Source organism: Microcaecilia unicolor, chromosome 13 (genome assembly GCF_901765095.1).
Source record: "Microcaecilia unicolor chromosome 13, aMicUni1.1, whole genome shotgun sequence".
Taxonomy (NCBI): Eukaryota; Metazoa; Chordata; class Amphibia; order Gymnophiona; family Siphonopidae; genus Microcaecilia; species Microcaecilia unicolor.
The window spans coordinates 63,553,407-63,697,585 of NC_044043.1; the positions used below are offsets into that span (position 1 = coordinate 63,553,407).

Here is a 144,179-nt window from a genome sequence, read left to right on the forward strand (position 1 = left end):
GTAGGAGTTCATAATCCATCTGTCTAGGCCAGTCTGGAGGGATGCTAAGAAAGTAAATGTTGGACCACGTTTACTAGAAGTGCAACCACTTCTGTACCTCTGACACACAAACACACAGTGCGGTACATGACAATCAACAAACGCAATATCTGGCATCAGGCACCTCTAATGCTAAAATACCACATGTTCATACTCCCCACAAATGAAAAGGTCCTGATCTAAACCTCTGTTTTACACTGATAAACCACTGCACAGGAAAATAGGGTCTGGTTAAGAACAGCATTTGCCTGGTTAGATTTTTCTGTACCATACAGGTCACTTAAGTTTTGCCCCACAGCCTAATGGAAAAGGAAAAAAGAAGAAATGAAGCAGAAAAGAAAAAGGGGGGAGGGGGAGAAAAAAAAAGAAGAAGCAATGACAAGAATAGGGCATCAGGAAACACGGTAAGAACTCATGCTGTTCCTGATAAGTACATAAGTATTGCCATACTGGGACAGACCGAAGGTCCATCAAGCCCAGCATCCTGTTTCCAACAGTGGACAATCCAGGCCAGAAGTGCCTAGCAAGATCCCAAAAAAGGTACAATACATTTTATGCTGCTTATAAGCAGTGGATTTTCCCCAAGTCCATTTTAATAATGGTCTATGGACATTTCCTTTAGTAAGCCATCCAAACCTTTTCTAAACCCCACTAACCTAACTGCTTTTACTACATTCTCTGGCAACGAGTTCCACAGTTTAATTACATGTTGAGTGAAGAAATATTTTCTCCGATTCGTTTTAAATTTACTACTTTGTAGCTTCATCGCGTGGCTCCTAGTCCTAGTATTTTTGGAAAGAGTAAACAAGCGATTCATATCTACCCGTTCCACTCCACTCATTATCTTATACTCCTCTATCATATCTCCCCTCAGCTGTCTTTTCTCCTAGTTGAAGAGCCCTAGCCGCTTCAGCCTTTCCTCATAGGGAAATCTTCCCATCCCTTTTACCATTTCCGTTGCCCTTCTCTGTACCTTTTCTAATTCAACTATATCTTTTTATATATGTATTCCACCTAATTAAACTAAATCATGACAGCATTACAGATTTCAAAATTAAAAAATAAAAGTTCCACATAATGGCAATATTGCTTTTATTTATGGAATTAAGACAACATGGGGATTAATAATCATTCACGTCAAAACTAATTGGAATGCCACATTCTCTCCATAGGCTGACAGTGTAATTTCTTATTTAACAATCCTGATCTTATTTTGCTATGTTTTTAATATTTTAATTGTGAACCACTTTGACCTTCTTAGAAGAGACAGTATATCAAGTACCAACTAAACATTAAAGTTGGTCCAGGGGCTGGACCAGGTATGCGATACTCTTATTTATACAACAAAAAGCAATGCAAGTCAGTGATTATGAGGCACCATTAAAGGCATTAACTTCACCAGCAGTCATGGCTATAGCAGAGAGCAAAAGGCACAGTATGTGAGCAGTACTTTGTGACCGGGTTCATGACTGCATAGGAATAGGAGAAAGGAGACAGCCATGTAACTGCTTCTTATGAGAATCCATCAAAGTCTTTAAATTATTCTTCAGCTGACTGTTGCCTGGAAATAAGACCCATATACATGTACTTGAAGTGTTTCAAATTGTGTAGTTTTCCTACTCAGAGAAATGTGTACAAAGTAGATAGAAAGCAAATAGTAAAGGAATGGTTTCTAGGGGAAGCAGGTGCATTTGGACTCATTTGGATACGGTTTCACGGTGATCTTTATTATACAAATTTTTTTCCAAGCAATGGAGCAGAAAGACAAATTACAAAATATAAATAAACTTAAAAAAAAAATCTCTTTTTGAAGAGAGAATGAGGTAGGGAAGGAGAAAAAAAAATGGATCCAGGTCACAGCAGTATCACACTTTCATCATCAAGAAAAACCTTTCCACTGGGGCTAATGAGCAGAAGACAAGGTATGTAATGCTGCAATTTCAGACCTTCACTTCTATCCTGAATGAGTGTAAAAGCTCTGACCCGGGGATACTTCTGCGGAATGTATGCATGTGTCCTTGTTGGTCAGAAATCAAAGGCCAGAGGTCAAGCAGTGCTGTCTCAACCTAGCCTGAAGGAATTCATTAGTCAGGTTGTGCCTCGTGATTATTCCAACAATCTAAAAAAGAACAGAACAATCTTGAAAAAGGACAAATTAGATCTTACCTGATAATTTTATTTCCATTAGTCCTTCCCATTATTCCAGAACCTATGGGATAGTTGTGTCTATCAACCAGCAGGTGGAGATAGAGAAATGAAAACTGAGCTGAGACATCTTTCTTGCCATCTAGTCCAGTTCCTCAGTATTTACATAGGCAAGCAGAAAATATAAATTCAGAATAAACACAACCACCTTAAAACAACTCACTAATCTAACCCTAACCAGATGAGCAAACATGTGTGGACCTCTCTCAGCTCTGGACAACTTGTAGAGAACAAGAGATATACAGAAGTACCATGCAAGATGACAGTCGTTATTTGACCCATTACTTTGCACTGACTAAACATCTCAGAAACCTTGGGCAGGCCTCTGGAATAGTGGGAAGGACTAATGGAAAGAATGTTAGCAGGCAAGATCTAATTCTTCCTTCCATTATGTATCTTCCCACTATTCCAGCTGCGAGATGTTCAAAAGCAATCCATAGAGTGGGTGACACTGCTGCCCTGAGGACCGAAGACTCAAAACTGGCATCTGAGCATACTGCAACATCCACCCTGTAGTGGATGGCAGAGGTATGCAGTGTTAACCATGTCACCACCTTGCAAATATCCATTGGAGACAGTAAGGTAGTTTCCACCCAGGATGTCACCGTACGCCTCACAGAATGAGCCTGTAAGGCCTGAGGAGCCTGCTTCCTCACGAGCAAATAAGCCAATGCAATAGTCTCCTTCGGCTATCTAGCAATTGTGGGCTTGGAAGCCAAATGTCCAAGCCTGTTTACCAAAAAGCAAACAGTCTATCCAATTTGCAAAACTGATTTGTGACTTCCAGATATCTAATGAGGACTCTATGCATATTGACAAGCTTCACAAAGAATACCAAGCCTCTTCGTCCTCTCTGCAGAAGGACGGAAGCTCCACAGATTTGCTGAGATGAAATGCAGATACCACTTTCGGAAGAAAGGAAAGAAGAGTGCACAGGGAGACCCCTAACTTTGAAAGGTGGAGAAAGGGATCCCGACAAGAGAGCCTGAAGCTCCGAAACCCTACTTGCTGACGCAACTGCCACCAAGAATACTGTCTTTAGCGTAAGATCTTTCAAGGAGGTCTTCCAATGTGGCTCAAAAGAAGGCTTCTAAAGAATCTGAAAGACTAAAGTAAGGTTCCACTCTGGACATGTTATACGAAACGGATGCCACATGCAGCCGGTTCCCTGCAAGAATCAAACAATATCTGTGCAAGAGATGTCTTCTGTAGTCAGCCCCTGTAACAGGCTAAAGTCACAACCTGAACTTTTAGAGAACCCAATGCCAATCCTTTCTGAAGACGACCTGCCTGGAGAAATGCTAGGATGTGTGTGATCCGAGCAGAGAAGGCAGAAACTCTGCGCTCAGAACACCAGCGCTCGAATGTCCTCCACAACCTTGTATACACCATGGATGTACAGCATTTCCAAGCCTGAAGTGAGGTACCTATGACTGAATCAGAATAACCTGTTCATCTCAACCGAGCCCTTTCAATGGCCAAGCAATAAAACCAAAGTGGAACGGATCCTGCATGAGTACTGGACCTTGCTTCTTCAGTAGGCCGTGTACCTGCAGAAGATGGACAGGATCTTCACCTAGCATTTGAATCAGGTCTGCATACCATGTCTAATCCGGGGCTATGAGAATTGTTTGACCCCAGTGCAATGTGATCCATTTCAACACGTGGTCTACCATTGGCTAAGGAGAAAAGACATACAGTAAATGTGTCTCCAGCCAGGCCTGCAGTAGGGTATCGATCCTCATCGAGCCAAGTTCTTTCCAGCACCTGAAAAACTTGGGCACTTTGGCATTCATCAAATCCAGAAGTGGAGAACCCCATTGGTCCACTATCAGCTGAAACCCCTGGCTGGATAGTTTCCATTCTCTTGGGTCCAAGGAGTGTTTGCTGAGAAAGTTCACCTCCACATTCAAAGACCCAGCAATGTGAGCTGCTGACAAGCAGAGATGATGTTTCTCTGCCCAACACATGAGGAAGGCCGCCTCTACCGCTATCAGACAGCTGCAGGTCCTGCCATCTTACTGTTGAACAAAAACTCAGGCTGGGGCCCCTGCCAGAAAGGGAGCAAAGTCATGCAAGTCTGCACTGCCCTGCACTCCAAGCGATTTATCGGCCACTAAGACTCCTGTTCCATCCAGGTGCCCTGTGCCAGATGGAACTTGTAATGAGCTCCCCAACCCGACTTGCTGGTATCCATTATCACCATCTCCATTGTGTTATTGGAAAGACAGGTCTGATGGTCAAATTCCTGGGTGACAACCACTACTGCATTTGGGAACCAGCATCCAAAAAGATGAAGGTCATGCTTCTGCGAAACCGGAGACCAGTGGCTGAGAATAGACTCCTGTAATGACCATAATGAACCCTTGTCCATGGCACTACTTCCATTGCTGTCGTCACTGACCCCAGAACCTGGACATCATCCCAGACCCTGGGTCTGCCTTTACTGGCAAGAGGAATCTGTTGAACCAGCTTTGGCCTCCTGTGTTACCCAAGAAAGATTCTCTCCCTTGCTGTGTTGAATAGAATACCCAGATACTCTAACATCTGTGATGGAGTTAGTCTGCTCTTCTCGAAATTGATCACCCAACCCCGACGACTGCATAATATGGACAACTTTGTCTGTTGCCACCACGCTGTCTAAATAAGACAATGCACAAATGAGCCAGTCAGTCATCGAGATACAGGTGAATTCGGATTCCCTGGTGCCAAAGGAAGGCCACCACCACCACCATAACCTTGGTAAACTTTCTCTGTGCTGTGTTGCCTTGAACTGCAAAACCTGCTTGAACCGAGGCTATGCCTGCTCTTAGCGTTTCCATGCAAAAGTGAGACAATCAGAGGTAGTGGTTTAGACTTTTAAGAACTAAGACCTCTGAAATCTGGAAATTGGAATGAGTGAGGTGATTAAATTTGCAGATGACACAAAAGTATTCAAAATTGTCCAAACACACATGGACTGTGAAAAATTGCAGGAAGACCAGGCATCCAAATGGCAGATGAATTAGTTACCCGATGCTGGAGTCCACCTTAAGAGTTGGCACCCAAAAAAGAAAAAGATTTAGGTGTCATTGGAGACAATGCCTCTGTATTGCTTTATGGTGCAACCTCACTGAATACTGCATCTCAAAAAACATATAGTGGAATTAGAAAAGGTTCAAAGAAGAGTGACCAAAATGATAAAAGGGAATGGAACTCCTCTCATATGAGCCAAGGTTAAAGAGATTAAGGCTTCTTCAACACAGAAAAGAGACGGCTGAGGGGAGATATGATTGAGGTCTACAAAATCCCGAGTGGAGCAGAACAGGGGAAAATGAATTGATTTTTCACTCTTTCAAAAAGTACAAAGACCAGGGGGATATGCAATGAAATTACACGGAAATGCTTTTTTTTTCATTGAAAGAAAAATTTTAAGCTTTGGAACTCGTTGCCAGAGGATGTGGTAGCAGTGGTTATCGTATCTGGGTTTAAAGAAAGTTTGGACAAGTTCATGAAGGAAAAGTCCATAGTCTGTTGGTGGATTAGTAGCATGGAGTGTTGCTACTAATTGGGTTTCTGCCAGGTACTTGTGAACTAGATTGGCCACTGTTGGATGCAAGATACTGGGCTAGATGGACCACTGGTCTGATACCAGTATGGCTATTCTTATATTATGCCTTGGGAACTGGAACAATGGCCCGGATCGCCAGCAAGGAATATACAGTGGCCTGAACCTTGAACGTGCAAGTTCCCTTTTGAGAAGGAGACATCAAGAAAACAAGAGCAACTGGGAGGAAGAACTCCAACTTGTAACCTTCTGTAAGAATATCCAAAACCCACTGGTCTGATGTGATTTTGGCCCACACCTCCTGAAGATGTTCTCCAACCAGAGGAAGAGAAGAGTGGACCAGCCTTGCATCATTGTGAAGCTTGAGGGGCATTGGGCACTTTAGCTGACTGAGAGGAGGACATGCCATCTGCACGAAAGGAAGATTGGCATGCCTAAAAGTAGGACTTCTGACCATATTGCTAATGGCCAGGCCAGTACCATCTCTCAAAATTGAGAGCCCCCTGAAGACAGACTACCAGAGGCTTTCAGCTTATTCTCTGGCAACCACTGTGGCTCCCTATCTGTTTTCGCATCCTGTTTAAACTTCTTCTACTAACCTATAAATGTATTCACTCTGCTGCTCCCCAGTATCTCTCCACACTTGTCCTTCCCTACTCCCCTTCCCGTGCGCTCCAATCCATGGATAAATCCTTATCTGTTCCCTTCTCCACTACTGCCAACTCCAGACTTCGCTCCTTCTGTCTCGCTGCACCCTACGCCTGGAATAAACCTCCTGAGCCCCTACGTCTTGCCCCATCCTTGACCATCTTTAAATCTAGATTGAAAGCCCACCTCTTTAACATTGCTTTTGACTTGTAACCACTCGCTTCTACCTACCCTCCTCTTTCCTCTACATATTAATTGATTTGCTTGCTTTATTATTTTTTGCCTATTAGATTGTAAGTTCTTTGAGCAGGGACTGTCTTTCTTCTATGTTTGTGCAGCGCTGCATAAATGCTAAACAGTAGTAGTAGTTTCTCCCAGTTCTTTCACCAAGTTACTGAGATCTTCTCCAACAGCCACTTGCCCCAAAAGGGCAGTTTAAATGGACATGACTGATGCCACATCTGCTGCCTAATGCTGCAACCAGAGTTGCCGATGTGCCATGACAGCCAAAGCCATACTGCGGGCCGTAACTTGTAAAATGTCATAAATAGCATCTGCCAAGTAGGTCAACCTCGCTTCACTATTGCTTGAAAACCCCACAGAGGCCATTGCAAAGGCTTGTTTCAGCAAGCCTTCTAGTTTCCTATCCTGTTGGTCATTTAGGGCAATGCTCCCTTCCAACAGCAAGGTGGTCTTCTTAGTCACTGCTGTAACAAGGGAGTCCACCCTGGGAAGCTCCAATGTTTTTCTCCTCCAGAACCAATGGGTAGAGGTGAGTCATGGCTCTTCCCACTCTCAGCCCCACATCTGGTGAGACCCATTCTGCTGTATTCAGGTCTTGAATGTCTAGAGAAGGCTTTAGAAGAACCTCTAAGCCCACCCATGATTGATGAAGGTAGAATTACCGATGCCGAAGCAGAAGGCTCCTCAATGGAAAGCACTGCCAATGCTTCAGAAATAAGAGTACTGAGCACTTCTTTATGAAACCACCTCAATACTTTTGGATCACCTCCCTTCTCTAACAGTTCCTTCAATAATGGCTCCTCTAAATAAAGGCCACAACAGATAAGAAGGGAGAAGCAGAGACAGACCTCCAGGAGTGGATACATGAGATTAAACAAGATCTCTTAGGAGCCGGAGGGGCAGCAGGGCGAGGAACTGAAGCACCTTGCAGCATCTCTGACTGTCCCTGCTTCAGTAAACAGGCCTGGTGTAAGATCAATATAAACTCCAGAGAAAACAAAGATGCTGATGCAGCTGAATGTTCTGTTGGGCCCCTGAGGTTGTAAAATAGCAGCTGTGCTCCGGGTGTTCCTCACTGCCAGTCAGCCCCAACAAAATGGCACCTGTTCCTGGCTCTCCTGCATCAAACTGTGCCAGAGAGCCTAAAATACCTGGCATATTCGGATACTGCGCCAAATCCTTAGACATGCTGCCACCAACTATTTCCCCCCACGTCCGGCAGGATTCCCGGCTTGCACGCACTTCAACACCCTGACACCAGCTGGTGGGTTTCACAGTGGGAAAACTGCTTAACTGCTTCTGCAGGAGTTGCCATTTACACCGACTGGCACAAATGAATTTCCAAGCAGTGAGCCAAGATCCTCCCCTGCACCAAGCAGAACTTGGAGTCCTCCAAGTGGTTCCGAGTCAAACTTTAGTCAGACATACTTACCACTGCCGGCTACTCTCACCAAGCTCACAGTCTCCACAAGTCTTACCTCATGTTCTCCAGTAAACCTCTTTCCTTCTCCTTTATTTATTTAAGGTTGTTGTGCTGGAAAAGGAGATCTCCACAGGGAAACAGGGAGAGGTGAATGGAGGGAAGAAGTAAATTTGCAGAGCACCATGATGCTGCAGACTCAAGCCATCTGCAAAGCTCAACTGGGGACCAGGAGCAAAGCACTCAGAACCAGAGGCTGAAAACTGTGTTTATCCACCTGCTGGAACTGGACTAGACACCGAGAGCGAGATGTCTCAGTTCAGTTTTTAGTTCTCTATCTCCACCTGCTGGTTGATGCAGACAACTACCCCACAGGTTCTGGAATAGTGGGAAGCTAAGTAATGGAAGTTACCAATTCACAAAGTAGCTTCAAGGATGGACAGGGTGTGAACATAGAGAATGTATTAGGGAAAAAAACATGCATATATATTCATATCCTTGTGGATTAAAACAGAACTAGGGAGCTGGATAGCTACATATATAGAGGCCTGCCTAAGTACATGTGGGGGTAGAGGGAGGGCAGAAATAAGACTAGCCAGAAGTTTAGAAGTGCTTTACATTAAAATAAGTGCTGAATCTAGACATGATCTAATTACAAAACTCACAATGCACGGGGGGGGGGGGGGGGGGGGGGTACAGTATATTCACTGCAGTCTGTTGGCTGGCCAACCTGGCCTCACCACTGAGCACTAGCTCAGCCATGCAGCCCTAGTTTCATAGTTTTTCTTCCAGTCACATCAAAGCTGCCATAATACACCATATCATAGGGCACCTCTATGTTGTGTGCAACTTGGCAACTTGATGCTAGCTCTCAGCAACATGCAGCATTTAGCCTTTAAGCATGTACTTTTATTAATCTATTACCACTTCCTGGGCAGTGTCAAATAATGCAGTATTGGCAATGGAAATGTATGTGCTTCTGCATACCCCCCCCCCAATCCTATTTATAAACACATGCACTTATAGTGCCGGTGACTGAAAGTAGCATGGCCAGAATAAGAGATGGTGGAACAGTACAGAGGGGAAGCCATCTCATCTACACTTCTTCTAAGTTATCAGTTTTCCTGTGTGACTAAACCCCCACAAACATGTAATCCATCACTGCTTTCCTCTCTCAGCAGTAATAACTCACCTCCCCCACTGCATTCACCACTGGCAAGTGCCGTAGACCCATGGTTCTGAAGAGGTTGAAGACTTGGGATACATGACTATTGGGTGACACGGTGAAGGAAGAGGGGTTCATGTAAGGGGTGACATCCTGTCAAGAAGAAAGTACAAAACATGACTAAAAATATGCTACTTTCTCATTAACTAAAGATGTTTAACCATATCAATGTATTGATCAAAATAACTTAACAATTGTGAAAAGCCCAAGCATGTCCACCTTGATGTGCAACAACTCAGTCAGAGACGCCATGGGGCAATATCCAATGAGGCGGCAGTTTTAATAAGCTTGATGAAATCACAATGTGTGCCTTGAAACTGACTAAGTGTTGTCAATCCTAGAACCATACTAGTTCTGGAGAAAAATGGATTCTTTACAGATCACAAAGAAGTTATTTACCTGGTCCTAAGAGTTCACACAGGCATCGATACAGGATAATTCTAATGTCAAACTAATAAAAATGTATCACAGCCTGCAAGAAATCCAGTTTTCCTCAAAACCCATATGGCAGAGGGAACAATTTAAACTCTGAAAAATAACTAAGTATGAACATTACTATTCTTGCTTTACATACATTGTTTAACAAATATTTGGTTTTATTCAATTCTGAAAGAGGGTGCAGGCCTGATAGTTCAATGACAGTGCTGTGCATTGCCCCATGAAGGGCCCTGGTTTGATTGCCAGGTCAGATCCTCCTTCCAACCAGGGCTTGGGCTAGTGCAGAATTGACATTCATAGTCCCTAGAGAGGTCCCAGTAGCCACACACTGGTTTAACACCTAATGACCAGATTCAAGGACCATGATTGCAAACCTCCAGATAGAAATCTATCACATGGCCACCAGCTAAAGGACTTTGGCTGAAATGAATAGGTTGAAATAGGCTGAGAAGGGACCAAAGGTAAGGGGAAAACCTCCCGAGTTGTTGTGAATGAAAGAAAATAGAAATTTCTGGACCCAAGAACAAGAGCAGTGTGTTGTCGTTGATAGAAATCCTGGCACTGCAGCAGTAATATGTTAGAATTAGAATTATAGACTAAGACATCACCATGGTCAGTGATACAGCACTGAAAGCAGGTTAATCAGTGATCACAGAAGCTTATGCACTGAGGAAACTAAGCCCCAAATTTGAAAGCAATGCTGCTGGGGACAGCCATTACTATGACTGACTAGGGATGAATACACTGAAAAACCACTGACCAGAGGACATAAAAGAGAACAGCTTACCAAAATCATGCGTGGGTTTAAGAGTGTCAGATCCAGTTCATGGATATCAGGGAATCGTGGGTAATCTTCAGCCATCTCTGCATGTGACAGCCGAGGTTGGCTAGCACTCTGTAAAGCACATCACATATACCAGTTATTTAGAAAGCTCTTATACAAGTGAGCCTACATTTAACTACATAAAAGTGCACTCTTACTGCCCTCCCCCCTACCCTCTGTGCAGGTAAATGTAAGTACATGTTCACAGATAATGCAACTCCCCCCACCTCCCCAAATAAAAACAGCCACGCTCACAAAAAAAAAAAAAAATCAGCACATCCAGTTCCAGAATTACAAAAGACTCACTAAACACAACAGATGGATAAAACAGCAAAGCTAAACAAAAATACATAGAATTTAAAAATAAGGAAAGAAAATAAAGAATATAAAATCCAAATTCAATTACTTGCCTCTCTAAATCTGGGCGTAAGGAAGTTACAAATTCAGGTACAGTTAGTAGGTCCCTATCCAAAACGGTCTACAATCTAAGTTGGAGCCGAGGCAGTGGAAGATGGAGGACTTGCTCAAGGAGCATCAGTGGGAGAAGATCTGAACTCTGGCTTTTCTGGTTCTCAGCATGCTGCTCTAACCAGTACGCTACTCGATAAGCAAGGGAAAGAGAGACTGCTGGTTCCTCAGAATACAAAGGGTGAGAGAACGTAACATACACACACACCCCAGGACACAAAGGAGGCAGGGGAGAGAGGGGAGAGAACAGATAAAAACTCACTGACTGATTCTCAGAGTAGCAAACCTCTCGAACCAATAAGGTAACCAACTGAGACCGCAAGATCAGTCCATGAAAAGTCAAAGGTCGAAAGCGCTCCTCCATAGTCCACTCTTCACTTGGCGACTGGTCAGGGTAGAGATTAGGGTAAGGAGTATATCTAAATATCAGAAGACAGATGAAGGACAAAATGACACATAAGCACCCCCAGCATTTAGGAATGAACAAAGGTCAAGCAAAAATGGAAAAACTTGATGTACAGTATGTTTTCAGTCTTTTGCAAAGAGAATCACTATAGTGAAGAGCACAGGAGTGAATGTTATACAAGTTCACAATTCCTGTAGGGAATTTCACCTGCGCTCCAGCATCTGTTGTAATAAGTCCTCCTTCTCATCTGGTTCCACCGCTGCAATATTTTCATCACACATGTTGCACAGTTCACTGGAGGGATAGGACTTCATGGACTGGCTCCGTTTACGTTGCTCTCCAGCTCGGGTCAGGATATTGGATTTCTGCATAGATAAAGGGGGGTGGGGGGAGGGACACGGAACAAGAGAAATCAGTGCTTAAAGATTATGTTCTCCAAAAAAGGAAATAATTTTAATGAATTTTATACATGGAAAATGACATAATATTGCACAACCGAATAAGCATGGGTAAGTTTATACACCAAGACTGTGTGTAGCCATTCCAGGCACAGTTTGGGTCGAATTGTGAGGTATACATACATTTTATAAAATACTAGGAAAAAAGGCCCATTTCTGACACCAATGAAACGGGCGCTAGCAAGGTTTTCCTCAGAGTGTGTGTGTTTTACAGAGTGTGACAGAGAGAGAGAGTGAATGTGTGTGTGTGACAGAGAGTGAGACTGTGTGCGAGTGTGTGTGCCAGGGGCCCCCTCCCTCCCAGTTTCAGTGTCCGGCCGCCCCCCCTTCCAAGTTCCAGAGTCCGCCCTCCCTCCCACCCACCCATCCAGTTCCTGGGTCGCTGCCCCCCTCTCCCCCTCCCTCCCAGTTTCATGGTCTGCCTGGCCCCCCCTCCCACCCATTCATCCAGTTCCTGGGTTGTTGCCCCCCCTCTCCCTCCCAGTTTCATGGTCCGCCTGGCTCCCCCTTCCAAGTTCCAGGGTCGGCCCTCCCTCCCACCCACCCATCCATCCATCCTGTTCCTGGGTCGTTGGCCCCCCTCTCTTCCTCCCTCCCAGTTCCAGGGTAGTTGCCCCCTCCCGTTCACCCTGCGATGTTTAACTAGAAAATTAGGGAGCTGTGATTGTGTGTGTGAGAATAAGAGTGTGTGCCAGGGCCCCCCCCCCCACCCAGTTCCAGGGTCTGCCTGGCCCCCCTCCAAGTTCCAGTGTCGGGGCCCCGTCCCCACCCACCCAGTTCCAGGGTAGTTGTCCCCCCCTCTCCCAATTCCAGGGTAATTGCCCCCCCCTCTTCCCCCCCCCCTTCTATGCACCCTTTGATTTTTAATTTGTGTATTTGTGAGCTGTGTAGTTTTAGAGAACGCACCTGTAACGTTGTGAAGCTGACTCAGTGGCTTCGTTGGTGAAGGGTTAGTGTCATTACCTTCCGAAATCTGTAACCATCTCTCTCGGCCCCGCCCTCGCGCCTCTGATAGGTCCGCTGCCCTCGACGTGATGACGTTGCAATCCTCAAAACGTGTTGACGTCGAGGGCGGCGGACCTATCAGAGTTGCGGGGGCGGGGCCGAGAGAGATGGTGACAGTTTTATGGAGGTAACGAACCTTACGATCCCTTCACTTGAGTGAAGCCAAGAAGTCAGCTTCAGAACGTTGGAGGTGCTTTTTATTATAGTACAGATGAGTACATGCACAGAAAAAAAAAAGAGAGACACATTTACACTGCCTCTGAGGACAGCTCTAGCTGCCTATTTTATAAAGGTTGCCCTTCTGTCAGTTTCCAAAAAGCTCCTATTTTATAAGTGTCCTTTCATGAAATTAACCCCCATGAGTGCTGGCTGTAAAGTGTAGAGGAAACACTGGGTTCAATTCCAGTATGCCATGGGCTATTTATTCTTTAAGCCAATGCCCTTAAGGGGGCCGGTGCTGCTGGAATACTGTTTCTTAAATTTGCTCTCACACTTACTCCACTCACAAGGCCTGGATTTGATTTATTTTTCTTTTAGATTAATCAGATCTCAAAATGACATGAATTATTCCCTGCCCAAATTGGCTAGTAGTCTTGTACCTGAGGCAATGGAAGGTGAAGCGACTTGCCCAAGGTCACAGTGTCAGTGGGATTTGATCCAGTAAGCCTATGCTTCTCAACCCTCTCTTGAAGGCACATCTAGCCAATAAGGTTTCAGGATTACCATAATACATATGTACAAGATAGATTTGAATAAAATGGATGCACACTGTATGCAGATCTATCCTATGTATATTCATTATGGTAACCCTGAAAACCAGACTGGCCAGACGGGCCCCCCAGACAGGGTTGAAAAACACTGCAATAAATTAAATTACTCTTCCACATTATCTTACCTTGTACTTAATGTTGTTGCTGATTAACTGATTGCCCTTCATGAACTCCCTCTCATTAGAACGGTTCTCTGTCACCACAGGAAAGGCGTGATGTGCTGTGGTACGCAAAATACTAACCAGGGACTGGATCCGGGTGTGAGGATATACATAGGTCAGATTGGGCTCCATAATATCACTGGCTCTCAGCCTGAAACAGAAAGGAGATTACATTTCTTTCTCTCTACCGTAGACATTGCTAAAGACAAACCATGGGCTGAATACGGGGTAGGCTAGTACTCAAGATGGATGTATAGCATGTGCAGGGCTGAAGGGTAATCATACACACTGATTCTGCAGGTTGTGATGCCTTATAGTGAACCAATTAGAGGGTGACCGAAACTGGGGTTTTTTCCCCCCAGGCTTGGTCAAAACCGAATCAGTGACCAAAACTCCCTGTGCGGTTTCGGCTGAAGCCCAAGCCAAAACTGAAAACAGTCAGGCCCGCCACAAACAAAAGTGGGCTCCACTCCCCCCGACCCCCTGAATATAATCAGCCCCCGCCCATAGGCCACCCCCGGCTTACCTTATAAACTCTAGTGGTCTAGTTGGGACGGGTGTGATCCCCCAATCACTCCTGCACATGCCGGCTCTACAGTCAAAACAGCTGTCGTGACTTCCTGTGGTCTCGGCATGGGTAGGAGCAACTAGGCTACGAGACTGGGATTTATAAGGTAGGTCCAGGGAGAGGTGGAGTAAGGCCCACTTTATTCAGGGGGAGCGGCATTTTTTGCCAACACCAAAACAAGGCCAAAATTCAAATTTGGGGTCAGTTTCACTGATAAAACCAACACTCAATTGGCCTCGAGAACCAACGCTGTACATGGATTTTCAAACCACCATGGCCCCTTATTCAAACACGACCTATGAAGGTACTAGAGATTTCACAGCGTTGAAGCAGATTAATACCCGCAGCCTCAAAAGTCATTCTAGGGGTTCTGACTCCTAAGGATGTGCACATAAAACACAGTGCAACTAAAATAAGGGAGCAAAGTATTTGTATGCCTTTAAATCAGAGATTTTGCCATTTTCCCATTAAATGCAATGATTAAAGGCCCCGGCCCAGCTATTTACCAAACTTCACAGCTCACACTGGGATGCAAATCCACTGAAAGAATATTTCTCACTTGTCCATTTCTGGTCTTGTTTCCCATTCTAGCAGAGGCACACCACGTAAACCTATATGGATATCATAAATTCCCTTATTAAAGAAATCGCCTGTCCATTTTGCTACCTGGAAAGGGAAGAAAACAGAAATAAGGTGAAGAGGAAAACTGTACATGGAACATGGAGGGCCAGCATAAGAAAGTAGCTCTACACTGCACATGCAGAGACAATGTACACCTGTACCCGGACACCACAAGCCAGCCTCTGATCACATTTTAAAAAAGGTGGTGGGAATCAAAACCAACAACAAACTTACCATCAGCGTTACCATTATGGGCAACCCATAAGTGATTTCATTAGTGGATTCTATCAAGATGACAGTCAGGCTAATGGTCATGCGAACCACACCCCCCAGGAATGCTGCAGCACCAATCAGAGCAAAGGTACCAGAGTAGATGTGATCCAGTCCTATGTAACTAGAAAAGAGAAGATCATACAGCATGTCAGATCAGATCCTACTGATAGACCTCCTCCATGTACACACACAATCCCCACCTACGTGTGCACACACACCACAACATTTCTACAGACTCTCTGTACATGCACATTTTTCCTCAAGCAGGTGGACTTTCTATACATCTACACAAACATGCAGCCACCCGATCTTCCACTAGGACAAATCAACATCTAGATTGCTGACATCACACAAACATGCAGCCACTCGATCTATTCATATTCCCCTTCAGGAATACAGACGACCCTCCAACACGTGCCCCTACAAATCATCATCTCTAGGCACCTCCATCCACTCAATCAGCTCAAACACAAACAATGTACCCTTTAAGGAGGTTCGCAACAAGACGTCCAAAAGCTGCACCACAGAGCAAAGATGGTACAAAGAGACCGCTAGGCACAGAAACCCCATACGTCCAGCAGGAGAGAAGGAAATAGAGTCCAAAAAATAAGGACAGTGTAATGGGACTGAAAGTGCCTGGAAGAGAAGAGCAGACAATACAGCAGCTTTTACTGCACTCAGCACCACAGGGAGAAAGAGCAGCTCTGCAACACCACCAGCAGAAGCAGCAGCAAATACTCACCATCCTGATGAAAGAGCTGCAGGATAGCCGACTCCTGGGTGTTGAAGAAAAGCGTGGCCATGTCGTTGTATGTCTCATTTGGACAGAAAGTGGTCCTAATGCTGGAATTCACAGCCTCAGATGAAGGTACCTGATCGGGAACAGTAATACAAGAGCCGGAAAATGAAAGTTACAAATATGCTAATAACTGGAATTCCTGACCAGAATGAGACTATTTTCCCCCTCCCCCCCCATGTTTTCAATAACCAGCAACACCAAGCCTCAGTAGTGAGAGCTGCACCAGTGCTGATGGCACTGTATATTTCTGGTTTTATAATGGATGTGTTCTCATGTATGGTGTGTTATTCTATGCAGCATTCTATAGTTTATATTCTGTGATCTGCATTGAACACAAGTTTTGGATCTACAAAAAAATAAATTAGTTTAGTTAAACTAACCCATTGGATCTGGACAGTAACAAAAATTACTGATGCTCCCCTGCAAATGCCATCCCCAGGAATAAGAGCTGTTTCATGACCTTAAATGAACCTGCACTTAAGATGGGGAGAGAAAACACGCACTTTGCCTGGGTCATACATGACTTGTATGTACAGTGGTTGCTTGCTCATTGCACAAACTTGCATTGTACTCAAGGCACATTTGTTTTAACAGCGCGAGTTACCTGTGGGACAACAGTGTCATTTGCTCCAGGAGTAGGCAAAGATAATTTTCTGCATTCGCCTAAAACCATCGAGCCAGTAAACATGACAACAGTGGTGACTAAAGCCACAAGCAAACTCTCCAGCACTCTACAAGGAAAGTCATAAAAGAATAGTCACAACCCAAGCCTGCAAGTTTTATTACTCCAATGATCACATACAGTCAGTGCCCATAACTACTCAACACAAAAGAAGCATCTACTGATCAAGAGGCAGCACTAAAGACTCCAAATTCATTAAATGGCAACCCACTGAGAAAGAGCAGCCTTGCGTTCACAATCTATCATCACCTAATAAAATCTATACTTAGTCTGGGCATAATTTTTAAAAAACTGCCCTGTGTTGGTGCAAAGTCTAGGAACACGTTTTACCCCCAGGCTTTGTACCAGTTTTCAAAAGGAAAAACACAGGAACACTCTTTGAAAACTGCCAAAGGGAAAAAAAATACTCAAGACATTTGCCCCTGCTTTTTCCGAAGGTATTTTTCCCCTTGAAATCACATGTAGGTTTGCAGAACACTCCTTAGTAAACAAGACTGGAAAGAGGGACTCATTGTGCATGTGTGTGTGCTTTGAGTGTTAGCCCCTCAGCCCTTTATTCCTTTCTACTCTCCCTCCCCACTCAATCCACATTCTCTAAGTGTCCCTCTACATATCACATTTTGGGTTTATTAAGGGTGGACTTGACTAGATAATTGAATTTTATTGTTGACAGGAATAGGTTTTCAATTACTATTATGCTTGCTTGAATTGTGTTGATGGTGGATTTTATTGTATTGGTAATATTTGCTTTAACTTGTTCAAAGCATCTAGGTGATTAAGTGTATACTTGAATTTACGCTTAAAATCTTTTTATTAAAGAGATGTTGGAATTTTTGCTCATTTTATTTAAAAAAAACTTATAGTCTCTGTAACCTAGGCGGATTACTAAAAAATAAACTAACAAATAACAATTATAGCCTCCAAACACAAAATACCTTCCTGTATACCATCTACAAACAAAATAAATTTCCTCTACACTGCATGGAATGCCTGCACAAACAAGTATGTTTTAGTGTTTTTTTTTTAACTTTCAACGGTTTTTATTGAATCAGCATGTTATACAAAAACAACAAATTCCATATATGATAATTTACAGAACATGACATAACATACGCATATGAATAAATCATAAACGTCTATTATCAACGTGTTTTAATTTTTCTCCCAGCCCTCCCTCAAATCTTTGTTCCTATAAACCAAATGTTTGTGCTTTCATTTGTAAACTACAAAACTCCCCCCCCTTTCTTTATTAATGTTGCCAATTGTGTAGCATTGCAAACAACTCGTATACAAGCACTTAACCCATAACTCTCTCCTCTACAGGCCCCTCCCCCTTCCCACCCACCCCCCCTTCCTTGGTTGATCGTCCACCGTTTGAGTTCTGCATACTTGCCCATACCAGATTATTCCCTATCCCCCTTATTGCCCCATGGCAACCTATTCAGAATTTGACTGCGAGCTCTAGGTGATACTTTATTAAGATATGGCATCCAGATGGCTAAGAACCGCTCCTGTCTTTTTGGCGAAACCCTCGCTTCTCTGGATTCCCACAACATGACTTGGTGAAGTTTGTTTCTCCAGTACCAGTATGAGGGAGGCATGTCCGACATCCAATGATTAAGAATACATTTCTTCCCTATGACGCATGACTTACTTAACAGTATGTGTTATGTTTTAGTGGTTTTTTTTAAAGGTTCCTTTATTCTTACATAACAGTCATACTCCTGGGAAGTGCATTCCATAGCAGTAGTCCTGCTAAAGAGAAGGCTGCAGCATAATAAACCACATATTACATCACCTTTGCACACATCAAATTCAACCACGTCCAAGGCATGGATACCTGAATGTGGAGTCCCACAAGGATCACCTCTCTCTCCAACTATATTCAACCTAATAATGATCCCTTTAGCAAAACTCCTATCAAACCATAACCTCAACCTGTATATATACGCCGATGATGTGACAATATACATCCCATTCAAACAAGACATCAAAGAAATCTCCAGCGAAATCAATCAAAGTCTACACATCATGAACACATGGGCAGATGCATTCCGCCTGAAACTAAACGCAGAAAAAACCCAATGCCTGATACTCACCTCCCAATACAACACAACTGAATTCAACGTGATAAACACACCAAACCTAAAACTTCCAATCTCAGAAACGCTAAAAATCCTTGGAGTGACTATCGACCGCCACCTAACACTCGAAACTCACGCAAACAACATAACCAAGAAGATGTTCTTCAGCATGTGGAAATTGAAAAGGATTAGACCATTCTTCCCAAGATTCGTCTTCCGCAGCCTAGTGCAATCCCTCGTCCTTAGCCACTTGGATTACTGCAACTCACTATACGCAGGCTGCAAAGAGCAAATACTGAGGAAACTTTAAACAGCCCAGAACACAGCAGCCAGGCTCATCTTCGGAAAACCTAAATATGAAAGGGCAAAACCACTATGAGAGAAACTACATTGGCTTCCACTCAAGGACCGCGTTACTTTTAAAACTTGCACACTAGTCCATAAGATCATTTACGGTGAAGCCCCAGCGTACATGTCTGATTTAATAGACCTACCACCTAGAAACGCCAAAAGATCATCCCGAACTCACCTCAACCTTCATTACCCAACCTGCAAGGGCTTGAAGTACAAGACGATACACGCATCAACCTTTTCCTACAAGAGCACGAAGTCTTGGAATACATTACCGCGCAACCTAAGAATGATTAACGAACAAGCCTCCTTCCGTAAACTACTGAAGACACACCTGTTTGAACAAACTTACGGAAAGAGCCAAAACACATAGAGACCACTCACTGTTCACATTGCAATACACATCCACATCTGATCCATCATCCCTTTATCCAGTCAATCATACATACATCCACGGAACTATGTACACTATATGTCTAAGTGTCTAATAATGCTCTTTTTTCCCCATTGTCTCCTTCTAATATTTCTATGTTGTTGTCCCATTGTTATACTCCCAATGATATTAGAATGTCTCGCACAACTCTGTTCAATGTAATCCATAACCTAGTCGTAACAAATGTATTTCTATTATTCAAGTCTTATTGTAAGCCACACTGAGCCCGCAAATAGGTGGGAAAATGTGGGATACAAATGCAATAAATAAATAAAATAAATAACCCAGAAACATCACGATCCATCTATTTCTACCTGCATCCCCCTTGTCTATCCAAATAACCCCTTCCCTCCAATACTTCAAATATCCGGAAGGTTCCCCAACAAACCATGCATTCTAGGTGTCAAGGACATGAAAGGGTCCTAGACTTTCAAAAATTTGCTCTTCGCTTGCTTCCCTGCTTGTAGTACTGATATTCTCTCCATTCTCAGTGATTATGCATCTGATTCCTCCACAATGTGAGATAACTCATCCACTCACTGAATTCAGATACATCTCACATGTGCTGGGGTTGGTGTACTCTTTCTTTTCCCATGGAGTTATTTGCTGGCTCCACCATCCCTGCCTCCATTCCCTTGCACTGCTCTGGTGCTGGATCCACCTTCTTCCTGCAGCTTACTTGCCTTCCATCTGCCCCTGATGATTTTGCTTGGGAATCTCCTACTTGCTGAAAGCCCCACCCCCAGCTGACATCATAGGGGCTTTCCCCAGATGATTGGCTGCTGCTTGTTTCTCCCCCCTCCCCCCTCTTTGACATCTGTGACAAAACAGTGTGTTTTAAGCCTGTAAACTGTATTATTTCTTGAAGTGTATTTTTCTAGTTTGGCCAGCAGGTGGTGCATGTTTATATTTAAAAGCTGTTACAGGGAAAAGACGGTTCCTTCTTTAGTTGGCACACAGAGAAGTTAACCTGCAGTGAGGTGGCCAGCTACTTTTAAAAAATGCTGTTCCGGGCTCTGATTGGTTTAGCCAGGGAGAAAAGAGAAAGATCTCTTTGCTGAGGTCCTGTGAACAGTTATATTTGATAACTTGTGAGCAGCTATATTTCCTGATCTCCCCAGGTACTATTTAGATATAAAACTGGCTAAACATTTGTTTACTAATTGATCCATATTTAGTTATCTGTTACTGTCTGCTGATTGCACCTTTTTGTTCATTGTTCTAATTTTTCATGACAAGAAACATTTTTAGTTTATTGCCTCTGCACCACCTGGACTGAATCCTGGACAGACCAGCTGTGTTGGGTCTGTGAGTGCTTTCTAGGAACTGTGGGACCAGAGAGTGTAGCCCCAGTAACCTAGAAATCACTGGGGATAATTTGAGAGCAGGAGACTTGCCCAGAGGTAGTTAGGACCCAGTCGGTGGGAGGAGGGTGCTAGTGTAGAGCACAAGCAGAAGGTGCAGGTGGACCTGAGCTGTGCTGGAGACAGACCCTCTAAGTTGCCGCAGGGGTAACTCCAGGCGGGTGGCTAGGCATTTTGTGACAATATCATAGGGGCCTTCCCCAGCTGATTGGCTGTCTGCCTTTTCTCTATCGCCCCCCCCCCCCCCCCAGCTAACATCTTAGCTGGAATCACAGGGGTTTTCCACAGCTGATTGGCTGTTTGCTTGTTTCTCTGCCCCCCTCCCCCAAGACGGCATTATATAGGCCTTCCCCAGCTGATTGGCTGTCTGCTTGTTTCTCCGCCCCCCCCAGATGACATCATAGGGGCCCTTCCCCAGCTGACTGCTTTGTCTCCAACCCCCCAGCTGACATCACAGGGGCTTTCCCCAGCCGATTGGCTATCTGCTTGTTTCTTCTCCTCTAAGCTGCTCCCTGCTCTGGGACTGCTTGCTATTGAAAAGAAAGTCTCCTCCTTGCCGAAAGCCCCCCCCCCCCCAGCTGTTTCTCTGCCCCTCTAAACTGTTTTCATCTCTCTGACAAGATTTGCTATTGAAAAATGCAAGCAAGAGTGCTCCTCCCAGAAGTCTCCCTCACATAACAGCTCCAGACCCGATGGAAAATTTTGCAAGTTAAAAGGTAGGTGCCCCTTTCTGTGCATCACTCAGAATGTTCATTTTAATACTAATGAGCTCTTTGTAATACATTTGCATAGGATTATTGTTGGCTGCTACCCAGAATGGTAAAAACCACACAGAACCCCATTGTGCATTCGATGCTGAATAACATGATTGCTAGACTGGCTAAAAACAGTTTAAAATCAGACATTGCTAGCACGGTAAGTTTTGAGCACTGGCACCTAAGTCTCAAATGTTAGAAGATATGCTACAGTGTTTGGGAAATAATAGTTTGGGAGTAGATCCAACTCATCAGATTGATCTGATGGCTTATAGATTTCAGCCTCAAGGTGATTTTTTAAAATGTATTTATGCATTTTTTTATACCGCTGTTATCAAAAAACAGGTTTCGGTTCAAAGTGGCTTACAATTTACATTGTGAGTTACAATTTGGACATGGGGAGACAGCTGTGGTTTTATCAGTTAACTGTAGAATTCCAATGTATGGGACACTAACCTCACCGTGTCATCTCTTTTTTTTTTTTAAACATATTTTTATTATTTTCCATAAAGCTATCTGCAATACATCAGCCAATAATGCATCATAATACAAAAAAAAATTTCTCAAGATCTATTGCCATAAACATGTTCCCCAACTACCCTCTCCCTCCCCCCTTCCCCTCGCCAGGAGTAACTTCAGACTAATCATTTATTCTCCTCTCTAGAGGCTCAACATCAATTAAACAGATATCCCTCTCCATGTCATATATGAGGACCAATTTTTAAAGAACTTCACCACTCGACCTCTTTTCACAGCTGTCATTTTGTCCATTATACAACAAAACTCCACTTTAGCAAATACTTGTTCCAGTGATGGTGCCATGGTTTGCTTCCAAAGTCTCGCTATTAAAGTCCGGGCTGCTGTAACCGCATGGGACAAAAGACAGTGAAATGAACTATGTATCACCGTGTCATCTCTTAAGGAGACAACAATATATTTTAGTGGGTTTGTTTATTATTTTTTCACCATCTTAAATGCTTTTAAAGAAAGGCAATTCTATAAGCTGAATAGATTTTTTTTTTTAATATGGTGTTTTTTTTTTTTTTTTTTTTAGCACTTTGTCTTGACTTAGCTACATTTATCCCCCTTTGTCATCAACTGAGCAATCCCTCTTACAGGAAACACAGAGCAAGGATGCATCCTCTCCTCACAAACACAATTAGAAATCTCTTCTCATAAGACTCAAAACCCATAAATAAATGATAGCACCCACAATGCACCCCCCCACACAAACACCTTGAAAACAAATAAACCCCAAACAACCACACCTATATAAACTCTCTCTATAAAAACCCAGAGAGGCAGGAGTAAGAAGTACTGGTGCAGAAACAGCACAGGTACCTGGCAAGATTTGGTTTTGGGTGCACATGTCGCATGCGATATTTTGCAAGTCGCTTATTCAAGCAGTTGAACGTTGCACCTAGAAGGCCCCCAATGACCCCAATAATGATGAAGAAAGCCAAATCCACAGCAGTCCAAAGGTGGCACTTCTTATCAGAATCAGAGCACTGAAGGAGAGAGAATGTAGCAAGTGAGAAACGTGTCTCAAAGAGCAGAGGGCAGCCAGTGAGGGAAACATGAGCACACGTGCACACAAACAAGCAAACCAAGATACTTTCATCTGCTTCTGCAATCACTTCCACTCTGAGGACCAGGGGAGAAATGCTAGGTCACATACTCATAGACACCCTTCCTAGGATATACACATCCAAGTAATGTCACATATGGCACTGAGATTTTATTTCACTTCCACGCAATGGGAGAATGGTAGGTTTAAAATTATGAAAAAAGGATATTTTCTCCAATATATTTTTATAGACTGATAAGGCAGGTGACCTGCAAGACTCACCCTGAATTCGCCAAAATTAAGTAGCCCTGGTGTCTGAAAGGCTCCCCAAGTCTCAAACTGTATTCCAGACCGGAAAAAATTTAAGGTGAAAGTGGCAGACATGGAGCAAAAGAGCTGGAAAAAAAAAACCCACAAAAGGAAGGCTAGTGTAAACAGGAGGTGACAACCTGCAGTGCCACTGGCAGCAGTAAAATGCAAGTCACATAGAGCAGACCTGGCAACTCAATCTATCAACCAATAATTACACAAATCTGCTGTGAGCCAAACCCTCAACTCAAAATTTAAGTACCAAAGCAGGAAATTAGAACTTAGCATGTGTACAGTTTTCTCAGGACCCCCCCCCCCCCCCCAAAACTCCAAAATCTTACCAAAGGTGTCCGCTAGGCCTATCAAATGCCCTTTCTCCTGGCCTCCAGTTTACTCACTCCTTCACCAAAACTCCTTGACTTTCACTGCAAGCTTCCTAAGTTAGACCTGTTTCAATCAGCCAGGGTATAAAAAGGCGCCCTGAGTAGCTGACCAATGGAGAGATTAAGGCATGACCCCTCCTTAATCCCCCAGTGGTTACTGTCCCCCTCCCTTACCCTTGAAAGTGACACTGGAAAGGGAAAATAGGCTCCCTGACATCAGGTATTGTGGGCATTCTGAACACAGCAGCAGGCAGGTCTGAAGTGGCAGGAGCAGGCAGACCTGAGCTGTGCTGGGGATAGACCCTCTAAGTGGCCGCAGGGTAACCCCAGGCGGGTGGCTAGGCGTTTTGTGACAGTCATATGTTATAAAAACCTATGTCAGTAGTGTTCTACATGCTCTGGTCACTTAAAATAACCCCCCCAAAGCCCACTGCCAGGCCTTCACACACCTTCAAGTATCTGCACCTCTGACCTGATGGTTTCCCTATACTCTGCTCATCTCCTCCATGAAATGCTCTCTCACCACTTTCCACGTGAGCCCCTGATTCCAGAAGGAAGACCCTTCCTCCAAGCTGAACAAGGTCCCGCCTATAGGAGCTCCAAAGGCAGCAGCAACTCCAGCAGCAGCTCCAGCCGATACAAAGTCCCTCTTGTCCCTGGTCAAAGAGAAATCAAGAAAGATTTTTTTTTAAATGAAGAATCCTTCTGGCTGTAAAATCCTGGTACACTTCCTTCCAGCCCCTATACCAATGAAACTGGGCAATGCCACTTCTGTTTTGGATTCAAAGTGCCCACAGACAAGTCCAACTATGAAAAAACCTGTCATCACCTGCAAACCCAGATCTAAAAAGAGCATAACGCATAATACACAGGCCTTTTCTTAAGCGAAGCAGCAAACTCCCTGGGCACCTCAGACCATGAAACATTGGCTATTATAACTTCTCAAAAGCCCACAGACAAATGTGTGAGAGGCCCGAGATCAACATATAAGTAGCAATAATCTCTTCACTTTCTAAAGAAGCGCCTCTAAATTAATTCTCTAGCCCGGCTCTCCCCAGCCCACAATACCTGTCACTGCGGAAAAAGGGAAAATTGAACTGGATCTTCTGTAGAGAGAGGCTCTGGAACTGAAATGAGAAGGACAAGAGAATCTATCATTACTTGCAGAGTTAATGTTGCCACTTCTAGCCAACTGTTCGGCTGAACCATTTCTCGTCCTCCCCAGGATTATAGCTATTAAAATATTTGTGACCATCTCTGGGAAACAGTGACTAAAGTCTCCAGAAACAAATAAAAAAAGTTTTAATGAATTCTGTTAAAAACAAACAACTTGTAATACAACAATCCAAAACACATCCTTTCAAGAGAAAAAATAATAAAGTTACAGAAGTTTAAACATGTTACTTTTGAAGAACTGCTCATGACCCATGACATGAAAATCGGCTAGTCTCAACATTTTGGGTCTGTACTTCAGTCACCTTTTCCTAGAGATGAGCACATTTTACAAATGTATCCTCCTTATACACAGGCCTTTTCTTAAGTTAAGCAGCAAACTCCCTGGGCACCTCATAAGACCATGAGTTTCAAATCATCCATTTTTAAAAATAAATTTTGTGTTTCAATCATTTTTATTCAAAACTTAAGAAGAAAAGTTAACATCATCATGTATGAACGTCTGATATTTCCTCCCCATGTGGCTAAACTAACACATAGTACTTCTACCCCCAAAAAAATAAATTTTGTAACTTATCTCCAAACCCATTGTTGTACTCTGCCACACAGTTACTAATACTACAAACTGTGCTTATGTTAAAATCACCTATGTCAATTAACAATACATCGAAACTTGCCATCCGTACACAATTGTCACAACCAGTGTTATCTTATTAGAACCTACTTGTGGTAATTTAGCATAAGCTGCTGTGAAAGCAAAGAAATGAGAACAGAAAAAGTTTCAAAAAAAAAAAAAAAAAAGGACGAAAAGCAAGAGTAAGATAGCATAGAAGCATAAAAAGCAATTATGAAATAAAACACAAACGATAAGAGGCCTCATTAGCAAAGCTTGCATCAACAGCTGTTTCGACCCCGATCACGTCAGTACACCTTTTATAAAGTCTCTCAGGCTGGTATTCAAAAGATCTAAGGGTCTTAAGTTAGGCACTTAGGGAATGGATTTTAGATTTAATTAACACCTTTTTCAGTTGTAGTTCAAGGTGAGTTACATTCAGGTACATTAGGTATTTCCCTGTCCCTGAAGAGCTTACATTCTAAGGAGCCCTTTTACTAAAGCCTAGTGTACACACAGGACCATCGTTAAGGGGTGGCAAACAGGGTAATTGCCCTGGGCCCCCATACCATAAGGGGCTCCAAACCTGCCTCAAGCTAAAGGAGACATAGGCTGAAGGTTCCCTCCCTGGTTTCTGGCCTGGGCCCCTGAATGTTTTAACACCAACCCTGTGTACGCTAAGTGCCACGTGATCCATAGGTATAAAACGGGTTGCACAGACCTTAGTGCACGCTAATGTCCATTAGCACATGCTAAGCTTTAGTAAAAGGGCCCTTAAGTTTGCACCAGAGACAATGGAAGGTTAAGTCACTTGCTCAGTATCAAAAGGAACGTCAGTGGGATCTGAACCCTGGCTTCCCTGATTCTCAGCCCACTACTCTATTAGGTTACTCCTCCACTTAGATCTAGCAAATTGAAAATTCTTTGGGTTTCCAAATTTAGGTTCCTAAAAAGTGAGCAGAGGAGAGGATAGGTTGTATCTACCCCATCTCATTACTACAAGAGTCCTCAGGCAAGGTTCACAGAAACCACAGCGCCTTCCAGAGCTTAACTTGACTCTGAATCTGAGCACCATGTTTTGCTGCTCCACAGTTCTCTCAGACACTGTGCCTGGCTCTGCAGCATCCCCAGTCAGCCTGAGCAATTGCCAGTTTGCTAGCAAACCTGAAAAAGTTTTAAGTATAGAAGAGGTAAAATGTTGTAAATAGGCAGAACTGTTTTCTGCTTCAAAGTCTCATTCATGCACTGTCACACGACCATTCCAGCATCTGCTCAATTGTATTTTGTGGTTTCTGCTTGGATGTTTTGTTTTAATAAGTACATACATAAGTAATGCCACACTGGGAAAAGACCAAAGGTCCATCGAGCCCAGCATCCTGTCCACGACAGCGGTCAATCCGGGCCAAGGGCACCTGGCGAGCTTCCTAAACGTACAAACATTCTATACATGTTATTCCTGGAATTGTGGATTTTTCCCCAAGTCCATTTAGTAGTGGTTTATGGACTTGTCCTTTAGGAAACCGTCTAACCCCTTTTTAAACTCTGCTAAGCTAACCGCCTTCACCACGTTCTCCGGCAACGAATTCCAGAGTTTAATTATGCGTTGGGTGAAGACAAATTTTCTCTGATTTGTTTTAAATTTACTACTCTGTAGTTTCATCGCATGCCCCCTAGTCCTAGTATTTTTGGAAAGCGTGAACAGACGCTTCACATCCACCTGTTCCACTCCACTCAATATTTTATATACCTCTATCATGTCTCCCCTCAGCCGTCTCTTCTCCAAGCTGAAAAGCCCTAGCCTCCTTAGTCTTTCTTCATAGGGAAGTCGTCCCATCCCCCTGCTATCATTTTAGTTGCCCTTTGCTGCACCTTTTCCAATTCTACTATATCTTTCTTGAGATGCGGCGACCAGAATTGAACACAGTACTCAAGGTGCCTTATGTATTTTATGGTGATGTGAAAATGTTTTTCCCCTTCTGAATTTTTCCTATTATTACATATTTATTTATTTGGATTTTGCTCACACCTTTTTAGTAGCTCAAGGTGAGTTACATTCAGGTACACTGGGTATAATGTCACACTTACCCCCCCCGTTTACTAAGTTACGCGCTAGTGCCGATACAGCCCATTCAGTTTCACTTTGAATGGGCTGTATCAGCATTTTCGCATTGCAGTCACTAGCACAGCTTAGTAAACAGGGGAGGGGGGGGGGGGGGGTTTATGTTTTCTGATCTCTAAACAAAAAGAATTATTAGACAAAAGGAACCCGAGTAAACATATAACAGTTTTTAAATTACATCATTTATTTAAGGAAAGTTATCCAACACACATATCAAAGTAACTGCCCTCTTAGTTACTAAATCAAACAATTGACCAAGTTTAATTGATAATTTGATTCAGCTGAACAGAGGCAGACTTGATCGCAGCCAGCCCTGTTGAATGTAAACGTCATCACAGAAGTCAGTTGAATATCAAGCTAACTCTTGACTGTGTCCAGGGAGGTTGGTTTAGCACCCCTACTGATTTTGAAAAGTTTTCTCCTATGAACCTCATTACATATTGAACCTTCCAAGAGAGTGAAGTACTCACCACACGGTTTCTACAAGAAGGCTATGCCAGTGGTTCCCAAATCTGGCCCTGGAGGCACCTCAACCAGTCAGATTTTCAGGATATTCATAATAAATATCCATGAGAGAGATTTGCAATACACTGCACACCACTGCATTCAAACTTTTCTCATGAATATTAAGTTAGGGGTATTGTGACTGGCTGGGGTGCCTCCTGGACCAGGGTCAGGAACCACTGTGCTGCACCAAGACCAAAGGAGATTCCAGAATAGATGGGGGAAAACAAAAAGTGTTGTAACCCTTTCCAGACTGATATATTTCAACAAAGCCATTTCTAAAGCGACTCTACCAAATCAAGGTGAGAGCCATTATCTCCAAATAAGACTTGGAACGTTATCAGGCTTATTTTCAAAAGAGAAAGACGCCCATATTTCGATCCAAATCGGGAGATGGGCACCTTTCTCTCATGGGCGCCCAAATCGGTATAATCGAAAGCCAATTTGGGGCGCCTCCAACTGCAGTCTGTCGCGGGAATGGACAAAGTTGACGGGGTCATGTCGGAGGTGTGGTGAAGGGGGGACTGGGGCGTGTTTATCGGCCAAGGAGAGATGGGTGCGCTTGGCCGATAATGGAAAAAAGATGGGTGGCAGAAGCGAGAATTTGGGCCACTTTTTTTTCACGAACAAGTCCCCAAAAAGTGCCCCAATTGCCCAGATGACCACCGGAGGGAATCGGAGATAACCTCCCCTGACTCCCCCAGTGGTCACTAACCCCCTCCCACAAAAAAAAAAAGAAAAAAAAGAACTTCCCCAGCCTGTATGCCAGCCTCAAATGTCACCCAGCTCCATCACAGCAGTATGCAGGTCCCTGGAGCAGTTATTAGTGGGTGCACTGGACTTCAGGCAGGTGGACCCAGGCCCACCCCCCCCCCCCCATACCTGTTACACTTGTGCTGGTAAATGGGAGTCCTCCAAACCGCCCCCAAAACCCACATCTAGGTGCCCTCCCCCCCATCAGCCATAAGTGCTATGGTAATGGTGTAGAGTTGTGGGGGAGTGGGGTTTGGGGGGGATTTGGGGGGCTAGCTATGGACTTGGGAGGTATTTTAAAAATTTTTTTTAATTGTTACAAGTGCCCCCTAGGGTGCCCGGTTGGTGTCCTGGCATGTGAGGGGGGACCAGTGCACTACGAATCCTGGCCCCTTCCACGACCAAATGCCTTGGAGTTGTTCGTTTTTGAGCTGGGCACCTTCGGTTTTCATTATCGCTGAAAACCGATACCGCCCAGCTCAAATCCGCCCAAATCCGATGCATTTGCCCGGCACCAACCGTATTATCAAAACAAAAGATGGACGCCCACCTTTTTCGAAAATACGGTCTGGCCTGCCCCTTCGTGGGCCCGTCCTCGGAGATAGACGCCCATGGAGATGGGCGTTCGATTATGCCCCTCTATGCTACATTACAGAGAAACTTATATTCTGCAAATAACAACAGTTTATTGTAGATTACAAAGCAAGAAACTAGGGTCATATCACCCAGGAACTACATTATATAGTCCTATCCAACACAAACATTTGTCTAGTTAAAAAAAATTTTAAACCAAGAGAGTTGGTTAGATTTTATCAGGAAAGGCCATGAATCTTCCCAAGAATGGCTAGCCTATCAAAAATTACAGCAAAGAGATGAAAAAAACAACAACATCCACAACCAGAAAATGAAATTAAAAAAAAAAAAAAAAATTAAGAAAACAAAGCAGTATAGTAAAAAATCTTTAATATATAGTTCATTTGCTGGTACAAAAGTCACCTGACATAGCCATGTTTCTGCTTGCGCTTAAGGGAAATATGATATCTTAATGGGGAATCTCAAATTTAATGGTCAAAATCTCAAACATCCATCAATGAGATCTAATCTATTTCTTTCCATAGATCAAAAGCTCTATTGAGCAAACAGGCATTCCTAAGTGGCTCACAATTGCAATTAAGGTCACTTTCACGACTCCATAAAATATAAAGATGGGATTCATGAGCGCAGCAAGGCAGAAAAAGCGCTGCTATCCAAGTGTAACATCAAAGCTCATCTCACATTTGCAAAAACACACTTGGATGATCCCCAAACCTATTGGGATAATGTTCTATGGAGTGGAGTGGCGGCCTAGTATTTAGGGTGGTGGACTTTGGTCCTGGGGAACTGAGTTCGATTCCCACTGCAGGCACAGGCAGCTCCTTGTGACTCTGGGCAAGTCACTTAACCCTCCATTGCCCCATGTAAGCCGCATTGAGCCTGCCATGAGTGGGAAAGCACGGAGTACAAATGTAACAAAAAAAAAAAACAAAACAAAAAAACAGAACTCCTTGGACAATGCGGTTCCCACTACGTCTGGCATAAAACAAATACAGCATTCCCCCTTAAGAACATCATACCAACAGTCAAACATGGTGGTAGTGAGTGATGATGTGGGGATGCTTTGCTGCTTTAGGACCTGGAAAACTTGCCATTACTGAAGGAACTATGACTTCTGCACTGTAAACTAGTGTCTGGTCAGCTGTCTGTGAGCTGAATGGCTGAGAAAGAATTAAAGTTTTGGACTGGCCAAGTCAAAAAGTCCTGACTTGAACCATAGAAATGCAGTGGCGGGATCTGAAACAAGCATTCATGCATGAAAATCTATGAATGTGTCTAAATTATAGAAATATAGAAACAGAAAAATGTAGGCAGATAAAAGACCATATAGCCTATCCAGTCTGCCCATCCATGCCATGCCATCTACTCTCCTTATCACTCCCTTAGAGATCCTATGTATTTGTTCCAAGCTCTCTAGTGAAAGAGTAGCCTAGTGGTTAGTTCAGCGGACTCTGATTCTGGGGAACTGGGTTTGATTCCCACTGCAGCTCCTTGTGACTCTGGGCAAGTCACTTAACCCTCCATTGCCCCAGGTACAAAATAAGTACCTGTAAATATGTAAACCGCTTTGAATGTAGTTGCAAAAACCACTGTAAATCAAGTCTCATTCCTTTTCTCTCTTGAACTCAGATACTGTTTTTGTCTCTGAAAAGAGTAGGCTAGGATTCCTGAACAGCGATGTGAAAGACAGCAAATTATAGGAAGCATTTAGTTGCAATTTCTGCTGCTAAAGGTGCTGCAACCAGTTATATTTAGTTATATTACTTTTTCACGTGTGATATGTGTGTTGGATAACTCTGACCCTTAAAAACAGAAGAAATAAATTTAAAAACTGTTGTTTATTCAGGTTCCCTTGTCTCAAACAGCATTACATTTTGTATAAAGATCAGAAATCATTCACTGTGACACATGTAACAATTGGGGGGGGGGAGGGGGGAATTAGTAGGGGGGGATATTTTTCACATCAAATATATGCTACTATTTTATATGTGATTTATAATCTTACATGCTTTATTGTTCTCCACCTGTGAATAGGTGGGTTATAAATAAATAAAACTAAATAAGATGTTGACAATTTCATGATTACCAGATCCAACGCTTGGAAATACCCATGAGAGAGAATTCGGTACTGATAAAGATCTAAAAAGCCCATGAATAACTGCCACAACCCTCTCCCCCTTCAAAATGCCAAGAGTCCGGTGCCCCTCCAGCAGATGTGCAGCACAGCATCCCCCTTCTTTGGGCCAACTACGATCCACGGTCCTCTCTGTAGAGCAATCAAGCACAATCCAAGTTCATCATCCTTCTCTCACCTAACCAAATGTGCTTGGTTTATGGAAAGCTACAACACTGCTGTATAAACAGCAAAACATGGCAAATATCCCAAAAGACAAACATCACTGCTGTTCCTGGGACAAGAAAAACACTAGAAAAAGTGCAGGTCTGGACACAATTATGGTGCTAACCTGTGGTAATCCAGCACCTACAACAGCACCACTATGAATCATGGGACCTTCCTTCCCCACAAACAGACCTGCAATGAAAAAACAATATAATTCCTATTAATTGGCATATTATAGGCAGTTATGTAGGATCTCATCTTGTCAGGATCTGAGAGCTTCAGTCACAAATATTTACAGTACAGGCACATCACTGATAAGAAAAGAACATCAACATGAAAAGCAAACAGGTGACAAGGACAAAGAGCACAAGACTTATTGAATTGTTAGAATCAAAAGGACTGTGTTTTTCAAGTTTCATTCAAAAGCAGAAATCTAGAAGAATACTGGAAGAACAATACCTCCATCAGTGCAACATGTCCTCCAATCCTAGGAGGTTATCGAGTATTTGTGTTTTCTTACGAATACAGGATATAGAAGGAAGCATGAAAGAGTATTGTCACCTCAGCTGCACCCAAATTCTCCGACAGCAAACCAGCAAGATTCAAGTAGCTCTTACCTCCTGCTACACTGAAGACAACTCCCAAAGCTTTGCACACCAGAGTTTGAAGGCGAACAACCCCTGGAACCTTCACTCCATTGAGGTAACATTTGACCTCTGGAATTCCTGAGCCAGCGGCAACAGGCTATAGGAAAATAGTTCAGACATAAATATCACCAGAAACTAAGACAGACCAAAGGCAGTTGTTCCAGCTATTAACCATCAACCTAAACTTTGCATCATAAATTCATTTGATGCTTGAAAGGACTGCAACAGAGGAAACATACAAACAAGGATGTTACTATGAGCTACATGAACTGTACCAGAGATGATTTGATTGTCCCCCTAATGTACTGATAAACATTCTGGATAACTGGACTAAACTGAAGCAAAACACTGTTTAAAAATGCTACAACTATCAAGATAAGATCTAGTCTTTCCAGGACTTTCAGTCTGTTTGCTCAAGAACTCAGTGCAAGTCCTTATGCCTTTCAAAACTCACACTGGACTCAGCTGTCAGGAAACTCTATACAAGCACCCCTGCTGATGTTTGCATGGTCCCTATCATTCTCCACCTCAGATTGTTCCCCTTAGTCTCACCTGAATCAAAACGAGAAGACTGGCAAAAAAGACAAAGATCAGGTTAATTCCAAGCAGTTCCAAGAGGGATAAAGCAAGGCAGCCCTTTTCACTGCAGTCATCCACAGCTGCAGGACTAGGTCAAGGAAGAAGGGAGTTGAAAATGTGGAGAGAGAGAACACACTTGCTCCAGCCTCCTATCATCCAGATAATCCTCAGGTGCTGTCTCTTCTCCCTAACCCAAGCAAGGCTGCCATCAGCCATGCAAGCCCCCAGGTGCCTCTTCCCCCAACATAGGTCCCAGCCATCCCTGCTCCTCTCTACCAAGATTTTGTTATCCAGGCAAATCCCAGTTGCTTTCATTCCGTTTAACCCCCAGCACTCATCCTAGCAAGGTCTGCAACATAAGGGTGGGCTATGGTCCCTCATAACCTCACATACTATATATATTGGGTAGAAATGATTGGTCAGCATTATACATAGGTACGAATGAAATTCTGTTTCTATAACCTCTTCTATTCCTCTTGCCTTTCAACTGGCACCACAGAAAGGATACAACTCTGCACCAGATTAAACTTAAGCTTAGAGAAGAGCCGAACAAAAAAGTCTACAAACAGTCCCACCTGGCAAAAGAGATTGGGGGGGCGGGGAAGAAAAGAGACAGAAACAGATCAGAATACACTACATGGCCATTTCTCCAGTGGTCTGTAACTACTGTTAAAACCTCTCTCACACTCTAATCACTAATTTATCTCCCAAAGGGGAAAAAAAAGATCCAAAACAAAAACAAAAAAAAAAAACAATTTAGCTGCTGCCCCTCACCTCTTCCAAACACCCTCTCCCCACCAGAAACAGCTTCTCTTCCATTCACTTCCACTTGGATATCTTACCAAACCTGTGCAAACTCCAATAGCAAAAACCATTATCCACGTCACAGCCTCATACTTCCGGGCTTTCTGTTTAGGAACAAAAAGGAGTACATGAATGACGTCATGGGATAGAAACAATATCCTAATGTGGATTAAAAACTGGTTAAATGATAGCAAACAGAGTAGGGTTAAATGGTCAGTATTCTCATGGAGAAGGGTAGATAGTGGGGCTCAACAGGGATCTGTGCTGGGACTGCTGCTTTTTAAAACATATTTATAAATGATCTACAGATGGGAATAACTAGTGAGGTAATTAAATTTGCTGATGACACAAAGTTATTCACAGTTGTTAAATCGCAATAGGACCTTATGAGACTGGAAGACTGGGCATCCAAATGGAAGATGACGTTTAATGTGAGCAAGTGCAAAGTGACGCACGTGGGAAAGAGGAACCCAAACTACAACTACGTGATGCAAGGTTCCGCATTAGGAGTCATCGCCCAGGAAAAAGGATCTAGGTGTCATCGTTGATGATATGTTCAAACCCTCTGCTCAGTGTGCCGCAGCGTCTTAAGAAAGCAAATAGAATTAGGAATTATTAGGAAAGGCATGGGAAACAAAAATGAGAATGTTATAATGCCTTTGTATCATTCCATGGTGTGACTGCACCTTGAATACTATGTGCATTCTGATCCCCACATCTCAAAAAAAAAAAAAAAAAAAAAAAAAAAAAAGATATAATGGAATTAGAAAAGGCACAGAGAAGAGCAACAAAAATTATAAAGGGGATGGGACGACTTCCCTATGAGGAAAGGCTAAAGTGACTAAGGCTCTTCAACTTGGAGAAGAGACAGCTGAGGAAAGATAGGATAAGAGGTCTATAAAATACTGAGAGTGGAGTAGAACGAGTAAATCACTTGTTTATGCTTTCCAGAAATACTAGGATTAGGGAGAATGCAATGAAGCTACTAAGTAGTAAATTTAAAACAAACTGGAGAAAGAATTTCTTCACTCAACATGCAATTAAACTCTGGAAATCATTGCCAGAGAATATGGTAAAAGCAGCTGGCTTAGTGGGGTTTAAAAAGTTGTGGATAATTTCTAAAAGAAAAGTTCATAAGCCATTATTAAGATGGACTTGGGAATAAAAACACTGCTTATTTCTAGGATAAGAAGCATAAAATCTGTTTTACTGTTCTGGGATCTTGTCAGGTACTTGTGACCTGGACTGGCCACCGCTGGAAACAGGATACTGGGCATGAAGGACTTTCAGTCTGTCCCAGTATGACAATGCATGCTCTTATGTTCTTAGAAAGTTAAGAATTCTCTGCTCCTCATGCCAGCTGACACTGCAGCATTCTCAGTGTCAAATGGAGAGCAGCAACAGATGTCAATCCAAGAGCTACATGTAACATCTGGCAAAAAGCAATTATTACAGTGAGTAATAATTGCTTTTTGCCTGCAACTTATCAACCACTAAGGACAATCTTGGGGCTTGGCACACTACAGAGAAGGAGGGGGGAGAAGCAGGTTAAAAAGGAGGTAAAAAGCATCGGGTGGGGGAGCCCCAATGGTCCCAGGGCAGGTAGTCTTGGCCCCTACCAAAGGAAGTGTATAGGACTGAAGCAGGTCAGACACCAGTAACAGACATCTGGTGCAGGAAACACTGGAAGAGAAGGCTTTGCTAGTGATGTTCGTAAAACATGTGTATGAAATAGATGAAGCAACATCACTGTAACCACTTCTAGATTGGAAAGCAGCAGCAATTAACTGATACACTGGATTTTAAATTCTGTGGGATCTTTTTATGACTAAACTACAGAAAGCATCTCTCCCCAGCCCAGGTGGAGGACAAAAACCTCAAGTGTTGGGGAGGTAAAGAAACAAGCTGTATAATACACAATGCTGCAAACTAACTGCAACAGACCAACAGATTCAGCAGGTTTTGTTTTTCAACAGAATGACACTTCAAGGATTCAGATCTACCACATCCAGAAAACAACAAAAACCACTGCATCTTATTTTGCTTCCATGGGAAAAATGTTTAATGCATTCAATCTTAAGTGCTTGAGGAAGTTAATCATCAGATGTTTTGTTGATTGATATATTATGGTTGGTTTTTTGAGGGGGCATTCAAGCAAGACTGAAAATCATACATTGTAAATAGTATAACATGCCATACTTTGTATTGTTTTTGAATATTTTTACTGCTGTAATTGTCTATTGCTCATGCTTGATCTATTCTTACTGTACACCGCCTTGAGTGAATTCCTTCAAAAAGGCAGTGAATAAATCCTAATAAATAAAATATAGAGTCCTACCTTTCTATCCTGGCTTTCCAGCACTTCCAGGTAAGGGTCATTGATACATCGATCATAATCCAGACTCTGAAAAAGAGTTGCTTAAGGTTAACTGGCAAATTGCAACCCTCTCTTAATCATGTAACATAATCAACACAGTTTGGGGGGGTAGGGGAGAACCAATTATGTAACTGCAGTCTTCTGCTACTGATGCGAGCAAATAAGAAAGGTAATAATCAGGGATGGCTGGCTTTAGCAGTAACGGGTTCAAAGTGAGAGAACCCAAGGCAAAGTATTTCAGCCACATTTTCAAGAACTCAGTCTCTGGACTTTTACATCAAAATGTATCTTGTATATACAAATCATGATTTCACTTTTAGCATCTGGAACTTACAGTTTGGCATGATTTGTGATTGTCAAAGAGCTCCACAATTAAGAATTTACAGACAGAAACACAGCTGACAAAAGACCACATGACCTATCCAAACTGCTCATGCACACCAACCGCCCAGCTCTAAAATCCCTTCCTCTCCCTCAGAGCTTCTCTGTGCTTGCCCCTGAAATTTACATATTATATTCACACACTTATTTTGTACCTGGGGCAAAGGAGGTGCAATGGGAATTGAACAGAGTGGAGGAATAGCCTAACCATTAGGCTATTCCTCCACTCCTAGGCATTCTTGAGTTCAGATACTGTCATTATCTCCATCAATCTCCATTGGGAGACTGTTCCATGTATTTTGGCCATGTTTTTGGTGGATGCTGAAAATTTGTGATTTGTTCTGTCTCCCTCCCTCTCTCCAAACAGGAGTAGTCCCTCCTCCTGGAACCCCCCTCGAATGCCTCTACAACTCATACGTCACCCTGGAACTAGCTTACAATCCCTAGTAGTCTAGGGCTGTAGCTGGGGAAGGAGTGAAAAAATTAGCTTTGGTTGGCCTCTACCCGAGTCTACCCCTTTCACCCTCATTCACAATAATAACTGTTCCAGGATACAACTAACAGCACTTTCTACTCAGTCAAGCTTAAAAATGCAAGGTCAGAGAGAATAGATCTTCACTTCATGACAGCAGCTTTGGAGATGTTCCATATACTGATGCTATTCTGTCTGCTGCACTGTTCAGGTCATTACAAAGAAAAAGGTGAAAAGACACTAAGGGCCTCTTTTACAAAGCCATACTAGCGATTCCTGTGCTGTAAATAAGAGGAAGCCCAGAGGAATTGAATGGGCTCCTCTCACTTACCATGCAGGAATCTCTAGCACAGCTTTGTAAAAGAAGCCCTAACTGAGCAAACAGAAACAAAACAAGTTGATTATGTATTAAGTTGCAGAAAATTAATACACCTCATAGTCTTTACGCGGAAGGATCTCCATCTCCCTCACGTGTTTCTCCAAGAATGGTCTGAAAACAAAAATAAAGGTTTGGTGTTGGCAGAAGTTTTCAAGGGAACCCCTTTCTGTGCATACTTTTCGTCACCAATAATCAGAAAAAGAAAAAAGCAGCAAACTACAAGCGAAAATCTGTGTAGCCTTCAGTGCTCAGTTTCTTGTAAAATTCATGCATTGGCATGCAGCATCCATAGCATAATATTCACCTCAGTTAATAAAAAGACAAATAAGATGTGTGTCTTTAACACTACGTATAGCTGTATATGAGCTCTCTGGGCCAACTGGGTTTCTTATTCAGATATATCACATATGAAAGAACAAATAGTCTCAAACAAATACATACCACCTTTGGATAGTTCTTATCCCGACCTGATACAAAATACCAAAGCAAAAATCAGTGGCGTAGCTGGGGGGGGCGCAGGGGGAGCGCCCCCTTGTAGAAAAAATGGCGCCTATGCGCCTCTTGCCAATATTTTTTTCTGCCCCCTCCCAAGCGAGGCTGCAATCTTTTTCTGCCTCTTCTGCCCGCGTGGTCTGGTCACTGCCCTGAAGCACTGTTCTCCCACCAGCCCGCTCTCCCCGTCCGCCTGCCTGGTCTGGACTGTGGAGGACACTTAAGTTTTGCTGTCCTGAACTACCGCTCTCCCTCCTCCAGCACCGGCGATTCCCATAGTCAGCCTCCGTGCGTGACGTCGTCGGGGCCTCTTCTCAGGCGCGTCCCGCCTACTCTGCAACTTCCGGTTTTCCGGAAAGGTGGGACGCGCGTCTGAGGAGACGCCCCGACGTCGCACGCGTCGCTGGCAGAAGGGCGGCTGACTATGGGAATCGCCGGCTCTGGAGGAGGGAGAGCGGTGCTGCAGGGCAGTAAAACTTAAGTGTCCAGACCACGCGGACGGGGAGAACGGTGCTTCAGGGTACTGACCAGACCACGCGGACGGGGAGAGGGTAGAAGAGGCAGGAAAAGGTTGGAGCCTCGCTTGGGAGAGGGCAGAAACAAAATATTGGCAAGAGGCGCATAGGCGCCATTTTTTTCTACAAACCTGACCTGTTTGGGGGAGCGACCGCCCCCCCCCCCCAGCCACGCCAGAAAACACATTTCCACGAAACTGGTATGCGTCCTGATGGTATTGTTATATTTCTTTTTGCACCTTGTTGACTCTGTATGATTGGTAATTATTTAATATGCTTATTTCTAAGTTTACTTCACTGTTCTAATTGTGTATTTGGCTTTAGTTTACACACATGACATTCAGTAGTAGCATTGCACAAATACTGTGTATTTTTGTTCCCTGAGGGCTTACAATCCAAGTTTGTATCTGAGGCAGTGGAGGATTATTAGCCATCTCTCTCCTCTTCAATCTGTTCAAAATTCTGCTGCAGGACCCTGCCAGGGTCATTATGCTCATATTAGCCCTCTCCATAAGTCACTTCACTGGCTTCCTATCCGTTTCTGCATACAGTTCAAACACCTCTTATTGACCTATAAGCGCATTCATTCTGTAGCTCCTCAGTACCTCTCAACTCTCATCTCTCCCTATATTCCTCCCCGGGAACTCCGTTCACTGGGTAAATCTCTATCTGCACCCTTCTCCTCCACAGCTAACTCCAGACTCCGTTCCTTTTATCTGCTGCACCATATGCCTGGCATAGACATCCTGAGCCGGTACATTAAGCTCCATCTCTGGCCGTCTTCAAATCTAAGCTAAAAGCCCCCCTTTTTGATGCTGCTTTTAATTCCTCACCCTTATTCACCCTTATTTTATCATCCTCACTTTAATATTCCCTTATCTCTTGTTTGTCCTAATTAGATTGTAAGCTCTGTGGAGCAGGGACTGTCTCATGTTCAAGTGTAGAGTGCTGCATACATCTAGTAGCGCTATAGAAATAAGTAGTAGTAGTATTGGGGGGTAATTTTCTACAGGTCGGCTAAAGTTAGGTGCTGGGATGCTGTGTACTAAGCTGATTATTCTATATAGTATGACTTGAGTTGCATGCACAAATCCGGGCGTATTCTGGATTTGTGCGTGCAATTTAGGCTTAAGCCAATTGGCACTGATAATTGACCTTAACAAGCAATTAGGGCGGGTCATGGGCTTTCCTAGAATTGACATCACTATTATAGAATATACCTGTTCCATGTGTAATTTTATCAGAATTTACCACCAGATTTTCATTGGCGTAAATGGCTGCGATGACATATAGTCATGGAAAATGGTCATAGTCTATAAACTACGCCTAGATTTAGGCATGTTCTATAAGCCACACCTAGGCGTATTTTTTTGTTGCTGATTTTTAGGTGTGATGTATAGAATCTAGCCCAACGTGCCTAACTTTAGGTACCAGTGTTTACTGCTAGCTCAATGGCAGGTGAGGGCATTTACACCAAACTGCTGTCAGGAGTGGGTAATTGCTAGTATTCTGTAATGTGCATATAAGTGTTGGGCATGTCCCTGACCTACCCATGCTTTTTCCAGTTGCAAGTTATGGATTTTGCATGTTCAGTTTCTAGAATCCTGACTGTGGGTAATTACAGGTGTTCTGCTAATTAACACCAATTATTGCCAGTTAGGACCTAATTGTTATGCATGTAGCTAGCACTATTCTATAACTTGCATGTAGGCACAATTTGACGTGTAGGGCAAGATTTAGTAAATGGCGCCTAAAAAATCAGTGATGAAAAAAACCTGCTGAAGCGGTATTCTATAAGATGCACCTAAAGCTTGGTGCGGTTTATAGAATAGCACTTAAGCTTATGGTCACACCTAAATTTAGGCATGACCATTTGCACCAAGAAAAACATGGTGCAAATGCCTACACTTAAATTTATACACAGAGCACCCTTATTCTGTAATTACGCTTGTAACTGAAAACCACACCCCTATTCTGCCCCAAAATGCCCATGACTGTCCCCATTCTATGCCTCCTTTTTTGAGCTACACATAAATTTTAGGCATTTAACACATCTAATTAGTGCCAGTAATTGCTTGTTTAAAAGCCAATTATTGGCACTAATTGGTTTGTTCAATTAAGTTGCATGAGGAAATTGGGACTGTGCCTAAACTTATGTGCTCAATTTTTGAGGACCTTTATAGAATTAGGGGGTTAGTTTGCAAAGCTGTGCAGGTTTATAGAATCAGGGAGTAAGTGACTTGCCCAAGGTAAGTGTTTGGTGGTTCCACTTCATTACCCTGAATTTTGGTTATTTTACTGTTATTAAAGTGTAGCTTATCTGTAAAGCTCCATTTCTGGTATACCGTCTTTGGTGAATCTTTTTATAAAGGCTATAGATCTTAAAGCAATCAATTTTCCCATAGAAATATAATGGAAGAAAGGCCTTTATAAAGGAGGCATTTACTTTAGTCTCTTCTTCTAGCTAGCTTTTAGTCTTACTCCTTTATTTTGAGGGAGATTGAGGGGCCCAATTGCTTCATCAGATTCAAAGCATAGATTTCTTTAATCATCTGCTCAATGATGAACTTCTGGTGTTAAATGTATTTTACAAGAACAAAATGTCTCATTTAGCAGAGCAGATCTGGAGGGAGATCTTTGGTAAGAAATTGGCAGAACATCCGTAATGGTTTCTTTTACTGGTATAGCTGAGCAGTTAGGCTTAAAAAGAGTTCTGGGAATGTATGCTGTCAGGTTTCACTGAGAGCTATTTTGGTTTCAACTAAAACAGCACAATGCTGTTGTCAGCTATCTCCATCCATGAATGGGACACTGTTCAGACCCGCTGAATCTGATCTTCTGACTAGGTCGTAGAATGAAAGCAGATAATGACCCCAAAGGCCTATCTGTTTTGACTTTGATCTACTTTCTGGTTATGTTACTTGAATTTTTTTCCTTCAGCACATCCATCTGGAAACTTTCACATATCCACTGCACTCACTATCTGTGAAGGATTTGTGTTTGTCTTGAGTCTACTCCTTTTTTGCTTCATAAAGAACTTCCCCTTTTCTCTGAAAAGTACTTTGCTCTTTTGAATCATTTATACCTAGTGCTTGTTTTGTTTTTTAGGAATTTGTTGTGGTGTTTTGGAGCCTGAAGATATTTTAGGGGTTGTCATACATAAAAAAATGCACCTTCCATTTCCTCTGCTAGTCTCTAGTTTTTGTGGAAACTAGAATAAAACCTGAATAAGGGACCTTTGTGATCCTGAATGATCAGAGTCTACAGTTTTCTTATTTTTTGTCCTGTAGTATAGATTATATAAGCTATAAAGATACCACTAGTAGAACTTGACACTTCTGTCTGTAAAAAGGATCCTAAAAGTGGTCATGATTTGAAATCCTCTCTGATGTGACACTGACATTTTTCGGGTTTTCCGAGTAGGATTCTCACTTAAGTTTTTGTATGGATGAGTAGATTAATAGATTTTAGTAGTAGATCAAGGTGCGTTACATTTAGGTGCAGTAAATATTCTTCTTTCCCTGGAAGATTTGTACCTGAGGCAATGGAGGGTTAAGGGGCCCTTTTACTAAAGGGTTGCCACATGGCAACCCGGCCGTTGGCAGTAGTTCCACCTTGCGCGTGTGCCATTCCTGGCGCTTCAGAAAATATTTCCGCAATTTCTAGCATGGCGCTAATCCAGCGGTAAACAGCATTGCCAGGTTAGAGCAAGAGCCCGTGCTGCCACCTCGATGAATGAAAGAAATGAAAATTTACGAGAGGAACACAATCTGAATGCCGGGCATTTGTACACAGGGTAGATAGGACACTTTTTTTTAAAAAATGAAGGACGTGAAAGTATTACATCTTGGGGGAGGGGTGAGGAGGAAAGCGGTGGGGTATCCGGATACTGGGCGTTAGGGCCACGGGGGGTACATAGACTTTTGAAAGCCTTAAGGAACCCAAAGTGTGGGAAGGAGGAGGAAAAGGAGGGGAGGGAACGGGGTGAGGGGCATTAGGAACAGGGGAGGGGGCCCTGTCACACACTCTCATTCTCACACACACACTGTCACACAGTCTCACTCTGTCACACATTCACTCTGGCTCTCTCTCTCTCAAACATACACACTCCCAGGAAAACCTTGCTAGCGCCCGTTTCATTCGTTCCAGAAACGGGCCTTTTTTACTAGTTAAAGAAATATCTTTTAAGTCATCATTCTGATCTTCTAGTTGAATTTGTTCCAATTCTTGTTTAAAGGGGGCATATTTTGAGAAGGAATTTTCAAGATTTCAATGAGGTATTTCTTAAATAGTTCCAAAGGAAGAATCCCTACTGGTTTAGGAAAATTCAAGTTTGCAGTTTCCTGGGTTGATTTATAATCAGGGAGTTCATGTTATCAATAGCCTGCCAGAGAGTATCGAGCGTCACCACCATGGGAGGATTCAAAGATCCTTTCCTTCCCAAGATCTCATCACTCGGCGTTATCTGCATCGGGGGAGAGCCACCACCACAGGCCCCCATTCCTGTGCCTTCTGCATCTTGTGGGCCTGTCTTCTCTTCCCAAGTCACAGCGGGTCATGGTGGGATAGCTGGCTCTGGAGGGGAAAGCGTGGTCTCAAGTTCCACCAACGTCGGACTCCCTTCTCTGACGTGTGAAGGAATTCCAGCTCCGGTTTCAATTGGTGGGCATCGGAGGGCGAAACTGTCCAGCGTCTGCTGTTTCGGTGAGGGTATCAGGGCTGGAGGCGGTAATGCCCTGATAATCCCTTTTCTTTTTGTGTGTGGCATAGTAAGTTTAAAGAATAAGAAAAATAGTAGAGTCCTCCAGCTAACGCTCAGCAGTCTCACCACTCGTAATGCATTGATGCCATCTTGGTCAGTCCCCCTCCAATCGGTTGTAAATTAAAGGTAATAGAGATCTATAAGACCCTATCCTTCTGTTGTGTCTCTTTAGTCAGGTTCGGAAACATCCTGACCTGGGAGCCAAGAAAGGGTACGTCCCTCTTAAAAAAAAAAAACAACAATCTAAGCACCCAATATCAGTCTGAAGGGGAGACATGATAGAGGTATATAAAATAATGAGTGGAGTGGAACAGGTGGATGTGAAGCATCTGTTCACGCTTTCCAAAAATACTAGGACTAGGGGGCATGCGATGAAACAACAGTGTAGTAAATTTAAAACAAATTTAAAACATGTATAGAATGTTTGTACGTTTGGGAAGCTTGCCAGGTGCCCTTGGCCTGGATTGGCTGCTGTCGTGGACAGGATGCTGGGCTCGATGGACCTTTGGTCTTTTCCCAGGGTGGCATTACTTATGTACTTATGTAAAAGTAATGAGTTCTGTCCCTGAACTCTCTAGTATTTCTGAAACATTCAGAACATCGATATCAGTTCCCAAGTTCCCTTGAGCTTTCAAAGGTTCTGTTTTAGATGAAGGCAAATAATAGATTCTCTCTTCAGGGACTTGCAAGATTTCTTTCATATATTGTCTAAACATATCTCTAGCAGTGGTGAACTGAGCTTTTGGAAAATGTATTACAAGAAGATTAGAATATGTCGCCATATTTTCTTGGTTCTGATATCAAAGAAGAATTAACTAATTGTGTACTTTTAATCTGAACAACGTGTTCATTCACCAAGATTTATTTGCTCTGTTTGAGCCTGGATTACCCCTATATCAGAAGCATTGCATTGTATATTCAAATTCATTGTAGCGAGTTGGTCAGAAAACCTTTAACCTAGCTCAGAGACCTCTGTCTATATCAACTTGTGTGAAAATCGGAGGATGCTGTAGGGTGAACTCAGGAACTCCTATGTCTGACGAAATCTGCCCCTCACCATTCAGCAGATCTTGCTTCCAGCCCAGCGGTAGCCATTACTTCTCCCACTGATAGTGTCACTGCTGACCTGGAGGGAGAAACTTTGCTCCCTGAACAGCCTGTGGAGACTTCTCCCCTGGTTGGGGGGGAGGGGGTGTGCTTCCAGCTTCTTGCGCATAGCTACCTCACCTGAACTCACCAAGCTGGCCAAAAAAAGGGGGGGTCCACATGTTGAGGGACAAAGAGATTTCTGAGCCAAAGTCAAATATTGCTCCTGGCAGTGGCATAGAAACAACTCCCTGACTTCTGATAAAGCAGTGCTGCTATCCATGGGTGCAACCAGGGCTGTGGGGGGGGGGAAGCCCGGCACCGGGGTCTCTCTCTCTCTCTCTCTCTCTCTCTCTCTCTCCTGCTCCTGACGGGACCCGAGTGATCGCGTCCCGACAGGAGCAGGAGAGAGAAAACTCTGGCACCAGATCCCCTTGGAGGCTGGAGAAAACCTGGAGGAGCAGACACCGCAGGTCTTCCTCCAGCGCTGCTCTTCTGCCCATTGCTTGCTGAGCGACTGCTTTTCCTCTCAGGCGCTTATGCTCGGTTTTGAAACTGAGCATGCCCTGAGAGGAAAAGCAGGGGCAGGCAGTCGGCAGAGTAGAGAGTCAGTGCTGGAGGAAGACGTCTTCTGCAGGCGGGGCCTTGGGATCCCCGCCAGCTAAGGTATTTCAATCCTGTTGTTGGGGGCAGCAGTGGACAATGATTGTGGGGGGGGGGGGGGGGGGGGGGGGGGGGGGGGGACGCAGCGGCGGCCCTGCCCCGGGCCCAGTTCAGTCTCTCAGTGGCCCTGGGTCCAACAACTGAAGCTGAAAGTGTAGACTGGAGTTTGGAGGGATAAACCCATAGTTTATCATAATTGCCAGCAAATGGAAGCTACTCCTCACGTATTGCTGCCAACTTGACTCCTTTCCTGGCTGAAATGATAGAATTTTTCTTTTCCTCTTATGGTTGTTTTGTTGATGGTTTTTGTGCTATATTCAATAAAATGTGGTTTTAACTTGGTTTACTCACAGGCTCTTTTGTTTCCTTTGTAAAGTTCTTTTAGTCTTTCGCCTCCTGTGCAATTGTTACTTTATAATCTTTTTTCCATTTATCTTATTTGCTTATGGCTTTAATCTGTTGCTGTTCTGTGCATGGTGGGTATTCTAGTTATAAGGGGTGTTTTTATCTCTCTGTGCCTCACTCTTATCTAATTGACTGTGTCACCAGACTCGCTTTTCATATTTCTACTGGCTGCAAAGGTTAGTCCACAGTCACACCATGGTACTTCTTGCCCTCCTTCTGAGATAACCTGCTCCTCTTTGTGAAGAGACCAGGTGATGCTTTTGCTGCAGGGGGGGGAGGGGGGAAGAGAATCTCCAGTTTTCTTCCTCAGTGCTCACAGTGAGATAAGTATGTCTAACATACCACTTCTCACCTTGGCTGCAGTGTTTTATCTCCATTGTGGGACACTGCAATCAAGTGAATGGTCTTCTGGAAATACATTTCACTGGGCTTTTGACACTTTAAAGCCTTAAATTTTGAAGTGGGAAGAGGGCATTTCAGGTGCAGAAATCTAAAGGAGTTGTATGTGATAGGAGGTGAAAAACTGATGTGCATGGACAAGGAAAGGGACCTCAAAGTGGCAAAACAATGTGAAGGCAGTGGCCAAGGCCAGAAGGATGCTTGGCTGCATAGAGAGGGGCATATCCAGCAGGAAGAAGTTGGTGATAATGCCGCTGTACAAATCATTGGTGAGACTGCCTTTTCGAGTACTGTGTTCAATTTTGGAGGCTGTAGCATTCCAAGGATATAAAAGGAATCAAAGCGGTTCAGTGGAAAAAAAAAATGAAATGGGGTCCAGAAGACATGTGAGAAGAGACTTGAATATCTGTACTCTGGAGGAGGAGAGGGATAGTGGAGATATGATACAGACATTTAAATATTTGAATGATACAAATGAACAAACAACCCTTTTACAAAACTGGAGAACCTATAGAACTAGAGGATATGAAATGAAGCTGCAAGGGGGAAACTGAAAAGCAAGACTGGGAAATGTTTCTTCACCGCGAGGGTAATAGATGCCTGGAGAATGCTCTTCTGTGGGAGGTGGTGGGAATGAAAACGGTGAAGGAATTCAGAAGTGGGATGTATACTTAGGATCCCTTTATGGGGAGTGGATGGAATAAAATTATAGAGTATTTCCACACAAAGTAAAACACAAATGAAAGAAAATGACAGAATGACCATGGGGGCGGGGGGAGGAGCCTGCATAGAGAGCAGGTGCCACTTTCTGGACAGACTGGATGGACCATACTGGTATTTATCTGTTGTCATTATGTATCGTCATCTCTTGGAATTTAATACTTTTGATAGATGTCCCACTGCCACCTTAAATTTAACATGGCCATGATAGAATTTCTGATCTTTCCTCCCAAATCGTTACCCTCCTTCCTCTTCTTTCTGTCTCTAAACAACACTATCATTTTCCCAATTCCCTTAACCTGCAATCTGGTGGTCATTTTCAATTCCTTTCCTTTCTGTACATATTCAAACACTAAAGTGTCATTTCCTTCTCTATAATTATCTCTGAAAATAGTCTCTTCCTTTTTTGAAGATACTGTCAAAGTGCCTTTTCATGCTCCCTTCTTTATTTAGACTGATGTTGTCAGTCCTTACAAGACTCACTAAACTATCTGTCTCTCTGTCTTTACAGTACAGTCTATCTAAAATTAAATTACATTGCAGGCTTGATATTAAAAAGCTTTTTGGATGTTGAAAACCATGCTGAGTGTGTGTGTGTTTTTTTTTAACACAGTGGCATTATAAGCACTATTCTATAGTTCATGGTCCCTAACTCTACAAACATGTGACTGAAAAGGGGGCATGTCGGGGGTATTCCAAAAAGTTGCGTGCGGAATTATAGAATATGGCCTTGGTGCACGCAAGCATTTACACCAGGTTTCAGCAGGAGCTGAATTAGTGACCAATGTTCCCATCAATCTGTTCCCATATGGCTTATTACGGGAACATTGGACACGAAAGGGTTAAGCCCATTTACTGAATCCAGCCGTATACGTATAATTCTGGATATATAGTGCATCATAAGGGTAAAATTCTGTAACTGGGCACCACATTTAATAGCCCCTTGTGCATGTTAGTTTACAGAATACTAACACTTATGCATGTAAGTATACTGTCGCCCACAAAGGTGCTAGCAGGGTGCTTAAGCTCTATTCTGTAACGGTGCAGGTAAGTGGCATAGGACGTAAATGCAAAGGGGCATGCACATGGGTGGGTGTGGTTCATACTACACAGATGGGTCTAATCCAGTGGTTCCCAAAACTGGTCCTGGAGGCAACACAGCTAGTCAGGTTTTCAGTATATCCATAATGAATATTCATGAGATAGATTTGCATGCAGTGGAGGCAATGCATGCAAATCTCTCATGAATATTCATTGTGGGCATCTTGAAAACCTGACTGGCTGGGTGCCTCCAGGACCAGGTTTGGGAACCACTAGTCTAAGCCATTGGAGGAGAAAGTGAGCAGATGTGCAGTTTTCTGGATTCTCAGGTCCTGATTCTCAGATGGTCTGGCTTTCTGGACTGCTACTGTATTAGTTTTGTCTGTGTCTTAACTAGATTATAGGTTCTACAGAGCAGGCAGATGTGTAGCTGTACAACACTGTGTGCATCTAGTAGAAATGTTAAGAAGTTGAAATCCTATGGCTTCCTGTATGTGTTATACTTTCACTGTTTTTCTTGAGTCTTGAACCAAGAACTTGCATGTTTCATTGAGACTGAAATGTACATTGATGCAAGTTTAGCGCAGTGGTTCTCAGCCAGTGTGTCAGGACAGACTGGTGCGTCCCCAAGTGCTGGGAGGTATGTCACAAAAAATTTGGTATAGACAGCAAGACTGTGCTTTCCTTAGCAACAATTTGTGCCTGTGAGCTGGTGAGAGCAGAGATCTAGAGAGTTAGGAACTTGAAATCCCTATAACTGGTCCTTATTTCTGCTTCCCTACTACCCCCAATGATAACTGCTGCCATCAGCCCCAAGTGAAAATGTTAAAGGTCTGCTGCTGGAGGCTTCTATTTGCTATGTTGTTTCTGAATAGCATATTTGCATGGTTTCGTTTTGTTTCACAGTATCTGGCAGTTGCTATTACTGAGGTGACACCAGAATTCTTTGTAAGCATGGCAGGTGAGAAATGTGGGTGGGACTGATGTGTTGCATACATGGGATTGAATGACAGGCAAATTCACACTAAATTTAATGTCGATGAAATATTTAGATCTTTCATTCAGGTGTGAATTTTAGTGTTCAGTGTGTAGACATTGTATGCCAGGTATGTCACAACAGAAGAAAGCCTTTAGCATCTAGTATTTTGCTACTGATTTCTAGGTTAGGGCTTCTCGTTAGTTGTATCATCCCACAGTTTAAATGATAGGGAAGAATTACTGTGCTCGTTGGTTACAGGAAAAAGGTACTTTCTTTTTCTTTTCTCTAAGATGATGTTGCACCAAGTGTTTAGTGCTTTCTTTGATCTTTCACTCTCTTGTCATTTTCATAGAGATCACCATGGTAAATGAGGCCCAGAGCAGTGATGCCACCAGCTGCAGCAGTGCTGATAACTCCAAGGAAAGCTCCCGATGTTCCACTCCCATCCTTGATGCTGAGCGCCATGAACGCTTACGTGACAAGATGCGGCGCCGGATTGATTCTGGAGACAAGTGGTTCTCCTTGGAGTTCTTCCCACCACGAACAGCAAATGGTGCTGTCAATTTAATATCAAGGTGAGAACTCCTCACTTAAATGTCCAGGTATGATGACAGTGCAGGCTTCTAAAAATCACAGCCCAGTAAAGGTGAAGCACGTGTGTAACCAGAACTCAAAACTGTCTTTATATAAAATAATTCTATATGATCCCAGAGTAGGCTGTATTCAGTGTTGTCTGGACACCTGTCTGCTGTGATCAGAGACAAATACAGCATGGACAGCCTTGTAATTGTTGGTTAGCCCTGTAATTGTTGAGCTGGGTTAGATTTGAGCTCAGAAATACAGCAAGCAATCTTTGTGCCATAGGTTTGACCAAATGGGTGCTGGCGGCCCCCTGTTTATTGACGTGACCTGGCATCCAGCAGGAGATCCAGCATCTGACAAGGAGACCTCTTCTATGATCATAGCAAACACAGCTGTAAACTTCTGTGGTCTGGAGACTGTCCTGCACATTACCTGCTGTAATCAAAGCAAAGATGAGATCACCAGACATCTACATAAGGCAAAGCGACTTGGACTGAAAAATCTCATGGCACTTCGAGGGGGTGAGAGCATTATATATTACCAGAAAAAGCAACTGAAACATTTCCCAATGTGATAATGAACTTTTGAAAAAGAAATGTCAAACTATTACAAATTCAGAAGCAGGCTTTCTTGGTTTTAAGAACCAAAACAAAAAAAGTGGATTAATGAGCAGGAAGGTGTGTTGCTATATGGCAATAGCACCTCTTGTGACAGAAAGCAAGTAAAGAGACTTTTTTTCCACTTTTTCTCTGATTGTTGAACTTAACGTACTCTACAAAGATATGCTACTTTCTTGTTTAGATCCTGCTGGTGAAGAATGGGAGGAAGAGAAAGAAGGTTTTAACTATGCTACTGATCTGGTGAAGCATATACGCTGTGAATTTGATGACTATTTTGACATCTGTGTTGCTGGTAAGAAAATTCAGTGTGCTCAGGTATTCCATACCTGAAATTATACTCCAAACCAGCAGAGGGAGACTGAGCAAACCTACTTGGATAAATAACTGTATCCACTTCTTTTTCTGTGAGTACTCTGCTCTTGGAGCAGGTTTATAAGATTTCATGAGATTACTGACTAACCAGTAAGGCCTAATATTATGTCTGTGGGAAGTCTGCAAAGGGCTTTACTTGGGAATGTGGTAACAAACGTCCATTTTAATGTACCGCTATTTGTGAGCATATCCGTAGAAAGTCGGTTGGGAAACCCACTTCCTCACAAAAAATATAGAGTGCATCCTAGAGCAGAGTAATATCTGTTTAAAAAAAATTTGGATATTTTCTTCTGTAGGTGAAACTGTGGTGCATTTCTTGGATTATTTAACATTTCTTTTATAACAGAAGTGGAGTGGAAGTGAGAAGATATCTGACCATTGTGAACATGACATGGGGTAATGACGGAGCAGGCAAGCTTCTAACAAGAATATGGTTTTAAAGTTTTTACCTTTTTTTTTTTTTTTTCCATTGTACAGTGGAACCCCATTATAACGTGCTCTGCAATAACGTGAATCTGCTTATAATGTGATAATGTCTTGGCTCCCCCACCCTTTTTTTTTAAACTTACATTTCCTCTCCTGCCAATGTCTAGCTACACCAGGGTGGAAAACCTTTCCTGCCAATATCTGTCTATGTTGAGCTCTGTTTGTCTGTGCCAGTGTGAAAACAACCTCAGGTGTACTCTGTATACGTGGTTTAGGCCACATCTAGTGCTGGTCTGAAAATGACTTTGGGTGGACTCTTTCGGCTTTGGCTGCTCCTGGTGCATAATGATATCCTGGACTGGTTGCCATTTTGTCGGGGCAAACAGGCAGTGAGGAGCAGCCTCTCTTTGATCATGTGCGGACAGAAGTCACCATTTTACAGCCTCAGGGCCGGACAGAGCATTCAGCTGCATCTGAATCTTTTTCTCCAGAGTATATATTGCTCTTACACCAGGACTATTTACTGAAGCAGGGACAGTAAGAGTTGCTGCAAGATGGTTCAGTTTCTTGCGTCACTACTCCTCCGGCTCTTAAGAGATCTCGTTTAGACTTCCAGGTGTGGCAGATAAGGCTGTCTCTGTTTTTCCCTACCTATCTGATGTGTCCTCAGTCTGTTCAGAAGAGCCATCGTTTAAGGAGTCATTAGAGGAGGGAGAATGATACAAAAGTACTGAGGTTGTTTCTGAAGCACTGACGGTGCTTTCTGCTTCAGTGTCAGGAGTTCCATCTTCGTTGATCATGGTGAGGCTTAGAGGTCTTTCTAAGGCCTTCCTATTGCATCCAGACGACTTGATTACAGTAGAAGGGGTCTCACCAGCTGTGGGGCTGAGAGTGGGAAGAGCCATGACTCGCCTCTGCCTGTTGGTTCTGGAGGGGAAAGATAAGTTGCAGCTTCACAGGGTGGACTCCCTTGTTACAGCAGTGACTAAGAACACCACCTTGCTGGCGGAAGAGGGCATTGCCCTAAAAGTCCTACAGGATAGGAGGCTAGAAAGTTTGTTGAAACGAGCATTTGAAGTGGCCTCTTTGGGCCTTCAAACGACAGTGTGCAGTTCATTAGTAGCAAGAGCATGTCTGAAGTAGCATCAGCAGTCTCCAACACAAGACTTTTGCCATAATGCCCAGCTGGAAGCGGGATTGGCCTTCTTGGCGGATGCTATTTATGGCATGTTACAGGTTATGGATCGCAATATGTCTTTGGTTGTCAGTGCACATCAGCAACTCTGGTTGCAGCATTGGGCAGCGGACGCAGCATCAAAGTCGCTTCTGGTTAAACTGCCCTTTTGAGGCAAGTGGCTATTTGGAGAAGATCTCAGTAACTTGGTGAAAGAATGGGGAACCTAAGCCACAGCGGTTGCCTAGGATAAGCTGAAAGACTCTGGTTGTCTGTCTTAAGGGAGGCTCTCGAGACAGCAGATGGTACCGGCCTGGTCGTAAGCAATATGGTCAGAAGTTCCACTTTCAGGCACACCAGTTTTCCTTTTATGCAGACGGGAAGTTCTCCTCTCAGTCAGCTAGAGCACCCAATGCCTCCAGAGCTTCACAGTGATGCTAGGCTGCTCCACCTCTTCCTCTGGTGGGAAGATGTCTTCAAGAGTTTTGAAAGGAGTGGACCAAAATCACATCAGACCAGTGGGTTCTGGATATTCTTACAGAAGGTTACAATTAGTCCTCCCTCCCTGTTGCTCCTCTCTTCTTGCAGTCACCTTGTCAAAAGGGAACCAAGGCGGTTGAGGTACAGGCCACCGTAGATTCCTTGCTGACGCTCCAAGCCATTGTTCTAGTTTCCCAGGCCAAACAGGGACAAGGCAGATACTCTGATTCATTGTCCCAAAGAAGAAAGGCACCTTTCGTCCGATCTTAGATCCCAGAGGTTTAAACTGCCACCTCAAAGTGTCCCGCTTTTGCATGGAAACACTAAGAGCAGTCATAGCCTTGATTCAAGTAGGAGAATTTCTCACCACTCTCAATCTCAAGGAGGTGAAACTTTTATATATATCCATGTGGCCACCACATCAGAGGTTTCTACGTTTTTATGGTAATGGGACATCCCTTCCAGTTCAGGGCTTTGTCCTTCGGTGTTGCCATGACACCAAAAACATTTACCAAGGTTATGGTAGTGATGGCAGCCTTCCGTCAGCAGCAGGGAATTGGAGTTCATCTGTATCTCGATAACTGGCTCATTCATTCATCATCCTATTCAGATAGCATGGTGGTGATGGACAAAGTTGTCTGTCTTCTGCAGTCAGTGTGTTGAGTGATCAATTTGGAAAAGAGAAGACTAACTCCATCGCAGACGCTGTAGTATCTGGGCTTTCAGTTTGACACAGCATTATAAAGGATCTTCCTTATGGAACACATAAAGTCAAAGCTTGTTCTACAGAGTCATCTTCTCGGTGAAGGCAGGCCTAGGGTCTAGGCTCTATCCAGGTTCTGAGGTCAATGATGGTGGCGGTGAAAGTGGTCACCATTGGTCTCTGGTGTCACAAGAGTATGACCTTCATCTTCCTTGGATGCTGGTTGCCTGATGGAGTATTCAGTGGTGGTTGTCGCCCAGGAATTAGACCATTGGCGCTACCTTTCCAATAACACAATGGGAGGTGGTGACAGTGGACACCAGCAAGTTGGGTTGGGGAACTTATTAAATGTTCCATCTGGCACAGGGTACCTGGATGGAACAGGAGTATCAGTGGTCAATAAATCACTTGTAGCTTAGGGAATTGCGGAATGCTTTATGCAACTTTGCACCTTTTTCAGCTGGGGCCCTGATCTGAGTGTTCTCCGACAATGCGATAGCGGTAGCTTATTCAGTAAGCAAGGTGGGAACCCACAGCATCCCTCATAAGTTGGGTGGAGAATAATTTTCTCTGCTTGTCTGCAGCTCACATCGCTGGGTCCTGGAATGTGGTGGTGGACTTTCTCAGCAGGCTTCCTTGGACCTGGGAGAATGGGATCTATCCAACCAGGGGTTTCAGCTGATAGTGGACCGATGGGATTCTCCACTTCTGGACTTGATGGCAACAAAAATGAATGCTAGCGTGCCTAAGTTCTTCAGCTGTTGGAAAGTAGGATCGATGCTCTCCTCAGCCCTGGCTGGAGATACATCTCTGTCTTCCGCCCCCCTCCCCCAATGGCCCACGGTAGGCCACATGTTGAAAAGGATCACATTGCACCAGGGTTGAATAATTCTTGTAGCCCTGGATTGGCCACGATGGCCGTGGTATGTGGACATTATTTGACTGCTGGACTGGGGTCCTCTCCATCTTCCACAGGCATATGGCCTACTGAAGCAAGGTCTGGTGCTCATGGAGGATCAGTGCCCCTTTGGTCTTATGTCTTGGCCATTGAAAGTGCTTGGGCTGAGATGAAAAGGTTATTCCAATTTGGTCATTGTTACCTTGCTTTAAGCTTGGAAACGCTCTACATCCATGGTGTATACGAGGGTGTAAAGGACATTTGAGGCCTAGTGTTCTGAGCGTGGACTTTTCCCCTTTTCTGCTCAAATTGCACACATCCTAGTGTTTCTCCAGATATTCCTTCAAAAAAGATTGGTGTTGGGTTCTTTAAAAGTTCAGATTGTGGCTTTGGCCTGTTTCTGGGGCTGACTACAGAAATGTCTCTTGCGGTTCATTCCAGATATTGTTCATTTCTTCCATGTAGCAGGCCATTTGTGTCCTTCCTTTTGGGTCACTCTGGAAGGCCCCCTTGAAAGATCTTACACTAAAGACAGCTTTCTTGATGGTTATTGCGTCGGCACGTAGAATTTTGGAGCTTTGGGCTCTTTTGTCAGGATCTCTTTTTCTGCTTTTCGGAGGCGGGGGTCTCCCTGCGCACAGTTCCTTCTTTCCAAAAGCACTATCAGAATGTCATCTTAACCAATCTGTGGAGCTTCCATCTTTTTGTAGAAAGGACGAGGAGGCTCAGTATTCTTCTTTGAATCTTCTCAATGTGTATATAATCCTCATTAGATATCTGGAAGTTACAAATGAGTTTTGCAAATCGGACAGACTGCGCTTTTTTGTAAACCAAAGCTGGGCCTCCTGGCTTCCAAGCCCACATTTGGTGGATGCCTGAAGGAGACTATTGCGTCAGCAGGCTCCTCAGGTCTTGTGGGCTCATTCTACGAGGCATACAGTGACATTCTAGGTAGGGACTACCTTACTGTCTCTGGATATTTGCAAGGCAGCGATATGGTTGATGCTGCATACCTTTGCAGAGCACTACAAGGTGAATGTTGTGGTGCGCTCGGGAGCCAGTTTTGAGGCTTTGGTCCTTAGGTCAGCGGCGGCGGCAGCGCCAGTATACCACTCTAGGGATTGGTTTTGAACATCCCACAGGTTCTGGAATAGTGGGAAGCTATGTAATGGAAGACATTAGGTTTTATAAATTTTCTTTCCATTAGTCCTTCCCACTATTCCAGAGGCCTGCTCGAGGTTTCTGAGATGTTTAGTAGGTGCGAAGTAAAGGGGTCAAATAATGACTGTCACCTTACATGGTGCTTCCTGCATATCTCTTGTTCTCTTGACTGGTTTGTGAACTGGTTAAGGTTGTGTTTGTTCTGAGTTTCTCCTTACTGCTTGTCTACGTAAAATTGAGGAGCTGGACTGGATGCCAAAAGATATGTCTCAGCTCAGTTTTCAGTTCTCTATCTCCACCTACTGGTTGATGGACACAACTATGCCACATGTTTTGGAACAGTGGAAGGACTAATGGAAAGAAAATAATCAGTTCTAATTTCTCCTTCCAGTACTAGGCTCATAAATCTAGGCAAACAAATGGCAGGTCTTTATGAACATAAACTTTTAAGCTCCCAAGTTAAGGTTAATTTTCAACTGAAAATTTAGATTCCTAAGTCTGGTTGAAAATGAGGCCCAAATTTAGAAGGCTAACTTAGATGCTTAAATTTAGGAGCTCAGCCTTTTCTGAATATTGGGCCCAAAATGTTTAGTTTTGATTCTTGCATGACCCATCCCCCCCCCCCCCCCACCTTGGAATGCTTCAGGTCATGTGGGAAATTTTGCCTGCATTGAGGATGGGTAGTTAACAAACAGGCATATTTTCAAAGCACTTTGAGACTTACATATAGGGTTCCTTTTACGAAGCTGTAGCAAAAGGGGACCTGAGCTGGAATTGGCACGGGTAAAAGGCAGGTTTCCCTTTTCTTAAAGGAAATGGCTGTGCGGCAAGTGAGCTACTTGCCGTGCGACCATTTCAGGGGGAGTGCTTACCGTCACCCATTGAGGTGGTAAGGGCTCCCATTCTAACCTGGTGGTAACTGCGCAGCGCATGGCACTGCCCGATTACCACCGGGTACACACTGGCGTTACAAAACTTGAAATATTTTTGCATCGCAGGAAATGGCACGCGCTGGGGGAGGGAACTACCACTGGGCTGCTCTGGTAACCCAGCAGTACTTCCCCGGTAAGCCTGCGTTGGGCTTACCGCCGCTTCATAAAAGGGCTCCATAGTAACCAATGGAACTTTGTAAGTCTAAGTGCTTTGAAAATGAGCCCCAAAGTCTCACTTCTTGGGTGAAATCCATTTATCTTTGAATATTGTCCTCAGTAGTGGAAATGTCTGAACCCTGCTACACAAAGAAACTAAAGTTCGTAAAGGATACAACAAAACTCTTCCTCTCTACGATTCCCAAATGTGTCTGTAACACATGAACCTTATTCTATCATAACATCACTTTGTATTTGTTCTTTACCGGAATTGGCGAGCGTGTTACGGTACTATGTAAGCCACATTGAGCCTGCAAATAGGTGGGAAAATGTGGAATACAAATGTAACAAACAAAAGTAAAATAAATGTTCAGACTGCTTGCATTAGTGGAAAGTCCATGAGTATGTTGCATCTCCAGCTTTTTGTATCAATTCTAAAGGTTTATGTATAGTTTCACTTTGAAAATAGCCATGGGTTCAAAGGCTACGTAGACACGTGCACCTGCTTTATTCTGAAAAGTATTTATGCAGATATGAAAATGCAGTTTACATGCATGCTTGTCCTCCTGTCCTAAACAAGCCTCAGAGGCACCTCCCTTCAATGCAGGGGACACATGGAATTAACTGAATTGAGGATGGTCAATTTTCAGCATTCATAACTTTGAAAATTACCCTTTAAGCAGTTGTTTTCTAGTATGGGTTTGCAGGTATCTCATAGACCTTCTCATGCATGTTTTCTTTCTCTCAGGGTATCCTAAAGGCCACCCTGATGCTGAGAGCTATGAAGATGACCTGAGGCATTTGAAGGAGAAAGTGGATGCAGGGGCTGACTTCATCATCACACAGCTCTTCTTCCGCCCTGAAACATTCCTTAAGTTCCTGAAAGACTGCCGTGCCATTGGCATCACTTGCCCCATCTTGCCTGGCATCTTCCCTATACAGGTAGAGTCCTCTGTACCTGGCATAGGAAGAGAAAACAAGGGAGCCTCTAGTGTTTGAGTAAACATGAGATATATTGACAGCTCAACAGTATTTGATACGTGCATTAGAAATAAAGCAATATCCATTCCTAGTTTAATAATAAAATCGGCAAAATCAGTAAAACCTCAGTCAATGTAGAGAGTATTTATATTGGAAATTACATGGTGCTGTCATTTTTGTATTTTTTTTCCATGCTCATTTTTTTTGCTTTGATTACACTCACTTGCTCTTACCATTGCATTTGGGGTGGGAGTAGGGGGTAGCCTATTGGTTTTCTTCTTAATTGGAACCTGCCCCTACTGAGGTATGGTGCTGTGATATTTAATTTGGAACTATTTAGGGATGATAAGTCTCCTATTTCTTCTCCCATTCCTTTGCTATCTAACAATTACAGTGACGCCCACAACCCACAAGTTCTTGCAGAACCTGGTATACATGCACCCTGAGCCAGCTCTCTAGGTATTGCCACTGTGCGGGCTGGGGCATCCTGTTCTCTGGAGGATGTAATTGCTGTATCCACACCTAGGAGGCTCAAAGCATAAACGGTTTTGATGATTGAACCCAATTCTTCCACATGACAGTACACAGCACTGCCACTGAATATTCTGGCTAGCTTTGGTAGAACACTCATAATTACCGGGTACTAAAACAAAAATTTAGAAAATAAATATTGTCGATCTCATGTAAAATAGCAGTATACTTAGGAAATAAGTGATAGCTTTTTATCGTTAGTGCACTATATATTGTCCAAGCCCCAACACTGTTGCACTGATAATGCAGAGTGACATTACTAAGGGAAAAATGCTTTTTCATGATGGTTGTGTGTTATCCTTCCAACAGGGTTATCATTCTCTGCGGCAGTTAGTGAAACTCTCTAAATTAGAAGTGCCTGAAGAGATCAAGGATGTAATTGAGCCAATCAAAGACAATGATGCAGCTATTAGGAATTATGGGATAGATCTTGCAGTGGCAATGTGCCAGAAGATTATGGAGAGTGGCATGGTACATGGGCTCCACTTCTACACTTTGAACCGAGAGGTGGCGACTGTGGAGGTTCTGAGACGTTTGGGAATTTGGAAAGAAGATCCAAGGTGATTGCTGTATGAACTTGCTCTCCCACCCCTTCTAGTCTGAAATACACACAAAACAGACCTACCCAGAAGTTCACTGGGAGATGGAAATTATTTTCTGACAGTTAATACATTCTGGAGTGTCTTCACCTCCTGGAAAATGGGTGATTCATAGACCATGCTAGGGAAGATTGGAATATTTGCAGATAACATCAAAGATCTATATCGGGGTGGCTGCTGAGGTTTAATTCAGAAACTGAATGTAAAGGAGCAGTATATGTTAAGGGATGATGTACTTTCTGGGATCTCTGGGTGATCATATTTCACGGTCTCAGGGTCGCTAAAAAGCAAGACAGCCAGTGTAATGTCGGCAAACAAGAAGAAAACAAATACAGAGAGAGTATTTATATTAAAGAGTATGTGTGGGAATGACATTTAGCCATCCTAAAGAACAGACTGTGCACTGGTTCACTATTCTGGTGCACAAAAGCATTGCAGTGTGCATAAAAACTCATTTGTGTGTGCTGTCGCAGGTAAAATACAAAAAAGCTGAAACTCAACTAAATGGAAACCAATAACTCTTCCAACAAAATGTTCAATCATCATACTGAAGTCAGAAACGCTTCATTATTGGCTTACTTTGTTTGGAGGTTAGTCTCCTGATTTATGTATCTACATAAGGTATAAGAGAGCCTAAAAAAGAGGTGATAATACCTTTATTGTGCCTAATTTTGTTATGTTTTAACAGACTTAACACCCACCAACTCCCTCAATTTGAGATTCAAGGTGAGATACAAATAAAGAAGCCAATGAGGAATATCAGAAAATTACAATAAATTCAAAAAAACAAAAACTGCATTACTTAAAATCAAATTTTGTATGTCCTAACAAAATTCAGAACAGGTTTTCAAAGCTTTATGAAAGGAATAATAACCTTTCACCAAACATATTTCTAAAGGAAGATTGTTCCATAGACGAAGTGCCATAAACAAAAAAGAATGAGAAAATAAAGCTATGAATCTAACAGACCTACCGTATTTTTCGGACTATAAGACGCACTTTTTTCCCCAAAAATTTTTTATAGTCCGAAGGTAGCGATTCCGGATCGCCCTCCCCCCGAGTTCGGGATCGCCCTCCCCTACTCACGTCAGCGATGTTCCCTGGTGGTCTAGTGACGTCGGGGCAGGAAAGAGCCCCCTCTTTCCTGCCCAGCGCGCTGCTCTCTGTCCTCCTCCGTCCTTCTGTATGCTGCCTGACGGTCTCGGCGAGATTCAAAATGGCTGCCGAGACTCGGCGGCCATTTTGAATCTTGCCAAGACCGTCAGGCAGCATACAGGAGGACGGAGGAGGACGGAGAGCAGCGTGCTGGGCAGGAAAGAGGGGGCTCTTTCCTGCCCCGATGTCACTAGACCACCAGGGAACATCGCTGACGTGAGTAGGGGAGGGCGATCCCGAACTCGGACAAGACGCACCGGAGCACCTAGGTTTTAGAGGAGGGAAAAAGGAAAAAAATTTTTTTCCTATTTCCCTCCTCTAAAACCTAGGTGCGTCTTCTGGTCCGGTGCGTCTTATAGTCCGAAAAATACGGTAATCGTCAGAACAACTAGAAGCAGTTGATTACAACTTCTAGTGGTCACAGTAGAGCATAGAGTATTGAATGAATGGGACAAACCTTCCAGAATTTAAAAAACTAGGCATAACGCCTTAAAACGGATCATAGCCTGTACCAATAACCAATGCAATTCCACCAATAGGGGAGTCACACGGTCATTTCGTGACTTACAAAAAATAACAGTAGAATTCTGGATCGGTTGACTTTTATGGGCCAGCCTAGCAGTTACATCTAAATAAATAGAATTACAGTAATCTAGTAAAGCTAAAATCAAAAGTTGCACAGTAATTCTAAAATTGTCCCTCAAAAAAAGAATGCAAAAGGCAAAGCTGTTCATCTTAAAATAGGCCTTCCTAATGAAACTATTTATCTGAAGTTCCATAGTCAAAGAGGAATCCAACTATATCACCAAAACTTTTGATACCCTTTCAATATTTAGATGAATACCATCACTAATTTGAATAAACTGTGGAATATTTAACAAATTACAGGCCCTGTTTACTTAGAGACACCCATAGGAATATATGGGTGTCTCTAGCGTTAGTGCGTGCTAAAAACGCTAGCGCGCTTACAGCACGACTTAGTAAACAGGGCCCTAAAAGTAAACCATAAAATTCTGGTCTTGTCAGCATTTAGTTTTAAGAGTACAGAGGTGGACCGGTTTCTAATCCTCCCAATGCAGTCATCAATAACAAAGGAAACAGAATCTGTGACTAGATTAGTAAGAATCAACACAAAAATATCAGCATATGAAAACATAACTCACCTGGATTCCAAGGAATTTGTCCAAGTGAGCTCATGTATAAATTATTTAAAAGAGGAGAGATGAGAGCCCTGCATCTTCAGAAGCTGGGGTGCAAATATATTTAAAACACTAGCATGCAAGCCAACATTTTTAGGATCCTGGTTGAGTTAATTACATTTCTGATCTTTTGTCTATTGGGGGTTTCCCCCCCCCCCTTTTTTTTTTTTTAATTTTTGAAAATTGTATCCCATTCCCCCCTTTTCTTTTCTCTAGCCTCTCTTCTGTTTAAACATAAAGCAGTCCAAAGCCCTCCTGCAGTGACTCCTTTTTGGCTCTGGCTGGCACTGTGTGCCAGCTTAGATGTCAGAGTGATCTGACATTCTGATCAGATCTGATCAGAGAGATATACAGAGAATACAGTTAGTACAGAGAAGTTATTACCAAAGTGGTGTACAATTTGTACCATAAGGTTATGTAGTGAGGCTAGGTATGTATATGCCTTAGAAAGGAAAGATATAGCTATTCAGATATCTGAGTGATGAAACTGCATATAAGGAATGAGTATCTTTTCAAAGGCATGTGGTCCTAGAATAAGGGATCATTATATGATTTGGGAGAAAGGGGACTGGTGATTCATACATTTCAGTGATCTAAGAAATTCTCTCCCAGAAATAGTGGTAGAAACCTGTAACAGTCTTTTAGGTGAAATAGTGTTTGTTCAAGAAGGTATGGAGTTGGCATAGAGGTTGCTTACCCTTTTTCCCCGAAAGTAAGACATCCCCTGAAAATAAGACCTAGTAGAGGTTTTCCTGAATTGGTAGATATAAGGCCTCCCCCGAAAGTAAGACCTAGCAAATTTTTGTTTGAAAGCAGGGCCGCCGAGAGCCAAACAAGGCCACCCCCGGGCCGCCCCCCCCCCCCATCCGAGGTCGCCGGGCCCCCCCTCCATCCACCCTCCGTCGCTCCCGGAACTAACCTTAAACGCCTCCTTTCACCTTCGCAGCAAGCAGCAGCAAGGCAGACCTCTCCTTCCTTCCGTGCCCTGCCCTCGCGGACGTTACGTCAGGTGAGGGCGGGACACGGAAGGAAGGGAGTGGCCTACCCTGCTGCTGCTTGCTGCGAAGGTGAAGGGAGGTGTTTAAGGTTAGTTCCGGGAGCGACGGAGGGCAGGCGGGCCAACCCCGACGTTTCCCTGAAAAATAAGACAGCCCCTGAAAATAAGACCTAGTGCATTTTTGGGGGCAAAAATTAATATAAGACAGTGTCTTATTTTCGGGGAAACACGGTAGTAGGATAAACCAGAGATTGCACAGGGTCTGTGGTTCTGAAGTAAATAAGAAAGATGAGCTTAGAGATCTTTGTGCCATTAAAGTTCTCTGGGTTTGATTCACATCTGGACTCTTTCCCCACTGATATTCAAAACTATTTAAGCAGCTGGAATGAGTCCTTGCCGGTTAAATAGGGTTTAAGCGGCTAACTGTGGATATTCAGCAGGAGATAACCGGTTATCTGCCACTGAATATCCTGGTTAGCAGCTATATCGTGCAACATAGCCAGTTAGGCCTGGATATTCAGCGCCTAACCGGCTATGTTGAGCGGTCAAAATAAGCCTGCTATTTAAGCGGCCTATCTTTGATTGCTAAAAGGTTAACTGCTTTGCGTGAATATCAGCATAGCCGGTTAACCTTTTAGTGGCCAAAGTAAACCGGATATGGCTCAGCATTGAATATCTAGGTTTAATGCCGGTGGTGGACAGCAAACATGCTGGCTGAATGTCTGGCCCTTTATCTTCTAGAGAAGAAATATTCTGGACATTCAAGTTTTGATGAAGAGGAACTATTGTAGAAGGGCTATCCAAGAGATTTGAGCTGTCACAAAATACCGTATGTACTTGACTATGGAAGAGACCTATTGATTACACTACTCCTTTGTCTGACTGGGACATTTTGACCAAAATATGCCTTAAAAAAAAAAAAAAAATTAAGCACCCCGAAACCCCATCAGCAGCACAATCCTGCATCTGTTTCCTATCAGCCTGCAGGTTCAGTATCTCAATCCCCATCCCCCTCATTGTGTACCTTCAAAAGTATCTTCTATAGATCTGTGGCAGTGCAGCAATCCTAGGCTGCTTGCAGCCTACTCCAAAACACTCTCTCTGATCTGTCCCGCCTCTGCAGAAATGTTGAGTCAGAGGTGGGGTGGGACAGATCAGAGAGAGTGCATCGGAGCAAGCTGGAGACAGCCTAGGAAGATTGCTGAGCAGCTCTGTAGAAGATACTTTTTGAAGAGTGGAGTTGAACGGGTAGATGTGAAGTGTCCACGCTTTCCAAAAATACCAGGACTAGGAGGCATGCGATGAAGCTACAATGTAGTAAATTTAAAACGAATTGGAGAAAATCTTTCCTCACTCAACGTGTAATTAAACTCTGGAATTCGTTGCCAGAGAATGTGGTAAAGGCGGTTAGCTTAGTGGAGTTTAAAAAAGGTTTGGACGGCTTCCTAAAGGAAAGGTCCATAGACCGTTATTAAATGGACTTGGAAATCCACTATTTCTGGGATAAGCAGTATAAAATGTTTTGTACATTTTTGGGATCTTGCCGGGTATTTGTGACCTGGATTGGCCACTGTTGGAAACAGGATGCTGGGCTCGATGGACATTTGGTCCTTCCCAGTATGACAATACTTGTGTACTTATAAACAGTGATGGGATTGAGATGCTGAACCTACAGGCTGGTAGAAGGCGAGAGAGGGAGCAATTCTGGACCCTGGAAGTGGAAGGGAGGGAGAGAAAGGTGCTGGCACAGGTGAGGGAGAAGGGGAGCCTTGACTTAAATATGGGTCACAGCATTTTTATCTAGTTTTAGTTCTGAAACTGCCCTCAACTCTTATACATGACATCAACTTGTAGTATATTTGAGATATCTCATAAAAGGGCCCTTTTATTAAGTTGCATTAGGTACTAATGTGCGTCTAACAGAGCTCAAAATAGTGTACTTTGGGAAGCACTCAGGTTTCCTGTGGTAACTTCCAAATTTGGTGTGTGCTAATCTGGGCGCTGCAAAATTGAACATCTAAGGTGGTGGTAAAAAGTGACCTTAGTGTGTGCCCTTGCGCAGGTTTTTCTCCACATGCTAAAGCTAATTTTACTACAGCTGTAAAACGTCCAATTTTTCTTTTTTATACTGATGGCCACGCACTGATGTTTAGTCTATCAAAAAGCTCACAAAAAAAGTTCATTCTCTCAATGTGATCAATTCAACATATAATGTACGTAAAGTTCACTAGTATATAAATAGATGGATGGGGGAAAAAGTCTCATCTGTCACCGGGTCATAACCCACCAATCTCTAAGGACCGGGTTGTTCAATATAGCTCATTGGTGACTGCTAAAACCATTTTCAAAAACTCCCTCTGTCCATGTTTGTTAAATTTTTATGACTATATGGATTTTTTGTAGATTTTTTAAATATGATATATTAATCATTTTAACCAAGCAACCTTAAGCTGAGTGATTGGCAATAGGCATAAAAATAATAATACAAGGCAACACTTATCTTCCGGCTTGGTAAGTCCCAACAGGCACCCGGTTCGCTGCCGCTTTCTCAGGGATCTGGGCTAAGGGTTACTTAGTGCCTTCTTACACCTGGGTGCACGGGATCTTTTCAGAGGCCTCGTTTTCAGCAGAAGACACAGTCCTTTTGTGGAGATCGCTGACCGGCAGTGTTGTCAGCTAGGTCTCAGTCTGCTGCAAGAAGTCAGCAGTGATGGCGGCCTGGTCCATCCTCTACTGATTGTTGGGGGACGGCGGTCTCATTTTGTGGGGGAATGGGCCAGGGTAACTTCTGACGAATGGGTCTTGGAGGTAATACAGGATGGGTACAAACTCGAGTTTGCCCGGCCTTTGGCAGATTTCTTTCTAGAATCTCCCTGCAAAGCAGTGGTACGCGACACGCTAGCGGAGTTGTTGTGCCTTAGGGCAGTTTGTCCAGTACCCTAGGGAGAGAGGGGCAGCGGTTGTTACTTCGTAGTACCCAAAAAGGGCAGGTCCTTCTGTCCGGTGCTAGATCTCAAGTCCGTCTACAAGGCTCTGTGGGTCTGACATTTCCGTATGGAGACCTTAAGAGCGGTCATTGCAGCAATACAGCCGGGGGAGTTTTTGACCGCACTCGACCTAAAAGAGACCTATCTACACATTCCCATTTGTCCCCCTCATCGGCGTTTTTCTTTGGTGCTCGGGCAGCACCTGCAGTTTCAGGCCATGCCCTTCGGGCTTGCTACAGCACCCTGGATCTTTTCAAAGGTCATGGTGGTAGTAGCGGTGGCACTTCGATGGGAAGGGGTTCAGGTTCACCTCTATCTGGACAATTGGCTTATTTGGGCTCTGTACTATGAGGAGAGTCTGAAGGCCATGGAGTGGGTGACCGATCTCCTCCAGTCCCTTGGCTGGGTGATCAATGTGCTGAAGTGTCATCTCGTGTCGACACAGTCTCTGGAGTACCTGGTGGTGATTTTCAACACCTGGACCGGTACTGTGTCCCTGCCGGAAGCACACAGGCTGCATCTCCACATTCAGGTGGAGAGTATTCTTTGGAAGTCGATGCCACGGGCATGGGATTATGTGCAGGTGTTGGGGTCCATGGTGGTCACAGTGGATGTGGTGCTGTGGGCCAGGAGTCATATGAGGCCCCTTCAGTTGTTCCTTCTCAGATGGTGGTCTCCCCTGTCAGGAGAGTATCAAGCCCGCGTACTGTGGTTGCTATGGGCCAGGTTGGTAGTGCAGTGGTTGACGGTGGAAAATATCCAGAAGGGTTGTCCCTTGCCGATGCTAGACTGGGTGGTCGTGATGATGGACGCCTCACCGGTTGGGGAGTTCATTATTGGGGACAGGTGACCCAGGGATCCTGGTCCCCGATGGAGGCGTCCTAATCAATGAACCGATTGGAGCTCAGGGCGATCCATCTGGCTCTCTGGGAGTTTCTGGGCATCAGAACATGTGACAGTGGTAGCATATGTAAACCAACGGGGGAATGAAGAGCGACTCTTTGGCGAGAGAGGCAGAACTACTCTGCGTAAAGGCAGAGAGGCATCTTGCTCTGCTTTCAGCGGCACATATTGTAGGATCAACGAATGTACAGCCGCACTTTCTCAGTCATAGTGTGTTGGATCTTAGTGAGTGGGAGCTCTCGCACTTAGCGTTTGAGCAGATCACAGCCCGCTGGGGAGTTCCGGTGATGGATCTCATGGCCAACAGAGCCAATGTGAAAGTGGAATTCTTCTTCAGCAGAGGAAGACAGTATGTATCCGAAGGGATTGATGTAGTGCTCCAGAGTTGGCCTTCCAGACTGCTGTATGTGTTCCCTCTGTGGACAGTCCACTGCGTTTTCTCAGTCAGGGAGGGCTTCTGTTCCAGGGACCAATTCAAATGGAGAATTCCTCCCACTTTGGTCTTATAGCCTAGCCCTTGAGAGTGCACGTTTAAGGAAGAAGGGGTTTCCTTATTTGGTTATTGCTACCATTCTGCAGGCCAGAAAATGGAGTCTGGCGCACTTTTGAAGCGTGGTGTTCTTCAGCCAGAATCCTTGCACTATCAGCTTCAGTATCTGTGATTCTAGCATTTTTGCAGGAAGGCCTGGAAAAGTCACTTTCCCTCAATACACTCAAGGTTGAGGTAGTGGCTGTGGCCTGCTTTTGGGGCTGCCTTCAAGGATCCTCGTTGGCTGCTCACCCGGACGTCGTCTGATTCCTCTATGGGGTGTATTGTCTATGACCGCCCGCCACACTTGCCGGTGTTACATCTTGGAATCTGAACATAGTGTTGTGGGTGATGCACCTGCTGTTCAAACCTATGGGTCTCTTGTCCCTGGAAGATCTTACAATGAAGACGGTTTTCCTGATGGCTATTGCTTGAGCATGCCGGGTCTCGGAGCTACAGGCCTTGTCGTGCAGGAATCCCTTTCTTCGCTTTGTGGACATGGGAGTTTGCATTTGGACGGTGCTGTCCTTTTTGCCCAGGATGGTGTCTCGTTTCCATCTGAACCAGGCACATATGATGCCAGCGTTTTGCCGGGAGGACTATCCTGATGAGTTCTGGACCCTGCGGTATCTGAACATTCGGCGCATTCTAATCCGTAATCTGTAGGTCACTAATGAATTCCATCAGTTGGATCATCTTTTCGTCCTTCACACAGGTAGGAGAAAAGGAGAAATCGTTTCTAAAGCCACAGTGGTGCACTGGTTGTGGGAGGTGATTACATTGGCTTATATTGTTGGGGGACGAACACCTCCCTTCAAGTTCGGGTGCACTCAACTAGGGTCAAGCGGCATCACATGCTGAGGTTTGTTTGGTGTCTTTGCAGAGCAACCAAGTGGGCCTTGGTACACTCTTTTACGAGGCATTGTAGATTTATTATTATTTATTGGGATGGATGTGGCGGCTTGTCAGGACGTGACCTTCGGGGCGTCTGTGATTACCTCTGGGGTGGATGTTGCCTGTCGCACTAGAGGATTGCTTTGGTACATACCACAAGTCTCTGGATTGATCTGGGGACGCTATGGAAGGAAAAATTAGTTCTTACCTGATCATTTTCTTTCCATTAGTCCCATCAGATCAATCCAGAGGCCCACCCTTGTCTATTACAGAGTGTTGTTCTTTGGGTTTTTTTTGCATGTTCATGCAGTTTTTTTCTTGTTGTTAAGCGTTCCTGCGTTTGGTTAAAAAAACCAAAACAACCCCTCCCCCCCCCCCCCCCCCCCCCCAACAATGTAACCTACAGGATTTAGGGATAATCATTACACAGTACTTATATATCCCGCGTGGGCGGTTGAGGTGCTCCATTTGGAGCTTAGGAGCAGGAGAGTATGCAGCTTGGTTGGTTCTTGGAGTTCTCTGCTTTGGTATCGACAGTACTGAGGAGAAGCTAGCTGCACATCAGGTAAGAACTAATTTTTCCTTTTTTCCCCCCCATCCATTTATATACTAGTGAACTTTAGGTCCGTTACATGTTGAATCGTGCACTAATGTTGCCATTAACATGTGGCCATAAAAAAAAATCAACAAAAAAAATTACTGCATGAGCATTTCCTGCCACCCTTTTTGTAGGCAGTTAGTGCATGCTAATGTGGATGCACAAACTGATTAGTGCAGGAACACACACTCTGCCCCTTGACACGTCGCTCCAAAAAAACCCCAACAAGCTAATATTAATGCTTGCCACTCTGTCTGTAAACAGGCCTGTTCAGGGTTAATTGTCTACAAATTTTTATTGTGCTCCCAGAACTTGTAAACTCAAAATGTTTTCTCCTAGCTAAGGCTTGAGTATTTCACGAATGTCCTTGCTGCAGCCAAACAGCTCCCAGTATATCTTTGGGGAGCAACTTTGTAATGCTTATTTTAGTTTCCTCTCGGAGTCAAATCAATAAACCTATCCCAAATGAGAATTGCTCTTTTAATCTAACATGTTGTGTGAGAGAGAGAATTGATAAAACTACCTTTTGACTAAAAACGTTGGGAAAAAAACTGCTTTTAAAGAGTGCTTCTCTTCTCTACAGCAGAGCATTGCCCTTGCTGTCTTCAGATTTGTCATTTTCCTAAAATTATTCTGGTTCTCACCAGGCGTCCTCTACCTTGGGCAGTCAGCGCTCACCCCAAGAGAAGAGTGGAAGATGTTCGGCCCATTTTCTGGGCTTCTAGACCAAAGAGCTATATCTACAGAACTCAAGAGTGGGATGAGTTTCCAAATGGTCGCTGGTGAGTGTCTAGCTAAGGTCTGATGCTAGTGCTACAGAGTAAAAGTAGAAGTAATCTGATATATAGAATAGAAATGAACCCCTTCTACGTTTTGGTATTTATTGTATAGAGCTGATTTTAGGAGGGAGCTCAGGCTTGGAGGGCTCAGGTATTTGGGAGAAGGGTAGACAGCATTACTACAGAAAAGTGCAAGGAGATATCACAGATAAAGTGGCTCGTGGCCCCTTATGGAATTACAGGGTTTTTTTTTTTTTTTTGAGGTGTGGGCTTTTGAAGACAAGAGTCTTTGTGGCTTTTTAAAAATTTGTTTTTTCAAAAATTATAACATCAAAGACATACTTTGAAAAGGAAATAATGCATCACATCTTAAAAAAACGAAATAGGAAATAAAACAAAAGATGTCTTTGCTACTTAGCCCACACTAAGGCAGAATCAAGAGGAAAAATACCAAAGGAGGCTGGACTAAAAAGAGGCTTGATTTGGATTTAGTGGCGATCACAGAGACAATGGTTCACAGAGAACCATGTCTGGGATATAGTTATACCTGGCTATAATGTGTTCAGGAAAGACAGAGTAGGAAGAAAGGGAGGAGGAATGGTATGTTAAAGATAATATTGAAAGTAAAAAATACCCACAGATCGGATTCACTAAATAAAATAATGTGGAAAAACCACAAAAAATACTGTGAATCAATGTAGTAGCACACCCATTCTTTCAGCAAGGAGGAAAAAGACCTCACCCAACTGTGGCCAGCAACGGCATATGAAACCGAACTGCAGAATCAGCTGATCAATGTGCACACAGTTAAAAAAGTAATTACTGGTCAACATAACATCACTTTGTATTTGTTCTTTACCAGAATTGGCGAACGCCTTACGGTATTATGTAAGCCATATTGAGCCCGCAAATAGGTGGGAAAATGTGGAATACAAATGTAACAAATTAAAAAAAACCTCCTGTAAAGTTGTGGGGGAAAGGGATGATCCTACAGTAGGTTGTCTCTTTCAAAGGGAAGAGCTTCCATCTGTGATTACTAAATACTCAAACATTTTAGGAATAGCATTTATTCCTGTTCAGGAAATCCTCTTTAGGGATCCCATCCTAGAAGGCAGTAGAAAGCCCTCACAGTATTTTTCTTTACATCTAGCCATACAGGTTCTTTATGACTGAGTGATACAGTACTGAAACAGAGTGGGTAGATCCTTGGCTGAACTCTATCCTTTTAGTGTGAGTAATGAGGAAAACCTAAAACAACCTAAAGATAACAACAGTAACTCCTCAGGGATCAGTGTGGTGAGATTTAATATTCCAGCCTCTGACAGCACTCATTCAGCTGTCACAGCATACTATAGCCTGAGGAGGGTGAAACTGGTTGAACTGGAGCTGGATATGGCTATGGCATTTGATTGAGCTGGGGATTGGAGTATTGAACAGTGTGACTGCTGTTGCTGAAGAAAGTTTGGTGGCAATTTGGAATTTGTTGGAGAGATTCTGTTGAAGCTCTCTGTAAGTTTGTACTTTTGAGCTATTTAGAGTTTTTAAAGATACAGAAACAAATTTTTAAAAATTGGGATATAGTCAGTGGAGGGGTTGGGGGGAGGTTGTATGTGGGGGTTAAGGGGGAGGAGTACGAGGGGAAAGGTACACTGCATATTATAGGTAGGAATAACAACCAGCTCACTCATAAGATATTTCTTGCCCCTCACAATGCTAGGGGAGAGAGGGTGGCTGTGAGGAGGCAAATAGAAAGCTGATGGTGTGGCCAAGCCCAAGCAATACTATGTGAGATGCCTTTCTTCTCCTCTTGGACTATCTTATCTCTATGTATGCTGCAGAATATATTGTAAGCTGGCAAAGTAGGGGATTGGAAGGGAGGGTGGGGAAGAGGTAAAGGGATAATACAGATAAAAGTTTGAGGGCAGTAGCCCTAGCTGGTATTTGTGGGATGGGAATTAGGGTGTGTTCAGACGAAATGTGAAATATGGAGGTGTTTGTGTGGCTTTTGAGCATTAAAGAGTTGAAACACAATTGGATCCTGGGGGGGCTATCAGAGTCCAGGCCCCTGGGGAATCATAGCATCGAGGCCGTTTAGATGCTTAGGGGGGATATCAACAGGGGGTGGGAAGTTGGGGGTTAAGGATGGACTTATATATAAAATATTGATGATAGATATCTGTTGAGCAATGTGTTGGATTACTATTGCAATGACTGTTTCTGCAATATTGAATTGTCTGTGATTTTCGGATGTCATCAATAAAAAAAGTGTTGAAACATAAAAATTGGGATATACAGTGGGGGAAATAAGTATTTGATCCCTTGCTGATTTTGTAAGTTTGCCCACTGACAAAGACATGAGCAGCCCATAATTGAAGGGTAGGTTATTGGTAACAGTGAGAGATAGCACATCACAAATTAAATCCGGAAAATCACATTGTGGAAAGTATATGAATTTATTTGCATTCTGCAGAGGGAAATAAGTATTTAATCCCTCTGGCAAACAAGACCTAATACTTGGTGGCAAAACCCTTGTTGGCAAGCACAGCGGTCAGACGTCTTCTGTAGTTGATGATGAGGTTTGCACACATGTCAGGAGGAATTTTGGTCCACTCCTCTTTGCAGATCATCTCTAAATCATTAAGAGTTCTGGGCTGTCGCTTGGCAACTCACATCTTCAGCTCCCTCCATAAGTTTTCAATGGGATTAAGGTCTGGTGACTGGCTAGGCCACTCCATGACCCTAATGTGCTTCTTCCTGAGCCACTCCTTTGTTGCCTTGGCTGTATGTTTTGGGTCATTGTCGTGCTGGAAGACCCAGCCACGACCCATTTTTAAGGCCCTGGCGGAGGGAAGGAGGTTGTCACTCAGAATTGTACGGTACATGGGCCCATCCATTCTCCCATTGATGCGGTGAAGTAGTCCTGTGCCCTTAGCAGAGAAACACCCCCAAAACATAACATTTCCACCTCCATGCTTGACAGTGGGGACGGTGTTCTTTGGGTCATAGGCAGCATTTCTCTTCCTCCAAACACGGCGAGTTGAGTTCATGCCAAAGAGCTCAATTTTTGTCTCATCTGACCACAGCACCTTCTCCCAATCACTCTCGGCATCATCCAGGTGTTCACTGGCAAACTTCAGACGGGCCGTCACATGTGCCTTCCGGAGCAGGGGGACCTTGCGGGCACTGCAGGATTGCAATCCGTTATGTCGTAATGTGTTACCAATGGTTTTCGTGGTGACAGTGGTCCCAGCTGCCTTGAGATCATTGACAAGTTCCCCCCTTGTAGTTGTAGGCTGATTTCTAACCTTCCTCATGATCAAGGATACCCCACGAGGTGAGATTTTGCGTGGAGCCCCAGATCTTTGTCGATTGACAGTCATTTTGTACTTCTTCCATTTTCTTACTATGGCACCAACAGTTGTCTCCTTCTCGCCCAGCGTCTTACTGATGGTTTTGTAGCCCATTCCAGCCTTGTGCAGGTGTATGATCTTGTCCCTGACATCCTTAGACAGCTCCTTGCTCTTGGCCATTTTGTAGAGGTTAGAGTCTGACTGATTCACTGAGTCTGTGGACAGGTGTCTTTCATACAGGTGACCATTGCCGACAGCTGTCTGTCATGCAGGTAACGAGTTGATTTGGAGCATCTACCTGGTCTGTAGGGGCCAGATCTCTTACTGGTTGGTGGGGGATCAAATACTTATTTCCCTCTGCAGAATGCAAATAAATTCATATACTTTCCACAATGTGATTTTCCGGATTTAATTTGTGATGTGCTATCTCTCACTGTTACCAATAACCTACCCTTCAATTATGGGCTGCTCATGTCTTTGTCAGTGGGCAAACTTACAAAATCAGCAAGGGATCAAATACTTATTTCCCCCACTGTAGTTGTGACACTTGATGTAAAAACATAGGGGTGATAATGACGCGCTTTTGATCTAGATGCTGAAGGTTTTTTAAAACCTATTTGTACACTGGTTAGTGTAGCTCTCAATTTTCATAAATAAGTATTTAAAAAAATAAATGACGATGATACAAATTCTATTTTATAAAGCTGCATAATGGGGGTAATTTTCAGCAGAAGCTGTAGTAGAGGGAATCCAAAGCACACACAAAGGAGCAACAAACCCCCAAAAAGTACAAGAAGCCTTCAAGAGTGGGGTGGCAAGTCAGTATTTTATTGATTAGACTCAACAAAAGTCTGTGTTTTGGTCTTGCAAAGGTCACAAAATCCAAGTATTTCAGATAATGGAATAGATGCCGACAAGCTGCATGGATACAAAAAAGCTCCCGCGCAGCAAACACTCTGCTATAGCGCTGCAGAAAATCGCTGCCTTGGTAATCTTCAGCAGCCCACTTCAATACAAAGTACCCACAGACCTTGTACCTAATTTTCAAAATAAGTGTATCCACCTATTTTTCTTTTGAAAATTTATGTACAGATACAAAGGACCCAAAAGAGATTGTATCTGCTTTTTCTGCAGGCAGATTGGATCTTTAAATTTTTGTGTATCCTTTTCCAACTCCACTGTATACCCTACCCTCAGTTCAGCTAAGGTACACATGGTATGGAACACTACATAGATCTGTCTGCATTGAGTGAGGGCAGTTTTTAGACTTTAGTCTGCACGAGTAAATTGCTTTGATAATCACCCTTCAAAGTTTTACAAGGGCCCTGTTTACTAAGGTTCCCTAGCTTAGCATGTGCTAATGCTAGAGACACCCATAGGAATACATGAGTGTCTCTAACATTAGCATGCACTAATTTTTAGTGCGTGCTAAAAATGCTAGTGTGCCTATACATTGGCTTAGTAAACAGGGCCCTTAGTTTTAACTTTGTTTCTTAAACTCAGTTTGATTTATTGCTAGTTATTTGCACAGTGCAGATGCATTTTATGAATTATGTTTGTAAAATAGAGCTTTTGATATGAAAATATTAACATTTTCTCTTTGTACATATATCCAGGGGTAATTCTTCTTCTCCAGCATTTGGGGAGTTGAAGGATTATTATCTTTTTTACCTGAAAAGCAAGTCTCCCCGGGAGGTGCTCCTGAAGATGTGGGGCGAGGAGCTGATGAGTGAAGAAAGTGTTTTTGAGGTGTTTACCCATTACATCTCTGGAGAGCCAAATCGCAATGGGTATAAAGTAAGTGCTGCTGTGAGGAACAGGAAACACATGCAGGCTGGGTCCCTTGGAGACACCTAGTAAGAATTCTGAAGGAAGAATGAATCTCTTCACCAGAAAAAAAAAAACCAAATTAAAAAAATTAGTTCCATGAGAACCATTGATCCTGGGGGAAAATGGATTCTTTGCATTTTCACATTTTAATGAACCAGTTAATAAGCATTTGTGACCCCTAGCCTCATGAATAGGAAATGGCCATATTGGTCTGTATCCTATACAGGAATGGTAGAAAAGGGAGAGGAAAGTAACATAAATTTGGGGCCATAGGTACAGGAAGAGATGTTGTAGAAGTGCCATCTTAGAAAAGGAAGGTGACATTCCCATCTTCCCCAGTGTACAGATCTTTGACACCAGTGGAAGACCTGGATAAAGATCTGGTTTAGGATTTCTGATGGGTGGTACTGGATCTGTTAATTATGAATAGAAGAAGACATCTGAAAACAAACTTGTGACCTTGCTGTACTACTTCAGTTATGTCAGTAAAAGGAAAAAGGGCGGCAGTGGGACTAAGATTGTATGCTTTTATTTATTTGGACTTAATATACCTTTTTCTTCTTACTCAAAGTGGTGTCCATAAAATTACTGTGTGCACAAATAACATAATAAATGAAATGAAAAATATAAAGTGGCATCCAAACACAATAAAAATAAGATTCCTTTGTTGCTAAGATGTTACCTCACTTAGTGAGGTTGCAGAAAATGTATCCATCCACTCCAGGGAACGTGTTAGCAAGGAAGTGGGGGTGGGGGGGGGGATTGTTTTTTTTCCTTATGAAAAAGAGAAATCCATAAATGCTATACGAAAGACTTCAGTATTCATCAAAGAAGTGATTGGAGATGGACCACTGATGGCTGACAAGGTGCTTATAGTAAGCTGTGGAATGTGTTGGTTTTGTGTGTGACAAGAAATGCAATAAAAATTACATTTTGAAAATGAAAAGTTAGGGCTGCGGAGACCCTCAACCCATATGGCACAAAACCAGAAAAAATCTGCACTGGTGATGGCACAGCAGGCCAGTGGGGAGCTGACTAGCCCAAAGAAGGGTAGAAGACCAGGGGAAAAGAGGAAGGGATGTCTCACCCCAGGATGACAGTATAATTTGTGTGCTTCATGTAGCCCAGAGATGATCTAAATAGTACTAGATACTTCATAGTAAGGGGTAAAAAAACAAAAAAAACACTGACATGAGCTAGGAGTCAGAGAGTGGACAAAACATTATAAATGTCCATGAGATGAAAGTCACAGAAAAGCAGAAGTTTGCCTACTCAGGGAGTTCTCAGTAATGTCCAGAAAAGTATGATTATGGCAAAAAGGCTCACCACGCAAACTGATGCAGAGAGCTGTGAGATCTCCCCAGAAGGAACTGCCAGCGAACCAGTGATAGCGTGAGGAGATCCGGTGGTGGTTTGGTGATAATTTCTGACCTGAACACAGCTATGTTAGCTGACCTGAAGGTCAGGTACTAATTCCATATTGCTGAGGTCAGGTAGCATGTAGAGGAGGTAGAGGGGATCTTAAAGGAGCTGGTGGGAACCATAGCAGTTCTAGAAGGTAGATTTGCTGATCTGGCTAAGGCTAATGTGGAGTTTGCTGACAAGAAGAAAGACCTTGAGAATAGAGAGTGAAAAAATAATTGCAGATTTCATGGTGTCTCCAGGCTCCTTAATACCATAACTTTTGATATTGCCACACACATCTCAAGAGCGGTCATGATGCAAGAGGGTGGCCCGGGTGATGAACTTAGAGCATGCCTATTGTGCACTGGGGCCACAGAGGTTGAACAAATCAAGAGATATAGTTGTGTGTTATCCTAACTATACTTTTACAGTGCTGCATATGTCTAGTAGCACTATAGAAATGATTAATAGTACTAGTACTACTACAACTACTTAAGATTAAGTGGCAAAGCAAGCAAGGGTGAATGGACCTTTTCATGTCGAATTCACACAAGGTGGAAATTTTTCACTGATCTAGCAGTCATCACCATTTGAAAGTAATGAGATTTGAGAGAGAACAAAGAAACTGAAAGAAAAAATACCTAGTGCTGCTGGTCATTTCCATTCTGTCTTATAGTCACAATTCAGGGGGAAACTCATATAAATGTGTAAAAAAAAAAAAAGAACCCCAAACAACAACAAAAAAACAATGGAATAGGCTTTGTGGTCCCTTAGGGCAGCAGGCTTTGACATAAGTGTTACCCCAGTGGATAAGTCAAAAGGTGTTAACATAGTAAGCATAGTAGATGACGGCAGAAAAAGACCTGCACGGTCCATCCAGTCTGCCCAAGAAGATAAATTCATATGTGCTACTTTTTTATTTGTACTGTCCTCTTCAGTGCACAGACCATATAAGTCTGGCCAGCCCTATCCCCGCCTCCCAACCACCAACCCTGCCTCCCAACCACCAGCTCTGGCACAGACCATATAAGTCTGCCCAGCACTATCCTCGCCTCCCAACTACCAGTCCCGCCTCCCACCACCAGCTCTGGCACACACCCTTTAAGTCTGCCCAGCACTATCCCCAGAGGCATTTCAAACAAAAAAAAAAAAGTGGCGGAAAAATTAGTTATTATGGTTGGCTCCCAGTTAAGTTTGGGGTTTGATTTTAGTATCACCCCAGTGCCAAAATTAGATAGTACTCAAGGGTGGACTGTAGATCTGGGGATAGGGCCTGTCTCCAGAATTTGCTTAAGATCATAGGGCTGGTTGACATTTGGAGGGCTTTGGGGCTCATTTTCGAGAGAGAAAAACATCTAAAAAGCATCATAAAGCACTATTTGGACATTTTTCTTCTCAAAACGTCCAAATTGGTATTGTCAAAACCTATTTTGCAGGTGCTTTTCTGTGCAATTTGTCTGCAATGCGTCCAGATCACAAGGGGGTATGTCAGGGGCAGGTTTAGGGCATTTCTTACACATGGACATTTTACAGCTATAATGGAACAAAATCAAAACGTCTGGGACTGAAACTTCAGCAGCCTCAGATGATATAGCCAGGTCTGTTAGAGCAGCATGCAGATCCATGGAGTAGTGTAGTGGTTGGTGCAGTGCGCTATGGAGTGGGGAACTCAGATCCCTATCTTCCTCTATCTGTCACACTTGTAGTGGAAACTGTGACCCCTCCCAAAGATGCCAAAACCTTATTGTACCCACATATAGGTGGGTTTTGGAGGGCTCAGGGGACAAGATAAGGGAGCAAAGGGATGTCTGGGAGACCAGTCTACTGAAAATGCTGGCCCCTCCTACATCCCAATGTCTTGATTTTCTATGTTTTGCACTTCGAAAATGGACAAAAAAAAAGGTCCAAAGTACAAACCCTTGTTCAAAACAGTATTACAAAAAAATATATATAGACTTCTGCTTTTTTTGAAAATAAGCTTATTTCTTGTTCGGATTTGGGATGTTTTGCACAAAACATACAAAGTCTGACTTTTTTTTAGTTGATGCAGAAGTGTTTTCTCAAGTACAGGGGGGATATCAAGGAATATGTGCAGCATAATGATATGTGGGAGGTGACCCTGAGAACGCTCTACAATGGCTAAATGCGGTAATCAGGAGGAAGTTACTAATGTGGGCCTCCAGGAAGAAAAAAAAGTGGACTATAAGGCTATGTCAACATAGTGCAGAATAAGAGAGATGGGACATCCAGGGGAAGCTGGCAGCAATGAGGGACAAACTGAGAGCACGTCTTGTGGAAGGATGTTTAATTTCAGTCTGAGAAAATTGAAAATAATGCTGCTGCTTTTTTAAGTTTTAGAAACAAAATCCCGCAATACAATAGCATATAACATATACTGTAACTCTTTAGTACGTGGCATTGTCACATCATGAAAATTCTGTCAATGAGTTCCCCTCTCCCTCCCCAAGCCAATCAAAGGAATCAAGGTTGGTGCTTATGCCATTTTTCAACTTTGCTGGAATTGGGGATGAGTGAGTTTAGCACTCGGGTAGCGCCAGAAGTCCTGTAAAGCCACTCAATATAGTCCTCCCAGATCTTGCAAAATTGGCATGCTGTAAGTTTGTAGACATCTAGTAGACATGATTTACTTGTATATGAACCTTAGAAAGTCCAGGGATATCCTGCTGCTTCCAAGATGAAGCCAAAACTAGGTGGCTAGCTGTTAAAATGTGATGCACCAGCCACCATATTCAAAACAACAGTCCTCTGGAAACAATACTTCTAATGGGGAATAAAGCAAATAAGATGCTAGGTGGCCTGTGATAGAGTGGTAGCCTTCAATGATGGGGAAGGAAACAGTTTATTTCATAGGCAATTAGGATTCAGTTTGGAAACTTTACACTTCATGTGTGCAAGGGGTAGAGGAGTATGTGAGGGACCACCTGGGAAGTCTAGTCCTCCCAAAGGTCAGTGAAGAAGACGGGGGGATGTTGAAGGTGGAAATTACTGAGGATGAGCTCCTTATAGCCATTAAATCTCATAAAACCAAGCAACCTCTGGGCTTGAATGGGCTTTTGTCCAAGGTACATAATAATAAAGCACTTGCAGCACTGATTACTTCATTATCATTGGGGTTATTCAGAGGTGTACTGGACGGGGCTTAGGGATGTGGTTTGGCAGCAGCAAGGGACATAGCTAGGATTGCTGTGATACACAAACTTGCTAAAAAGAGCCTTCCCTCTGTGGTTTCTACAGGCTCATATCATTGCTAAATATTGATGTTTAAAACTCTTTGAAAAGATATTGACTACAAGACGAAATATATTTGTAGCCAAACTGTTTTGTTATGACCAGGTAGGTTTTATGAAAATCTGATTTGGGGGATGCGGAAGGGTGGCTGAGGCCGTCCTCTCCTTTTCCTCTCTGTGGACACTGAAAAGGCATATGACTGAGTGGAGTGGGATTATATGTTGTGGATGTTGGAGAAGTTTGGATTATGCCTGCATTTTATGACTTGGGTGCATGCAATGTATAAATCCTCTTAAAAAAAAAAAAAAAAGAGGGCCTAGATTAACGGTAGTTACTCTGAGGCTTTTTCTCTGGGAAGAGGGACCAGACAAGTCTACCCTCTCTTTCCATTATTTATATTGGAGCCTCTGGCAGCAAAAATTAGCGCTAATAAGATAGTGAAGGGATTTACAGTTGGAGTGGAGGAATTATGAAATTAGTCTATTTGCTGACAATATCGTTTCTTAAGCTATCTGCATACAATCCTCCAGTGGTGATCAAACTTTTCTGGTTTTAAAGTAAACATTTCTAAGTCTGAAATTCTTAATTTAACACTTTGAAAATGTCATTTTGGGGATGTAGCTGTCTGCTGATAAGTCACAATTGTGTTCTTTGAATATTCCATCTCTTTATGTAGAAATATCTAAAGATCTTGAGAGAAGGTCTAGGATAGACCTGTCCTGTATGAGTTGCATAACTTGTAATAAAATGGTTACCCTTTCATGCTATATTTATCTTTAGTTAATAAGTGGGCTATAAATGATGTAAGTAAATAAATACATAAGTAAATCACTCTAAAATCTTGCCGAGCCCTCATACCTGAAAAAGATTTGAAGAGACTCCAAAGAGCGATCTCGGTTTCAATTGGGAAAGGTGTCCATATAGGATGACAGGAAAAATTGGCTGCCTCCATAAGAAAGATAGGGGGATGGGAGTCCCTGACTTTGGTCAATTACTATCTGGCAGCCCTCTGCAGCTTCTGCGTCTGCTCCCTCTCAACTTCTGTGCTGGGAGGAGGGGCCAAGAGGGAGCCAATCAGCATTTGTTTGGGTTTTTTTTTCCAGGGGGTCACTTTTTTTTGTCGGGAGCCACTTACCGCATACCCCTTGGGATACACATACCATATGTTGGGAAACAGTGCTCTGCAGGTTGTCCAGAGATGAGAGAGGTCCACACATGTTTGCTCGTCTGTTTAGTATAAGGTTAGCAAGTTATTTAAGATTGTTGTATATTCTGAGTCTCTCCTTACTGCTTGTCTACGTAAATACTGAGGAGCTGAATTGGATGTAAAGAGAGATATGTCTCAGTAGTTTTCAGTTCTCTATCTCCACCTGCTGGTTGATAGAAACAACTATCCCACAAGTTCTGGAATAGTGGGATGAACTAATGGAAAGAAAATTCAGGTAAGACCTAATTTTTCCTTTGAGCTGTGAGAGGAGTGGCTAAATTGACTAATATGGTAAAAACTGTTTATAAGGTTCTCTGTAGGTAGTATGTGATGCCTGTGAAATTGCATAAAATCTATAAGTCGGTGGCCAATAAATGTTGGCGAAGCTGTGGGCAAGAAGGAACCTTTATACATATTTGATGGGAATGCCCAGGAGTATGAAAGCTGTGGTCAAAATTTGCTGATCACTGTGGGAATTGCAGGGGTCACAATTCAAAAGGACTCTAAGGTTTTTTCCTCTGAAGTATGGGTGCTACATAAATTGCTTGTCTGTAGTTCAATGGCCCTCAGATGTGAAATTGCGTAGGCCTGAAGACAACCAAGCTTCCCAGTATTGAGGCACTGTATAGCAGGATGTGAAATGTGTATGCATTCTGGAGGGGGAATAGATATTCAACAGGGACAGGGCCCCATTTCTTTGGTGGGCCACCAATAAGAGACTTGCATGATTACTGTGTAATGGTGATGATTGGAGATACTAGAAAAGTGTATGAGTGGTGGACCAACTCATCAAAAATGAAGATATACAGGGACTGGGGTGGGTCGATGTAGCAACCTTATTGACAGTAGGGAACTTTGTGTAGGAGCTGATTTTGCATATTTACTCATCTGCACTCAAGTACCACAAAAATATGCCTTCTTGCAATCAACTCAGTGAGTTTGTGTGTGTATGTATATATCAGAATGGTGTGAGGGCTTCATCAGAAGTCATAGGAGGCTCAAGAAACTAAATATGTATACGCTGTAAAGAGAGGACGAGAGGGGATATAATAAAGACTTAAATATCTAAAATTGAATAATGCTTAAGAAGAAAGCCTTTTCAATGGAAAACCTGAACGAGGAGTGATAATATGAAGCTCCAAGGAATAGACTCAGGAATAGTGTCAGATTATTTTTTGTGTAAAGAGTGGATGCCTAGAATACCTTCCTGAAGGAGGTGGTAGAGACAAAAACAGTAGCAGAATTCAAACAAGTTGTTAAAATGCATGTTTCAGTGAGCAAGTGGGTGTGTGTGTGTATTTCAGTGTGGGACTGCATGAGTATTAACTAGCTCCTGTGTGAGCTCCAAACTCCATTCTGCCACCTCCACCACCTGCCAGCATCGGACCTCTTCTCCTACCTGCCCAGCATTTCTAAATCTCCTGCACAGTGGCTGCCAGCTTTGTAGTTGAAATCAGAAAGAAGTACTTGATCTCAGATTTTGACAGCTGCAGTACTGGCAGCCAGAAAAGCATAAGATAGGCAGAAAAGAAAAGAATATACTTCAGTTTACATATTGTTTACAAGTATTTATTTTGTATCTGGGGTGCAATGGAGTTACAAGGAGCTGCAGTGGGAATTGAATCCAGTTCCCCTGGTTCTTGGGCCACTGAAGTAAAAGTTAAGCTGCTCCTCCTCTCCAAGACAGAATGACAGGACTAAATAAGCTCCTGCCACTCTGCGGGAGATGCTGACAATAGGGCTGGAAGATGAGTAAGATACTGGGGCTGGAGGCTGACATGGGGCTGAAACTGAAGGGAAGTTTGGTGGTGGTCCCCATTTTGACATCTATGGCTTGATCCTGCCCACCAGATTTGGAGGAGGCAAAGCTTCCCTAACTCTTGTGAACCAGACACTTATGATTGAAGTAGCAGCTGTGTTTGTCTGGCAGGCAGGATGCAAGTAAAATAATAACTAGAAGTCTTAGCACAAATATAGGTACTCTTGTAGCTGGGTCTGTCTAGCAGGCTGTGTGCTTTTATTGTTGGCTGGATCAATGCAACAGCCTAATTAGTGATGATGGACCATCCAGAAAGGTACTGAGTTTTTGGAGACTGGAAGGTCATGCATTGTCTGTGCTACTGCTGGTGACTAGATTATGACAAAGCTTTGTGGATGCACATGGGAAAGGAGGAGGTTGAGGAGGACAAACTAAACAGGAGGTCATGCATGTTCATCAACCTAATGGGGTACAAAGAAGAAAGATGACAAACTGTCTTGGCTAAGGAATGGATTATTACAAGCAATCATGCACTGCAGCTGGGAGCTGCAGTATATCTGTTACAATGCAGACAGCCATAACTGGGCAATCTGGATGAACAGCTGAGTCTTTTTCTGCCATCCTCTTTTACATAACTCAGATGTCACCTGACCCTTTTTCATCTGAAAATAAAGAAATCAATGTAGTAGTCTGGAAGCACATGCACACTGTCAACTTTGAATTATTCTTACATGGGTACAATAGAAGATACCATACAGTCTGAAAATAATTCAGTTTTCAGCGATAGGTAAAGCTTTCCCAACATCTCCATTTATAAAGCAGTAATAGATAATTTAGGGACTAGTCGAAAATCAATGTGGAAAGTAACAGCAATCAAAAGATGTGTACATTGACGTTATTGCTGGTGTTATAGCCTCTGATTAAACCATTATAACTGATATCTGCTAGCTGTAACCTTGGTAGACAAAAATAGATTATCAGGAAGCAAGAAAAATAACATTTCTGTGTTGAATTCAGTATCAATATGAAGAACTTTACACATCTACAGCTCAGGGGCTTCCCATTGGGACATGATTCGCTGAAATCGGATGATAAATGTAGGCAGAGATACATAAGGATTAATAGTATGGCTGGAATGTGCAGTATTATGATGGTCTCTTTTTAGCTGCCTTTTAAAATTCAACAGGTCACCTGTCTGCCATGGAACGATGATCCACTGGCCCCCGAAACCAACCTCATGAAAGATGAGCTGCAGAAAGTGAACAGACGAGGAATCTTGACTATTAACTCACAGCCAAACATAAATGGCAGGCCTTCTGCTGACCCTGTTGTGGGCTGGGGTCCCAGTGGGGGCTATGTCTTCCAAAAGGTAAACGCATCTCACCATATCCAGTGTCCGTTCTCTTCGCTTTGTCTTTTACCATCTCCTGGGAGTGTCTTACTCTTTGTTTAGGTCAGTGGTTCCCAAGTGTGGTCCTGGAGGCATCCCAACCAGTCAGTTTTTCAGGATATCCACAATAAATATTCATGAGAGAGATTTGCATGAACTGCTTGCACTGCATGCAGATATATCTTGTGAATATTCATTGCAGATATGGTGCCTCCAGGATCAGGTTTAGGTTATCAGTGAGAGTGTGCTACTTTTTAATGCCTGTAAACTAAAATTATTGTTCTCTTTTCCTTCCTGACATTTACAGGCATACCTAGAATTTTTTACAGCAAGCGAGAATGTGTCTGCTCTACTTAAAATTCTGAAGAAGTACGGGCCACGTGTTAATTATCAAATTGTGAACGTGCATGTACGTATGATATAATTGGAGGCTGAAGTGTTGTTGGTTACCCAGGGAAGGAGTTGTGGACACTACACATCTCATTTTCATGATGATAAATCTTATGCACACTTTTTAAATTGAACTTCATATGTCCCCACAGGGTAAAAACATCACAAATGCTCCTGACTTGCAGCCAAATGCAGTAACATGGGGCATTTTCCCTGGAAGAGAGATCATCCAGCCCACTGTGGTAGATCCTGTGAGCTTCATGTATTGGAAGGTAAAGGTTTAATTCTCACAAGGTTCAATGCAGAATGGCTGTGGGTATGGAAGTGATGATACCAGAGACCTCCATGATCAGGAGATACTGGCACTGGGGTTGGGAAGAAGAGGGAGGCAGCAGTTGATCCTTGAGGATGGAAGAGGTGGGAAAAACAGTGTGTGTAAAGAGAGGAAGCTTTGGAAGGAAGTTGAGAGCTGGAAGGAGCGTGGGGAATTAAGTGTGAGGAAGAAGGGGAAGAGTGAATTAGTGCATTGAGCGTGAGGAGGAAGATGGAAATAGAGCTTGTGAGCCAAGCCTGAAGACAGGTAGACCTGGAAAGGAACAGACTTGAGAGAGAAAAGGTTGTTTCAAGTTTTGAGGAGGTACAAGGCCTTCTAATATATTTTAAAGTATTCCTGGAGGAATTCTACATATAAATTTTAAAAATCTGCTTGAGTAATTTTTTTTTTTTTTTTTTTGCTGTATTTCATCTTAAATGAATAATTATGTAAAGATAGGGATTACATTGTGTTGTTTCTGACAACTACGCCACAGAACATTGCAGAATTTTTAACGTTTTTGCTCAGCATTCCCCCAGGAATAAATTTTAAACGTGACCTGACACATACAGGGGCAGCCCTTCAGGGATGTGAAGGATGCTGCGCCATATGTAGAGATTCATAGTCAGGCCTCATTTGTATAACTCACGAACTGAAAGGTGGAGCTGAAAAGCAGAGCCATGTATGTAAAACAGTTGCTCAGTAATAGGGCCAGCCCTGGTGATGTTTTTGCATTTTGGAGATGACCAGTAGAACTACCAACCGTAAGGGAATACAACAGGTTATCTTGATTTGTTCTGTTGTCTGCATGGTGAAGTCAGAATAAGCATGAGAGCTTATTCTGAGTTTTGTCTTGTGTACACCTCAGATGTTGTTGTTTCCTTCTACCTGGCACATATCATTAGTATTAGTGGCTGATGTTCCCTATAACAGTTCCACACTAGATTTTCACTGCCTGCTGTAAGGTTTTTGCTATGTTTGTTCCCTTGCAGGATGAAGCATTTGCATTGTGGATTGAGCAGTGGGCAAAACTGTACGAGGAAGAGTCTCCATCGCGTATGATTATTCAGTATATTCATGACAATTACTACCTGGTAAACTTGGTGGACAATGACTTTCCCTTGGAAAACTGCCTCTGGCAGGTTTTAGATGACATATTTGAGGAGCTGAACTGTCCAACAGAGCAATAAGAACTTGCTATGTCTTTATTACTAGGAAATGTATCGACAAGACCAGTCTGAATACGTTTGTAAGGAAAGATCAGTCTTTGTGCAAGCACCTGCTTTTTGTCCTGTGGATGCTTTGACATCAGTCATTCTCTGAGAAACCTCTTCTCCCAATAAACCTGCATCCCCATATACATGTATATCATCACTTATGGCAGCTAAAAATGTGGGAACCTTTAGGAAATATGGACCTTGCTTTTTCCATACAGTCTGTTTTTGAATGGATCATGTTCTGTTAGACTTGGCTGCAATGGCAGCAGAAGCTCCAGTCTGATAATTTGTAGTGAGAACACTGAACCAGCATAGAAATGTGTTTTGAAAGCGGGGCAGTTAATTACTTTTCTCAAGGATTGTGGGATTCCAACTTTGGATTTTACCGGGAATGAGAGTTTATTAAATAAAAAGGAAAAAATCTAGCACCTACCTGACTCTCCCTGCCTTCTCCTTTGCAAGCAGCGTCTTGTCATGTGGTCAGTGCTATTTCAGAATGATGGCTGAAGCTGAGCCACTTAAAAAAAGTTAGCCATAGTTAAAGGTGCACATGATGCAACAGGCAAAGAAAGGAAATGTACAGTGGGCCTCAGTTGCACCCGAAAGAGAAGGGTTGTAATGATGATAGCAAGTTGGTGCCTGAGGCAATGGGAAATAATGTGACTTGCCCAAGATCAGAAGAAATGGCAGTGAAAGAAATAGGATTTGAAAACAGGGGTTCTCAGTTGTCTAGTCACTTGATCTTCACTCCCAGCCCTTGAGAGCCACCAATCCTGATGAATAGGTATGAGAAAAATTTGCATGCCCTTTACTACCATCTCTGTCTTGTATATTCAATAGGAATATCCTGAAAATCTGGCCTGTGGGCAGCCTGTGAGGATTGGGAATAGAATTTAAGGGTCCAGTCTAACCAAAAGTGGTTCTTCATAAGTACTACTAGTACTCATTTCTATACGGTAGATTATATCTCTCTTCTTTAGGTAAGACAAAAACGAGCATTAAAGGAGTTGAACAAACCTGGATCTTCCTTTTCTGTATGCTGAGATTTATTTATTCATTCATTACAACAACAACAAAAAAAAACCCATAAAGCATTCAATGATATTTAGGGAATCCTTCACATCTCTTCTGCAGAACAGTTGATTTCTAAGATGAACATGTGTACAGTCACCACTCAGTTTTCTGCTCTCAAGAATTGCCTGAGGCCCTAACTATTAGAATCCCAGTCAGCAGAAAAGCCAGAATTGTGGAGAGGAAAGGATAAGGGTGCACAAATGTGCTTAGAAGGGGCTGGATGGCAAGAAGATAGATAAAAGGAAAATTCAAACTTGGAGAACGTCTCGCAAGACTTGAGATGCCAAGACTAGCGCTGAAGTTCTGTATTGTGTAACTCAAACTGAGAGCTGCATGTTGCAGAGAGCAGGAAACTGTTCTGCTAGCAGCGGAGATAAATATTTATGTAGGGCAAGATACTCCTGGATGCAAAAGGGTAATTTCTAATCATTATGCTGACCTGATTCCTGGAATCCATAGTTCAGTTTCATAAGAACATAAGAATAACCATACTGGGTTACACCAATGGTCCATCTAGCCCAGTATCCTGTTTCCAATAGTGGCCAATCCAGGTCACAAGCACCTGGCAGAAACCCAAATAGTAGCAACATTCCATATTGATGTTAGGTCAAGCAGTGGCTTCCCCATGTCTATCTCAATAGCAGATTACGGACTTTCCTCCAGGAACTTGTCCAAACCTTTTTATAATCCAGATATACTAACGCTGTTACCACATAAGTACATAAGTAATGCCATACTGGGAAAAGACCAAAGGTCCATAGAGCCCAGCATCCTGTCCCCGACAGCGGCCAATCCAGGTCAAGGGCACCTGGTAAGCTACCCAAACGTACAAACATTTTATACAAGTTATTCCTGTAATTGTGGATTTTTCCCAAGTCCATTTAGTAGCGGTCTATGGACTTGTCCTTTAGGAAACCGTCCAAGCCCTTTTTAAACTCTGCCAAGCTAACCGCCTTCACTACGTTCTCCGGCAACGAATTCCAGAGTTTAATTACGCGTTGGTTGAAGAAACATTTTCTCCTATTTGTTTTAAATTTACTACACTGCAGTTTCATCGCATGCCCCCTAGTCCTAGTATTTTTGGAAAGCGTGAACAGATGCTTCACATACACCTGTTCCACTCCACTCATTCTTTTATATACCTCTATCATGTCTCCCCTCAGCTGTCTCTTCTCCAAGCTGAAAAGCCTTATCCTCCTTAGTCTTTCGTCATAGGGAAGTCGTCCCATCCCCGCTATCATTTTTGTCGCCCTTTGCTGCACCTTTTCCAGTTCTACTATATCTTTCTTGAGATGCGGCGACCAGAATTGAACACAATACTCAAGGTGTGGTCGCACCATGGATCGATACAACGGCATTATAACATCCTCACATCTGTTCTCCATCCCTTTCCTAATAATACCCAATGAGTTCCAAAGCTTAACTATTCGCTGAGTGAAAAATATTTCCTATAAGTACATAAGTGTTGCCATACAGGGACAAGACCAAAGGTCCATCAAGCCCAGCATCCTGTTTCCAACAGTGGCCAATCCAGGTCACAAGTACCTGGCAATATCCCAAACCAGTACATTTTAATTATTCATTTTATATTACATTTATGTCCAATACATAAATGGGAAAGGAGAGAGAAAATATCAATTAAAACAAACATTAAGGAAAAATATCTTTGTTAGTCCACAATTGGGGGATCCAAGATCAGGAAAACAATCTCAAAGAAAATAAGAAAAACACGGAATGGTTAATCTTACAATTCATATTTTCTGAGGGAGGAAGGTTAATTGGTAATTGCAGCCAGTACAGTGGTAACTTAAAGGAAGTTGCTGCAGAGGGTTCTTCATCTGTTCTTTTAACTCCACAAACTCTTGTAATTTCCTGGGTTCAACAAATAAGTAATCAGGAAATAAAACACTTACAAGGGAATCGCTCTAGGAAGGTCCCACCCAGGGCAATGATTCTTGGCTTAAAAGCCAAGAGTTCACACCTCCTAGTCTGCAATTCCCTTGATATGTCAGGAAATATATTTATCTTTGAACCCAAAAAAACTATCAGCCATATGTCGGAAATACAATTTCAAAACATTGTTCCTATCTAAGTCACTAATAATATAACTCTATATAGAGGGTATTTTAGGAAAATTTATCTCTCAAGTTATTTTTCCTTAATTGGTTCTCCAGAAGTTTCAATTTTTTTAAAAGAAACATAAATTGTCCTTCATTACCAGATTAACTGATTTTCATAGAGAAACCATTTCCGAAATCAAAGTCTTTATTTTTTTTTATCTTGGACTTCCACTTTGTTAGATAAGTATTGATATAATCACATTTTTATTCCTAAAAAATTGTTGACATCTGAAGAAGAGAGTTTTTCACACTCTGCAGCACTTCCCATAGTGCGTCCACTGTGACATTGTTTGGCTTCACCAGCTCCAATTTCTCCACAGAAACTGCTCCAGATATCTTCGGGGGGAAGAGCTCACTCTCCAATCCCCCAGTTGATTTATTATCCGGAGTCAATGCTGTACCAGGACCTCCTCGGATTGCGTGAAAATCCTAACCCACTTCAGGCGTTTCCACTGTCGACCTCCATAGCGAAGCGTTACTGTTTCCAGGTCTTGGAGAGGTCATGCCAACAGGGGGACTCAAAGTCACTCCCTCTCCACTGAGATTCGGCAATAAAGCCTCGCTGTTCCCCGAAGCAGGAACCGATATCCCTGACATTATGACACCGAATCTCTCCAAAGTAGACTGAGAAGTGGTGGGAACCCCAGCCGTGTTCGAGGAGGGCAACACCACGGCTTTGCCTTTCTTCTTCCCCATTCTCTGGGGAGCGCGCCTATTTCGTCAGGTATTCTGGTGTAAAACGGGAACTCAACTAACGTACATCCTCCCTCGACGCCATCTTGGATCCGCCAGTTTGGGACAGTCTTTGTCTGGTTTCTCCTCAGAGGCCTGTCTGATATGGGTAACCCTTCAGCATAGCCCTCTGAGTCATTGAAACACGGAAGCCTCTCCACCACTTACAAGGTGGTGTCCCTTCAGAGGGGAAACCAGTACATTTTATGCTGCTTATCCTAGAAATAAGCAGTGGATTTTCCCCAAGTCATTTTAATAATGGCTAATGCATTTTTCTTTTAGGAAGCAATCCAAACCTTTTTTTTTTTAATCCTGCTAAGCTAACTGCTTTTACTACATTCTCTGGCAACAAATTCCAGAGTTTAATTGTACGTTGAGTGAAGAAACATTTTCTCCAATTCGTTTTAAATTTACTACTTTGTAGCTTCATTGCGTGTCCCCATGTCTACTCGTTCCAATCCACTTTATTGAGCATTTCCTAGTCTTTTTTTTTTTTTTTTTCTTTTAGAACTTTTACCTGTTCTGCACCACTCAGGATTAGACTACAATCATAACCCCCCCCCCCCCCCCCCAAGTCGTGTTTTCCAAGCTGAAGAGCCCCAACCTGTTTAGCCTTTCTTTATAGGAGAGGAGTTCCATCCTTTTATCATTTTGGTTGCTCTTCTTTGAACCTTTTTTAATTCTGCTATGTCTTTTTTGAGATACGGCGACCAGAATTGAATGCAATGCTCAAGGTTAGGTTGCACTATGGAGTAATACAGAGGAATGATAGTATTCTTGGTCTTATTTACCATCCCTTTCCTAATAATTCTTAAACTATTTGCTTTTGTGGCTGCCTCTGCACACTGGGCAGAAACTTTTATTGTCTACAATGACACCTAGATCTTTTTCTTGGGTGCTGACTTCCAAGGTGGACCCTAGCATCAGGTAGCTATGCTTTGGCTTATCCTTCCCAATGTGCATTACTTTTCATTTGTCCACATTAAATTTCATGTGCCATTTGGACGCCCAGTCTTCCAAGCTCTCCCTGCAATTTTTCAGTCTACATGTGTTTTAACCACTTCTGAATAGTTTTTTTTTTGCCATATGCAAATTTAATCACCTCGCTTCTCATTCCGATTTCCAGATCATTTATAAATATGTTAAATAACACCAGTCCCAGTACAGATCCCTGTGCCACTCCACTATTTACCCTCCTCCATTAAGAAAGATGGCCATTTAACCCTACCTTAATTGTGATGTATTTGAAAAAGATAAGTTGTACATTACCTAGAACACAAATTGTGATGATGCCTGGCATAAACTGCAAATGTATTTATTTATTTAAAACATTTCTATTCCTCACAATCCTACAACTCTTGGCAGATCACAGTTGCATACATAATAAAAAATAGTATAAAAAACCCCAAAACATACACACATTCAATATGACACATGGACACTTATTCAACACATACACACACAATAAAGATTAGTTTTTGTCTCTTTGGCAAGTCTCTTCTCAAATTCTTTTGACCTGCCTTTTTAATGCTTTACATCTAAATTGCTAGTGGTTTATGCTCTCTCCTATTTTCTTCATTTGGTCCTGCTATTCATTTTAAAGGCATTTCTTTATATTTACGCCTCATTTTCAGTACTGTTTAGCTTTGCTGACAGTTGTTTAGTTTTATGTTCAAATTGTTTTAATTTATGGAATGTGTTTTCTCTGAGACAACAAAGCTAGCATGCTTAAGCAAACATTATGCCTCAACTACTACTTTGTTTTCTTCCAATTTCCTCATTTTATCTTAATTTCCCTTACTAATATATGTGTACTGGGTTTTTTTAAAAAAATCCCTCATTGCTATCCCTTGTTATAGGAGTTGTGTTCTACCGCTTTTGATCTAAAGTGGCTTCCTCTTTCATCAGATCTATGACCATGAAGCATGTAGAAGTCTCCTAAGGAGAAGTTACCCAGTTAGAGTGGAGGGGTAGCTTAGTGGTTACAGCTACAGGCTAGGAACATGGCCAATGAGTGTTGAATTCACACTGTGACTCATTATGACCTTGGGCAACTTGCTTAGCCCTTCATGCCTCAAGTACAAACTTAGATTGTGAGCCATAATGGTCAGGGAATTTAACTGAACTTGAACTACTGCTACTGGAAAAGCATGAACTAAAATACTGAATTTTTTATATATATGAGTATACACATCACTATCTTTAATTCTTAACATTGGCCCAACAAAAGCCAGCGCAATATTCCCCTGCCCTAACCTTCCCCCTCCCAAAAAAAAATCTTACAAGCTTCTTCATTCATTGCTTTCGCCCCCACACCTCTCCAGAACTAGTGTATGGAGGGAAAACTGGATGCCTTGGTTCCAGGTGTAGCATCAGTAGCAATTGGAGCGATGTAGTGACTCTGCAAGTGTGTGGTTAGTGCAGTAGTCTGAAAACCAGGAAAACTGTGCAAGATATTTTCAATATCCACTGCCTCTGATACAAACCAGAAATTTCAAGGGTGGACTATATCAAACAGTGAGATTAATGGGTGATATATCTGAGATATAAGTTTACAAAATTTTACGTATAGAAGAAACAAATGAAAATATTTTGCTTTTTCTGATGCTGAAAGTATTTAGATAGAATAGCGGCTTTATTAGAATTATTTTCAAAGAGATTTGCACAGATAACTGAATAGTTAGGGTAAATTCCCTAGGCTGAAAACTTCACTTAGGGGCCCGTTTACTAAAACTTAGCAAGCACTAACGGGATTAGTGCATACTAAATGCAAAGAAGCCCATTTTATACCTATTGACACCCCCAAGGCCAGAATGTATGTCATTAGCCCAGCTGCAGCTCGTGATTACTATATAAAAAGAGGGCTCATATCTGATACAAAAGGCTGCTGTGTTGACATTCTATCCAAGGTGCTGCCCTGCTTAGCATCTGACTGGCCATGTGAGGAACAGTCTGCCACCTGCTGGACATCTGCATCAGGTTGTATGTTTGCCATGTACTCTTGTGTAGTACTGTGGTTTAGATTAGTTGGCGGAATTAGAATTCCATCTAGGGTAATGTGCGTTCTCTGAGCTGTTTCTATGATGACTTCCCATGTCTTTATTCTTGCCGCCTTTGCTGCTCTTGTAAATAATCACCCTATTTTTCTAATACTTGGTTGTGGAGTTACTTCTGTTATTACTTGGGTGTTGTGAGATCAGATTTAGAGATAAGACAGAACATTTGCTCCTGACACTACATTGTTTAATGCTGTAATGTGATAAGAGTCCCGTTCTTTTATTAATCTATACTAATTGTCAGGTTCCCCAATAACACCTTCCCATGGTTCTCTCTCAAAGCCCTCCCCTACTCCCAAAGTCACTGTGGCATCTCTCCCTTCCATCCTGGACTGCCAGCGGCTCTCTCTCCTCCTCCCCATTTACCATTTTTTCCCCCCAGTAAATCTTTACCCTGCAGCGGCAGTGGTATTGAAACGCTGCCTCGGCCTGCATCAGGCCTTTTCTTCTGACCAGTCAGAAAGGGGCAGGACAGGTCAGAGGGAAAGGCCTAGTGCAGGCTGAGGCAGCATCTCAATACTGCTGCCGGTCAAAGATTTACTGAAAAAAAAAAAGCGGGAGGGGAGAGATCTGCTGGCGGTCCAAGAGGGAAGGGAGAGATGCTGGACAGACTGTACATGCAGGGGGGCAGGAGAGCAGTTAATCATTCATGATTAACATGTTAATTGGAATTAATGTGCAGCCCTAATCTCTGCGTATATTTTATAATCTCAGCATTAATAATAACCAAAAGAGGGCCGAACATGATGCAAATCTTTCCGGTCAATAAAGTAGTGTTGTAGCTATAGTAGTCCACTTTTAAAGGTAGTAAATAGAAATTAAATGTATTAAGTTTGTCCAATAAAAAAAAGGTATCATTTTTTTCTTTACTATGTTTAGTTTTAATTCTATTTATTACCAGTCAAAGAAAATCTTTTTATAAACTATTCCCTATGGAGCTGTGTACCCAGTACAAACCCAAGCTCACAGCATAAATTTTAATTTCAAGAGATTATTCATTTATTCATACTCAAAGGCACAGAGCAGGTTCTTAAGGCACAAATATACGTGGCAACCCCCCCCCCCCCCCCCAAAAAAAAAAAAAAAAAAAAAAAAACCCCAAAACAAAGAAATGAATCTTTGTAAAGTTGTAGAGCTTCCAAGTTACCCAGTTACAGAAGTAAGACTTTTTGGCTAGTCCTGGTTTTGAACATATCACGCTGCTGTGGTATGTATTTCTAGTTTATGGTTCTACCCATTGAACAGGGATAGCTCAAGGGATAGTGGCATCCTGAGCCAACTTGCTTTGGTGGCACCTCCCCCCCCCCCTTCCACAATAGGTTTGGCATCTCTCACCTCCAGGTCCAGTCTTTTTTTTTTTCTCCTCTGTCCCCCTCCCCGGGTGTTTGGCGCTGTTCTCTCACTTCTCTTATGCCCCCATGGCCTGTAAAGGTTACACGACAGGCTGCCTTTGGCCAGTGCCTGGGTCTTTCTTGTGCCAGGTCCTGCCCACAGGAAATCGCAGCAGAGGGAAGACCCAGGGGGTGATGGAACAGTGCTAGAGCTGCAGGGAGGGTGGAGAGAGAAAAGGCTTAATCTGTAGACAAGGTGAGGTCAGAGGCGCTGGGTATGTTGGTACCCTTAATCACTGGTGCCTGGGCCAGAGCCTCATCTGGTCCAGTGGTTAAGCCAGCCCTGCCACTAAAACCAGTGCTGGTGGTGAAGCAACTAGACTGAACAATTCTGCAACCTGATATTGCTAGATCCCCCCCTCGCCGCCTTCTCTCAGTACATTGTTAAACAAGGGATAACTTCATACCTACCCAGAGGCTACACCAGAAGCAGCCCTTTTCCCTAATGACAAGTTTATAGTTGGCTGGAAGAAGACAGTAGATCTGGTGAAAGAAAGTTTGCAACCACCGTGAAGTCTCATTAATGAAATTTCCTTGAATCTGGGCAAGTCACTTAACCCTCCATTGCCCCATGTAAGGCGCATTGAGCCTGCCATGAGTGGGAAAGCGCGGGGTACAAATATAACAAAAAAAAAAAATCCTAGGCCACTGGCACCACTGTCCCTATTGAGAGGGTTTATCAAAGGGCATTGGAATGACACTGGCTTAGTCTTCTGTGTGGGTGACAGGGGTTGGTCAAAGCAACTTCCTCCCTACTCCAAGTTTATTTATAATTTACTACCCCAACCCATCAGAGGCCATTAGGACGGTTTGGAAAGCACATCTGTATTCCACACACGCTCAAGGCAGTATTGGAAGCAGCATCTGTTACCACTGGATTAACTAGAGGCAAATGAGCCTGAAGCGATTTGGAGAGACAAGAACAGAATGACAACGGCACAGGGGACACTGCAGTTTGGGACCCTTAAACTAGTACCTTCTAGAAGCTCTGAGAAGAACTACTGGACTTGCTCTCACCATCAAGAGGCAATCAATTTACAACTATGGAACTTTACATCCACAATGGAGATTACCCTCAGTGGCTCCTTCTCTCAGCTATGCCATCCTTCTGGCAGGGAAGTGAATACATTTCAGGAACTTGATGGTGTGACAGAGGCCTGTCATTCCATAATATCTGTTTGTAAAGGAAAGCCTGGACTCATAAGGAAAATTAAAGATAATCTCATCTTCCATAGTTAACTGGACAAAATGGTAAGAGATAAAGAACCTTCACTTTTTTGAATTTCCCAGGATTAATCTCTTCTTCCTTTTGAAGTGCTTAAAGAAATACTGCTAGAAGGACTTGGGATCACGCCTGCAGCTATTCTAACCTGTCAAGGAGTGTATTGTGTACCAGAGTCTATGCATCACACTAACCCCGTAGAGAGAGAATTATGGATGTGTTAAGCTCCTTAGGCAGCCTTAACTTAACTCATATTCTTGAGATGCCTGTGGAAGAAATAGTTAGCTATGCAATGCTGGCTGCTTCTTTCATCCTGGAATCAGAATGAGATTTAGTTATTAAAATTGCATTTCAAGAATAGTTACGGTAGTTTCAATGTCATGGTGGTAGAATGAATCTATTTCCTGATCTTCAGTTTCTACATTAAAAAAAATGCTATTATTGTTCTTACAAGTTATCACTACAGATTTACATTTCTTTGCAAATGGATCCTTAAATATGAAGAAAATACGTACATTTACACAAGATCTCAAACTAGAAAGTTTTCATCAGGACAATTCTCCTGCTGTTGATACTTAAGGGCTCCTTTTACAAAGCTGCACTAGCAATTCCGGCATGGCAAATGTGATGAAGCCCATTTAGTTCCTATGTGCCACACCAGAATTGCTAATTCAGCCTTGTAAAAGAAGCCCTACGGGATTAACCTGTGGATATAAGGTTTAGCTACTTCAAGCTTATGTTTTTGGCACCTATCACTACAGATTTTTTTTTTTTAATGTCTACTTTTTGGCTCGTGCCATCCCCTACCTTTGTAGAGTTGTTTGACATGAATTCTTTTTTGGGATGCTGTGTACTTTTTCTTAAAAAGTGGTTCCATAGAAAAATGTGATTCAGTTCTTTAATTTGAAATGTGGTGGGTAAAAGGAAACCAGTGCTGCAGGTCCCATAATGCATCATGATGGTGGTGTCAGGACTGGCCTACAATCTCCCACCCAGAACTGATGAACTTGGGCACCTCTGAAAGGTGAGAGGTATAAAATAAGGCAGCTAAGAATTTGTCAAATAGTTTTGATTGGTATTTGAAAGCAGCTACAAAGCACCTTAAGATTGTGAGCCCATGGGGTGTGGGGATGGAAATAAGATACCTATTTGTAAATCCTTGAGCTCAGATTTGGAAAAGACAAGTAGTAAATTTAAAATAAAATCCAGAAGTACTTATATTCCCCTCTTAGCATGCGTGTCAAAAGCTGAAACTCTGTTGGGAAATCAAAATAACAGAAATGTTATACTGAGTCAAACCAACAGTACAATGAGCCCAGTGTCTTGCCTCCAACTGTGACTAATCTGGATTGCTTGAAGATATTATTGAACAGATTCTAAGAGGGAGATCCATTTCTGTGCACATCCAGCAGCGAGAGTGATACTGTTCAAGTCTACATGACTAATGGTTGTGGAGCAGAACTTAAGGTGGTAGTATCACTGTGTTAGGGAAGGTGATAAGAGGAAATGGCAAGGCATACAGAGAGAAGCATCATGGTGGGGGTATGGTGCTAAAAGACATCAATGATGAGGGAGGGAAAATGTGGCAGGGAGGTAAAGAGATGCTGGGAAGTAAGGAGGAGGTGGTGGTAGAGTGAACAGGGCCATAAGGCATCAAAGGAAGGGTGGAAAAGAACAAGCAGCAGACTGGGGCTCCTCGATACCAGGGTGCAGAAATAAAAACAGCAAGGAGTGGCAGGAGGGAGGAAATTAGATTGGTGATGGAAAAAAAGGTAAAAGGCTAAGGAGAATCACCACAGAGGAAGTCAATAATGGGAAACCTTTTGGCAGGTAAAATAAGCAATCTGCCCACGGCAAAAGTGCCCACAGTGTTCAATAAGGCAAATATTTTTATTTGCAGGCAGCAGAGGTGGATCCAGGGGCAGGTCAAGGAACAATATGCACAGCGGTTAGCGTATCTGGGTTTAAAAGGTTTGGACAAGTTCCTGGAGATTGGTAGCATGGAATGGTGCTACTATTTGGGTGTCTTGCAGGTACTTGTGACCTGGATTGGCCACTGCTGAAGCAGGATACTGAGCTAGATGGACCATTGGTCTGACCCAGTATAGCTATTCTTATATTATGTCTTCAATACAAGGATCATGCGCAGAAAAAGCAGGCACAAATTTCTATGGATAATTTGCTTAATTATTGGTGCAAAATCTCTGTGGGCAGAAGTACCTGCAGAATTTACACAACCATGAAAAGCTTCTCATCCTCACTGTTCCTAACTACAATTCTGAACACATTTTTAATGCTTATTGTGTTGGCAAATGTATGCATCATATCACACGTGCCCAAGACTTACACAGCCACATCGTAGATGACTATGGAAAAAGACCAATTGGTTCATTCAATCTGTAATGTCTGTCACAGCACCTGTGGGACAGCCCAACCTACTAAGGGACCACACTTGCTTTATTTCTATACACACTACTCAGGATATAGCACACCTGCAACCCCTAGAACATGACCACTTATAAGATTATTTAGGACCGTTTGTCACCTTCCTTATTTGTACTCAATCTTGGGTAGATGAGCATATAAAAATCCCCAGATAAATTTACAACCAGAACCCCACTGTTCCCATATTTAATCATGAAGCTTTGTAATAATTGAAAAGGCTACCCAAACTCCCTGGACATCCAGGCTCCAAGGTCCCCTGCCTGGCACACAGACTCAGTTACATGAGCACATCCACTTTCACTAGAACTTTGTTAATCCTGTGTTCCCAGGCTTCCAGATAGCTGGCTGCCCGTTTCTGCCAGGACTTTTGATTGAATGGCAAAGACAGAAATAACACTCTTTGTTGAACTGTTTGACAAGGGTCACTAGATCATGCTGCTACCACCTCTTCACATTTTTTGGCACTTTTTGTAAAATATTTGAGCACCAACTGTTGATGTCGTCTGTCTGTCCACATCAATCTGTGCACATCTGCACGCAGGCAGATGAGGGCAAGCAAGGAGAGTGAAGTGCTGTGCTGTCCCTGCTGCCACGCCTCCTCTCTATCTCCTACCCACCTGCCAATCTCACGGAAGACAAAGGCCCAAGGTCTGCTGGGAAGGCAACAGAATTGGCAAACTGAAGCGTGGGACACCTGGGGCTAACAGGCCAAATAGCTTCACTTTGACAGCTCCCTTACCTCGCAACAGAAGATAGCCAAGTTCATGCTTTGGCCGTGGAGCCATCAATGAAAAAGTAAGCACAAAAAACCCAACTTAACCCTGAACTATACTGGCTTTTCTCTATGGAAGGTGAGTGCTGGAAGCGTTGTGCTGGTGCGTCATGTTTCTAACATGCACAAACTTCTTCTAAGGATTCTGTGTTTATCCTATGCCTTCTTGGGTATGTTAACTGTTTTCACATTCACTACACATACTAGAAAGTCTTTCCATGAATCCATCACCCTTTACATGAACCCTGCTCCCCTTTCTAATCCCTCAGAGCTTTACATCATGACTTCTCGTTCTAAGCCTTCCTTTCTACTGGAAAAATCATTTGTCTTATTCATCATATACTTTATAAATATCTGAATGTTTGTTATATTGCCCCACTCTGCCTTTATAACCACCCCCCCACAAAAAAAAAAAAATATATATATATATATATAAGAAGCATTGTGAGATCTTCAAACAGTAAAGGATAGAACACAAAGGTGGTTGCTGATGATCCCTCCCCTGCCCCTGCATAAAGCCATGAAGGTTATTATCTCCCCTCTTTCCAGCCTCGCCCAAATCCCAGCACAGAGCTAATCTGTTTCTTCCTCCTGTTCCCTGCACACACCTAACACCTGCTGCTTTTCTGCTCCCCTGAGCCAATGACAACTATCATCCTACCTCTGTCCCCCAATAAATCACAAAGCTAATATTAATTGCTGTCCCCAAAACTTGCTCAAAGTTCTCCACCATACTGGGGTGTCCATTTTGCAAGGGCTACATTGGTTCAGGCACCAAGAGAAGATCCAGCAGACTCCATACAACAGTTCTGCAGACATACCCAAATATGTCCAGTCTCTTGCTGATCTAGTTCAAATTTGCCTGGCTGGAAACACAGGTGAGAAACTTCAGAAAGATGATGCTGGGAAGGAGATCTCAATAAAGACTAGGAACCGTCTTGTTGACCTGTTCTGTTGGAGCATTTTGATGATCAATAGATTGGTATGCACTACAATCCTGATTCCCATTAGTGAAACCTGTGTGGGGAGGTACGAAAGACACTGTTACATGGGGATATCAAAAAAATGAACAGAACAGAATGTATGCCTTAGAGTCTGTCCTTAAATAGAGCAATCTCTCCCTAAAAAGTAGTTAATGAAACCTTGGGCTTCTGATAGCTCCAGTCACAGGTACAAACACACAATCAGGCTTATTTTCGAAAGAGAAGGATGCCCATCTTTTGACACAAATCGGAAGATGGGTGTCCTTCTCACAGGGTTGCCCAAATCGGCATAAACGAAAGCCGATTCTGGGCGTCCCCAACTGCTTTCTGTCGTGAGGACGACCAAAGTTCATGGGGGCGTGTCGGAGGCATAGGGAAGGTGAGACTTGGGTGTGGCTAACACATGGGCATCCTCAACCCATACTGGAAAAAAAAAGGGGCGTCCCTGACGAGCACTTGGACGACTTTACCTGCTCCTGTTTTTCTTACAACCAAGACACAAAAAGGTGCCCAAACTGACCAAATGACCACCGGAGAGAATCGGGGATGATGTCCCCTTACTCCCCCCCTCCCAGTGGTCACTAACCCCCTCCCACCCTCAAAAAAACATCTTTAAAAATCTTTTGTGCCAGCCTCAAATGTCATACTCAGGTCCATCACAGCAGTATACAGGTCCCTGGAGCAGTTTTAGTGGGTGCAGTGCACTTCCGGCAGGCGGGCCCAGGCCCAGGCCCATCCCCATCCCCCCCCTACTTGTTACACTTGTGGTGGTAAATGTGAGCCCTCCAAAACCCACCAGAAACCCACTGTACCCACATCTAGGTGTGCCCCTTCACCCTTAAGGGCTATGGTAGTGGTATACAGTGGTGGGTAGTGGGTTTTGGGGGGCTCAGCACACAAGGTAAGGGAGCTATGTTCCTGGAACAATTTCTGAAGTCCACTGCAGTGCCCCCTAGGGTGCCCAGTTGATGTCCTGGCATGTCAGGGGGACCAGTACACTACAAATGCTGGCTCCTCCCATGATCAAAGGGCTTGCATTTGGTCGTTTCTGAGATAGGCGTCCTTAGTTTCCATTATCGCTAAAAATCAGAAACGACCAAGTCTAGGGATGACCATCTCTAAGGACAACCTAAATTTCAAGACTTGGGCATCCCCGACCGTATTATTGAAATGAAAGATGGACGTCCATCTTGTTTCCATAATACGGGTTTCCCTGCCCCTCCACTGGGACGTTTTGCGAGGATGTCCTCAGCAAAACCTGAGCGTCCCTTTCGATTATGCCCCTCAATGTCATCAAATCCAGCAGATGGAGATTGGTGGTCAATAAATATCAGAGTCTTGAGCAAAGGTAGATTTGTAAAGGCTCAGCAACAATTTATTTATTTCAATCTCTTCTATACCGCTCAATCCAGCAGTTCTTGGTGGTTTACACTTTCACGTACACAATGTACAATTTACCAACATAAAAACATACAAAAAAACTATAAAACATTTTAACTAGCTGCTATCATGATCTTTATCCTTTCTCAACTCCGTAAGCTTGCACAAACGGAGTGAGTTTTTAGCTCTTGCTTAAACTGTTTAATTACTTGCCATGGATAAAAAGGGATATAGATAATTTGGAAATTATAAGGTTTCCATGGCACTAAAGGGAGAAAAGCAGGGAACGAACATAATTGCCATACTGGATCAGAACTGGGGTCCATCTAGCCCAGCATCCTGTTTCCAGTGGCCAGACAAGGCCTGGCAGAATCCTAAAAGGCAGCAAGATTCTATGCTACCAACCCCAGGAAAAATAGTGCCTGATGGACCTTTCTTCTAGGAATTTGTCCAAACTTTCTTCAACTGAGATATGCAACTACTTTTACCACATCCTCCAGCAATAAATCTCAGAGATTAACTATGCATTGAATGAAAAAAGAAATAGTTTCTCCAATTTATTATTTTTTCATTTCTCATAAATTCCATAATTTATTTATTGCATTTGTATCCCACATTTTCCCACCTATTTGCAGGCTCAATGTGGCTTACAATATGTCGTTAAAGCAACCGCCTTACCAGATTAGATAACATTAGTATTGCATAGAGAACATGTCTTGCATAGTAAGATGAGATAAACAAATATGAGAGGGTCACAACTCTAAGTTATAGATAAGTGAGAAGTGTTACATTTACAGTTATTGATCATTGTGGTATGCCTTGTTGAAGAGGTAGGTCTTTAGTGATTTCCGGAAGTTTGTTAGTTCGTAAATATTTTTTAGGTTAAGCGGTAGTGCATTCCATTGCTGCGTGCACAGTTAGTAAAAACTGGACGCATGCGTTAGTCTGTATTTTAGACCTTTACAACTGGGGAAGTGAAGATTCAGGAATGTGCGGGATGATCTTTTAGCGTTCCTGGGGAGTATGTCTATTAGGTCTAAGATGTAGGCTGGGGCATCTCCGTGAATGATTTTATGAGTGAGAGTGCATACCTTGAATGCAATACGTTCTTTGAGTGGGAGCCAGTGTAACTTTTCTCTTAGGGGTTTTGCGCTTTCATATTTTGTTTTTCCGAATATGAGTCTGGCTGCAGTATTCTGGGCTGTTTGAAGTTTTTTGATGATTTCCTCTTTACAACCGGCGTAGAGTGCACTGCAATAGTCTAGGTGGCTCAGTACCATTGACTGTACTAGGTTGCGAAAGATGGTCCTTGGGAAGAAAGGTCTTACTCTTTTAAGTTTCCACATAGAGTAGAACATCTTCTTGGTTATATTTTTCGCATGGTTTTCAAGAGTAAGGTTTCGATCAATGGTTACTCCAAGAATTTTCAGGGTGTCTGAGACAGGGGGGGGCCAGGTTTGGTGTATTTATTGTAGTGAATTCACTAGTGTTATGTTGTGAGTATGAGACATTGTGTTTTTTCAGCGTTGAGTTTCAGCTGAAATGCGTCCGCCCATTGGTGCATGGTATGGAAGCTTTGGTTGATGCCATTAGTGATTTCCTTCAAATCATGTTTGAATGGGATGTAGATCGTTACGTCATCTGCATAAATGTATGGATTGAGATTTTGGTTGGATAGTAACTTGGTTAAGGGTGTCATCATTAAGTTGAAGAGGGTTGGCGAGAGGGGAGATCCTTGAGGGACTCCACATTCAGGTATCAATGGGGCTGACGTAGTCAAGTTTGATGCCACTTGGTATGATCTTGTGGTAAGGAATCCTTTAAACCAGTTAAGAACATTACCTCCGACTCTGAAGTATTCCAGGATATAAAGTAATATTCCATGATCAACCATGTCGAAGGCACTGGACATGTCGAATTGCAGGAGAAGTATGTTGTTGCCTGTTGCTATAGCTTGTTTAAATTTAGTCAGGAGAGTGACTAGTACTGTTTCGGTACTGTGGTTAGCTCGAAAACCTGATTGGGAGTCGTGAAGTATTGAGAATTTGTTTAAGTAGTTGGTGAGTTGTTTGGTTACCATCCCTTCTGTTAGTTTGGTTATTAGAGGAATGGATGCTACTGGGCGGTAGTTGGTTAGGTCACTTGAGCTCTTCTTAGCATCTTTGGGTATAGGGGTGAGTAGGATGTTTCCTTTATCCTTTGGCAAGAGTCCATTTTGTAGCATGTAGTTTAGGTGTTCCGTAAGACTTGATGTAAATTGTTGAGGGGCAAATTTTATGAGGTTGTTGGGGCATATGTCTAACTTAGTGTGACTTGGTGAACTTTTTAAGGGTTTGGGTGACGGTGTTGTCTGATAATGTGTTGAAGTTGGTCCAGGTTCTGTCAGCTAGGTATTCACCAAGGGTTGGGTCTAGGCAGTCGAGGAGTTTGACGTATTCGTTGGTATTAGTAGGCTTCATGATTCGTAATTTTTCAATTTTCTCTTTGAAGTATTTTGCAAGATTGTCGGCTGCTGGTGTATTTGTGCTGTTAGAGGTCACCGGTACAGTGTCTATTAATTTGTTCATGAGTTGGAAGAGTTTGTGTGTATCCTTGTAGTCTGCTCCGATTTTAGTTTTGTAATATGATCTTTTAGTTTGTTTATGGAGTATTTGTATTTTCTTTGAAGTTGTTTCCAATCATTGAATGCGGAGTCTCTCTTTTTATTCCATGCTCGTTCTAGCCTTCTAACTTGTGTTTTTAGTATTTTCAATTCTTCGTTGAACCATGGTATTGAGTTCTTTCTATGTGAAGTTCTGGTTTGGAATGGTGCTATGTTGTCCAGTATGCTTCTGCATCTATTGTCCCACTCTTGTAGAAATTGGTTTGAATCTGTTAGTGCAGTCCATTCATTATTGTAGAATTGTTCCCAGAATGTTAATGGATTTATTTTACCTCTCGTGGTATTTGTTGTTCGCTCTTGTTTGTGGTGTGAGACTTTCATTCACCATTGTAGGGATAGATTTGCTTTGTAGTGGTAGAACCAAGGTGTAGCTGTCCATTCTGTATCTGTTAATACAAGGTTTGAGTCAGGGGAGAATTTGTGTGTAATAATGTCTAGTGTGTGTCCTTTGATGTGGGTTGGCTGCATGTTTGGCTAGTGAAGGTCCCATAGTTGAAGGAAGTCTTTACATTCACGCGTGTTTAATGAGTTGAGATCTTCGAGGTGTTGGAATTGCCGCACAGCTTTGTAAACAGGGGGTGTAAATAACTATAATCATTTAAAAATAATTAGAAAACAAATACCTGCAAAAATCACTCTAAAGATTAAGAAGAGGTTCTTAAAACATATTTGCAAAACAAAAAGGGTTTTAAACATTTTTGAAAAGTAAAATAAAACTTGTAATTCCTTTGGTTAAATCATTCCAAGCTTTTACTGCTTGGTAAGCTAAAGAGGCATGAAATAATGTTAAGGATTTTTTTTCTCTTTAGGAGAAGACAATGAAAAAATGGGATTAGTACAATTTCTGTGACTTCTCCCAGAGGGTACAAATTGAAAATGGACATAAGCAAAATACCATACAGAATTTTATGAAGTACGCATAAAAATGTAAAAACAATTCTCCCTTCAATAGTGGACAGCAGGGGCGTAGCCAGCCTTTGGCGGGAGGGGGGTCCAGAGCACGAGGTGAGGGGGCACATTTTAGCCCCCTCCTCGGCGCCGCTGATCCCCCCTTCGACCCCTCCCTCCTGCCACTGCCAACCCTCCCCCGCCGCCGCTGTCAGGTACCAGAACTCTCACCCACTCTCTCATTACCTCTCGCCTTGACTACTGCAACCTACTCCTCACTGGTCTACCACTTAGCCACCTATCCCCCCTTCAGTCCGTTCAGAACTCTGCTGCACGTCTTATCTTCCGCCTGAACCGATACACTCATATCACCCTTCTCCTCAAGTCACTTCACTGGCTTCCGATCAGGTACCGCATTCAGTTCAAGCTTCTGCTACTAACCTACAAATGTACTTGATCTGCAGCCCCTCCTTACCTCTCAACCCTCATCTCCCCTTATATTCCTACCCGTAACCTCCGCTCCCAAGACAAATCCCTCCTTTCAGTACCCTTCTCCACCACCGCCAACTCCAGGCTCCGCCCTTTCTGCCTCGCCTCACCCCATGCGTGGAACAAACTCCCCGAGCCCATACGCCAGGCCCCATCCCTGCCCATCTTCAAATCACTGCTTAAAGCCCACCTCTTCAATGTCGCCTTTGGCACCTAACCACTACACCTCTACCCAGGAAATCTAGACTGCCCCAACTTGACATTTCGTTCTTTAGATTGTAAGCTCCTTTGAGCAGAGACCGTCCTTCTTTGTTTAATTTGTACAGCGCTGCGTAACCCTAGTAGCGCTCTAGAAATGTTAAGTAGTAGTAGTAGTACCTTTGCTGGCGGGGGTCCCTAACCCCTGCCAGCCGATGTCCTCTTCAGCGCTGGTTTCCGGCGCATTGCTGATCTGGAAGGATTCTGTTTCTGTGAGTCCTGACGTCCTGCACATTCCTACGTACATGTAGTACGTCAGGACTCACAGAAACAGAATCCTTCCAGATCAGCAATGCACTGGAGAACGGCGCTGAAGAGGGCTTCGGCTGGGGGTTGTGGTTGGGGACCCCCGCCAGCAAAGGTACCTGACGGCGGCGGGAGGTCGAAAGGGTCGGCGGCAGGGGGCCCGGGCTAAATCTGTGGGGGGCCTATGCCCCCATGGCCCCACGTAGCTAAGCCCCTGGTGGACAGAGAAGTTATACATTCACTGACTGAATACTGGTCTTATTGTGTACACATTGCTGAGACTGAAGCAACTCGGGTCATATATTTGTGTTTATTTGCTGACACATGACATACACAAGCACACCAGAGCACACATGCTGAACACAAACATTTCCCTTTGATGGCTTGGAATTCAAAGCATGCAGCATAATTAAGACTTACTTTCTGCGAGTGGATTTATGTACAAGAAAAATGGAAGATAATAGGAAAAGAAAAAGGCGAGGAAAAACCATCACAGGGCTCACTCCAGCTCAACTGACTGAAGGAGTGAACAAGAAATAACTGTATGCAAACATGGTGGATACATCAAAGCCCAGGAAAGAGGACAGAGCTGCTTACCTAGACTGATGTTGTACTCTCCACCTCGCTCTCGGTACATATGATATATGAAAAAGCAGGACAGTGGTTTGATGAGCAGGCTAAGGATAGCCATGCCAGCACTGAAGCGAAATAAATCCCTCAAAACATGACTACTTGCTATATTCTCTGCAGATTCATAATACAGTGCAAACATGAGGATATCGGAGAGAATGGAGAACAGCAGCCCAATCAGAAACTGGAGAGAGAAACAAACGTTTAAGAATCAGTCTGGAGCAAAATCTGAATGCAGAAAATTCCTGGCTACCACTAATTGTGAATACAAAAGGAATTAAACTTGATTCATCAAGTTTTATATGCAATAGCCCTGCAGTATTTCGTTGAAGCCATTCGTGTTTATAATCCACGACAAGCTTTGCGCTCAGAGAATGCAATGCACTTGTCCTTAGGCTCAGTTTAAGAAAATGTTAAAACCACAGTTCTTTGCAGAAGCTTTTATGTAATAGCAGTGGATGACATGGATATGAAGCAGAGCAATACTTTTGAGATATATATATATATACACACACACACAGTGCAATCCGCTTAAGTGCAAGGGTCTGGGACCAAATAAATACATGCAGTTAACCAGCGCGTGCACTTAACCGTTGTGACCCAAAGAAGCTTGACATCTGATAAACATATGTACAGTACTGTTTATTATTATACGTACAGTATACAGTCTCTGTTAACTGGCGTTAGGCTTACTTGAAGTAATCAGTTATAGTCCTCTGTACACTATTGTGTCTGTGAGTTCCTTAGACTTGGTCTGCCAGACGGTAAAAACTGTCATAGCACTGACATCCAGTGGCCTCCAGATAGGCCCGCACGGTGTTGAGACTCTCCAGCGCTCTTGCAAAGGTGACAGGAGGTTGTTGAATTTCGTCAGCATGTGCCTCGCTGCTCATTTCATCATCTGTTTCACAATCAGCCGTTACCTGCGTGTAGGCGCATATCTCGATATCAGTGCTGTCGTCAGCTGTTTGTAGATCGTAATCAACAGCTACGTAGTGATGAAACTCCTCTTCAGTAACACTGGCTGGGATGGCAATAGCCTGTTCATCTGACGCGTTTGCAACTGCTGCATCTGTTTCGTCTTTCTCCTCATCCCTAACAAAGCTTGCCCGCTTGTAGCAGTTCACAGTGGTTGCCTGTGTAACATGATTCCAGGCTTCTTTCTGCATATGTAGGGAATCCAACAGTGTTAGATTATGAGCCAGTTCAACAGCACGTTTATCCTTGCCAGTCTGGTCATCCATAACGCTCATCAGATGACGTAGCACAAGAGCCCGATAATGTTTTTTTGAAATTGGCTATTATGCCCTGATCCATAGTTTGGATCAGAGAGGTAGTGTTTGGCGGCAGGAAGACCACCTTGACGTTAGACAGCCTGACATCATCACTGTGTGCAGCACAATTATCACAAAGCAACAAAATCTGACGCTTTTGTGCCCGCATTCTAGTGTCTAACTTCTTTAGCCACTGCGTCCAAATTTCCCCAGTCATCCATTAATTTGCGTTAGCCTCATATGACACAGGAAGTCGCTTAACATTCTTGAAGCAACGGGGTTGTTTGCTCTTTCCAATGACGAGTGGTTCCAACTTCTCACTCCCATCCATATTGCAGCAAAGGAGGATCATCAGTCGGTCCTTCGACGTTTTACTTCCTGTAGTTTCGGCTTTTTTGAATGCAAGCGTTCCATCAGGAATCACTCGCCAGTAGAGACTGTTTTCGTCAGCATTGAAAATGTCACGAGGTGCAAACTCGTTCAACATGGTAGGAAGAACTGAAACAACCCAATTTTCAGCACCAAAGTCATCAGCGTCTTGTTTTTCATCATGCTGTTTCTTGAATTTTATATTGTTCCTCTCCTTCCATCTTTCCAACCATCCAACAGTGGCTTTGAATTCAGTTTGTCCAAGACTTTCAGCTAGCTGATTAGCTTTCTCCATAAGCTCCATAAGCAGTGGACCACTGACAGGAAACTGTCTGCTCCTGACTTGAGAAAACCACAGAAGAAGAGCATCTTCTACATCCTCAGCTTTTCCCGCCCGTTTACATTTCCTGTGTGGATTTGTATTGTTTTGCCAGTCTTCTAGAAGCTGATCTTTGTGCTTCAAGATACGTGAAATTTGACTGGGATTGACACCATATTCTTTAGCAATAGATGCTTGATTTTGTTTGTTTTCTAATTTTTTAAAGAACTTCTATTTGTTCAACCAGTGCTAAAGTCTTACAGTTGCGCGATGATGACGACGACTCCAGTGTACACTCTAACAACTTTCTTTCACTTATTCTGCCTGTGGCAGTTAACCAATGAGATTTCAAATTTATCCATATTCCATGCATGCGCTTATGTGGCGTCTTTCCTGCAGAGGAGTGGTCTTAAACCATGCATATAAGCGAATCTTGCACTTATCAGTGGTGCGCTAAACCGAAGTTTGTCCCCATAGAAATTGATGGCACCAAAAACGGGACTGAAGTACAGCATGCAGTTAAACAGAGCATGTGCTTATCCGGCGTGCACTTAAATGGAGTGCATTGTATATACATATATATATATGTGTGTGTGTGTGTGCTGTGTGATATGTTACTATCTAGTTTTTGTTTTTCTTATGTATGTTTTAAATTGTAAATCACCTAGGTTATAGGCGATATATACATTTTAAAAATAAATTAAAAATAAATATACAAAGACATGCAAGAAAAGGAGCTAGACATCCCCACAGACTCCTCCTATCTCAGGGTTCCTCTCTACAAAAGCAAACGAGGAGGCTGGGAACTACAGGGAGAACCTGGCTATGTTCCCATGTGGAAACAGTTTCTCTTACTTATTAACTTGAAACATTTTTAAAATAAAGAAATATTGTACACATATTCAGAGGAATTCTCTAAATAGGTGACCAAGGAGTTGAATCAGGGAAAAGTGCAAAATGTGGTGCACTTAGATTTCAGCAAGGCCTTTGACAAGGTTCTGCATAAGCACCTACTACCGTGTTTCCCTGAAAATAGGACCTACCCCGAAAATAAGACCTACCGGGGTTTTCCTGCAAATTTAAAATATAAGACATCCCCCAAAAGTAAGACCTACCAAACTTTTTTTTTTAAGCAGGGCCGCCGAGAGCCACCCGAGGTCGCGCCCCCCCACCTGAGGTCGCCGGGCCCCCCCTCCGTCGCTCCCGGAACTACCTGAAGCTCCTTTCACCTTTGCAAGTTCGGATTGGAGTAGCAGCATAGCAGACCTCTCCTTCCTTCTGTGTCCCGCCCTCGCCTGACGTAACATAACGTCAGGCGAGGGTGGGGCACGGAAGGAAGGAGAGGTCTGCCCTGCTGTTGCTTGCTGCTCCGAATCCGAACTTGCGAAGGTGAAAGGAGCTTCAGGTTAGTTCCGGGAGCGACGGAGGGGGGGCCAGGCGACCGATGTTTCCCAGAAAATAAGACCTAGCGTGTTTTGGGGAGGAAAAATAAATATAAGACAGTGTCTTATTTTCGGGGAAACACGGAATAATAAACTGAGGGACCTTGATTTGGGCCATAAAGTGACCAACAGGAGTCAGAAACTGGTTGAGTGGGAGGCAACAATGGAGTTCACTCTCGAGGATAAGGGTTACTAGTGGTGTGCCACAGGCATCAGCCCATGGCCCAGTTCTTTTCTACATTTTTATAAATAATATTGCAGAAGGGCTGTTAGGAAAGGTTCGCCTCACTGTGAGCGATGCCAAAATTTGCAATAGGATATACCCATGGAAGACAACTGGATAACACAAGGAGGGACTAGCAAGTTTGAGAAATGGTTAGTGTCCAATCTCAGTCTTTGAGAGCCACAATCCAGTCGGATTTTCAGGATTTCCCCAATGAATAAAAGGACTATATTTAGTAAAATTTGGTATAACTGTCGAGACTAATATAGTGAAACCCGAGAGTATATAGACAGTGAATATGCATGAGATCTATTTGCATTCACTGCCTCCATTGTATGCAAACAGATCTAATGTATATTCATAATGGAAATCCTGAAAATCTAACCTGGCAAGGGGCTAAGGGTGGACACCTCTTGGTCTAGAGTACAGCAGCTGAAGTTTAATGCTTAAAAAATGCATGGTTATGCACTTGACTTGCAAAAACCCAAGGAAGCAGTATAGCATAGGGGATGAAATACTACTGTGCATAGGGAGAGGAATGGCTAGCAGGGAAAAGGAAAAAAACAAAAAGAGGTGACGGTGCCCTTGTGAAAGTCTCTGGTGAGGCCTCATTTATTTTTATTTATTGCATTTGTATCCCACATTATCCCACCTATTTGCAGGCTCAATGTGGCTTACATAGTTTTGTTATGACTATTGTCATTCCAGAATATCAGATATAGTTAGTAGTGTGAAGAGATTAAGTAGGAAAGAAAGAGGAAGTGATTGGGCAGGTGATAGTAGAAGTGGATTTTCCTAACTGGTTGGGTTGGGAGAGTGAATTAGTGGAGCTGTTGGTTCTCGTTGTGGGCCTTGTTGAAGATGTATGTCCTCAGAGATTTGCAAAAGTTATTTGATTCGACAATTGATTTCAGGTCTGTGGGTACAGCATTCCATATTTGCGTGCTCGTGTAGGAGAAGGTAGTGGCATGCATCAGCTTGTATTTTAGTCCTTTACAGCTGGGGAAGTTCAAATTGAGAAATTTGCGGGATGTTCTTGTGGCGTTTCTGGGTAGGTCCACTAGGTTCAGCATGTAGATCGGGGCGTTTGCATGGTTAATTTTGTGTATGATCGTACATATCTTGAACGCAATGCGTTCTTTAAGTGGGAGCCAGTACAGTTTTTCTCTAAGGGGTTTTGCACTTTCATATTTAGGTTTTCCAAATATGAGTCTGGCGGCAGTATTCTGGGCTGTTTGGAGTTTTTTGATAGTCTGTGCAATTCTGGAGATCGCACCTTCAAAAAGATATAAACAGGATGGAGTCGGTTCAGAGGGTGGCTACAAAATCGGTCAGTCGTCTCTGTCATAAAGTGTATGGGAACCAGATGGTAACTGAGCACAAAAGTCCCAGGAGAGGAATAGGCAGCGACCAAAAAGTGGGAAACGATGGAAGGCTGGACAAACCTTAAGATCAACAGAAAAAGTTTTCCTGCAATATATAAAAGACAATGCGCAATAACATGAAAGAAATACTCAAGACTCGACACAGCACCATTTTTTGGCACAGATGTGCCTGTCTCAGGATAAAATAAGAGTAAAAATGAGATTGTGCAGTTGAGTGGAAATGATGGAGTGGTTTTTAAAAAGCCTGTGCATGCATGAATGATGCACTATTCAAAATACTAGTATAATGCCTGATACTCCATGTTTCGCCACTGAAAGTGCCTTCTTCAGGAGTCTTGGTGCACATGTCTAACAATTTTAATTATGTCTTCAAAAATGAAACTTTGTGGTTTTTACAAAGAGCGTTGAAAGTGTTACGAAGAATATCATTTCTGAACACCACTGGTTGGCTAGAAATGATAATAAAGACATTAATTATACAGAGGCCAACCTATATAAAACATTATATACCCACACATATAGCCTGAACAATTATCTCGCCTCCATAGCAAACCAATGTAATTGACTTAAGGAGTCACACTATCCCATTTCAAAGCCTGACAAATCAATCTCACTGCCAAATTTTGAAGTGTCTGTAATCGACAGACTACTAGCCTTCAACAACCAATATACAACAAATTATAGTAGTCAAGTTGACTTAACAAAACTGATTAAGAGAAAGGTATTTTCAAATTCTTCTGAATGGTCTTAACTTTCAAAAAGTTTTTTTTAGTTAAAGAATTGACCCGATTCTCAAAAGAAAGCACTGGCTCAATAAGGCCAGAAGCACTTTCAAACTTGACTCACTCCTCAGGCTGAAATTTCTTAAATGAAAGGTATTATCATTAAGTGGTGGAGTCAATGTTTTTATATACTGTATTACACGTCACGATATAATTTATTGTGTGTCTACTTTGTAAACCACTTGGATCAACTGGTTCATTGAGCAGCACAGAAGCAGTTTTAAATGAAATAAATAAGACCACATTTAAATACCTTCATGGTACAAATGCACAGGAGGTAGAAGGTAGACCTCTTTCCCCTGAATGAAAGCTCTGGAACGAGGGAGCATAGGATGAAAGTGAAAGGGGTAGACTCAGAAGTAATGTAAGAAAATATTTCCATATTGCAAAGGATGTGGATGCTTGCGAGAGCTTCCTAGTGAAAGCAGTAATGAGGAAGTTATCTATATTCAAGAAATCATGGGACAAGTACGGGGACTGCAAAGCTTAGTAGTAGGTATGGATAAGCCGTATGGTCTTTACCTGCTACAATTTTTTTCTGTTGCCTTGTTTTTGTTTTTCTAATTCACTTGCCCATGCACCTGGGGCAAGAAGCTCGCAGTATGGCAGAAAAAGCAGGAGATGTGGTTCCAGGAAGAAGCAAACTGTCTTTGGCCCCACTCGAGGGCCCTGAGAAAAGGCAGCAGTGCCTTTGACCACCATCAGGTGCTAGGAGGCAACACCAGGGCCAGGGGAAGAAGATTTCAGCAGAGGTAGTACTGCATTGAGGTGGGATGGGAACTGTGTACTTTCCACAGACAAAAAATAAATTCACTCACTGTTTACATAACCCTTCCCTCCAAAATATTTAGAAGGCTAACTTAGATGCATAAATTTAGGAGCTTAGCTTTTTCTGAATATTGGGCCCAAAATGTTTAGTTTTGATTCTTGCATAACCCATCTCCCCACTCCCCAACCTTGGAATGCTTCAGGTCATGTGGGAAATTTTGCCTGCATTGAGGGTGGGTAGTTTACAAACAGGCATATTTTCAAAGCACTTAGACTTACATAGGGGTCCTTTTACGAAGCTGTAGCAAAAGGGGACCTGAGCTGGAATTGGCACAGGTAAAAGGCAGGTTTCCCTTTTCTTAAAGGAAATGGGAAATGGCTGTGCAGCAAGTGAGCTACTTGCCGTGCGACCATTTCAGGGGGAGCGCTTACCGCTACCCATTGAGGTGGTAAGGGCTCCCATTCTAACCTGGTGGTAACTGCGCAGCGCATGGCACTGCCCGATTACCACCGGGTACACACTGGCGTTACAAAACTTGAAATATTTTTGCATCGCAGGAAATGGCACGCGGTGGGGGAGGGAACTACCACCGGGCTGCTCTGGTAGCCCGGCAGTACTTCCCTTTTAGCAAGTGGTAAGCCTGCATTGGGCTTACCGCCGCTTCATAAAAGGGCTCCATAGTAACCAATGGAACTTTGTAAGTCTAAGTGCTTTGAAAATGAGCCCCAAAGTCTCACTTCTTGGGTGAAATCCATTTATCTTTGAATATTGTCCTCAGTAGTAGAAATGTCTGAACCCTGCTACACAAGGAAACTAAAGCTCGTAAAGGATACAACAAAACTCTTCCTCTCTATGATTCCCAAATGTGTCTGTAACACATGAACCTTATTCTATCATAACATCACTTTGTATTTGTTCTTTATCGGAATTGGCGCACGCCTTACGGTACTATGTAAGCCACATTGAGCCTGCAAATAGGTGGGAAAATGTGGGATACAAATGTAACAAATAAATAAATTATTATGAGGGGAGGGAATATATGGGAAGTGCATTTCATCCCTGGAAAGCAAATCTTGAAGGCATTTTCAAATCCCTTGCCATTCTATTCCATTCTACCTATAAATAACAATACCACTGGGCTTAATACTGCAGTAATAATATTTAGTGGTTCTCATCCCCCAACTAAATCTCATTACAAAATCCTAGACTATGCAAAACCATTACAATTTATCAGTTACATCATCACGGGACCCTCAGTCTTTGCGAGATTTATTGTAGTGCAGATCCTAAATCAATCAATCAATCAATCAATCAATCCTATTTTCATGCCATTCTCACTTTCCAACTTCAAATAGATGAATAAAGAAAATGTGTAAAGACATTTTTTGAGATGGAAATCAGTGAATTGCCTAACTTACTGTTGAAACAGCATCAATGGAGTCTTTATGTGCCATTGCCCAAACTCCCATTGCCAACACAGTGAAGTTACCCCAGGCATAGGCAGAGGGCAACCAGCTGTACATACATGCCCTGCAGACAGAAGACGAGACCATCAGAACGCATGAGAAATCCAAGTATTACCAGCGAGTGAGCAAAGAGCACAGAACATGAGCAATATACATATCAAATTTGTGAGGAGGAGGGTGTCTTACTGAGCCACACCATATCTTGCCCTTATGATACCGTATTCCCCAATTCAATCATGATATGCTCAGCCTGTACATACAAACTCACACACTGCATCATACCAGCACCTTATGAAATCTTACTTACCAGGTGGTCAGCACCCAGTGTACCAGGACAATTGCCTATAGAACACAGAGATAAGAGTGGGTTAAAGTATGGATTCCAAAAGTTATTCCTGAGCACCCTCATAGTCTGGATTTCATGTAATCTATAATGGATATTCATGAGTTATATTTACTGTAAAGACCAAATTATTTGCATATTTTATTTATCCCAAAAACTTGATCTGGTTGGTGGTTCCAAGGGAGGATACAGAAGTGGGAAATGAAGGGCAGCTAGTCCAACGTCTGGTTCAACCAATCGTATTTATTCTTTAAAACTCAAATAAAGACTTGACATGGTTGCCGTGTTTCGGCATGCACGAAGCCTGCTTCAGGAGTCTGCTGGTTGGAAATAAAGAGAGATGACGCTGATTGGAGAATGGGAGCAATATATAGGTCTTAAAAAAGACTATTTACATATAAGAGATGCACTGTCGTGGTACTAAAGCAATGGCACTTTAGTAATGTCGTATCGCAGGGTAGTGAGACGTGCCCCAAGATGGCTTCTCTGTGGGACTCTTTTGTGTTCAGTTACCTTCTGGTTCTTGATGGTTCCAAGGGCCAACTCTGGGAAACACAGGGGTTAAAGACAAGTTGGGACTAGAGAACAGCAAAGACTAAGTGATATCAACCTCACTTCTGAGAAGTGGAATAATAAATGATGGCATAAAGAACAAAATGCCTCGTCCAATCTACCCAGTTCAGACGAGTCCATTTTGGTGTTGGGTTGAGTATGGGCATTTAGAATGTTATCTACATAGTTCCAAATCCCCTACATCTATCTTTCACCCAACCTCACAGCTCATTTCCTACCACTGCTCTCTATATCTGTTCCAAGCAAGCCTAAAATCGGTTTCAATAAAAGCCTCCATTACCACAGCCAGTACGTTGTTTCAAGACTGTCATCTTCAGCTTTGAGATTTACAAGACCAATATTTAAGCCAACACCCAGGCCCTCTATGTTTCATCATCAAATTTTATAATAATCCCCACTGTGATGTTGTTGCAAACAGGACTGGTTCTTCTGTTAGACAGTCGCCTAGAATGCCAAAACTGGGAGGGCAGTAAAATCACCGCAGCTCCACTCACTTCAGAGCTTGATCTCTGTTTCTTTCACTCTCCCTAGGGTATGATCTCACTGCATTCCTTCCAATGCTTGCAATCCGGCTGGAGAACACACATTCATGCCCCTGCAGACCTTGTGCTTTTCTTACGGAACTTGGACTTGAAGGAGGGTGGGCGGGAAGGCACACTGTGCCCCAGCCCTTTCCCAACGATTGGAAGGGGGAGAGTGTAGAGACCAAGGATCTGGGAAAAGAATGGATTTACATTTGGCAGAATTTACAATAGCCAGTTATCCTGAAACTAGCTGACCACTGCTTGGAGACAGGTGCTAAGTGGAGTATTATCAAAAGAAGAGGAAAGAAGGATGTCAGCATATATCCCTGTGCCATTCATGCAACAGTAGGAGCTGCCTCCCATGGATTTAATCAAGAGGAAGATGTGCCAAAAAGATGTTAAAGGGTGAGGGACCTAGAACGGAGTCCTATGGAACACCACAGGTGGACCCATAGGAGTTATAATAAAAGATACCATTGTGGCTTTGGTGAAAGCAGTTGCTAAAATACAAGGAAACCCAACTGAGGACAGTGTCGCACATACCAAGACTACGAGCCAAGAGAGATGATGATCATGGTCCACTAATTCAAAGGTGGATGAATATTCAAGTATAACCAAATTAGATTAGTCAAGTGCTGTTCTTATCTCATTATACGTTGCTACCATCAGGGATTTGGTACTATGGCTGGAGTGAAACCCAGTCTGCCTGGAGAGAAGAGCTAGTGACTTGTCCAAAAATGCAGGTCACCCAGGTTTATCGCGTTAATGCAATCATCCGGATCCTGGCACGCAAGAGCAGGAGACAGTCCCAGAAGCAGGCAGGCAGGAAGAAGCTTGCCCGCGCAGCCCCCCCCCCCTTGGAGGCTGAGCCTGGAGAATTTTGCCCCCCCCCCCCCCCCACACACACACACTCATTGGCCCTGCAAAAATGGCATTAGTTGATCCAGGACCAACCTTTCCAGAATTTTGGCAAGAAAGGGGAAGTTGGAGATGGGATGAAAACTTGCAGGCCAGCAAGACCAAAGGTGGAGATTCTTTAGAATAGAGGAGATCAAAGCATGTTTTCAGGCTGGAGGCTTGAGACTGAGAGACAGACTGCTTTAGAAGAAGAGTGTGACTAAGGGTTCTAGCTGTTGTGTGAATTTCATAAACAATGTCAGAGGCCAAGAATCTAAATGTGAGGAAGTAAAAGGGGGGGGGGGGGCAGAGCACAACATTTGCTGAGGGCACCTATTACCAGCCCTAATAAAATTCAAGCCTCTCCATATTCACTGGAATTTGGGTTTGAACCACATCCTTTACACATAGATCATTCCGAGCTTCTCAGAAATCTAATGCTGTTATACCACTCCTGTTTAGAGCTGAACTGCTGCTCCACACAGGTTATCCTGACATAGAGCCCTTTATAAAGTACATGCAGGAGTGAATGTGTATCTGTCGGCATGTACAGAGGAAGCATCCACTTTCCAACAATAAATATGTAAAAAAATCAATGGCAACCTACATGTTTAAGCACCAACATTTACACATGTAACATGGTATCTCACAACTTGTCAGCCATTTTGAAAACTACATGTGTGAATGCTACTAATTAAATACAAAGGCCACAATCTTTCAATAAGAGGGAAAAATACACAACGAAGCATTAAGAAGAATATCCTGTAAACGTGCTGGACAAATCAAGCATTTGTATTTATTTAACTGAATTTGGCTCAGAAGAACATAAGCGTTGCCACACTGAGACAGAACAAAGGTAGATCAAGCTCAGTATCCTGTTTCCAAACAGTGGCCATTCCAGGTCACAAGTACCAGGCAAGATCCCAAAAGAGTAAAACAGATTTTTATACTGCTGATTTCAGAAGTAAGCAGTGGATTTTCCCAAGCTCATCTTAATAATGGCTTATGGACTTTTAGGAAATTATCCAAACCTTTTTTAAACCCTGCTAACCTAACTGCTTTTACCACATTCCCTGGCAACAAATTCCAGAATTTAATTACCCACTGAATGAAGAAATATTTTCTCTGGTTTGTTTTAAATTTAATACTTAGTAGCTTTATTGCATGTCCCCTAGTCCTAGTATTTTTGGAAAGGGTAAACAAGTGAGTCACATCTACCCGTTTCACGAGACCTCTATTATATCTCCCCTCAGTCGTCTCTTCTTCAAGATGAAGAGCGTTTGCCACTTTAACGTTTCTTCATAGGTAAGTCGTCCCATCCCCTTTATCATCTTTGTTGCCCTTCTCTGTAGCTTTTCTAATCCCACTACATCTTTTTTGAGATACGGTGACCACAATGGCACACAGTATTCAAGGTGCAGTGAAGGTGTAATTTTGTTATCCATTCCTTTCCTAATAATACCTAACATTCTATTTGCTTTCTTATCTGTCGCTGCACACTGAGCAGAGGGTTTCAACATATTATCAACAATGACAACTAGATCCTTTTCCTGAGTGGCGATTTCTAATGTGGAACCTTGCATCACATAGCTATAATTAAGGTTCCTCTTTCCCACATGCATCACGTTGCATTTGTTCACAATAAATGTCATCTACCATTGGGATGCCCAGTCTCCCATTCTCATAAGGTCCTCTTGGAATTTTTCACAATCCTCTTGCAATTTAACAATTTTGAATAACTTTGTGTCATCGGCAAATTTAATTACCTCACTAGTTATTCCTATCTCTAGATCATTTATAAACATGGTAAAAAGCAGCAGTCCCAGCACACACCCCTGGGGAACTCCACTATCTACCCTTCTCCATTGAGAATTCTGACCATTTAATTCCACTCTCTGTTTCCTAGCTTTTAACCAGTTTTTCATCCACAAGAGGACGCATATTTTCAAAGCACTTAGCCTTCCAAAGTTCCATAGAAACCTATGGAAGGCTAAGTGCTTTGAAAATATGCCTCATTGCTTCCTATCCCATAACTTTCTAATTTCCTCAGGAGTCATTCATGGGGTACTTTGTCAAATGCCTATTGAAAATCCAGATACTGTACATCTTTTTCAGCTGTAGCTCAAGGTGAGTTACATTTAGGTACACCAGGTATTTCCTGGTCCCTAGAGGGCTTACAATCTAAGGGGTCCTTTTACTAAGTGGCGGTAAGAACTAACGTGTGCTTAACATGTGGGAAAATGCACTATCGCAGGGTGCGCTCAGGTGTCCCCCGGTGGTTTTGGCATCTGTGCATGCTTCCCACACACTAAAATATACTTTTTATTTTTTAGCATTGGTGGAGCGTATTGGGGAGGGTGGAGAGTAGGCATGCCCAGCGCTAACTGATTAGCACATGAGCCCTTTCCACCTACTAAATAGATGTCGGTAAGGGCTCATGTGCTAATGGTTACAGGCTAATTGGGAAATTAGCAAGTGGCCATTAACTGAGGAAATAAAAAATTGGCCATTTTACAGCCACGCTAAAAGTGGCCTCAGCACATGGGGAAACCCATGCGCAGGCCCACCTTTTAGCGCAGCTTAGTAAAAGGACCCCTAAATTTGTACCTGAGGCAATGCAGGGTTAAGAGACTTGCCCAAGGTCACAAGAAACCAGTGTGTGGGATTTGAACCGGGCTTCCCTGGTTCTCAGTCCACTGCTCCTTTTGGGAAAACTTGTCCGTGCAAAGGAGCAGCTGTAAATCCTGATGCTGAAATACTAGGATGCACATGTGCATTTCCTCTCTGAAATGGGGAACACATGTAGATTCTGGTTCTGCCCAAGTGCTCCCCCCCCCCCCCCACGGATTCCTCATATAAATAGCAGCTTTCTGAAATCGTTACTTACATGTGTATTGTATGCCACAGACTACATGCTGCTTTATTTACACATGGAAATTGCAAACAAGGCTTCTAAAATAAGGGCCTAATAATTTAATTATCAGTAAAGAGTGAAAATACTATAAATCTGTCTTTCCTGTACTACATCCATAACCCCTTCTCATGCCTGATATCCTCTAACTACCAAGTATGCTACATCTTTTATCTGTTTTACTAAATTCTTCATGTTTCAATGTTTTTATCATTTAATCGAACCTTCTTCCTTTTTGTTAGTAACAGTTAAGTGCTCAGTTTAGCAATATCCTGTTTCCGTCATGAGTGCCAGAAAGGTGAAGCAACCTTGTCAGAGGAGGGATGGAGACAGATAACTGGACAGGAAGTATATGCTGGGGGGAAGGGGGAGGGGGAGAAGAAGAGGTCGGGATATATGCTGGGGATAGAGGGAGGGCAAAAGGGAAGAGCTTGGGGGCACACAGGATTAGGGGAGACCTGGGGAGGAGGGGAGAGAGATAACTGCTTTGGAGCAAGGCAGAGCTGGGGATGGTGCAACCTAAGAAGGGAAAAGGTGATGTTTCGGGGGGGTGGGGGTGGGGTTATAACAGTGGAATTTTGCACACACAAAAAATTACAAATATGCAGAATTTTGCAAAATGTAAAATTTTTTTGCCCAGAATTTTTTTTTCTACAGAATTTCCCTTGGAGTAGGTAGCCACTAACGGTGCTAACCTAATTCTATGCCTCCCTATGGAAGTCCATAGCTGCGGGGACCATGGACAAGAACCCCCTAGCGAACTCCTGTAACGGGAGGAAGCATGTGGGGAAAGGGATCAGAGCTGAAGAACTCTGGTGTTTCAGTTTTGGACTGCTGTAACAGGGCGCAGCATTTGGGGAATGGCAGCGTCTGGCTGGGCTAGAATCTAATCAAGCATGCAAAACTTCCTCCTGTTAGTTTACAAGCGGGATTTGTGTTCTTGCCTGCCTCTTAAACCACTGACTCAGAGCTTCAATGTCCGTACTCTCTGCTGACCTCTCACCTCACCCGTGCCGGACTTACCTTCAGACTCACAGCAGGGAGCTCCATGACACTCACCACCCTCGAGGCGCAACTCCGGATCTGCACCTCACATGACAGTCTGAGATGAGACGAGAGAGACGCCTCGTGAGTGGAGTTGTTCAACGTGTCACGTGATCCCACTCCGTTGCTAGGAGACGCAAAGTACGCATTTTAGAATTGCTCTCGTAGTTTGCAATTGCGTGGCCTTTTTGAAAATTGCCCTGACATGCATATTTCCCCCATTTTAAAAAAATGAATGTGTTTTCATTTCTTTGATTTGTTTATATTGTTGTTAACCCTGTCTCGCAGTGCAGGATATTTCTCAGGGTCATCTATATAAACAAAAGATAGGAAATCGCACTGTGAATATGATTTTTCATGAAAATTCCCTTTACAGATCAGCAAAAGGAATGAACTAATCTTGATTTATATTACCATCAGGTACCAGTGTTCTTCTAAATTTTGTGTCTGGGAAGAGCTCTGAGAAAATGGCGAGACTGAAGCAATGCTGTACCAAGAGTTGTGAAAGGGGGGGGGGGGGGGGTACAAATATAGAGGGATGAAAAATTGTTCACAGTTCACTGTCTCTTCTCATTTGTGGCATGGGATGGAGTAGGGTGGGCAGGGCATTAGTGGGGAAGCCTCACAGGATGTAGCTATGGCTCAGTATGGTTCTGAAATTCTGTTTGTTTTGCTCGGTTGTGTAATTTGTGATCAGAAGAAAAGGCAGAGAGGTTAGCATAAAGAAGTAGTCTAGAGATGTGACTGTGTGCAGACTACCTGTTACTTAGGCTGGAAAGAAGCTGGGGGAACATTGTGAAAGAAAAAACGATTTGACTTTTCAACAAGGAACTGCTGGAGTGAGAAACCAAGCAGTATGTTCAATTATGAGTAGAGATAGATGGCATATAACTTGAACCCAGAACTACAGCTAGGTATTCAATCATTGTTAGACTTTTCAGATGGAGTGTTTGGAATATAAATCTAGAAAGATGCAAGAGTATATAATAGCTTTGCAACAGAGGCTGACCAAATTTCAGTTTCGGTTAAGGCACTGAAACTGGCCCCAAATCCTTTTTCTGCATGGTTTCAGTTTCAGTCAATAGGCTATAAATTTTCGGCCATGGTTCTGGCTGAAAATGACCATGTTTTTTTTTGGTGGAAGCTGAAAGTTTGTGCTTTCTCCCATTTGTCTCCCTCCCTCCTCCTCCTGGACCCCCTTGAGTGCCTCTCCCTTCCACCCACTGGCCCACCTTGGCTTATCTTAAAATCTAGGGTGGTCTAGGGTATAGTTAGAGCAGTAGCAATCCCTAGTTACTTCTGCCTTTTTAGTTCTGCTCTCAAAATGGCTGCCGTGACTGAGGTATCGCTCCTGTCCTGACTACGTCACTAGACCACCAGAGAACGCAAGGTAGTCCTGGGGGTGAGGAAGGGGGTATTCTTTATATTTTCTTTTGTACTGTGATTGCAAGTAATGCTGCCATGTCTTGCACTATAGTTTATATGGTAAATAGAGTGTGTGGATTCAGGCTGCTTAATTAACACAACAAAGCAAAGAGGTCAATTAGTTTTCCTTTATTCAGAGGGATATTAAAGAAGAAGATACCTCAAATCAAACACTGACAATTGGAAGTCAGGTTTCTCCCATGAGCTTCTTCCCAGGCAGAGAAAATACAAGATTACATAGACATAAAAAGTTTACATTAGGGAGTCAGCTGACATTCAGTCAAAAAGGTCAGAACAAAGAAAGAAAAGAGACTTTGACCATTAGTCAAAACAGATGGGTTTCAGGACAGAAAAAACATGTCTTAGGTAAAGTTTTCTCAACCACTGATAACAGAAAGAAGACAATTACTGATCTTATCTATCTAAATCATTCTTTAAGCAGCATATGAACTGGAAAAGAATACAATTGCCACTAACAATTTTGCCTTGAGAAGTTTACTTTTCTTCATAGGGCCCCTTAACTACAAATAAACAGCTGGGTTCACCTTAATTTGGCCTTCTGCTAAGGTTAGTGGAAAAAACTGTGTGAGCTGCCTGCAAGTTGGTCTCATGTAACCTAAAAACAATTTCTGCTATTTTTCAGACTGGAATAGAAACTGACCCTAAGTATTCCAGTTCCACAAGTGCACCAAATGAATGCTTTAGATACAAAATTTTAGCAAGAATTTAAGTCTGTAAATTTGGAATGATAAGTTTTTTTAGGAATTAGCCTTGCTGTGGAATTATTATGTTGGCTATCACTCTGAGTGTGGTGTAAATTCAGCCACTGTAAAAGCACCATGATTTTTAGTCTCAGTTTTCATTGTCTGCAGTCCATGTGTGTGGAGGCTATTTTGCTCGGAGTATTATATTCGGGTTTAGCAGAGGAATTCAGACTGCAAGCTCTGACAAACCCCAGTGGCTCTCACTGGTTCACATTCACACAACCAAACTTGAATTTTCAGTTTTAGTTTTGACTTGAAACCAGGAGATGAGTTTTGGGTTCAGTGGCAGTTTCTGGTTTGGCCGAAACTGGAACTCCCCCCCCCCCCAAAAAAAAACAGTTTCGGTCACCCCAGTGGCGTAGCTACGTGGGGCCAGGGGGGCCTGGGCCCCTGTAGATTTGGCCCTGGACCCCCCTGCCGATGACCCTCTCGACCTCCCCTCCCACTGCCAACCCGCCGTTGCCTGCCTTTGCTGGCAGGGGATCCCAACCCCTGCCAGCCGAGGTCCTCTTCTTGCAAAAGGCTTCCTTCTGTTTCTGCCCCAAAGAGACCACTAGACCACCAGGGCACAATAATAAGGTAAAGGAGGGAAGGGGAGGATAGGACACCCTGAGGGCCCACCTGCCTGTCCATTCATCCGCAAACCCGGACAAACGGGCAAGCTGGCAAAACCCACCCGGATGCCCCGCAGTGTCTTCAAAAAGAGGACATGTCCATGGTAACCCTTGGAGGGGGCAGGGAAAGACAAATTATGCAGGATGGTATGCTCAGATTTCTTCCTGCTGTTAAAGCCACCTGACTTTCATGGCACTGATAGGCCGATGCTCAAAACTCAAGTGCTGTACAGAACAGAGCCGGAAAATACCACTGGAACAGTGCTGAAAAAGAACTTCCCAATGCTCAACACTAATATTATGCAAATTGTATGTGCGCTGAACATTGGGAAGTTAATGGGGGGTGGGAGGGAACGTGTCTGGTACATGCACACAAGAGTCGTGCGGTAAGCATAGTTCTTGTGTGCATGCCTAAGCGAATTGCGGAGTCTGTGCATGAATTCCTCCCCCCCCCCCCCGCCACCCCCCGGGCAGCAATTCTATCCTAGCCAGCGTTTGGAATTACTTTGCAGTAAAGCTCTTCTTGCCAACACCAATCAAGAAAAAAAATCTATCATTTTTGGTAGATCTCACAGTGGGACTTATTTTCCTCCCTTCCAGTCTCCAGAACCGCCTGACCTGCTGTGCCCTCCCCCTCCTTTGCCTCCACATATCCCTGCAGCAAACTGTACAGCCTCATATCTTATACCTCCCCATCGAGTCTGGGCTGCAGTTACTTTTACTGGCCAACGTCATCTCCGAGCTGGCAGTAGGTTTTGTGGGGTTAAGGCAGGGTATTTTGATGTGGGGTTTCTTTGAGCATTGGGAGGGAATAGCTAATTACTTAATTTTGCATTAGTTTGACTCCATTTAGATGCTACTTGTGCTGATCTTCAGCACCCTCACTGTTCCCTGCACTGGTGCTCTCTGAACTTTGGTGCAGCCTAGTGCTAATTGCCTTTAGCACTAGTGTTAGGTTCTAAACATCAGGGCCTGAGGCTGTAATGAGAAGGGGCTGGAGGGTGAGGGAGTGAGAGAGCTTTCAAATGAGCATGACACACTCCCAATGAATGAGACTTGGCATCTCTGCTGTTACTGTCAGCTGTACCTGAAGAAAGGGTAGCAGATAACCACTGTATCCAAGACAGATGTATTTACAACTTTATATTTGTTGATTTATTTGAACAAAATTGCCAGTCAGCACATGTAAAACTACATCTTTGTGAAAACACATTTATTTGGTTCATGCCTTGACATATGATTATAGTCAGTACAAGGGTTCTCAACTCAGTCCTCGGGATACAGGACAGTTAGGTTTTCAGGATACCCACAGTAAATATGCATGAAATAAATTTGTAAGCATTGCCTCCATTGTATGCAAATATCTCATACATATTTATTACGTATATGTTGAAAACCAGACTTGCTGGGTGTAGCACAAGGACTGGGTTGAGAACCCTTGTCTAGGTACCACTAAAAAAGCTATAACCCAGTGGTTCTCAACCCAACCCTTGGGACACATCTAGCCATTTGAGTTTTCAGGAAATCTATAAAGCATATGCATGGGATAGTGCATACACTATCTCATGAATATGCCTTGTGGATATCCTGAAAACCTGACTAGCTTGTTGTGCCTTGAGGACTGAGTTGAGAAGCACTGCTGTAACCTCTCAGAGCTGCCAAGTTACCAGTTCCAGGAAGGAGACTGTTTAGCCAGCTCTGGATTTCTTACAAGCGCATTCTGATGCATTATGGACATGCAGTACCGATTTCAAAGTGTAGAATCGGGCCACACATACCATACTGCTTTCGGATGTAAGTTCAAAATCATAACTGGTCAAAAAGTCTCTCTTCTGGTACTGGGAAACTTTGCAGCTCCGACCTCTCTGTAAATGCTAAGAATGCCAGCTCACCCAGGTTAATGAAACTGATCCCAGTCTGGGTTTTCCCTAATGCATGCACATAGGGTGAGGCAAGAAAAGGTAACCCTCTACAGTTTTTTTACACTTTTCTCAGCAACCGCTTTGAATTTCAAAGAGAAATTTTACTTACTTATGTGATTGTCATAGTTACTTATTAATATTAAACAACACTTAATTATCTTAAGCTATGTTGATATTACTGACATTTTAGCATTACTACCTAGTGATTTTTGCACTTTAAGAATGTTCAAGCTAAAATAACAGCATTCAAACAATACAGCTAACAATTTTTGTTACATTTGTACCCCGCACTTTCCCACTCATGGCAGGCTCAATGCGGTAGGCAATGGGGGGTTAAGTGACTTGCCCAGAGTCACAAGGAGCTGCCTGTGCCTGAAGTGGGAATTGAACTCAGTTCCCCAGGACCAAAGTCCACCACCCTAACCACTAGGCCACTCCTCCACTGTTGCTACTATTTGAGATTCTACATGGAATGTTGCTATTCCACTAGCAACATTCCATGTAGAAGTTGGCCCTTGCAGATCACCAATGTGGCCGCGCAGGCTTCTGCTTCTGTGAGTCTGACGTCCTGCACGTACGTGCAGGACGTCAGACTCACAGAAACAGAAGCCTGCGCAGCCTTCTACATGGAATGTTGCTAGTGGAATAGCAACATTCCATGTAGAATCTCCAATAGTATCTATTTTATTTTTGTTACATTTGTACCCTGCGCTTTCCCACTCATGGCAGGCTCAATGCGGCTTACATGGGGCAATGGAGGGTTAAGTGACTTGCCCAGAGTCACAAGGAGCTGCCTGTGCCTGAAGTGGGAATCGAACTCAGTTCCCCAGGACCAAAGTCCACCACCCTAACCGCTAGGCCACTCCTGCACAATGTGTCTGAATTTTGCTCTCATGCTAACAAGTTTTCTTCACAGAGCTGAGCTTCCCGTTCTTGAGATGACACGCAGCCACTGTTGCCTTTGCTCCCAAACCTTGTTCACGCAGCATCTGGATTCTCATATTGTCCACTACAGACACCTTGCCCATGATTTCCGTTCTGATCCCAAACGTTTTTAAAGAAATTATCTGTAAATTATCATATTATTAATACAAAATTTTGTTTTTAAAAGTCTACTTCAGCGTGACGTCATTAACAGTAAGTTAGTATACCATTTTTTAATTTAAAAAATGGTGGTTTTACAGTGCAAACCTTTTTTAACGCTGTGTTTAAAGATTAATTTCCTTAGATAGTAACAACAAATAAAGCTGTAAAGTTTCACCTTGAAATTCCAAGCGGTTGCTGAGAAAACAGCAAAAAACTCTAGGGGGTTAATTTTTTTCCCCCTCACCCTGTAGAGTTGTCAAAGCTTCCAACCAAGTTACCAGTTCCAGGAGGCAGATTGTAGGCTAGGCATGGATTTCTGACAAACTCATCCTGAGGCATTATGGGACCTGCAGCAGGGACCCTGGAACAGGGTAACTTGGTAACTCTAGACTGAAAGCCCACCTCTTTAACATTGCTTTTGACTCGTAACCACTTGTAACCACTCGCCTCCACCTACCCTCCTCTCTTCCTTCCCGTTCACATTAATTGATTTGATTTGCTTACTTTATTTATTTTTTGTCTATTAGATTGTAAGCTCTTTGAGCAGGGACTGTCTTTCTTCTATGTTTGTGCAGCGCTGCGTATGCCTTGTAGCGTTATAGAAATGCTAAATAGTAGTAGTAGTAGTAGGCAGCTCTGTAAGTATAGTTCTGATTAAGGGAAACCAATGGGACAATCAGAACTCAATTCCATGTATGCAACAGGACAAAACCAGAATCAGTCTGGTGGATCTGGGGTGAAATGGCAAACATAGAGATATGTAAACTAAATTTATCTTGTAAACTAAATTTATCTAATTTGGAGGAGTGAGATAATAGACCTGTCCTGTCTTGCAACCTTGTCTTATTCATGAAGGGACTGGCAGCACCAGAGACTTACAAAGGACACACTGCACTGGGATATAAGTTAAAAACCAGGGCTGGCCTAAAAGTTTCCCTCCTGCAGAACTGTTAAATTGCCCAGTTTCAGGAGTGAGATTTTTTTTTTTTCTCCAGGCCTGGTTCGGACCTTACGTCCCAAAGCAGTGTGATATTTGTGGTTCCCAGATCTACACTTTGAAATCAGTGTTGTTCTGCATCCTAATGGCCTTGTCATTATTCCAGCAGAGGCCCAAATTATATAGAGAGAGTCCAACAAGGTTTAACTATTTGCTTTATTTACATACAAAGAAAATGTAGCAGAACACATAATAGTACTTGCTATAAAGTAACACTTCCCTTCCCCACACCTTGTATTTTTTCCCATCCCATCCACCAATCATTTAACAGAAAGTACACCCTTTTTTTTCTCTCCCCCTACCCTACCTAAGTTTCTACATTGTTTAGAAACAAAAACAACACAGAAATATTGATTCCTGAAAGCTGTTATTATTTAGGTCAGTTTTTGCAAAACTAAGTTTATGTAAGAGATAGCAGCCAAGATGTGGACTTAAAGCAGAGCTGCCAAGTTACCCAGTTCCAAGAGAGAGATTTTAGGCAATCATATCATGTGGCATTATGGGATCTGGAGCACTGAATTTCAATGGGTTCGAATCAGGAACTACAAATACCACACTGCTTTGGGGTAGGGGTGTAGCCAGACTTCGGCGGGAGGGGGGTCCAGAGCCCGAGGTGAGGGGACACATTTTAGCCCCCCCCCCCGCCATTGCTGACCCCCCCCGCCGCCACCACCACCAACCTTGATGACCCCCCTTCCACCTCCAACCCGCCACCGCTGTCATCGCCTACCTTTGCTGGCGGGGACCCCAATCCCCGCCAGCCGAGGTCCTGTTCTTCCCGCAAAGGCTTCATTCTGTTTTTGACAACGTGCAGGATGTCAGACTCACAGAAACAGAACGAAGCCTTGCAGATCAGCTGATCTGCAAGGCTTCGTTCTGTTCTGTGAGTCTGACGTCCAACAGAATGAAGCCTTTGCGGGAAGAAGAGGACCTCGGCTGGCGTGGATTGGGGTCCCCCGCCAGCAAAGGTAGCCCATGGCGATGGCGGGGGAGGGTTGGCGGTGGGAGTGGGGGGGGGGGGGGGTCAAAAGGATCGTCGGCAGGGGGGTCCAGGGCCAAATCTACGGGGGCCCAGACCCCCCTGGCCCCATGTAGGTATGCCACTGCTTTGGGGATGTAAGTTCAAAATCAGGATCGGTCACATTCTTGCTTCTGGAAATGGGTAACTTCACAGCTCTGCATAAACAGAATTGCTGGGTTTGAGAACTCCTCTGGCCTAGTTGAGTCAGTCACTGCATTACCTGTGTTATGTGACTAGTTATGTGAAAGTCTGATAGAGCTGCATGAGAGCCTCTAGTGCTGGGGTTCATGATTTATCATTTGCCTCAGAGTTCTTCGCCTGTTCCTTTTAAATTCTCTTATTTATCATTTCTAGAGTGCAGAGCTACCAAATTTCCAACTTCCAGGAAGGAGACCTTTTGGAAATTGCAAGCTAAAGCAGTGTGATATTTGTAATGCCTGATTGTACCTATTGAAATCAGTCCTGCAGATACTAAAATGCAACAACATGGGACTGTAAAAAAATCTAGGACTGGCCTACGATATCCCTCCTGGAAATGGTAACTTAGAAGGTCTGACAGTGCAAGGATTGCCTCTTAACTCCAGGTCACAAGGAACAGCCTGATCTAGGCTTGGTTTTACCTTATTGCATACCTGGACTTGTAGTTTTGATTTTCTTGAGAGACTCAATGAGACAATCAAATACAAGATCATGTATACAATAGGATAAAATCAGAACTAGATTAGCCTGTTCCTTATGACGGAGTCTGGTGGAAACCCTAAAATTGTTACCAGATGTACACAATGCTGTAAGGCTAAATCAGTGATGGCAAACTCTGCTTCTCAAGCATCCATCAGACTTATTTGTTTACATTTTATCTAAGATCCAGGTGGTTTGGATGTTCCAAAAAAATAAAGTTGTCTGCAATATGACATATCTGCCCTAAAGAAAGGGTCAGGTCCTGCAGCGTCCCAGTTTACATAGACCTGTCTGCACATCCCTCCTCCTCAGCCTCTCCATGTCCCTACCCCCTCATGATCTGTGAGTTGGTTTTGTGTTTTCATATCCCCCCTCACACTGCTGCTTCTGCAGACTCTGCTGCACTCAATCTGCTTTCACCCCTCCTTTCCCCTCTATCTGCTGCTCTTTCTCTCTTTAGCTTTCACCTAGCTCCCCTACATTCCCTCCCCCTGCTGATTTCATTAATGAAGGCTTCTCTCATGCAGTTAAAGCATACTTTAGACCTGGGAGCTTGCAGCTGGAATCATGTAAACATTGCTGTTTCTCTTGTTCTCTAACTGTGCTATATGTCCTGTGCAGGCTGCCTCAGGAGTCTTCAAAGAATGTCTAGACAGTAATAAACGATCCCTGGTCACTTGTTATGGATTCTGGTTCTACACAGCGCCCCTTCCTTCGTCTAACTTTTCCATTCCGGTGAAATTTGGCATAGCAGCGGAGTCCTAACAAAAGAAAGATACAAATATCTCTTAGACCATTCTGGAGAAGAAAAATATAAGAACATAGAAGTGAAAATTAAAAAAAAAAATTCTTCCTGTTTTTTTTTTTTTTTTACAAAGTTTTGTTCTTATCAACATTTGTACTTCCTTTTAAAATATATTGAACAACAACAAAAAAAAAGAAAGAACATGTGAGTGAATATATGACTAAAAGAATACGGGGCTCATTTTCAAAAGAGACAAATGTCTAAAAAATGCATAAAGCAACATTTGGACATTTTTCTCACCAAAACATCCAAATCGGTATTTTCAAAACCCATCTTGGAGATGTTTATTTATGCAGTTAGTCTGCAATGCATCCAAATCTCAAGGGGGCATGTCAGGTCGTGTTAAGGGTGGAATTTAGGTGTTCCTAAGATTTGGACGTTTTTAGCCATAATAGAACAAAACAAAAACATCCAGGGCTATAAGCTGAACTTGAGAGTGAGAGACTAGCCCAGAAGTGAATGAGACCCAGCCGGAGGGTGCTAGCATAGAGCATGGGCCCAGGTGCAGGCGAGTCTGGGCAGTGCTGGGCAGACCCTTCAGATGGCCGCAGGGTAACTCCAGGCAGGTTCTAGGCATTTCATGACTGTCAGAGAATACTGTTTGACAGAGAGGGTGATAGATGCCTGAAATGCCTTCCTGCGGAAGGTGGTGGAGATGAAAACAGTAACAGAATTCAAAAATGCTGCACTAAAGAATCCTGTATGGAAGGCACGGAACCAAACAAGCGTAGAAGTGATTACATAGCAACATCAGTAATTGAGAAACAAAGCTAGTGCTGGGCAGACTTCTATGGTCTTTGCCCTAATCATGGCTGGAGAGATTTGGGTGCGGATCCCGGCGCTAAGTGCTATTCAATAAACAGTGCCCAAGCGTTTAGCATTCATTTTTTCCTGGCCTATATTTGGGGGCCATTGAATGAATTTAGCCCTCTATGTGCACATGTGGTTGCAAAATGTTACAAAAGCTCTTTTCTGCATGTAAATTAGTATTTACACACAGAAAAAGCTTTATAAAGCTATCTTTACATGTACTGTTAACCACCTAGATCAGTTTTCTACTGGACGGGACTGTATATGTAATATCTATTCTGCCTAGAATATTGTGATAGTGCGGAATATACACTTTTCATAAATAAATAAACAAACATACCGGTAGTGGGAGGCAGGGATAGTGCTGGGCAGACTTATACGGTCTGTGCCAGAGCCAGTGGTGGGAGGTGGGACTGGTGGTTGGGAGGCGGGGATAATGCTGGGCAGACTTATACGGTCTGTGCCAGAGCCGGTGGTGGGAGGCGGGAATAGTGCTGGGCAGACTTATATGGTCTGTGCCCTGAAAAAGACAGGTACAAATCAAGGTAAGGTATACACAAAATGTGGCACATTTGAGTTATCTTGTTGGGCAGACTGGATGTACCATGCAGGTCTTTTTCTGCCGTCATCTACTATGTTACTATTTTATGTTACAATCCAGCTTATTTTTGAAAGAGAAAGACGCTCATATTTCGACCCAAATCAGGAGATGGGCGTCTTTCTCCCGTGGGCGAACAAATCGGTATAATCGAAAGCCGATTTTGGTCGTCTTCAACTGCACTCCATCGCAGGAACGAACAAAGTTGTTGGGGGCGTGTTGGAGGCGTGGCGAAGGCGGGACTGGGGCGTGGTTATCGGCCGAGGAGAGATGGGCGTTTTTAGCTGATAATCGAAACAAGAAGGGCGTTTTTGATGAGAAATTGGTCCGCTTTATTTGGACCCTTTTTTTTCAGGTCCAAGTCCCAAAAAAGTGCCCCAACTGACCAGATGACCACCGGAGGGAATAGGGGATGACCTCCCCTGACTCTCCCAGTGGTCACTAACCCCCTCCCACCAAAAAAAACCCACTTTACAAACTTTATTTTCCCAGCCTGTATGCCAGCCTCAAATGTCGTACCCACCTCCATGACAGCAGAATGTGTTCTATCCTCTGACAGCCTTTCCCTGGTTCTGATGCGGGTCTCAGGTGAGAGTGACACCTTTTCTGTTAAGGGCACTGCAGAGTCACATCAGCAATGCATTGTGGGTATTGGGCTCCGTGATTCCACTAGCTTGCGTTACATGCTCACGATGTTGGTAGTTGGTAGGCTCTACTCCCATGGTGCTTTTCCCTCTGCTTACTGGGTCAGAGAGTGCCCTGTTTTGTTTCTGGTAGTCCATGAGGTAGTGGCCATTTTTGTAAGACAGTTTTAGATCCCTTTCATGTGTTAGCCACGTTACAGAACTTAGTTCTTACCTTGAATGTTGCTGAAAGATGGCATTGTAGACCATTCTGCCAGCTCGGACCTACTGCTAATCTCAGTACCAGCGAGACTCGTTGCCAGTGGGGCACAACTTCTGATCTGCAGTTAACTGTGAGTAAATGTGCTTTTTCCAATAAAGGACATTTTTGGAGACATTAGTCTTCAGGTGTCAACTGGTATGCCAAGATTATACAGCAGCAACAAGTCCTAGAGGCCTGCGTGTATGCAGGTCCCTGGAGCACTTTTAGTGGGTACCGCAGTGCACTTCAGGCAGGCAGACCCAGGCCCATCCCCCCCTACCTGTAACACTTGTGCTGGTAAATGGGAGGCCTCCAAAACCCACTGTACCCACATGTAGGTGCCCCCTTCACCCCTAAGAGCTATGGTAGTGTTGTACCTTTGTGGGTAGTGGGTTTTGGGGGAGGGGGGTTGGGGGCTCAGCACCCAGGGCCTATGCATGTGGGAGCGTTGTCTGAAATCCACCACACTGACCTCTAGGGTGTCCAGTTGGTGTACTGGCATGTCAGGGGGGCGAGTGTACTACGAATCTTGGCCCCTCCCACGACCAAATGGCTTGGATTGGGACGTTTTTGAGCTGGGTGTTTTTAGTTTCCATTATCGCTAAAAAAAACAAACGCCCAGCTCGGAAAACGACTAAATCCATGGCATTTTGGTCCATACAAACCGTATTTTCGAAGCGGAAGATGGACGCCCATTTTTTTTCAAAAATACGGTCTGTCCCACCCCTTCACGTACCTGTTCTCGGATATAGATGCCCATGGAGATGGGCATTCGCATTCGATTATGCCCCTCCACATTACCTACACCTGCCTCAGAGCAGGTACAAAGTTTGCATGTTTTGCAATGCTGTTTATTTTTGTTTGTGCATGTAGTTTTCATTTTTGTGATGTGGATTCATTATATATGTTTTAGAGAAGACTTCCTGTCAGATCTTTCCCTCTTTCCCCTCTGCCCCCCCTCCTTCCCTGGCATCTTCTTCTGTGCGTGTTCTTCTTTGAAGTATCTGCCAAATCTCTACCCTAGATTTCCTGTGAGAGTTACTAAAGTTGGAGCCTCTCCTAGATCTCTTCCTGGAATATCCTCCCATTGTTACCCTTGTCTGGAATCTCTGATGGCTCGTCTCCTTAGACCTTTCCCCAGGGTTTCTCTTGGGGATCTTTCCCTCAAGTCTTTAATCTAGATTGGATGAATTAAAAAATGAACTGTTTGTATATTCTGCAAAGTTTCAAGGAATCACTTACCATCTGTACACATACAATCATCATAACACTTATTATTAAGACCACGACTGTGGAGTTTGCAGATGTGTTCTCTTAAGTCACAGCAAGATCCTGCAAAAAAAGCAGATGCACAAAACCTAAGTTACACATACTCTATAGTCCTTATTTTAGAAGCATCCCCACATGTAAATGACAGCATTTAAATGTCTGGAGAGCAGTAGCGTAGCCATGGGTGGGCTCAGGTGGGCAGGGGCCCACTCACTTTGGGTTAAGGCCCACCCAGCAGCGGTGCACCCTTGCTGCAGCTGGTGGAGATTCACAAGCCCCCCCCCCCCCCCCTAGCTGAAGACCTCCTCAAAGGTGCTCAGAACTCCCTTCAACACATTCAAGTTGACAGCAGCTTTCCTATGTTGCTCAATGTTCAGTTTTTGCCCATGTATGAAAACTGAGTATTTGCCAAGTGCCAGCATCAGGTGGCACAGGAAGGCTGCTACATCTGGGCGTCTTTGAGGAGGTATTCAGCTGGGGGAAGGGCTTGTTAGCTCAGCTATTTAAACTTTTAAGTTGAGTTTGGGTGGGGAGAGCCACAAACAGTCAAATTCATATGTAGCATTTACATATAGACATTCATAAATATGAGCATTTCATACACATGCATATTTCATATCTACATATCACAAAGAGAGAGATTTTAAAAGGCTCTTTCTCACCTGGAAGGCAGTCAAGGTGATGATCGCATGCTTCCCCTAAAGCCACTGTCTCATTGCCAGTAGTTTTTTTGCGTCGTTTCTCTGCCAAAAAAATCAATTAGTGGTTCAAGACTGAGCTAGCTGTACAAAATACCTGGCCTCAAAATGCTTTGAGAAGATTGATGAGGTTCCTTTTAGCTCTTGTTGTAAAATATCTGAAATCTCGTATGTGAAACACACACACACACTTGAGCTTACTCAGTAGAAAATGTGACCTTCTAGTGCAGTAAGGACTAGATTCTACATATCGTGCTGAAAAAAAATAAGTGTTAACCGCTGTTATATAAATAGCACTCCAAGTTGGGAGCTGCTTATAGAATAGTGCCTAGTGCCAGGACCCACGCCTAACTTTTAGGATCAGGCATATTCTACAACAGTGTGCACAAATTCTTGGACCACCCATGCCCCTCCTGTGGACACCAGTGGCATAGTTACGTGGGGCCACGGGGGCCTGGGCCCCTGTAGATTTGGCCCTGGACCCCCTGCTGATGACCCTCTCGACCTCCCCTCCTGCCGCCAACCCTCCCCAGCCGTCGCCTACCTTTGCTGGAGGGAGACCCCAACCCCCGCCAGCCAAGGTCCTCTTCTTCTTGCAAAAGGGTTCCTTCTGTTTCTGACGTCCTGCATGTACAACATACAACGTGCAGGATGTCAGAAACAGAAGGAAGCCTTTTGTGAGAAGAAGAGGACCTCGGCTGGCAGGGGTTGGGGTCCTCTGCCAGCAAAGGCAGACGACGGCGGGTTGGCAGTGGGTTGGTGGCAGGAGGGGGGTCAGGCGGGTCATCGGCAGGGGGGTCCAGAGCCAAATCTACAGGGGCCCAGGCCCCCCTGGCCACATGTAGCTACGCCACTGCTTGGCATGCAAATGCAGATTTAAGCTCTATTCTATAACGGAATCTGGGCTCCCAGATGGTGTTACATCATTCGCTCTCAGCACCCTGCATTTTAGTACCCAAATGCTTATGTTTATTCCACACTTGACACACCAAAGCAATTTTGCATACACTAGTTTTGCAGGTACTTTTCTGTCCCTAATGGGCTCACAATCTAAGGTTATTTGTACCTGGGGCCAGTGGCGTAGCCAGACTGCCAATTTTGGGTGGGCCTGAACCCAAAGTGGGTGGGCACAAAATTTTCTCTGTACCCCCCCCCCCCCCCAGCAAAATTTAGTCACACTCAGATGCATTTGTCACACAGGGTAAAGTGCTGCTTTTCAGTGCATCAGATTTCAGACAATTTATTTAATAGCCTAATCCTTTTCAGTGAGCTTTCAGAGGCCAAAACCTCCTGCCTCAGGTCAGTATAATGCTGTTACAGTATCCTCTCCTGACCTAAGGAAGGAAGTATTGGTCTCTGAAACTTTAACACCATATTACTTTATCCTAAATTAAAAATAAAATTATTCTCTGTACCTTTGTTGTATGGCCATTTACTTTTTCTCACTGTGTTGCTCCCAGTCTCTAGATTCTGCTTTCCTTCGTTTTCGCTTAACTCTTCTGCCAGGGTTTCCTGGCCATTTGTCATTTTTCTCTCCTTTTTCTTTGCTTTCTTCAATATTTTTCTGCCTCTCTCTGTGTCCAGATTTAATTCATTCTTACTACCATTCTTTAATTTCCTTCATCTACTTATGGCTTTTCATCTTTTTCTCACCCTTGTTCTCCCCATGCCCCTTCCTCTTATTCTCCAATCTTTCACTACTCCCCCTTTCCATGCAGCAGCTCTCCTCTTTCTCTCCCCATCCTTCCAGTGTCTCCCCTCTCTCCCCATCCTTCCAATAGTCTCCCCTCTTTCTTTCTGCATCCTTCCATCCAGCGTCTTCCCTCTTTCTCTCCCATCCTTCTACCCATCTACCCTCTCTCCTGATCCTTCCATCTAATGTCTCTCTCCCTCCTTCTAACCAGTGTCTATCTCTCTACCCTTTTCTGTTCAGTGTCCCTTCTCTCTCCACATCCTTCCAGTCTCTCCCCTTTCTCTCTGCATCCTTCCATCCAGTGTCTCTCTCCCCATCCATCCGTTTTCCCTCTTTCTCTGCCATCCTTCCATGTTTTCCCTCTTTCTCTGCCATCCTTCCATCTTCTTCCATCTCTGTACCTCTATCTTCCTCCATGTTTAGTATCTCCTTTCTCTGTGTCCCTATATTACTCTGTCCATCTTCTCCCCTCTCTTTGTCCCCAGTGCCAATATATCTCTACCCTCTCTGACCCTACCCCATCCAGCTTCTCTCCCTCTCACTCCCTCCTCTTTCCAGCATCTGGTTTGGTTGCTTGATTTCCTGCCTCCCTCCCTCAAGCTGTAGGTTTAATATTCCCTTTTCCTTCATCTCCTTGGTCTGGTATCTCTGTTTCCCTTCCCTCTCTCCTTGTGCTGTACCAGCAGTTCTCTCCCTTCCCTCCAGTTCTCCTCCCATGTCCAGCAGCTCTCTCCCTTCCATCCAGATCCCCTCCTCCTCTTCCTCCCACAGCTCTCTCCCTTCCACCCAGATCCCCTCCTCCTCTTCCTTCAGCAGCTCTCTCCCTGCCATCGTCCCCTCCTTCTCTTCCTCCCATGTCCAGCAGCTCTTTCCCTTCCCTCCAGTCCCTTCTTCCCTTGTTCAGCAGCTCTCCAACCCCTTCCTCCTCTCCCTCCCATGTCCAGCAGCTCTCTCCCTTCCATCCAGTCCCCTCCTCCTGTTCCTCCCATGTCCAGGAGCTCTCCCCCTTTCCTCCAGTCCCTTCTTCCTGTTCCTAGCTTGTCCAGCAGCTCTCTCCCTTCCATCCAGCCCCTTCCTCCTCTCCCTCCCATGTCCAGCAGCTCTCTCCCTTCCATTCAGTCCCCTCCTCCCCTTCCTTCAGGGGCTCTCTCCCTTCCATCGTCCCCTCCTTCTCTTCCTCCCATGTCCAGCAGCTCTCTCCCTTCCCTCCAGTCCCTTCCTCCTCTTCCTCCCTTGTCCAGCAGCTCTCTAGCCCCTTCCTCCTCTCCCTCCCATGTCCAGCAGCTCTCTCCCTTCCATTCAGTCTCCTCCTCCTCTTCCTCCCATGTCCAGCAGCTCTCTCCCTTCCCTCCCTCTTCCAGAAGCTTTCCAGCCCCTTCCTCCCATGTCTAGCAGCTCTCTCCCTTCCCTCCCTCTTCCAGAAGCTTTCCAGCCCCTTCCTCCCATGTCCAGCAGCTCTCTCCCTTCTATCCTGATCCCCTCCTCCTTTTCCTCCCACCTCCAGCAGCTCTCTTCCTTCCCAGTTCCCTCTAATCCCCTTCCTCCTACAAGTCTGACTCTGTCCCTGGCAAAAGTATCCCTTCCCCCCTCCCCCCCAACCAACCACAAATCCAGCACTTACTGTTCCAGGCCCACCCATCCAAATCCTTCATCGCTGTCGCTGCCTTTTCTCCCGCGGCTTCCGGGAGGCAGCGATCAGCGTTACCTGTCAGTGCCTGCCCTGAAATTGGGCTTCTCTTCTCCCCAGGCTTCGCTTCGCCCCGCTCCTTTCTTCGCTCGTCGCGCTGCACTGCTATTCAAACAGGCAGCTCCGCTCCTCTCTGCCGCGTCTATCTGGCCCTACTAAACAGGAAGTGCATCAGAGGGCCGGATAGACGCGGCAGAGAGGAGCGGAGCTGCCTGTTTGAATAGCAGTGCAGCGCGACGAGCGAAGAAAGGAGCGGGGCGAAGCGAAGCCTGGGGAGAAGAGAAGCCCAATTTCAGGGCAGGCACTGACAGGTAACGCTGATCGCTGCCTCCCGGAAGCCGCAGGAGAAAAGGCAGCGACAGCGATGAAGGATTTGGATGGGTGGGCCTGGAGGGAAAGTGGGTGGGCCTGGGCCCGTCCAGGCCCACCCGTGGCTACGCCCCTGCCTGGGGCAATGGAGGGCCAAGTGAGTCACCCAGGGTCACAAGGAGCTGCAGTGGGAATTGAACCCAGTTCCCTAGGATCTCAGGCCCCTGTACTAGCCATTAGGTTGCAGTGGGATTTGAACCCAGTTCCCCACCCACTGCACTAACCACTCATGGTTATCCTGAAAACCTGACTGGCTGGGGGGGGGGGGGCCTCCTGGACCAGGCTTGGGAACCACTGGCATAGGCAGGTCTGCATGTAAGCCCTAATTAGTGCCAGTTAACGTCAATCATTTATTATTAATGGCTTATTAATTAATTCGTTTCTGCATAGGTCTGGGATCTGTGCCCAAATATGGACAACCTTTATAGAATCCAAAGGTTAGCGTGTAAATTTATGGACGGGTCTCACATTTAGGCATGTAACTGTGTCACATGTAGACGTGCATTTGCACCTGCTATTGATATGGCCTAAGTGGGTGGGTCTAAATATTGGTGCATAAATGTCAACTTATTTTAGTATTTTATAACAGAATCTGGATTCCCAGATGCCATTACAGAATTAGTGTTTAGCTATAGAATTGCCCCTTAAAAGCCCACATTTTGTTTTGCAATTTATTATTATTTTTGACACTGACTTGGAAACTGTAACTTGAATGAGAGAGGTAAATTATTATATTTGATGGTTGAATAGTTATAATCTTCACTGTGTATATAATACTGCTTTCCAATATTCAGTATTATATTTTTAGATTTGACCATCTCTTCTCTTTGGATTGGTCCAAGTGTAGGTAGCCTTTGGCCACTGTTTTTTTTTAATCACTTGGGATTCCATATCAGAAGTTATCAGTTACAAGGAATAGTGCAAGAGGATATGGTGCTTCACATGATATAAGACTTAGTGGAAAATTACCTTTTTTGTTATCTAATGGCCAAGATTCTGGCTTTAAGTCCTCATAATCTGTCCAGTCAAACAATGTCATGTCGAGAGTGGGCATTACATCTCCATCTTTCCTGCGATGAACCTACAGTTGACAATGAGAGAAAGAAACCATGTATCTCTCACAGTTTTAATATATGTGGGTAGATGTGTGCATAAATTCATATTTGCATGTGTGAATATCCTAGTTCTTGCATTATTTGAAGAAAATATGTTGACCTTTTGTCAGACTCATCCTCTAGGCTAGCTCTTTGGGTCAAGAATTCAGCAATCTCTTCCCTTTTCATCAATGAGGCAGAACACTTGTGTACTACTTACATGTTTTATTTATAGATTTATGTATGTGTTTTACCATGGGCTTGTAATTAACAACGTTCCATGACTACCATATAGCCCTTGTACACAACTAGTCCAAAGCACAGGCATAAACAGTAACATTCCCTAGATACAGCTTTCCTGCCCCACCATGGTAAAAACTATAGGCTTTAAACAGCAAACCTCCTGGTCTTTGCACAATTTAATTCATTTTCCAAAAAGGCAATAAATCTTCCCTTTTTACAACGTGTCTGACTTTCTATTGCACAGACTAGGGCCTTTAATATGCCAGCTTACTTACTCTTTCAGCTCCTTAACTACAGCTCTTGGGCTCTTTGTCACAGATATCAGACTCAATGTTAATCAAACAGGACAGTATTTCTCCTGGGCCCCTCATCAATCATATTCTTAGTCCACAAATAGCCCTCTGGCTTTAAGACAGACTGAATATCTAATGGCACTGCAATTACCTCTTCTAGCTTGTCTGTTCCCCCAGAACAGATATTTTAAGTACTACAATTACTATTTATCATTTCTATAGCGCTACTAGACATACACAGCGCTGTACACTGGACATAAACAGACACTCCCTGCTCGAAAGACCTTGCAATCTAACTAGGACAGAGAAACAGGACAAATAAGGGAGTTACAAAGGTGGGAATGATAAAAATGGGTGCTGAACAAGTGAGTAAGGATTAGGAGTTAAAAGCAACATCAAAAAGTTGGGCTTTTAGCCTAGATTTGAAGACAGCCAGAGATGGAGGTTGACGTACAGGCTGAGGAAGTTTATTCCAGGTATATGGTGCAGCAAGATAAAAGGAACGGAGTATGGAGCTAGCAGTGGAGGAGAAGGGTACAGGTAAGAGAGATTTACCCAGTGAACGGAGTTCCCGGGGAGGAGTGTATGGAGAGATAAGAGTGGAAAGGTACCGAGGAGCTGCAGAGTGAATGCACTTGTAAGTCAATAAGAGGAGTTTGAACTATATGCAGAAACGAATAGGGAGCCAATGAAGTGACTTGAGGAGAGGGCTAATATGAGCATAGCGACATTGGCGGAATATAAGTCATGCAGCAGAATTTTGAACAGATTGAAGGGGAGAGAGATGGCTTAGTGGGAGGCCTGTGAGAAGCAGGTTGCAATAGTCTAAGCGAGAAGTGATAAGAGTGTGGATAAGGGTTCTGGTAGTGTGCTCAGAAAGGAAAGGACAAATTTTGGTGATATTATAGAGAAAGAAATGACAGGTTTTAGCAGTCTGTTGAATTTGTGCAGAGGAGTCGAAGATGATCCCAAGCCATAGTAAAGCATTCACCTAGTAACCTTGGAGTCAAGACTGTTCACAGCAAACAATGTCAACTTCCCAAACATCGACTATTCCTTAATCCAAAATATATAGCAAAATTCATGTTCCTACCTCATTTCAAGGTCTGACAATTAAGCCCAGAATTCTACCTTTACATGTCCCTCCTGAACCATGCTATAGCTTTGCTGGTCATTCCTTCTACATCTCTACAAATAGTCTGGGTTTTTGTTCCTTTCACTGGCAGACTGCAAATGAACTCCAGATCTCAGTTACCTTCACCTGTATCCTAAGCCCTTGTTGCTTCCTCTTTACAGCTCAGACTGCTTGTCTCCTATATGACCTTGCTTTCTGGCACTTCAGGACTCCCAGGGACTATATTTCCCAGAATTCCTATGAACTCAGCTTCTTCCAGAGCTCTATATTCTCCGGTGCTCCCTCTAGCCAAACTGATGCATAACCAGAAACACATTGCCTAGTATTTCACACCTTGATATGCATAAATAATTCTCTCTGTCTCTCTATATCAAACATATAAATGGCAAGTGACCGTACTCACTTGCAAATGCGCAGTATAGACTTCCCTCTCTGTCCCGCCCTCGTGTCAAGACGTCATGACGTCAGAGGGTGGAACAGAGAGGGAAACGGAGTCGATTTGTCGGATGCTGCCGCTGCCGCCTGGAAAGGAACATCGCGCGAAAGAACCTCCACCCTCCCCCCATCCCCGCCACCTCTCCCGCCCCCCTCCGTATCGGGCCCCCTGCACTGACCTGACAGCGCCTCTCACCTCCGTGTGGAAGCGCTGCAGGCAGCAGCAGAGCGATCTGTTGCTGCCTGTAGCGCTTTCACACAGAGGTGAGAAGCACTGTCAGGTCAGTGCAGGGGGCCCGGCATGGAGGGGGGAGGGAGCGGCAGCGGGGATTGGGGGGAGGGCAGGGGGGGAGAGGCCATGGTTGCTGGACTTGGGGTGAGAGCAGGGCACAGAGGAGGGTTGCTGGACATGGGGGGAGGGGGGGAGGCCAAGGGAAAGAGGAGGGTCGCTGGATATGGGGGGGAGGATCGGTGGACGGGGTGAGGCCAGGGGAGAGAGGAGGGCTGCAATACTCGCCCGTTTTTACGGGCTTAACGGCTAGTATATATATAAGTAACAGTATGGCTCTGTTACTGGAGGGTGGCATGTGCAGGTGCACACTGCCCCAAGGATTAGTTTTGGGAGTGTTTGGCAGTGTTGGGCACATATATGAAAGTGGCAGGTCAGCGGCAGGCTGAGTCAGAGTAGCCACAAAGGGAAGAGGCCAAGGTAACTTGGCAGTGGAGGAGCAACATAATGGTTAGTGCAGTGTCTTGAGAATCTGGGGGACTGGGTTTAATTCCCACTGCAGCTTCTCGTGACTGGGCAAGTCACTTAGGGGCCCTTTTACTAAAGGGCTGGCGTGCGGCAGTGCGCTTGCCGCATGCCAATCCGCAACTACTGCCGGGCTACCAGAGGAGTCTGGCAGTAGTTCACACCCTCAGCGCACACCATTTCTGGCGCTACAAAATATTTTCTACACTGGGATAGTGTGGGAACCATTACTGCCACGTCACTGGGTGGCAGTAAGTGCTTCCCCCCCCCCCCCGCCCCCGAAATGTCCACGTGGCAAGTGGTTCACTTACCACACATACATTTCAGTCTTTTACACGCTGTGGTAAAAGAGGGCCTCAGTGTTCATCAAAAACACATGCTGATGCCAGTGCAGGCCCTCTTTTACTGCAGCTTAGTAAAAAGGACCCCCTAACCCTCCCTTGCCCCAGGTACAAAACGTAGATTGTGAGCCCACTAGGGACAGAGAAATTACCTGGATATAAAATATGTAAACCAGTGGCGTTCCTAGGGGGGGGGTGCGGTCCGCCCTGGGTGCACGCCGCTGGGGGGGGGGGGGGGTGCCTGTCCGTCATTTGTTCCATGCTCCCTCTGCCCCGGAACAGGTTACTTCCTGTTCCGGGGCAGAGCGGGAGCATGGAACGAACGACGGACAGGCGCATGCGGCACCCCCCCAGCGGCGTGCACCGGGGGGGGGTTCTTTCGCTGGGGGAGTGTCCTTTCGCCAGGGGGGTCGCGCTGCATCCGGGGGGGGGGCGCTGCACCCGTGGGGCGGGGCGCATCGGCGATCCGCCCCAGGTGTCAGCCCCCCTAGGAACGCCACTGATGTAAACTGCTTTGGTTATACCACCGAAAGGTGGTTTATCAAATCCATGACCCTTTACCCTTTCTTCCGTAGGCCAATCATAGCAGCTGCAGGGGAATAATGCCCAATCTTGGAGCTGTGGAGAAAGGAGGCCTTCAGAGGGAACTAGGCAGACCAGTGCAGGAGGAGACACTGAGAAAAAATGTGAGTGCTGGGGGGCTGGGGGTGGAGAGTGACTGCAGGGGCTAGGGTTGATGGCGATCTGGAGGACAAAAAGTGACAGTTGGGGTGGAGAGAGAAAAGCTACTTGGAGAAGCTGGAGGTGTGGAGGGAGTGACTGCTGGGAGTGAAGAGAATGAGAGGGTTACCTGGGTATCTGTGGCAAGCTGATATATATATGTAATAGTAGTACTACTTTTTCTATTTCTATTTATCTATTGTCATAAATATATTCAACACCCTACAAGTTAATAAGACATAACATAACTTACATTATGACATCTTGATAAGAAAAAAAAAACCTGTGAGCTGAGCGGGATTTGTCTTGATGTATAAAGATTTGATTATTTTGTTTTTGACTATTGAATAATCTGATAAAGATATTAGTTAGAGCTATTAAGTTGCTTTTTTTTTAATATTTGAACCTCAGCTAATCTTTTTCCTGCTACTAAAGATGAAAGGTTCTCTTCTAATGGACTGTCATTTTTTCTTTATAATATTTAGCCATATGGGGCAATGCAATAAAGAACTGTTTCCTAAGAAAAGTCAGCAGCAGACTTCTTTGTATTGGAAATACCATTTTTTACTTTTAAATATAATTGCCAGTTATTAAGTACAATTTGAATATGAGCACACTGGCATATAAGAATGAACATGGGTAACTAGTTCCAACACTGTAGATAATTGACTGGGTTATGGGAAGTATGCAAAATAGTTGTTATGAGGTTCCTTTTAGATTTTTTACTTTGATGTTTAGTTAGGAGAATAGGAATTTAGTCTGGGATTCAGATGTGGAAGTGAGACATAACAGTATAAATAAATAATATTTGTTCCTATTTATGGTTTTAGTACATGTTGATTAGATGTAGTATGGCTATATTTAATATTGTTTTATCTAAATTTATAATTGTTTTTTTATGTAATAAGACACTTATGTTTTTAAATTGTTTTTGAATGTTTCACAAATTTTATTATACCTCTGATGCAGGCGGAGACTGAAACATGGTTGCATTTGGTGTCTGGTCATCTTTAAGCAATAATTAAATTTGTAAAGTCATACTGCCTTGGGTGCTTTCTGTCTTCTCTGGCTTTAGAATCCCTGCCCAAAAAACACAAAAGGAGTAGAAACAGACCAATGGACATAAAAAAAAATGATAAAAATAGGAAAAACTGCATTTCGGTCTCCACCTGCATCAGAGGTATAAATAAAATCTGTAGTGTTTTACATGTACAGTAACAAAGTGGTTTATAATATTAGAAGAAAGTACAAAGAATAGAAGAAGAGAATAGAAAAGATCCCTGGTTTGGACAGATGTGGGGAGACAAGGAGCAATGACATAGTAAAATACAAATAATCAGAATTCTTTAAAACTGAACTCATTCAAGGCCTATCACCTACTTCCCAGGGTTGCCACAAGGGCAACTGTAAAGTTATGAATCTGAGCATCCAAGCCAACCCTTGTTCAGGGCATAGTTTGTCTAGCAACTGGTCTGCCCCACACCTTTACCCCTCAGGCTTCAGAAAGGCATAGATGTTGCAAAATATATGTACTGATATGTACTGTATGTGCTTGATTCAGTCTCATGCCTCAGTCCTGATTTCTAAAACATACCCAGGTAAAACTGTGTGAACATTGTCCTTCCCATATCTCTAATAAGATCCAGTAAACAGTACAGGCTTTAGAAATATTCCTGGTTTGTGACAAGGAGATCCAAAGAAAGTGGCGATATAGAGTCACACATGTCTCTTAACTACACCATAATAGCAGCATTTTTACCTGGGGCCGAGGAGATACTGCTGATGATCCTTCAGTGGAAGCAGCAGTCTGGCCGATATGATTGGTGGGTATGTCACTTACAGCAGTTCCTTCACGTACGATGTTCTGACTCTGCTTTTCCAAAACTGATGGATCTTTAAGCAGAGAAATGTGATCTAGATCAGAAGCAGTGTCTGAGACAGGTATTATAAAAAAAATACACATTCAGTCCTCTAGTCCTTCTCTGCCATACACATAATTTATTTATTTATTTATTTATTGCATTTGTATCCCACATTTTCCCACCTATTTGCAGGCTCAATGTGGCTTACAGAGATCTGTTATGACATTGCCATTCCAGGGTGTCAGATACAACTGGTGATGCCAAGAGATAAGGATGGGAAAGAAGTTCTAAAAAAATAGATATAGAGAGATGACTTTCAATAATCTTTCAGAGGGCAATTCTATAAACAGCTGCCTGGTTTTAGGAAGGGATGGGCAGCCAGAAAATGTTCATTTTCCCATGTCGTTGGGGGCATTTCCATTTTGTTGGGAGTTCCTCCCCCCTTTTGTTATCACAGGAGACAATACAAAATTAAAATTTTCTGACCCACTACCTGGGGCACCCATGCCCCCCTCCCTCCCTCCCCACCAAGCCCCAACAGTCTGGCCCTCCTTCTCCACATCTATCACTTACAGCCACCCCTCTCCATGAGACACTTCAATCCATGGTGGTCCAGTAGGGATCACTGGGACAGGAGAGATGCTTATCCACTTCTGCCCATGATGTGGCCACATCTAATGTGGTGGCTGTGACTATTTACTCTA

The 144,179-nt window shown here is 43.5% G+C and overlaps 4 protein-coding genes across 5 annotated transcripts in view; 1 reads left to right on the forward strand and 3 right to left on the reverse strand.

The window, feature by feature from the left end:
- Nucleotides 1–1,748: 1,748 nt before the first annotated feature.
- On the reverse strand, nucleotides 1,749–38,582 carry CLCN6 (chloride voltage-gated channel 6). 2 transcript variants are annotated; one of them, XM_030186104.1, is made up of 23 exons: nucleotides 38,223–38,582; nucleotides 37,835–37,892; nucleotides 36,511–36,576; nucleotides 34,211–34,276; nucleotides 33,877–33,943; nucleotides 33,342–33,448; nucleotides 32,760–32,886; nucleotides 32,267–32,334; nucleotides 25,114–25,172; nucleotides 24,569–24,701; nucleotides 23,636–23,749; nucleotides 23,128–23,294; nucleotides 16,722–16,848; nucleotides 16,061–16,190; nucleotides 15,801–15,954; nucleotides 15,280–15,439; nucleotides 14,984–15,090; nucleotides 13,821–14,007; nucleotides 11,670–11,827; nucleotides 11,319–11,475; nucleotides 10,553–10,660; nucleotides 9,295–9,420; nucleotides 1,749–2,158 (listed from the first exon to the last, which is right to left on the reverse strand). In XM_030186104.1, exons 2-23 carry the CDS (start codon nucleotides 37,862–37,864, stop codon nucleotides 2,072–2,074), a joined length of 2,505 nt encoding a protein of 834 aa, XP_030041964.1. In that variant the 5' UTR covers nucleotides 37,865–37,892; nucleotides 38,223–38,582; the 3' UTR covers nucleotides 1,749–2,071. The 2 variants fall into 2 exon arrangements, with proteins under 2 accessions (XP_030041964.1, XP_030041965.1); XM_030186105.1 differs by lacking the exons at nucleotides 33,342–33,448; nucleotides 33,877–33,943; nucleotides 34,211–34,276; ... (1 more) ...; nucleotides 37,835–37,892; nucleotides 38,223–38,582 and adding an exon at nucleotides 33,244–33,326.
- Nucleotides 38,583–38,648: 66 nt separating this feature from the next.
- Nucleotides 38,649–85,045, forward strand: MTHFR (methylenetetrahydrofolate reductase). The gene is made up of 12 exons (XM_030186106.1): nucleotides 38,649–38,988; nucleotides 49,196–49,418; nucleotides 49,708–49,946; nucleotides 50,227–50,337; nucleotides 57,096–57,289; nucleotides 58,169–58,419; nucleotides 68,368–68,502; nucleotides 73,466–73,646; nucleotides 82,485–82,667; nucleotides 82,996–83,097; nucleotides 83,231–83,350; nucleotides 84,384–85,045. The coding sequence occupies exons 2-12, from the start codon at nucleotides 49,204–49,206 to the stop codon at nucleotides 84,579–84,581; spliced, it is 1,929 nt and encodes a 642-aa protein (XP_030041966.1). The 5' UTR covers nucleotides 38,649–38,988; nucleotides 49,196–49,203; the 3' UTR covers nucleotides 84,582–85,045.
- A 13,217-nt stretch (nucleotides 85,046–98,262) lies between these two features.
- On the reverse strand, nucleotides 98,263–119,328 carry AGTRAP (angiotensin II receptor associated protein). The gene is made up of 5 exons (XM_030186099.1): nucleotides 119,257–119,328; nucleotides 113,293–113,327; nucleotides 112,938–113,049; nucleotides 104,924–105,140; nucleotides 98,263–98,437 (listed from the first exon to the last, which is right to left on the reverse strand). Exons 1-5 carry the CDS (start codon nucleotides 119,281–119,283, stop codon nucleotides 98,337–98,339), a joined length of 492 nt encoding a protein of 163 aa, XP_030041959.1. The 5' UTR covers nucleotides 119,284–119,328; the 3' UTR covers nucleotides 98,263–98,336.
- Nucleotides 119,329–128,144: 8,816 nt separating this feature from the next.
- The window catches only part of DRAXIN (dorsal inhibitory axon guidance protein), a 17,927-nt gene continuing 1,892 nt past the window's right edge, over nucleotides 128,145–144,179 (reverse strand). Inside the window, exons 3-7 of the mRNA XM_030186101.1 lie at nucleotides 143,373–143,527; nucleotides 137,568–137,679; nucleotides 132,814–132,894; nucleotides 132,125–132,214; nucleotides 128,145–128,545 (exon numbers count right to left, since the gene is read on the reverse strand). Of these exons, the coding sequence (XP_030041961.1) occupies nucleotides 128,433–128,545; nucleotides 132,125–132,214; nucleotides 132,814–132,894; nucleotides 137,568–137,679; nucleotides 143,373–143,527 (551 nt within the window). The 3' untranslated portion in view covers nucleotides 128,145–128,432. The remainder of the gene's footprint in view (nucleotides 128,546–132,124; nucleotides 132,215–132,813; nucleotides 132,895–137,567; nucleotides 137,680–143,372; nucleotides 143,528–144,179) is intronic.

What these genes read in the sequence shown, in the direction of transcription:
- MTHFR (XM_030186106.1), top strand. Translation starts at nt 49,204, where the DNA reads ATGGTAAATGAGGCCCAGAGCAGTGATGCCACCAGCTGCAGCAGTGCT. An exon ending in GGGGCTATGTCTTCCAAAAG is followed by an intron (nt 82,668 to 82,995) that starts GTAAACGCATCT and finishes TGACATTTACAG; the next exon opens with GCATACCTAGAATTTTTTAC. An exon ending in ATCAAATTGTGAACGTGCAT is followed by an intron (nt 83,098 to 83,230) that starts GTACGTATGATA and finishes ATGTCCCCACAG; the next exon opens with GGTAAAAACATCACAAATGC.
- AGTRAP (XM_030186099.1), bottom strand. Translation starts at nt 119,283, where the DNA reads ATGGAGCTCCCTGCTGTGAGTCTGAAG. An exon ending in CACTGGGTGCTGACCACCTG is followed by an intron (nt 113,050 to 113,292) that starts GTAAGTAAGATT and finishes TTCTGTCTGCAG; the next exon opens with GGCATGTATGTACAGCTGGT. An exon ending in AGAGTACAACATCAGTCTAG is followed by an intron (nt 98,438 to 104,923) that starts GTAAGCAGCTCT and finishes CTCCCCACACAG; the next exon opens with GTTTCACTAATGGGAATCAG.
- CLCN6 (XM_030186104.1), bottom strand. Translation starts at nt 37,864, where the DNA reads ATGGAGATCCTTCCGCGTAAAGACTATGAG. An exon ending in GTCTTCTCGTTTTGATTCAG is followed by an intron (nt 32,887 to 33,341) that starts GTGAGACTAAGG and finishes ATTTTCCTATAG; the next exon opens with CCTGTTGCCGCTGGCTCAGG. An exon ending in GCAACAACATTAAGTACAAG is followed by an intron (nt 11,828 to 13,820) that starts GTAAGATAATGT and finishes TTATCTATGCAG; the next exon opens with AAATCCAATATCCTGACCCG.